Raw genomic sequence first — 124,431 nt, 5'->3', positions numbered from 1 at the left:
AAAAGAAAAACAAAAAAACTTTTGTAATTTAATATAAGAAGTCAGAGTTCTCAAATGTTAAATTTTGTCTATATACAAGCAGCCACACCAGTCAGACAAAAATTGGCAAAAATGAAAAAAAAAAAAAAAAAAAAAAAATTAATTAACTAATTAAATCAGGAATGATCTCATCAATGATATGACTCAATGTTTAAGTCAACTTTCAGTGCTTGACAGTTTTGATCCTCTGCTTCACACACATTTTCACACTATTGTTTGGTAGTTTAATCTATAGAAATACATCAGTTATCCTTTTTTTTTAACATGCTGAAATATGGAAGTCAAGAATGGCTGGGCTTGAAATTTTTTTTAATGGTGTTATATCGAGATCATGAGTTAAGTATTTTGTCACGTCAAGATAACAAAACAAAAAAAGGTCATGGTTTGTCTCTGCTACCAGGTGCACATTACCCCATTGGGGCTATTTACACCCAAGGTGCATGTAGCATTGCTACAGATACGTGGGTGTTGTCTCTGCACCCAGGAGTAAATAGCCACACTGGCTTTTCCACCTGCAAATACCTATATTGACTATTCCACCCCAGGTGCAAATAGCATCTGCAGTTTCATCCTCAGTTGTAATGGAGTACTGATAAAAAGTAGCAAAAACAAAAATACCCAAGAAGTGTGAGACCCATAAAACTGCCTGTAAGTCTTGTAAAATGCTTGAGAAAATGTTCTTAATTATTGTACTTATTCAGGCAGTCTGCTTTGTTAGCAGGCTTAAAGCTTTGGAGAGAGAAATGTTATTGTCTCGTGGTTCATTATGATCACGTTTTTACTGTTACGCACACAACTGCCCAGATCTCTCGTGTGTAATATGATTGGACTTATATTACACATACATATGTGGGTTTCTGCTTCCTTGCTGCTCTCTTGAAATAACTGTACACCATCACTGACACACAGTCTAATCATCTTACAGGAGTCCTAAATCTTTATCAGCATATATAGTATATTGGGCTTTAAAATTCACAGGGAGCTCACAGAAAAGAGCATCAACATAAAGCTCTGAAATCCCGAATCGTCGAGCTCTCCTAATCCCCCCACCTGCATTTTCCACAGCCGTCGCTGAACAGCAGCCCTCCATATCGCCTGAGAAGGGGATTTAGTTGTAATGCTCTCAGAAATACAATGCATAAAATCAAGTGTCAACTCTAACAAGCTGTTCTTAGGGCGGATGGGCTGCCCTCTAGATCCGCCGCGGTCTGGACTCGGGCTTTTGAAAGGGTAGCGGCCGTGCAGACTTGCAGCATTTGATCCCACAGTTACCCAAATTTCAGAGACAACTGTGCAAATCGGGATAACCTGGGAAGCCAGACGGGCTTTCGGGGGGCAACAGCTGCTTAAGTCCGTTCACTGCCTGCCAGAGAAACTTTATCAGGGGAAGTGGAGGTTGAAATTTTATGGCAGCTAAGCCCCCTCCATCAAATTGCGAAAACAGAACCTTGTGGCACAGCTCAGGATGGATTTAGGAGTTTGCTCTGTGTTTTCTTGGCTGTGAGTGTTAATATAAAAATAGAAGAATGCAAAGACCTTCGGATGCTGCTGTCCTCATGTGCCACTTTTATTCCAATCAGCGTGTTAGACTTGGGATCAACTGAATACAATAGTGAACCATTTTCTTCAAAAATTCTTGTTTAAACCCACAAACGGCTGCCGTGATGCCTGAATGTGTGATGGGATGTGAATTTCATCAACTTTTAGTCATGAAAATCATCTTCAAAATTAATTTCTATTCCCATATTCATGTATCTCTTTTGTATCATATTTGTGAGTTTCTTTTTCCCGCTGAAATAAAGAATATTTGCAGCGTCTAAGCTTCTTTAAACACACAGCATCTTTTGGGTAATTCAGCCGCTTTACTTCTGCTTTCAGATGTCTTTCCATCTCCAAACTATTTTGTTTGTTCAAGCATGGCAATGTGTTCCTATGCACTGAGCCCGTTTACATTTCACATGATGTATAAGCTTGAATGGCAGCGTGCTATATGAGCAGGCTCCACTGTCAAATAACAGCTCTCCATTAAAGAACAAATTTGTCACAAAAGTGTGTTTGTAGACTGGAGGAAAATCTTTGTTGGTGACATTAAAATATCATTTTAAATGGACAGTTCACCCCAAAATCAAAAAGTCACACTTTCCCTCTTAGCTCCAGCGCTATTTAACTTTTTTTATGGTAGAAAGAAAGTAGTTTTTACATGAATCTGCTCACGATAAGGTCTGGGCATGATCATATATAGTGACATCTAGTTATGTGGAGAGACAGCAGACATCTCTGACTGATATCTCCAAAAATTTTCTTTTTTTGGTAAACTGTCCCTTTACATTTGACTGAGTTAAAGTTTAGTGTTTTGTTGTTTTTTTTTTGCTTCCTATAGTTTCTTCTCTTGAGTTACTTTTTGAGGATGAATGAATTGTTTCCTTCTGTTTAACCTTCTTTTGTGTGTTTTCTGTTCTTGCTGAGTGACAAAACAACCAGAGAGAGACCGGAGGAATCTGTAGAGAATTCTATTTCACCTAAAACTAAAGAGAGAGAGAAAAAAGTTCATACTATGCTGTTTTTTTCACCCTAAAAAGGATTTATAATGACAAATGTAAAGTTAAAAATAGACATGCTGATGGTCAGATTTTATTAGTCTGTGAGGGAGCTGATGTAGCTCTCTGACTGACTGCACAGAAACAGATTTTTAAAAAAGTTAAGTGTGGGGTTTAAAACCATGTGTTTAAATGTACAAATTAGATCTGTTCAACAACACATTTACAGTACTGTATAATTCTAAACATTTGTTTTATTTACTTATGCATTTAGTTATTATTTACCTCAGCATTCTGCGATGTTTGTCTAATTCAGGGTTATCAGTGTGTTTAAATTTTGATATTTGTATACATAGTTATTCCTGTAGGAGTCAACACAATATTCAATATTAAAAATAGAGCCTGACTGATACTGGATTTTTAGTTATTCTTTTCTGCAGATATTCTTTATTTATATATATATATAAAATTCTAATTGACATCAGGGAAAACTGAAACAGTAAACTTTCTTTTAAAATGTATTTTAAAATGAGATAAAAATAGACTTTATTATCTCGAAGGAAACTTGTCTTGGATACATCAGTACCTGCAGTTAAAGTACAGTTGTCACTGCCCATTGCAGAACACGTTTGTTTTGACATTGTCATCATAAATTTACATAGTTATATTAAAAAAATAACATTATAAGGCTACAGTTAGCTTCCTGTTTAAGGCTCTGATGAACGTGGGACAAAAGAGTTCTTACAGCGGTTAAGCCTGCACTGAGGGGCTCTAAAGCATCAAAGTCACAGAGATAAACTTTTAGCATTCATGCAGACCAACTTTGACATGAACGTACCTTGTTGCTAGTAACATAAGACAGCAACCAAACTGTGGAGGACAAAATAAAAAGCAATTACCAGTGTGCAGAAATCTTGCAGCAGACTTCAGGATGACTAGGATGAATATTAAACTCAGACTAAGTGTTTCCTGCAGCCGGTTCTGTTTAAAGCAACACACGCCTGTACGTAGCTGCTGCTAATAATAATAATCATGAGCACAATAGTAAACAGAGCAGATAAGGAGATATTTTGATCATTTTGAACACTTGCTTCCTAACGTCTAGCTGTTTTGGTGGTCTGAAAGCTGTGTGAACTGGTCAGCTGAAAGTACTAATCAGCTTACAGTGATGATTCAGTTAGTGTAGAGCCATACTGTCTGTGGATCAGAATGACACATGGAGGACGTATTTAGTCCAGTTTATACAGAATGAACCGTTAAATCTTACAGTAGGAAGCCTTGAATACAAACAGTGAGTCACTGGTTTTATGAGGCTTTTTTTTGGCTTCATGCAGCTGAGTGAAATATTTGTAATCTGAACTAACAGCAAGTAAACAATGAGCTGATGACTCCTCTCCATTTCTTTACTGCTCATCAGTAAAGCTGATTGAAAGTCAGTGCATGAGGGACTGTAATGAGGCTGTAACTAACAATGTTTTTAGAAAATATTTTTTAATGTACACTTGTAGTTTTTTTTGATTTATTAAATAAACAATGACAGAAAAACGGCATGAATGACTATGGCAAGTTTCCGGAGGCGGTGTCTTCAAACTGCTTATCTTGTCTGAACCACAGTTTCTGGCATCGGACCAATAAAGTTTATCTCATCTGATCTTAAACGTCTAACGAGATTCAGTTTAAAACAAGATGAAGATCTATGATAGAGAAAAGATACCAGTCCTCATACTGGAAATGCTTAAAACAAAAAGGCAAAAGTTTGTCATTTGTATTTGATTTATAACTTAAAACAGTTCCATACTCTTTTTTCCATGACCATTTAGACAAAGTTGCTCCAGTGGAAAAACTTCTGCACTTTATTTTGATTACTTTATCTGGTCTGAATGAATACGTACAGAAGAAACAATTCAAATGTGAACACAAATGTGCGCTGATGAAGACCTGTATAAATACATATACATACATATATTTATACAGCTATATATCAACATTTACTGATTATGTTCCAAATTTTCATTCACATTTTTATAAAATATGTGCTGTGCTAAATTAAACTACCTTTCTGTATAAAAATTACTTTTACTTTCATTGATATTTCTAGATAAACTTTGCTGACAGCAATATTATTTTGAAAACAGGAGTTTTACTTGTATCAGAGTATTTTTATAGTTTCGTTCTGCTACATGTATTTCAGTAAATGGTCTCATTCTTCCTCCATCACTGATGAGGAACCTGTGGGGTTACACTTGTCGGTTTTAACCATTTGTAACAGAAATCTTTCTGAACATGTCAGGAACTTTCCTAGAATACGTTTTTACATAAATCAAGAGGATTTTGACGATATGTGAAACAGATTAGGCACTTTGCTTTAGTATTTCTCTTCAGCTACAGAAAAAGGAGTAGAGAAGTAGAAAAATGTGTTTGCGTTCTGTGTTTACAGAACTGTTTATAACTGCTCAGACAATTTATTCCTCACAGTAACAGCTTTACAGGATGATATTTTAAAACACAACTATGTGTCTGGACTGCAGAAAAAAAATATTTGAGACTTCTCGCAGCAGAAATGAGTTGAAACTTGAATGTGTTACACAACCTTCATGAGGAAAGAGAGGGATTCTTTATGACAAACCTCAAATACAGGGGCATCACTTTCTCTCTCTCACGTCCAACACAGAGGAGGGGTGACTGTTTGTATACATACACACTGACCCACACACACACACACACACACACACACACACACCTCAACTGGCATCTTGTCACAGCATGCAAACGTGGATAAAGCAGAAGGTGTACGAGCGCATATTTTTACTAAATGCAAGACCTCATTTTTGGGGCGTTGAAGACCTTGGAGGGATTTTGAGTGTGTTTGTGTGTGTGTGTGTGTGGTGCCTCCGGTGACTGACTTCACAGGGGGAGAGGCTGCACACTGTCCACTCCTCTGTCCACACACACTCTGTATAATCACGTTCCCTGTCGGGCCCTATAAATCTGCAAGGGCCCAATTAAAGATCGCCTTTAGCATGTCCACCCCTACCAGCACACACACACACACACACACACACACACACACACACACACACACACACACACACACACACACACACATATGCGTGTTAAAAAGAGAGAAAAAACAAAACACTGTTTGCTTTTCATTGAATGTATATTTGACAAAACAGACTGCAGTGTAAAACAATAACAGGAATTGTTTGACTGAAAATACAAACAGTGTAAAACTTGTGAAACAAAGCGCTGCAAAAAAGATGTTTTTGGTATTTTGGTTTCAAATCACACACATGTGCAGCTTGTGTGACTTGAAATTAAAGGTGCTACATGAATATAAAAGGCAAAATCTGTACAATTTTAAAGAAGAACATGATAAATTACAATAACTGCACTTTAAATGAGTTGACCATAATGTACCAAACAGAAAGTAGTGCATGCAAATCAAATTAAAATCCAAAATTTGATAGAAATGTTGACAAAAATGAAATGAAGACACACCAGCAATTGTGGTCATCTACTTATTTTAAAGCTGAAGTTGTATTTTAAAGTGATGAAGCTGAACAGAGTTGGCTGAAGTGAATAAATGGTTTAGAAAAGTGTCAACAGTATTTAAATTTCTTTTTAAACTTTTGGTTTCAATGACATTAAAACAACCTCATTTAACAAGTGCAGAAATACAAAAATACATTTTTTCCATCAAAGGCATCAATTTACAAGAAGGCACAAAGAAACTCAACAATTATCTTTTTTTATCAACAACAATAGGTGTTAAAAATGAATACCATGGTGTGTGAGAGGATGCAGGGGGCACATGTGATGTGTTTTTAACAGGGCGACTCGTGTTGTGACTGCTATGTAAATATCTCATTAGTTGGGGTTAATAACATTCCTGTGCTCTTGGTTGTAACATAAAAAAAAAGACAAGATCTAAGTGCTAAAAATTTTCTCGTCCACTGTCCATCCAGAAAGAGGCTGATGAGCCTATTAAATGTCAGCCTGCAAAATTATGCAAGAGGCTAAAAGCGTTTAAGTCGAGACATAAATACCAGCACACCCCGAGGATTTGATTTGGAATTATTTATGTCCCTCCGATCGGGACGAGGAGGAAACAAAGGAATAATTAGACTGGCGTGCAGCAAGCCGCCCCTCTTGCGCGCTCTCGTGCCCACCGAATGTGAGACGCTCACCCATTCCCCCTCAAACTTGATGGTTGTTGAACTTATTTTTAGTGTCATTTGATAAGCTTCCCTGCTTGCACAGAGACATCCCACTGACCCAGCCACTGGTCATTGTCTATACCGCTTCCCGTCAAAGCCGGCGCGCTTTGTCAGGTTTCGACTCGAATATCCATTTTGTATCTGAAGTACGGTATCCGAAGTGACTGGATCATTCGAGCCTTTTTCTTCAGCTGCTGCCCCCTTTCCTCCCCCACAGTGTTTCCGCTCACACTAACATCATTTGGGATTGGCGTCATGACAGCGCGCTTGAGAAATCCACCATATATATAAATATATATCCCCTGCTTTTTGGGGTGAGGGAGTTGGGGGTGGAGGGGGGCACATAATTTCTGGAAATGAACAATACTTATCCGTCCATCGCATCCGTTGCTTCGGGTTTGCGTTTTGGACGTGGCGCAACGTCACCGTGGTGCAGTGTCCTCTTTTTTTCCTGTGAATAACGCAGTAATAGGTCATTCAATGTCAAAAGGCATAAAAAAGAGACAGCCAAGTCTTCACAGGCTGCTGCTTGCTGTTGCCTTTAATTATTTTAATTAAACTTTGATATTCTGGTGCTGAGAGAACTAGTGGGTTGTGACGCGGCCGGGGAGCCCTCGGAGGATCGAAGACGGTGGGCAGAGGGGTGTCGAGGCAGCTGTATCTATATCTTAAAAGACTTAACTGATAGGCCTGTTTATGGGCAGTGATGTGCTACGCCTTGCTGAGCAGAGAGCAGACTGCGCTGAAAACAGGGGCAAAAAACACCAAGCGCCATGTCAAGGTCTTAAAGGCATCAATCCCTCAAACCAGGCTGGAGATCATCCTGGTCAGGAGGCTGTCCTGCGGTCGAATAACGCTCTATTAATTTTCTTGTCCCGAGTGCATAATGAAAGGAAGGTGTCTTTTAAAAAAAAAAAAAAAAAACTAAAGGCAAAGTCTTGATGCCTTCCAATACCTTGGGGCATCCTGTCTACAATTTGTCATGCGTGTGCACTTCTCAGTGTTAAAATGACAAGATAAGCCAGTCAAAGGGCAGCCGCCAGGCATCCAGCACTGCTGAAGTTGGAGAGGCTTCGTGATGAGACATTGCCAAAAGGCAACGGACTTCTGCACTTGTGAGGCCCACTGGGATTATTCCGACTTCTACGCCAAAGGCAAACAGCCCCTTTCTCCGTGTTTTTTTTTCCTTTTTTTTTTTTTTTTTTTAGATAGCTTCCGTCTGTGTCCATGAAATTAGGTTTTCCACAGAAGGCACAATATGGTCAGAATATGTTAAGCCTTTGGTGCGCACGAAAAGCTAACCAGCTCTGAGTGCTAAGTTCTGGGGCTCCCTGTGCTTCTGCTCGAATTTTTTTTCTTTCTTTATTAAAAAAATATTTCGTCATGGAAAAAGGCAGAGGTCAAAGGGCAGAGAACCAGGAGGAAACCTTGTGCACAAAGTAGAGCGGAGTGAAGAGATAGTGGTTTTAGCTGCAGGATTACAGATCTTCATAAAAAAAAAACCAAAAAAAAAAAAACCTGAAATTCTCTCTTGTCCACAGTGATCAGCACATGTTGGCTTTCACACAGTCGTCCTCCTCTACTGATGCTGCACACGGTTGAAATTAATACACCGACCCTGAAAAACACACAGGCAGAAAGAACAAAGAATATTACAACTTTAATAATCAAATAAGAATAAATAAGAAGCACCAAGCACTGTTATTTACTATTACTGTATACTGTTATATTATTAGGTACTGTTAAATATTTCTGTTTATTTCTTTATCATCAAGTTTACATAAAAAATGAATCACCATGACTTGATGATTGAGTCTTCGATAACAGATATTTATATTGAAATAATAATAATAATAATAATAATGATAATAATAAAATAAAATTGTCTGCAATAGTAAAGACAAAATAAAGGTAAAAGTAGAAATTATGAAAAAAGTATATGTCTTAATTATTCTTCTCATACATGTAAAAAAAACCCTCAAAAACTCATAATGCAGTAATATTCAATAAACACAGTGTAAAATAATACTACTAATAAGAGTTCATACAGGAATAAATATTGAAAGATTTTCACAGATAAATTCATGACAATATTATAAAAAAATAAAGTAAATCAATACTCTAAATAAGCAGAAAGTATATTTAAATACAGTCGAGGAAATCATCAACTGGTGAAGTAGCAGCAAACGTTCCTGCTCCCTCAGCACCTTTCTGAGAATACTGACAAAAAAAGACATCTCACTTTAGCCTCCCTGTGCATGCTCTCACACAACACGTGTATTTGTGTGTGTGTGCGTGTGTGTGTGTGTGTGTGTGTGTGTCTGTGCGTGCGTCTGCCTGTGTGTCCAGGCAGCTGTCTGAGCCTCTCAGTGCAGCAGCAGCAGCCTGTTCACCAACAGTAGGCCGACTGGCACCAAGAGGGAGCTCTCACACAGCGAATCCCCAGCAGCCAGCAGGCTTTCAACCTCACACACACTTACACACACACACACACACACACACGCACGCACAACTCTGACTCTCTGTAGCTCTTCATCTCTCTCTGGCTCTGTCAGTGTGTTTACATGTGCTTACTGAAACCTGATTCCAGCATAGTAAAGGTAGTTAGCTTATTCATTAGTCCTTGTTAAGAAATGTGTCCTCTGCATCCTTTGACTAGTTATAAATATTTATTGAGCAGCATCAGTGCAGCTAACGAGGACTAACTCCTTTTCTGAGGAAAGTGCCCTCCTCTAACAGAAACAACAGGAGGATTCCTAAAGGAATAGTTTAAAAAACTGAAAATACCTCGTATTTTCTGACTTGCCTCTAGTCAGATCTCTACATGCAGATGACCAACGCCACGAGGCTGGATGGAGTTTTGTTTGTGCTTCTCAAAGCAGTGAAAAAAATGACTCAACAGCAACACACAGGACAAAGTCTCTGTTAAGCCGGATAATCCACAGACAGTAAACAGTTTTTACTGTGACAATGTCTTGTTAACGTCTTTTATGTTTAAAGTTTAAAATAACATTTCATGAGTGAGTCAGGTCGAGTCAGTTTTATCTACAGCACCAGTCGAAAGTTTGGACACACTTCTCATTCAATATTTTTTCTTTATTTTAATAAGGAATGGTTCAGATTATACCAACAATGTGCAAAGTTGCCATTAAAGGAAAAGGTGACCGAAGAATCTAAAATATCAACGACCAAAAGTTGGTGACAAAAAACTTTAAACAGGCAGAAACCTCGAGCAGAACCAGACTTTATGGTGATGTTTTCTTGTACTTTTAATGTGTGTGAACTGACCCTATGCAACACATCCTTTAGGATAAGAGGAAACCCACACAATCACCGGTAAAATCACCCAAACAAAAAGCTTCCAATTGGCCCTGAAGGACGGGTCAGGGACTTCTGGCTGTGAGACAGCAAGCAGCTTCACAGAGCCACACTCCTATTGGAGAACTATGTTTTCTAAGCCATGTAGACACACAACTGAACTTCTACCTGGTTTAGGTGCACATGCATGACTAAGACTTGAGACAGAGAAAGCACCACCGTGTGCAAGGATGAGTGAAAAGATCGTGATTCTTGCATCCAAAATTACACAATCCAATTAAAAATAAATCCGTTTGAATAATAATAATATTTCCACAACTTAAAACACAAGAAATCCAATATGAAAAAACTGTGTGCTCGCACTACACAGACCTCTCAGTCCAAAAAAAGATCAGGTGCAGCGTCACATCACAAAAGCAGATCTCTCATACAAAGTTAACATCTAATAGACAAAAAAGATGCCAAAAACTCAAGAACAGTTTAAGAGGGATGAGAGAAATGTGAATACTGACCAGCTGCATGTACAGTAAAATAAAATCAAAAGGCAGTTTCAGCACATGTTATTTTCCTACCTGAACCTGACATCTGATGTGAACGTACTCCAGGTCTCTTCTCTCCCTCACTGAGCCTCTTCACTAGTTCTTAACGTCCGAGCGTGATCTCCAAACACTTCACAGTGTTTGGACAAACGTGAGCATTTGCTGATTTTGCTACCTTGGTTGTCATAGTAATAATGCAGACCACGACACTGTAAGGGCATGTTTCCTGTCCAGCAAGAACTACAACACGTGGAGCTTTTGCTTTGCCATCACAGACCAGGACGTATTTACTGTTTTCTTAAGTCTCTTGTCCCAACAGGTGAGTTCAACTGTGTTACTGCATCTATGGCTGCTCCCTGTTGACTGGCTACACAGTTCATCTGGTGTTACAGTCCTGGCACAAGACATTTCTGATCATTGTGTGACTTTTTAAGGGAAAAAGGTTATGTCATTAATCATCGTTACTGAAAATACTATACTGACACTCACAACTTGTAAAACACAACAGCAGTTACAAATACTACATGCTTTGGTTCTCCCTAAGGTTTGAGTTTTATCAATTGTACTGGAGGAGCTGGTTTGTCAAAGAAGTTCTGCGATTATCAGTTGACGCAAAATGTTTTGAAGCAGCCATGTTGCAATTTTGGTATCAGGTGTGACCAGAAAATAAGTTTTCATGTGCTGAACTAAATTTGCATTTAAATGTGCACATATTTTTCTCTTTCTTTCCCTGCTTGAGAGAACAACTGCACATTCGTGCACATGCAGGCCTCACGCAATCCAATGGATGCGTCCCATTCAGGTATTAAGGACAGAAATGACCACGATGTTAGCTCCTGAGCTGCAGGGTGAATGCAGCAGTCGGCAGCCGGCTCCTCTGGTGTGGGAGCTCTTACAGTATCTGCACTACAGTCTGGCTCTGGAGCAGAAGTGTGCATGGACTGACTGTGACGAGGGCTTTAGACAAGCTGGAGAATCTTCCATTCCTCATTATTTGGCAGGGCTGGTGGGTGTTTGGTGGAGGGGTGGGGGCTTCACTCCATCTCTGCATGGTAAGCCCCTCGACGTGTACCCTCTGCAACTAATCTCACACAGTCAACAAATAAGGCACATCAGATGCTGTTTTGGCCGCGGCCATCAGAGCGGCTAAGTTCAGTGGATTTTACGGGTTTTACGGCGCGGGGGCTCGGTGAGGGAAGAAGTGCTCTCTGCGGCGGCAGAATGGCAGGAGAAGCAGGGGGATCTGGTGCGAGGGCGAAGCAGGTGCAGCACAATACGGTCAAACCCATTCCAGCTCCCCTGTTCCCGGATGAGCGGGGCCTGACTTGGCAGGGATCGCCGCCTTGTAACTGGGCCATGTTGGAGAGATGGAGGCCCACCTGTGCCACCCGGAGCGGCAGAACAATAGTCTGAATATGTCAGCATGAAATGTCAGTGAAATCTCATCAGACGGATGGAAGCGTGACTGCAGATAGACGGGTGGATGAGTCAGGTGGAGAGATGGAGAGGTGAAGAGACAAGAGGAGGGGGTGAGGCGGAGGGGTCAGGGAGAAGCATCGACTTCCAAATGAAGACTGTGATTAATAAGGTTCATTACAGACACTCCACTGGCTTTATACTGAAGTAAATGAGAATATATTGAACTGTGATATCACACCACACAATGTTGACATACCTGAGAGGTCCAACACAAATAAATAGACAGCTTGCAATAAAGGTATGAATATAATTGCTTAAACTAATGATTATCTTTATCATCAATCAATTTATTGACTTTTATTTTGACTTTTTTTTTATTATTTTTAGCCTGTAAAATGTAAAAGTAATGGCCATCTACACTTCAAACAGTCTTCTAATTGTTTATTTTGTCTAAATAAGAGTTTTAAAAGGCACAAAGATTCAGTATGTAAAGATATGAAGTGGAAAAACACTGTAAATTGTCACACTGAATGAACTACACAAATGTTTGGAAATTTATTTGGTGAACTACTTGAAATGATTAATCAATTATTAAAGCTGTGGATTTATTTTCTCATCAATTCATTGGCTGCCCGTTGCAACACTAATAAAAGAAAGAGCTAAAATGCTGCCAGGACTCTTGCACAGTTTATTCCAAATTTGGTTGTCTTGTGTAGTCAATAATCTCAGTAACTGAAAAAAATCCTCCAAAGTCCCAACTCTGGTTAGATAGTGAAGTATTCAGCATGCAGAGTTGTAACCACCTACACTGAAGTCTTGTTAGTGGGCCCTCGCTGCGTGTTGACAGGAGCCGCAGAGGTCCACATTTGCCCAGTCCTCAGACAACATGTTTGTCACTTGGACTGTTGGCTTGTAACTTGAGGCAGAGCTCCAGAAGTGAAGTGGAGAAGAGTGTGACTGTATGTGTTTGATTTTGTGTGTTTCGCACCCTGAGCAGCTTGAGTCCCCCAGAACTGCAACTCTCCGAGGAGCTCTGCTGCACGAGACGGCGAGATTCAGACAACAGACAGAAGCAACTTAGAGCTCAGAACAAACTCTGTGCTTTCGATCACACGTAAAGATTGTAAATATTAATTATCGTGCTCTTTAGAATATTGTTTATGAAAGAATTGTGATGCTTCTGAGAAATATTTTTGTTTCTAGTGGTGAAAATTTGAGTCAAACATGCAACAATATTTATAAAATGTAACTGCAAATTGGTTGCCACATGCCTGGGATTTTAAAGGTCCAGTGTGTAAAACTTAAGGGGATTTATTGGAAAAATATGTCAGAAATAGAATATAATATTCACAAGTAGGTTTTCATTTGTGTTTTTTTTTTTTTACCTTAGATTGTGCCATTTTTTTCTACAGAGGGACCAGGTCCTCTTCCACAGAGGTCACTGTGTTGCACCATCTTGTTTCTACAGTAGCTTAGAGCGTTTCAGGTTTTTCACAAGTTTTGGTGCCACTGTAGGTTCTCCTACACACTTGAAAGTGGAGGGTGGGGCAAGTTGGTTGCAATCTGCAAGTTCACCACTAGATGCTACACACTGATTCTTTAAAACCTTTAACGCAATAAATTGAACAACTGGTTGCAATTAGAGCATGACACAGGAGTGGATTTCCAATCCTGTGTCATTCCACTCCTACAAAAATACTCCAATCCTATGACAGAGTTAAAATAAAAAATAAAAAATCCTGGAAGAATGGTTCTCGTCCCATCCCAATCCCATCAATCTACAGTCAAGTGCCTGCAAAAAAACTGACCTATTGTTATTACAATTTCCACTTCTGCTCGCTCCAGCTGACTTTTTTTCTTTTCCCACCCCAGTCCCCTGATGACTAGTGAAATTGACCCCCATTCTGAGCATTCCATTTTTTTCAGTTTTCTAATATTTCTGGGTAGTTGACAATGTCTGTGCCTTCTGTATAATTCCCAGGAACGGGAATATTTAGGTCTATAGGTCCACTTTTCCATTCTTCGCCCTCTTGCTGGGACTTGGGAAAGATCAGTTGAGCCAAACCCCTGGAAGGTTTTGTAAACTTTTCAAAACATGTCATACAACCACAGGAAATGCAGCCTTGATGGTTTTCATAATATGCAAACAATCATTCAGTTATCCTAGAAATTACCTAACATGAACAATGTCTGAAAAATTATCTTGGATACAGTTGAGGATGAAATTTGAAGCGTTTGATATGTTTGTTCTAATGTCTCCAGAATGCATGAAAAGCTTTTAGTGAGCAGGTCCAACTGTAGGTTGCAACTGGACACGGAAAGTGAGCATTAGTCATATTTTTATTCACAACTGAATCAGTTCATTGTGTGCAGGTACTGAATCTGAGGGTTTTTTTAATGAAGCAGATCCATGATGGATGGTGCCAAAACTGTCAGTTCACCTTAAAAGCAGTAACATGAACACATTTTTAAAACTTATAGGTCATTCTGTAGTCTGGTAGGATCGGATCCAGAGTGTGAGTCAGGCTTTGAAAGTTACACCCATGTGTGTTTCTTCCCCTCCTTTCCTTCTGTAATTTAGAAAATAATCTAGAAATCTTCTATAATCTACAAGTTAAACAAAACTACAACTGAAAAATTAAGTCGCCATGTGTTTGTGCCTTCATGACGCCTGCTCAGAACCAGTTCAAAGCAAGTCTTCACAACAATTTTTGGGAGACAAATAACAGGAAATAAACACAGCTGATGGTGAGTTCGCTCCCTTCCAAATGTTTGTACTGGATTGTCGTATTAATTGATTGTATAGTTTGACACATTTACAATATCAAAGACAAAAAAGATGCACCAAAGAAGGAATCCACTTAGGTTACAGAACGAATCTCCCATCTGGACTGTAGTGTGAAAACACTTGCAAGCATGAGAGTTGTAATCCAGTTGCAAGATGCTTATTTTGCAGTGATAAGCTACAGGCTTTGAAAGATTTTATTACCAGAACAGAGACTTTTTTCCACATTAGAGCTTTGCAGCCTATACAGTAGCTTAGTTAATCTAGGGCTTACTTAATCCAACAGCAACAGGACGACCGCAACACTCATCACATTATTCCAACACTTGTCTGTCGTTCTGATGAAATGTTAATGAGCTGAACAGCAAATTCACACCACAAAGTACTCCTATAGCTGTTGTAGATGTTCCATCTTTTACTGCATGAACTACCTCTAGTGTGTACTGCTGCTACTCCTCCGCCTGAAAGGTTTAGCTTCCTCATTAGAGATCCAAAAGAACTTTCTAGCAATGATACATGACACTATGTTCTATGTTCTTAACAAAATGGAGATGATCATGAAAACAAAAATGGAGTCATACTGTTCTATAAGGTTTGTAAATAGTGACTAAGAAATTGATGCCCTGGCTGCCCTGGTGGAGCCAACTGATGCATCACTAGATATGCTGCTGTATCACCTTCAGGACAAACCTGTTTGCATCATCTTTCTCTCCATTTTTGAATAATTACTACTAAAATCTTTCCATGCATTCTGTGACTATTTAATAATAACATGACATACTTTAATAATCCATTGAGGGAAACTACATTTTATTACTCTGTTGCTATTTCTTTTTTTTAATTTTTGCAGAAATAGGACCCCGTTTCATAGAACTTTTAGTCTAAATTCATTGGCTTTGTTTGATTCATGTACCAAGCTTCTAGGACTGACTTGCAGTTAGTAAAATAGTGATACTAATAAGCTTCTTTTGAGTTGTGTTTATTTGTTTGTGTGATGAGACACAGATGACAGTGTGCAGCAGTGGTTGTGCAAGTCTGACACTTAATGAGGTGAGGGAGCGATGGCAGTGGTTATGTTCTGAGCACAAATAAACACATTCACATTGCAACATAACCCTGCAGCTAATCAGCTAATCAATAATCGATGCCTGATTCTGTCTGAAAATGGCCTGAGACTTGTACCCTGTTGTTTCATATAATTCTGCTCACTCTCCTGTCTGCATCTCAACGTTATCAATTAAAGGCAAAGATGACCAAAAGGCAAAGCAAAAGGGCAAACCACTTCTTTTATGAAGTGTAGCTACAAGCATGAGCCCAAAACTGATTTTGTTAGTGATCATTCCTGTCTGGAGTGTATTCATCCTCTTAGACGGAGTTTAACAAATCCAGGGTTTAACTACATCTGTTAATTTTTAATCTGGTTGAATCATTTTAAAAAATATTAAACTGATCCCTGCTCATACAATCCACCCTAAGTACAAGAAATCACTTTGGAAAAAATAAAAAAAAAAATAAGAAGAAGTGTGAACTGTCCCTGCCTGTCGAGCCTCAGCCACCAGACATGTGTTCTGTTTTACTCTGTGTCCTCTGCCACATATTGAACAAATTAAAAGTTCAAGTTGGAGGGAGAAGCACAGCTGCACAGGGACAGAGGAGAGAGCCAGGGTGTGAGCAATCCTCCCTCCACGAGGCTGCTGGCCCTCTTCTCACAGCCCCTCGTCCACACACACACACTGCCCACACAGCGCTGCCATCTGGCCTGCTGGGAAATCAGAGCCACCTGAGACTCGGCCAAATACATGATGCTCACTGACAACTCGGGCATTTCTTCTCATTGTAAAGAGATGAATAAAGATTATACAAGCACATAAGGTACATGGGAGGACAGCATTTAAAAAAAAAAAAAAAGTAGCTACTCCCCTCACTACTGTGAAGTTTAATAGGTGTCCTGAAAGAGGCTGCCTGTTCCAATACAGGAAAGACTTTTTTATCTATACTTAATACCCGTGTCATAAATGCCTCCATATTTTATGTATATACTGGTGCATAGGGCCATAACACATATGACTATTGTTAAGAACTTGGCCAGAGAATCCAACCTAAGCTCATATATTGTTACTACAAACACATACACAAAGTATATTTACACCCATCAACAACATTACACTCATTTGTGATAGTTGAATTTCTTCTTCCAAAACAAGGGCATTTATCTGTTGCTATGATAGCCTCCACTCTTCTGCTTTCGGGCTTTCAGATTTCAAATCCTGGCTGCAGAGATTTGTTCCCATTCAGCCTCAAGAGCATCAGTGAGGTCCAACACTGATGCTGGGTGAGAAGGTCTGGCTCGCAGTCAGCGTTCCAGTTCATCCAAAAGGTATTGGACAGATTTGAGATCAGAGCTCTACGCAGACCAGTGAAGTTCTTTCACATTAAACTAGGAAAATCATTTCTTTATGGCCCTGGCTTTGTGCATGAGGCCATTGTAATGTTGAAACAGCAAAAGGGACAAACACAAACTGTGGAAACCAAGTTGGAAGCACACTACTGTCTAAAATTGTATTCTAAAGATTCCCTTTAATTGAAATTAAGGTCAAACCAAGAAAAAACGCCCCAAACCAAAAGCACACAGAGGGGCGCACACACTTTAGGCCGTAGAGTGTGTTATGATATCTCACTCTAGTCCCAAAGAGACTCTAGATTGAATTAAATCTGATGTGCCATTGAAGAATCTCAACAACAGCAATATTAAAGTCTTATTATACAAATATATTTCAAGATGGTAGTTTTAGACAATCACACGTCCTTACTCTTTGACTCATCTTAGTGTCCTTGTAAAAGTATTAATTTTTTTGTCACGGGTCATTGTGTTAGTCAGTGAGCTTTGACCACCAAATCCTAATCAGCTCATCACTGAGTCCAAATGGACCTTCGGAAAAAATGTGACTGAGACTAATCTGCCTAACTTCCCTGGTTCAAATCCAGCCAGAGACCAGGGAGTAATATCTACCAGTTAATAGCTAAATAAGACTAAGAAACTAAACCAACTTTCAGTCCTTGAGTTTAAAATGATGTGTAGTCTTTAGTTAGTCTTATTCCCAGCCCTACAAATGGTTTCAAGTTTGACTAAACTTTAGTGAACACGTGACTCTGAACTTAAGACGCTTGATGGTTGGAGAGATTTCTACACTGTTTCAACTGTTTTTTCCTGATGAAGTGGACAGTTAGTGGTGTAGAGCCGACTGTGCACTGCAGCTGTCTTTTACCAGTTAAAACCTAGCATCATGCTATACTACTGTAGGTCAGTGTAACCCTCACAAGCATCATCATGAATGAACAGCAATAAGAAAGATTTATCATCAAAACTTCTGATGATATAAAAATCCAACCTCTGGCACCATATTTACATCTCAGGCCTCCGACAGTTTCAGTATGAATAAAGTGGTGGATGATTGGCAATCAGGCTCTGATGGCTACTTGACTGACCCTGGGAGCAGAGAGGGAGTGAGCGACAGCTTGCAGTAAAAAGTTATGCTAGCAGGCAGCAGCATATGGTCTGCAGACTGTCAGAGCATTGCTGGCTCTCTTTTCCTCAGACAGGAGAATATTTTACTGAGTGGAGAAAAGAGAAACTGATGGTGAAGAAAAAGGTCAGGTTCTTTGGTCCCAACCATCATGCAAGTATTTTTTTTTTTGGATGAGGTTTCTGCTGCCATTTGGAAACAAAGTTGATCAGACTTCAGTCCATGTAACTTTTGCTTCTTGGTCCAACAATCTTTGTTGTAATTTCTCTTCTTGTGGTTCATATCAGTCTAAACTGTTTGATGAGATAGTTTAATTAGAGCAGGGGTCTTCAGGGTTTTTTAGGACATGGACCCCTTTGCTGATAGAACATGTGGAGAAGGTACCCCCTACTGCATTTATTGCATTGAAAATCTTTAGGTCTTCTTCTGCGAATTCAGCAGCAGTTGGAGCATGGCTAACATCAACAAATTCCAGCATCTTGAGGTCATATTTGATATTATTCAGTACTTAAGAGCTGCAATGACTAATATTTGCTTCTTTGTGCCACAGCACTGATCTATAAAGCAGCTGAAAGCCTAAAATCTAAGCCTAAAAATATATAAAAACTGATCTTGACTGTCCAGTGTGCATCCTACTGTAGGTGCTGTAGAGCAAGAGCAGGCTGCCAGGGAAAAGAATGAATCTGTTAAAGAGTTAGCCATATGGCCGAGCCACAGTGGCAGCATATTACTGGTGACAGCGAGTTGTCTGCTGTTGCAAAATGGGAGTTAAGGATGATTAGGATGCTCGCTTGACTTCAGAACAAACACCTCGCAGCAATATTTTTACGGTGCTGAAGAGCCAGACTTTGTCTTTTTGGCATACTGTATCATTTGTGGGAACACCACATACTGCAAGTACATATAAATTACTGCTTCTGTGGGGAACTTCTCTTTCAGTTTACTCCTGAAATGTCAGGTTCAGCTATATAATTATATTCTGGAGGTTTTAGGGCTTCAGAGTGTTGCTCAAAGGCGCTTCAGAAGGGAACATTCTTGCCAACATAGCGGCTTGATCTTGCATCTTTCAACAGAAGACATAGCCACTCTGCTGCATCGTATCGTTTACAGAGGTTTCTTGTCAACCTGTACCTTTTCACTCATGCACCCAGCCATTGTGCATGACACTGCCAGCTAACTGTCTAAAATGAAACAGCTCTTGAGTCTGTATCAGCTGTCTGTGGCTGCAGGGATAAGTGGTATCTCCTGAAGCTTGAACATGGAGGCTGCAGTACTGTAGGTGCAGCTGTTTCCTGCCGGGGCCTCCTGCTTGCTTGCACCCCCCCACCCCCCACCCTCTCTGGTTTTGTCAGAGTAAGTGCACATCATTGGCAGCTAAAAGCTCTGGGCACCGTCCCTCTGGTTGTTCCAGAGAAATGCCAATCGTTTTGGCGTCGACGGGGCCCTCACAGACGGCGCAGGAAGGCACAGATGGCACTAATGGACGAGCAGAATCCAACCGAGGGACCGGGACAGAGCCACACCGGAGCGCCGTCCAAATAACTGTAGTGTGAATGTACTGTATGGCCAACGCGCCGCTCTGCTCTAGCGGGGACGATGCCACGGCAATGCGGCATAAAGAATTTAAAATGATAAAATAATCATAAGAGAGGGAGATCGTGGGAGGATCGTCGTGGAGCTGTGCCAGGAGGATCAGACAGAGGAGAGATTGTTCTTGGGCTGATATGTGCTGAAGTGAGTTAGACAGACCTCATCCAAGTCAACCCACTCCAGCCAGACAACTGGGTTTACAGCTAATGGACTGACTGAGACACTCTGTCTGTCAAGGAAGAGCCAGTTTATAGACTGCACCTTCTCCGGGTACAATGGTACTTCTGTACGTGTGAGCCAGCTGATAGCCCGTTTTATGACCTGTGAGGCGATAGACTTAGACTTTTTTTTGTCACCCAAACCTTCCCCTCCATTTCCCACGTGATGCCCACATGCTGCAGATCTTAACATTTGTTGTGCAAAGCATTGACAAAAGAACATTCCTGTGTGTGTGCACCAGTCTCTTTTTTAGCTAGTAGTGCTAAGCAGATGCTTGTAGGAAGAACTAGTCACAGCTTTAAGTGGTGCTAAGAGAGAACCTGTTTGGAGCTCTGTGTTCTTTTGATAAAAGTTTAAATACTTCTGAAGGGTCGCGGTACCTTAAGTTTGAGCCATTTTCAGCCAACTGTGTGGTTTCTAAAAATGCAAGCAGCCTTCAGAGCTGAGAGGAAAAGCAGATAGGTGGGCAGATTGGAAAAAATGTGTGTGTGTGACATTTTTAAATTCTGCAAACCACCAAAGCAGCAACATAGATAAAAGTTTTTCAGGCGCTAATAGAAATTACTGTTTGAAGGACTGAAACCATAAAAGATAACACAAGTAAGATAATCAGTTGTCAAAGATTACTTCGGATTAGATCTGCAATGATTAGTCGATTAATTGTCAACTATTAAAGTAAGAGTGAACTCTTTTGATTGTTTTCATTTTTAAAGTTAAAAAAATGTGAATATTTTCTGTTTTTTTTAGTCAGGTCAAGACATTTCAGGATCATCGGAGGTCATCTTGGGCTTTGAGAGACATTTTTCATAATTTTATGTAATTTTTCTGATATTTCATTACATTTTATGGACCAAACAACTAATCAATTAATCAAATTAATCAAATGAATGATCAATGATGAAAACAGAAAACGCAACCCCACTTTGGATGACAATATGCAAACTGCTGCAGCACCCAAATTCCACCAAATAAAAAAGAAGCCAGTTCTGCAGTGGACACACAGCTGTTCAGTGTCCCAAAAGCTCAGATCTGCCGTACAACACGCTCAGACAACATGTGCAACCCTTCTGAACAAGGATTCCAAACACAAACCAAAAATAAAGAGGGTGCCATTTGTTAATTTTGCTTCTGTGTGCCACAGTGTATCAGCGTCCGCAGAGAGCCGGTGGGCTCATCTGTACTTTTAAATTACGTGTCATCACCACAGCCGTCCTCCCAGAGAGGCCAGGAGAGACGCCACAAACACTCTGAACTGCGCTCAAAACATAAGCTCACATCATGTCTCCAGGCCGCGACCCTATCAACAAACAGCTCTCGTGTGTAATATTTGCCTGTTAATACTTCACTGTAAAATGTGTCTGTTTTATGCTAAATGGAGTGAAGCTGGTTGTTGCTTAAACCTCAGGGTTTTTAGATGCATATAGATGCAACACCACTGATGATAAAATATGAACTAACATCCATGATTTCAGGACACGGAGCAAAATTTATCCCCTGTATCAACAATTCCATTTCTGCAGATATTAAAAGAGGTGAAGGGGATTTTACATGTGCATATAAGATGCCTCACACCCTCTTTACTAATCCAGTGCAACATCTTATAAAACTGTCATGCAGTGAAATTTTCTGCCTGCATTATAAACAGCCTGGATCAACTGCTGCAGTCAAAGAATTTCTCTGTAAATGTGAATATAAAGCCACACTAAGGCCTCTCTCTGTGATGAATACAGTTATCAATGTGCTGATGGATGTTATTACAGGAAATGCTAAGAGTTAGGTGTATTTATTAGATTTAAGTTAACTGTGTTTTTAGGTAAAATAATTTTACTTCTGTACACTGGCATTAAAGTAGCAGCTACATAAACAGCAACAAATGGCACATTAGAGAGGAGAAATAATAATCAGGTAAAATAAATGCATTAAAACAGTATATAGTATTAAGAAACAATTACTGATGTGTGCCTTTATGTATGTGTGAGTGAATTTGTAATAGGGGTAATTTAAAAGATCTAAATTGCAGGCAAAATCTGAGATTCTCCCAGTACTGGTTTTATCTTGCGCCGTCTGGCACGTGATCAAAGAAAAAAAAAAAAGCCAACACTTCAAAGACAACAGAGTGTGGCTTACCAGCCATTATATCACACCTGATATTATATAGACAAGCTTTTTACAGAAGAATTTTAAAATTTAAATGACAGTTGTCAGGGCACAACACCGATCATCTGTTTCCTTTACAAATCAAGACTCCATATTTTAACAATGGCAGGGACATCAGTGCTAAAAAATGTTTCAATCAAACAATCAAACTGAATTATGCCACCCTTAATTTATAAGTGTAAGTGTTTTTTTTTTATTTGCCATTAAAACCTGTTTGAAGATTTAATTTCCAGTCACATCTCTGCTGAAACAAGGAGGCCAAAAAATTTGATGAATCATAATAATTTTTCAGTAAAATAAAGCTGCTGCTCTGACTTTATGATTCCAGCACTGTTTGGGCAAATGCATCTACTGTAATGTTGCTTCAGTTTAACCTGTTCCTACTGTACGCTGTTTTTAATACAGGCCATCCAATAGCAGCAGCCTTTACTGTCTGTATCTTCAATCAGACAGCCTCTGATATTAATCATCCTTTTCTATTTTGAGTCTTAAAGGGAAAAAATGCATTTTTCCAAAAAATAAATATGCTGATTATCCATTTGGTCTAAACTTTGTTGCCTTAAATTCATCTGTCAATATTTCAAAAACACAGATGATTCAATCTTCAAAAACCTATTAGTAAACAAAGGTTTTAAGATGACTCATTAGCGGCAATGTGCTTTACTTCAATGCCAGTCGTGTTTTTGTCAGAGGAGGCAGATATATTTTCAAGTGCTGAAGATCTCATGTTGGAATGAAACTCTTTGATTGGCCTCGGTTTTTGGAAAGTGTCCCTTTAATGTGTGTAAATGTGTGAGTGGGTGTGTGTTACTACTCCTGTTCCCTGCGTGGTTCCCCCTCTTCCCCCTCCACCAGCGGCATGCTGGACGGGGTCACATGTGATCTGCTCTTAGCGGAGATGCAGGCCATGCGACAGAGAGGGCCAGTAATTGGAGTGAGCTGTCAAGACAGGGCGGTGTGTTTGTGTGTGTGTGTGTGTGTGTGTGTGTGTGTGTGTGTGTGTGTGTTGTGCACGTGCCAGGGAGGCTCCCCTCCTACAGGGTGGCACATATTAAAGTCCCTGATGAGACTAATGCAGGAGGAAATGGGTTTGGCTTCGCGCCCGGTCGAGAGGTGAAAACGAAGGCTGGTCTGGGTCAACCATGACCTGAAATGAATCTGGAGCAAGTGCGAGAAAAAAAAGGGCAAAAGACAAAGATGATTTTTGTGTGTTTCTCCTTCATGTGTGTAATTCTGAATTGTTAAGTTGTTTAATTGTTCCCCTGGATTTGATTTGTCATGAATATTCATATTTTTCCCAAGCGATTCTTTAAAACAAAAAAAATAAAAAATAAAAAAAAGATTTTCTGTTCCCCAAATCTAAAAAAGCAACATCTCATATTTGTATCATTACTGAATCATTGATCCTTCAGACGCAATTAGCGAGAGAGAGATCACAGCCCTCGTTTCTCTTTTAAGAGTTAATCAACAAATTAAAGATGCAGATTTGCAGCTAATGACGTGCCGACGTGAACTGCCAAAAACATGCAACGCTTTCCTACAGTTGACATGATTAACTACAATTACAAAAAAGGTAAAACAAAAGAATTAATGGAAAATTGTGTCTAATCAAAGACACAAAGGAGATAATTGCGTTGTGGGCTGATGAATTAGTTATTATTAGTTTCTCTGACAATTTTGGTTTATTTTATCTTCGCCAGTACATGAACATCTGTAGCTGCCTTATTAGTGTTCGGCTCTGACGGACAGAAAAGTTTCTTCTAAAACACATCGAGTTTGAATTTAAATTGTTTAATCAATTAGTCTGTGTCATGATGGGTATTTAAGGTATCTTTATTAAGGTGTCTTTATTATTTTGTCTTTTGATTATTATAATAACCTCTGTTTATTCTTGTTCTACAATAAGCTGATGTTTCTTTTTATTTTTCAACCTGAAATAGAAGATTTTAAGACGTGTGGATGCAAAGTAAGGTGTTAACATTTACTCAATTTTCACCATCTTTTGGTATCAGTGTGAACAATCTTGTAAATGACATTATCTGTGAAAAAAATTAATCTTAAAATGTATAGAATTCTGTTTTTACACACATATGATATTTCCGTCATTTGAAAATACATCTTTACTATGTGAAAATTAATTACAAGCTAAAACAAGCCAGTTTAAAGTACAATTTTAAATAACTTAACTATTTATATATTTAACAGATACTTGTTGATGATTTTTTAAGCTTTTTGAATATTAACTTTGTGTTGTTGTGCTGTATATTCCAAAGCTGTTCTGCTTATTTAGCAGAGCTCATAGCTGATTTACACTAAAGGCTCTGGGTTCATAATTCACAACCAAAATCTGTCTTCATGTTCAAAGTTAAATCTGATTTTACAGCAAAAACTCCAGCTTTAAATCTCAACGGGAGAAAAGTTGTTATTTACGAGGCTGTAAACTAACAGGGTGGAAATACAAGCGAGCGGCGGCGGCGGCCTGCTACGCCGGGTGGAAAGATTCGGTGATAAAGCATCTTGTTAGCTCTACTGAGGAAAATATGCTTATCAAGCCGCATGTTAATACAAGCAGTAAATAATGTGATCATCGGCCAGCGATGCTGGAAATATAACAGCGTGAAGGAGCCTGAAGCCACGCTGACTACAGGGAGGTGTTGTGTGTGTGTGTGTGTGTGTGTGTGTGTGTGTGTGTGTGTGTGTGTGTGTGTGTGTGTGTGTGTGTGTGTGTGTGCGTGCGTGTGTGTGTTTTTTTTAAACATGGGCTACAAACTGTGAGAACTGGGTTAATGTGACCTGAGCAGGGAAGACATTAGCAACAACACACACTGGGTGGACCGACAACAGGCATTTTACCAAACACACACACACACACACATACACAGAGCTACCAAAACCTCACACAGCTGTGTAAAGGCAGGATACATGAATTGAAATCAATGGAACATAATAAATTAATACACAAGACAAACTAGACACAGATCATTAAGTCAGAGGTTTCACTACCGGAGGTCTGCTGCTGCACCCTGAAGCCAGACAGTGTTAAAATTCAGGTTCTGTTTCAGGTTTATTTCTTAAATTAAATTATTTAATGTTCAGTTACGGAACAAATTCAGGATATCTGCGTGTTCTAAATGGGCAATAATTGAATGTTATTATTTATCATCTTTCAGCAGAATCATGATGCCACATAATCATTTCACAACTTTACGTTGTCCAAATCAGTGATTGATTGATTGATTATTCAGGTTTTTGATTGTTGTGTATTTGTTTTTTCCATATTGTGATACACATCCATGTTAAGAAAAATCTTTTTTGCAATATTAATTTTAATCAACATTTGTGTCCCACAAACTCTAAATACCCACAGCTAAATACTGAAATTGGAAAGACTGCCTATGAGTGCAACTGATGCAAATAATTTAAAGTTGATTTTAAATACCTAACTTTGAATATATTAACAGACATTTGTGATTATTTCTGATAGAATTTGTGCAAATGCTTCAGTCATACATGTGACTGAACTTCCTTGTTCCTTGTTTAATTAAAGATTATTGATGCCTTAAAACTGCATCCTAGTCTGACTAGCCACCCATGTTTGTTCAAGAAAAAATAATCCTCAAGCACACCACATTTTTAACACTAAAAACTACTACTTTTTCTTTTATTGCCAGGTATTAATGGGTTTTATGACCTATTTGACCATTAGGAGGAAGAAAGACTCAAAACCATCTTACAGAAACTGGTTAATGCACAACTGCCCACTTAAGACATCCAAACCTCCATTATTCCCTCGCCTCTTCTCCACCTGCTCCTGAGAAAAACATCATATATCAAACTCTTTAGCTTGAAGATTTTCGTGCTTCTTCAGCTTCATTGATCTCAAACTCCACAAAACACTGTCCTGCCACCATCATTCCCGCAACATCATCAAAACTCTCCTCAGTACTAAACTAATAACACGAACAGTATTTCCATGTGATAGAACTGTTAAACAACTGAGAGAAACTGTTTAGAACAGTGAAAACTGTCTATTACTGTGCAATACCTGTCTAAAACTTGCTGTGCAGTAATGATCTGAACTGTTTGATAACTGCAAATGTTTACAACGTGCAAAAAATATCTGTGTGATGGAGTCACAATGCAAAAACAATAGCTTTAGACCATGCACATTTTTTAAACTAGGCACATCTTTGTAATAGATTTTATTACTATGCACCTTTTTGCTACTACTGTGTGTGTCTTTGTGTGCGTGTGTGCACATGTGGAATGTAAAGGAAATGTTTCAGGAGATTCACAGCAAACACCACAGACGCTTTTACTTTCATTAATGCTACTTTCTGTAGTCTGCTTGAAGGACGAGTTCCACAGTAGATCAGTGCCTTTAGCAGCTGCATGAACATGTACATGGACTAGTCTGTGCAATCATAACACACAGAGCCTACACGCACACGTTCTCATGATGAAATGTGCATTACCCCAGTGGACCCTTGTGCACTCACGGGTGCAGAGAGTGTAATACCTGCTTAACTTTGTCTGCAGTTTAGTGCTCGGTTGGTGACAGCCAGGATTTCACCATACAGTCAATATACAGCTGGAGTGACAGAGCAAGGAGGCAAAAGCGGTTAAACTCTGTTAGGAGCTCCAGATTACTGTTAATTCCCTGTGAGTTCAGCACCACAAGCCATTTTTACAATTTATCAGGGGAAACTGAATAAGGCCTGATCTCTGTTTCTTTAACCACACATGTCCCTTCTGGCATCAGAGACAATCCTGCATTAAAAACTTTTTCACTCCAGTGTGTTTCCATGATGCTGCCTTCCTCTCAGCTTTCCTAAAGTCTCACTAAAGAGGAAATAACACAAAGAATTGCAGAATGGGAAGAATGGAAAACAAATGAACAGACTGGAGCTCTTTAGTTTTGATTAAAACAAACCAACAAATCGAATACGGCATGTAAATACTCCATGGGAAGAATCGCCTTTCCTTCTGAGCTTCTTAAAAGCTTCTCAAAAGTGCACATGGACAGTTAAGACACACAGGTGGTGAGTTTCAATATCATCAGGCCCCGTATGTTGAGACAATACTGCGCTTTTGGTGTTATTTTTGAAATGAATCTCCTCATTTTAAGTCCCATTATCCTCCCTACTCAAAACGCATCAAGAGCACAGGAACACTAAAGTTGACAGATGACCCTTTATGACTACAGGAGCCTTTCCAGGAACCTTTTAAGCAACTCAGGAACTTTACGTGCAGTCTTCCTTTTTGTATCTCTGCATGTCTCCTTTCCAACAACCACCATCTAACATCTGTCCGGTTTTAAAGTTGTTGAAATGCAGCAGAAAGGCAAACACATATTCTAGAGGGACTTTTGTAGACACAGAAACTTTTCTTGGAACACGGAAACTTTTACATGAACTTCTCCTGCATTTTGACTGCAGCACAGTACTTCTAGTTTTTGTCCCCAGGTGGAAAAAGCATGAAAACCTCACATCTAAAATTAGGTGGCCACATTTTATTTCCTATTGGTCTCATTTGATCTTTTTTTTTTTAATGTTTTTTCTTACATGCTTGACTCACAGAAACAACATGACAAATGGACTGGATTCGTTTCCTTGGGCTTAGTTTCTGAGACTGTTCATTATTTACAGTACAGAATAGCCCCTCAAGTGCTCATTGTAGATGCTTTGAGACAAAACTATGTTGAGAAACTCACAGTGCAAAATCAGGGAGTGTATCTTTAAGAAATCCACAGGGTGCCCCACACTTAGCGGAGGTCTTGGGGTTTGCTACACTGCAATCAGTCCTGATAAAAACAACTGTTGTGTGCCTCAGTGGTACATCTGCTTTTTTAAGGGGCCGCCCTCTGAAACTGCGCTGCAGCTCTCACGACTGTCCTCTACACTCTTGGCTATGATGGAGAAAAAAAAAAATGTCTGTGAACTTGAGTCAACTCTGGTTGACCTGTGAGTTGGTAGAAGAATGGGGGTGGGAACCTTCATTTGCAGTATGATGAATCGTCGCACAGCATGCTCAAACCTTCCCCGAGGCCCAGCAGTGAAATTAACAAGTTTGGCAGGCCGACGCTGCCCTCTCCGGCGGTCTCCGAGTGTTGCTTAAGCGAGAGGAGGGCGGGCACTGCCTCTTTGTCTCAATGGAGACAAATCTTGGGCGGACTGTTTGTGTTTGGAGAAGGGGTGTGAACGGTGCACAAGTCCATCAAATCAATTAGAGTCTTATGCAGAGACGGCCTGGCTTGGCCTGGGCTGAAGGAGCTTGGCCCGATCTTTTGTGAGGGGTTATGTGAGTCAGAGTGTTGCCACAGCCAACAGTCATGACTCGTGTACTCACAACACCAGTATGAGTGCAGGGAGGAGGGGTGAAAAGCTTGCATATGGCCAGAGCCAGTGTGTCACATTTGGGCTAGAGTTCACATTGGGCTCAGATGCTCACACCAATGAACTTGTGAGGATTGTCGAGCTGCAACACTGCGCTCATGTTTGAGGGTGAGATTTACCAGCTTAGAAGCCATGGAAAACCGCACTGCGTGTACACTGACATCCACAAGTCCAACTGCACACATTTATCCTCCATCTTATCCTGAGTGTTAATGTTCAATGGCCCAGGAGCAATCCTATTCTATTTTATAATTTAACGCATTAGAAATTTTGGCATCAGAAATCTGTATTTAATGTGATTTTGTTGTTCTGTTCTGGACATATGACTATCTTATGGCATGTCTGTCCATTCTGAGCGGTGGAACCTTCATCGGTGTCTCTCCCTGAGATTTCCTCCATTTCTAACGGGGTTAACAGGGTTTTTGGAAGAGTTTGTGGAGTTTTTCCTTACCTGATCAAGGGTCTACAGTGTGTGTACCCTGTATAGCCCCATGAGGTAAATTATGATTTGTGATACTGGGCCATATAAATAAAATTTGATTGAACTATTCTGTAAAAATGTAACAAATACTATTCTAAAGTATTTATACAAGTTAGATGTGAGATAAATGCATTCCCAAAGAATCAGCATGGTTTAAAAGGACAGACAGGAAGGAATGTTGGAACTGTAAACAGTTATGAAGTGAACTGTATAAATTATAACACCTGAAAAATGGCAGGCTTTCTGAGGTTTTTATATGCAAAAACAAACATAAATGTACATTTCCTGTGAAAGTACAAAAGCTTTTTGTTTATGCCTCCCCGTGTAAAGCTTGAAGAGGTCACACTCTACTCACATTTTTGTGTATCACTCACGGTGATCCTAGACGAGGGAAATAGTATTCCTGTCTGTCAATAATCAAGCTCGGATCCTTTCCAGATCAGTGTCAACTTAACACATCAACTAACCGCCATGTGATTTCTCAGGTGATGGGAGGCTTTCTCACCTTGACTCTCTAGTTTCGAATACACGCAAATTAATCTGTTCACACTTTCCAACGTGTCTGATTTTCTTTTTCTCTCTTTAAAAATGTGCAATCAACAGACAAACGTGATTCTGCTCAGAGCAAATGACTATTTCAGGGCCCTTGCTGGGCCGCAGTGTGCAGATGTGTGCAAAAGGAGGCAACTTTTGGGCTGCAGCTATAATATAAGTTATCGTGAGTAATACATGGTGCGATATATATTTTAAAAATGTTTTGATACATCTTTCATTTTCTACAACATAAAGAGGAGGAGTGGGATGGTGTAACTCAGTGTGCAGCCAAATTGGGCGTGTGCATTCATGCGTTGTGTTCACCTACTATGACCTCAATAACAAAAATAAAGTAGAATTACTACTTTTCTGACAGTGTCGCCTAAAACATTAAATGAGCTTCGGGAAAGTAGAATTCATGGCAGAACTGTTGAATTGGATCACATTAGATTGTACAAGTGCAGCTAATGAAGTGGCTGGCGAGGGTAGGTTGTTTTAACGATTTAAACAAATGCACTGCGCAACACTAATGCTGTTTTTCCTGTCAGGACTGTCTCGTTGGACTGGAGATTTTCCTGCGATGACATGCCAAAATTTTCGCCATAATGCTGAAGCCATCCGTCAATTTATTAATCAATCATCACAAGAGCTACAACAACTGATTAATCTATTTTCAGAAATATACAAGACCATAGAATATACAAAGTTATCTATGTTTAGTCTGTAAAATGGTGTAAAATAATCATCACAATTTCCCAGAGCCCAAAGTGACATCTTCATATTGCCTCTTCTGTCAAATCAACAGTCCAAAACCCACACTCTTCATTTACACGCTACATTTTATCATCAAACGATAAACAAAAGCAGCAAATCCTTACATTTTTGCTTATAAATGACTAAAATAATTGATCGGTACAAAATAAAGTCGTCTTTCTCTTTACTAATCAATTAATTGAGAAATCACTGCAGCTCTAATCATCAGTAAATCAATCAACAACTATGTTCATAATCATCAACATGTCAGTTGATAAAAAATGTTAATTGATAGAAATTTTTCTGTCAAAAAAAAAAGCCTGTTTATGAAAATATGGATCAGATGATGTAAAATCCAACTTTCTGCAGATCTGCCAGCATATACACATCAATAATAGGCCAATATCGTCTGATAAATCAAATCTCCAAATACCAACTTCGACAGCATGTGAGAAATCAGTCCCTGTGACTGCTCTTTCCGTGATTTAAATCCCTGCAGTAACATTGATTGCACTGTTTAATTAAGCAGGTTTTTCGAGCTCTGCAGTGGGTCAACACTCGTTTCAACTTCTGCTGCTGCTGCCATGAGCACAAGTCTGAGTGCGATCTGCATTATGGTAATTTATTTGCATATGTTGGGAACTACAGACATTCACAGTTGCCTGAAGCCTCATCTCAAACACTCAGCATTAACTGTAATTATTCACCAGTGTGGAGCGGCTCCGTTCTCCACTGCACAGCATTAAAAAGGCTAATATAACTGCTGATTTCCTAATGGCAAGGTTGGTAGCCATGTAATTCATTACTATGTGCATACTGCAAGTCTCAGAGGAGATTTCAGCACGAGGACCCACATATGATGTTACATTAACTGGCCGAGAGCATTTCGTTGCAAGTTTGCAAGTTTTTTGGGGAGTCAAGCTGTACTGTTAGGGTGACATGCATGCTAATCAGCAACGCCTCATCCTCTACTCTTTTATTATGCGTCTTTCAACACAGCGTGTCAAGATTATTTCATTTAAAGGAAGACGCCAGCTGTCATGTTTTATGCATTCGCTTTTCAGTTCAATTTTTCCTTCACGTTGCTGTTGGAAAATGCGGCTTGACTTGTGCTTCAGCTTTTATATTTTACAGCGCACAGGTTTCATACATTCACTGCTCGGGCCTTGATCGCATGCCAGCAGACTAGACGCCATACAGCGGTGATGGAATATGACACCAGTGTAGAGTCTGGATGGGAGCGTGTTGGGATACAGCTTAATTTCATTTTTGTCTAGCTGAAACGATTGTGATGGGACAGTTCACTTTTTCCTGAATGGGTAAAGCATAAACACGTTTCTGGGTCAATTAATAATTCAAAAATGATACACGAAAAAAACAATACAACAATTGAATACAGAGTGGCAACAGGTGTATCTTACATCCAAATGTTTACTGGTTGTTTTCGAGAGGAAACTGAATCACTGACAGAATGTTTTAATCCTAAAGTTTCATTATTTTGTCCTGATATGGACATGATCATTCAAAGATATTACTGGATATAATACTTTTACAGGCTGAACTGTCATTGCTCAAAGATAAATTATACAAATCCTCTTACGCTTAAGTTTCAGTGCCAATGGTGAAATACTTGTAATGTATATGTAAGACAAAGTATTGATAAATCAAGCACGGTAAACTGGCATTAAATGTCAGGTCTTCTTTAAATATACCTGATTTATATATTTTAAAAATTGTTGCATGTTTTCTTGAAAAGTTTAGAGAAAGGTTTTAGGAAAAAAACAAAAAGCAGAAACCCATTCACACTAATGTATTAAAAGCATTGATTTGGTATTTGTACGAAAACTGTCCAAACATTTTAAATAATATTTTCTTCTGCTTTTTTGATATCTTGGTTTTGGAAATATAAACATGGCATTTTTTCATTTTATATGTTTTACATATAGGTGCAAGTAAATTATCCTCTATAAGAGTAACACCTGCACACTTCAAGTAAACGCATTTAAATGACAAATGTTTCCAATCCAGTCGTCTCTTTGTTAGGTCGAAAATGTGCTTTTTCATTTAACGAAACACGGAGAACTGCTTAATGCATAATTGTTAAAAAAATAAACCTGCCCAGATGTATCCAAAAGTTAGCAAAGTTTCCTGATTACCAGTTCAACAAAGAAAATTAAGATTCTCACCAAACATTTATGAACGACTTACAAATTTTTGACTCAATATCTATTCACAATATTAGCTGATTTTTACAATGGCAATAGAGATAACAATATGTAGACAAAATCCTGTATAATGACTGCACTAAAGTCTTCACACATGCTCTATGAAAACTATTTTTTAAAACACTTTTTTTTGGCAAATTTACTGGGACTGAGTTGTATAAAACATGATCAGATCATCATGATATGATTCTACTGAAGTCAATATTGAATAATCATCCAGCCATAAGAACGATCTTACATACGAGCAGTTTACAGCAGGACTATCAGATAATCTGTATGAGAAAATGGACCTATCAGTCAAAGTGCAGGGCAGCAACTCTCACGTACTCGATCTGTCTAATTGACTCAAATATTCTGCCCTGAAATCTCAAAGGCCTCTGGAGCAAAACCTGCACATACACACACACACACACACACACACACACACACACACACACACACACACACAAACACACATGCAAACGTCTCATGCAAACGTCTCACACACACACACACACACACACACACAGAGGCCCCCTGTCCCCTTCGCTTTCTCCTCCATAGCCCGGGCTTCATTAGCAGCGGTTTGCATCATCCCCGGTGAAAACGTCACATGTCATCAGTGACTCCATTCTTTATCACTTCCTGCGGTATAGACAGTGTAACCTTCAGAAACCTGCTGCCCACAGTTTTACGTCTTAATTAGGAGCACTGTCAGAGGCACCCAGCGCCCCTCGTCCCGATGCGAACGGACAGAGAGGGATGGAGACGGAGAGGGAGTGTGAAAGACGCAGAGTAGGACAAAGTCAGACACGAAGGAAGCAGACAAAGGCGGTGAGAGAGAAGGAAGGAAAAGATGTACAGTGGAGGAGAAAGAGAAGAGAGAGGGGCAGGCAGGGAAAAGGGGGAAGAGGAGGAGGGTTTGGAGGTTTAAGAGATGAGGATGGAAGTTGTGACAGTGGGCAATAAAAGAGACAAGAGAAAGTAGGTAAGGAATTTTGTGAGGTAAAGTTTCATGATGCAAAACCAAAGACAATGCTCAGGCAGCAGTGATTAAAAAGATGAGTTTACAAGCATCTTCTGATGTGGGAAAAAACACCCAAATAAAAATAAATGTTGAACTGGATCACATTAGATTGTACTGAAGTGTTCTGAAACTTGTGCCAAAATTATACCTCAGTTTTGGCACAATACTAGACCAGCACTTTCTGTATACATTACTCATAAAATATTAATGTTTTTCTACAAAACTTTCATTTGACAAAAAATAAAGTTTTTAAATGTTTGTCTCAACACAACACACAGCCATACAAGTACTTTTGCTACACTCAGTTTTTACTTACTTTTATAATATTTTGTTTTATTAAGTATACTATATTTTCACTGTTCCAATCTCTTGTCTTCATAAAAGCCTTTCTATGGAAAGGTATTGCAAATTAGCACTTCTTATGAACACTATGACATTTGCATCAGACAGCTGTCTAAAACTGGCTTTATTTAAATCAGGAATTTTTTGAAGAACATACAAACAAGTTTATGGCTCTGATCAGAAATTCCATCCCATATTTTGGGACTTTACAGTTTTCACTTGGTACAACAGGCAAGTCAGTGCCAACAAAGTGTTGAGGTTTAGTAGCCAACCGTATTTATGAAAGCTGCAAGTTTTCCAATAAAGTGAGAAAATGCATAAATTAGAAAAAAAAAAAGAAAATTAATTTCAAGAAATTTCCCTACGCACACAAAAAATGCAGAGGCCTGGTACTTATTCAGCTTCAACTGCAGTCCATTTGAGGCTGAAAACATTCTTCAAGTTGAAAAAACTGCTGATGAAACCCTGTGAGGTCAAGACCAGTGGGTGTTTTGAACCATTACGCACGACTAAATAAAGGCTTCTAATAAAAGGTTTCTGTTTTCTCTGACTAAGAGGCTCTGAAAACTGTTTTCTGTGTGACCAAAAAACCTTTTTCCTTTTAAAAATAAGGCACGAAAGAAAAATAAAGCTCATCATCTGGAGAAAAAATATTTTCTGTGTGTTTTCAGAGACAGCAGCAGCAGTCAGTAGGAGAGTACAGAGAGAGAAAAGAAGGAGGAGGATGGTGTTCAGTGGAAGTTGTGTTGGCTACTTGCTCGGCGAGAAAGAGTGAAAATCCGGCTTAGCAGCGAAAACACTGGAGACGCTTGTGTCCTCAGTTTGGGGACAGCTGACGGGTTAACACTATTAAGACTGCAGAGAACACAGGACTGAATGTGCATCTGTGCTCCCAAACAGTGGGATTGAACGGAGCGTTCGAGGCGTTCACTCACTCGCAGATACAGAGACAGACGGACCGCAGAGAAGCGAAGGGACGACTCAGGAACACAGATTCTTTTTGTTTTTTTTTCTTGTGACTTCACTTCTATAACGGCTTTATCTTTTTTTGGAAGTTCATAACGCAGCTTCAAGATGAATTAATGATTTTATCTGATGAAAGCAAATCATCACAGTATGCTCTGGTTCAATTCACCTAAAATAGTTTTTCGGTCGTGTGGCATTTTTGTTTTTTAGTTCAGGCATTTTACCCAACAGCGTTGGTCAACCTCACACAAATTTGATCTTATCAAACATTTTCAGTACAGGCATTTTGTGACACTTACATAAATTATAACATATAAAGAGATCCAAGTGGTGTTTCCAAAGTGTTTCTTAACCACAATCACTTTTTTGCTTCCTAAAATAATAATTTAAATCAACATCACTATATTACTTGTAAACAAGGCAACATAAATTGGCACTAATCCTAAAAATGCTGGCTTTGATTAACAAATCTTAAACCAAATTATTTAAATACCACTCAACATCTTTCATATTACTTTCAACATATTTGTGACTGCCAAATCAGCACTTCAAAGTTTTTTTTAAGGAATACCTGGGATATGAAATTATGAAAACTTCGTCACAGTTTGACAGTTTGACAGTTCGGCACACACACACGTATCTAAAGGTGAAGATCTACCAGTTAAGGATTACCATTTGCACATCCATTGAACTGCATCCAACTCCACGTCTCATGTAAAACAGTTTCTGATTGACTGTGGACAGCTCTAAACTGTTTGCGTGGACACCAGAAAATAAGACACAAACAAATAATTTTTTTAACATGGGCAGCGACGGGAAAATGTGGCATCACTGATTTCAGTGTTTTTCTTAATTTGCCTTTTTACTGCATGTAGAGTCTTGCACCTATTTTCATCCTCTAACCAAGAATAAAGTCTGTGTTTCTCGACGTCCCCTGGGTGAATATATGCTGTTATGGGTCCTGCCAAACAGTAACATATATAAACAACAAATAATAAAGGAAAACCCCGGGGAAGCTATACCAGTGAGCTGCTGTACAGCCATGAAAAAAGCCATTAGAGCACTTAAGCATTAATTAAATCCATATCATCATTACTCAGTATAATTGAAGGTGAGACAACCTATCAATTGTAAAAGATCACACTGTCATTAAGGTTAATAAGCTGTTTTATAAACTATCGTCATTAACATCAGATACATCTATTATAATGATAAACGACATATTGATAAAATAGGTGGTAAAATTGGCGTCTTCTTCCAAGATGGCATAGACGAGGTGAGACAAATGAGACCAAGAGACGAGTCTTATTGAGATGAATTCTTAATTTTGCACTTTACTGTAGCAAAAAAAAAACATGACAACTACATCTGGAACCCCTTCAAGAATGTCTTCAATTAGCTGCTGCGCCGTTTTGCCAACTATCGTCACATCTGCATCTTTTCTCTCAATCAATTATGGAACACTGTAATTTATTCATGGGATACTCAGGCTCCAGTTGTGAGAATGTATGACGAATCTGACCCCCGACTGACAGGAAAAAAAAAAAACTTTCAGCAGCGTCCTTAAAGAAGACATCTGTTTAAATCACAAGACGTCCAGTGAAGACTTGCATAAAGATTGTTTTCACTAAACAAAACCCCCTTTTAGCTGTGTGAGTGCACAGCTGCATTTTTAACAACTGCACGGCCACAGGACATACAAGAGAATACTTTTTATTCCTTTTCTAAAGTATGATACTCATTTAACTCCAGACTCAGAGACACTGAGTCCTGCTGCAAATCATGTGTAGAATTAAAACCAGGAAATCTCTCAGCGGCTTCGTCTTCTCGGGTGAGGTCACGTAACACGAGCAGCAAAAAATTAATTAGTGTCAAATACGAATTAAAACGTCTTCAAATAGGTGTTGAGCCTAGAGTTTAGGATGAAAGAGCCGGGGCCATTTGCATGCTTAAGCTCGTTAGCATAATTAAGCTCATGTTCAAAAAATGGCAAAGGCCTGGCGTTGAAGGAGTTAACGAGGTGGAGCCGGTAATTGGACGAGGAGTGACCCTTTCACAGACGGTGACAGGGGCGCGGCTAATTCACTTAAATGGTCACTGGAGGCCGATCCAAACAGAGACAATTAGCATTGTGGGGTGTCTTTCTGCTAAAAAAAAAAAAGAAAAAGAAAAATGAAATAAATAATCTCATGTGGGAGGTTGGCACAGGAGCACAGGAAACAGGAATCTGTTAGCTCAGCAATATCAAGATGGATGTCAAAGTTTGGTCTAAATTTTTACTTTATTTGCATGTGTATTTCACAAGTTATTTCTGGTTTGGTTTCTGGACAGTTACTCGTCAAGTCTGAACAGACACAAGTCGATATCGAACTCTTTGATCTGATCTGGTATATTTACATATGACAGCCGAGGTCTCCAGGATCACACTACTGTAGATATATCCTGGAGATCCATTTAGCACCTTTTGGTAAAGACAAAATGGCACGAGACATACTTTGAAAAGCAAAGACATGTGAGACCCCGACATATTCATCAGTTCAGGGCTATCGGGCCATTTTCTGTTTACAAGAGATCTACAGTATTACTCAGTATTTACCTTTCTGAGCTGCTTGTGTGCCCTTGTACCATATGTACGTCTAACAGGAAAGCTTTTTAAAGTCAATGTAAAAGAAATCCCATGTTTTTCACATTTGAGCTGATCTGGGCTCCTCTTTTTTAAAGATGCAGACACTTGGACGCATCAAAGCATTCAACTCACTACAAATTCAATACCAAGTGTTAAAAATGATACAATATCCTTTAATTAAGGCATCAAAAGTACAGAAACTATTGAAGTTTTTTTTTTAGTTCCTCAGCTCAGTACAGTCTTTACTGTCCTGCCTTTTCTGTGACTGTTTCAGTGCCAGCACATTAAACTGGATGATATTCTGTTATAAACAACCAAAATTGTTTTGCGATAGGCTTCTACAGAGGGATGACATATTAAAGGAGAAGTTTCAAAATGTGTGACCTGTATGTAAGTACACCTGGTGTCCTACATATCCTACCTGCTCCAATATCCAACTTATTTTAGTTTGCAAAAATCAAACTATTCAGTCAGGTAGTGATTTTTTTTATGAAAGTATTGCAATTAAAAATTCAAGCTGTTTCAAGTGCTTTTCAGACCTTGAAAACGTGCATTAAAATTCAAGTAATTTCAAGGATTTCCAGCACATGTACAAACCCTCAGATATATCATTTCCATGTGGAGAGAGGCTCTGTATTTGTCTGATTGTGCGTCATCACAAGATTACAGTTCAAAACTCAACTATAGCAAAATCACACCAGAACTACAGCCACAGAAATTTATGATTAGTCAAACATTTAAATAAGTTATTGCCCCATGGAACTATTTTACACTTTGTATCAATATCAAGTAGTATCACATGTGATGTAAAGGCCAATAAGTTACACTGTATCGTCTTGAAGTGTCTCTTTCTTCGGACACATGCTGGACATGCAAGTAAGTGAGGGTGGAGAGGAAAAAAATCCTGGGAGAATCATTGATTTTGCCTTTGATTTTGATTATTGAAATTTTAAGTGCATCTCTATCGATTTTCAATTTAAGATTGAAATTGTGACGCTCCTCATATCAATGTGGTTAAAATATCCAAATTAAATGTGTAATGCAGGAGTCAGTCACATAGATCGACAGGCCTTTTGCAGTCTGAAGCTACGGCTCTTCAAAGACTGATCCACCTTTCAGAAAGCCAGTGACCTGCGGGAGTTTAACAAGCTTTAGTGGAGCAACAGGACAACAACAAAGAGAGAAGAGACAGAGGAGTAAAGAGGAGGAGGAGGAGGAGGAGGAGGAGGAGGAGGAGGAGGGTGTGTGGTGGGACTGTCATGAAGACCAGACTCAGGCCTGCAAACCAATGAATAGAGTCACATTAGTGACACTTCACTGCTCTATTCACAATGGAGGAGAGAGGCTCAGTGGGGAGATGTTTTCAGGGGGTTGTTCAGTTTATTTTGTGACCAAAACAGATCAAAAACAAACAGTAGTATTCATAATAAGCCTGCATGACAGCGTTTTGTCAGTGGATTCAGATTTTGACAAGAAAAAGATAATTCCATGTTAAGACGAAAAAGAGAATTACAGAGACTTATCGATGATGGAAAAGCTTGAGGATTAAACAGAAAAACTTCTGAACTGTCATGTTGTTCGTTCACAATGAGAATTACCAGCTGAGGTTCAGCAGCACATGTTTACATGTTTATTCATATTGTGCGTCTGTTATCAAACATTTTAGATCACATAACATGTAGCTTCATGCGAGGGCCCTTCACTACATATTAGCCGGCACCGTCACACCGTTACATTTATGTATACAAAATACTAGCAGGCTAATTGAATATTCACTGTGAACATATTCCCTACATAACATTACTCTTCGCTTCCATCTTTTTAAAAATTCAAATCGATGGGAGGAGAGGAGGGGAGCATTAGAATACATTACTGCATGTATGTGTGATCCACCCCTCCTCCTCCTCCTCCTCCTCCTCCTCCTCCTCCTCATTCTCCCTCCTCTATATGTCTGTCAGGAGGTGAGCCGAAGAGGGGAGGAGGAGGAGGAGGAGGAGGAGGAGGAGGGCAAAGTGCACGCGACAGAGCCGGCCTCGGCAAAGCTGACGTTAACAATAATGTAATTTAATTAAAGCCAAGATCCCAGCGGTCCTCGCCAAACGACGGGGCTTTTGATTTTAATAGGTGATGAAGAAAAGGCTCGGCACACGGCGACACCGCCACCGCTCCAACCAGTCTGAGGGGTTCTGGGAAAAAAGGCACCGGCAGGACATCAGTTTAGATCGTATCAGGCAGAGAGGGGGGGGGGGCAAGGGGTGGCGGGGCTGGAGGGGGGTAGCGAGTGCAGGTACCAGCCCCGGCCACCCAAATACAACAACACCGATCAGCTAATGGAGAGGAAAGGGGGAGACCTCCAACACACATTGGGGAGGGGGCGGCTGCTGGACAGTCCCAAAAACAACATCGAGGACAACAACAAAAGAAAATACTTGATTGAATAGAAAAATACTTCAGTAGCCGAGTGTGTAAAGCTGTGTTCAGAGTGGATTTCACCGCAGAATGAGATTTGAAAGGAGGAGAAAAACAAGAGCTAATCCAAAATTGAGCGAGAAGAGATCAGAGTCAAAATCTTCTCATGCAGATAAATGACATTAAATCTGGAAGGATATTAAAATATCGAACAAACAGCTTGCAGTGGTTTAATTTTTTTTCTCTTGTGTGACATGTTGCTTGAGAAACTGTTTTGCTTTGTTGTTTTTTGTTACTGGAAATCCTTCTCTATGATAATAATTAAAAAAATAAAAAACATAAAACCTTGGAAAGAAAATAATCTGTTTTTCATATTTGTGTCCGTTTAATGACCTCACAAACACTTCAAGCCTGGGCTGAAGAAAATGTGTGTGTGTATGTGTGTGTTTGAGTTCGACCGATTTATTGGTCGAATGATATTGGCCTCTCGCATCTATATCAGTCTATATCAGAATTAGAATATGTGCCTATATGAAAACTTATTTTGTTAACGGAACATCAGGCAGATAGTTTTTACTGGTTAGATTCATAGGTAGCATATATATATCTGTATCTAAATCTCTCTATATATTTGTATATATATATATATGTGTGTACAGCAAATATTTTGCTCTATTCATGTTTTTTCATCTATAGTTATTTAGAATTATTAAAAATACTTGTCAATGTTTACTGTTTCAGTGCCCTGATGTCATTAAAGTTTATTGTTTTACTGTAAAATATCCTGCTTCTATTGTATATCTTTGTCACAAGTGTTAAGTTACCACTTTTGAGTGATCACTGCAAAAAAAGTGTGTTATATATGTATGTATAATTAGTATATATATTATATTTGGTATAAAGAATATCAGGCGATATATCTACTGTATATCTGGATATTTTAACCCCCTAATGTCTGTATTGGCCGCAAAAGTTCAGTGTCGGTTGGGCAAAAGAAGTTGTGTGTGTGTGTGTGTGTGTGTGTGTGTATTCAATGTATACAGATACATAAAAGCTGGAGGATCTCTGAATAACATACTTTACATGTGTTTGACAAATACAGTTTCAGTGAGCCTTTAGTTAAACTCTAGCTGCTCTTTGAAATAATTTTTAACAATCTTAACCACAAAACCTACATGTTAGTTATTTTGCATCCTGAAATTAAAATATTTAAAATGGTTGTTACGGGAGATTCTTTTTAAGTGAAAAAGACTTAAGACACCACAAATCCAAGAATTAGATTCTGCGAAATTTGGGTAAAACTAGAGAGGATTTGGTTTTGACAAATCGTTTTCTCATTATTTCTCTCTTTTTCCCACATCAGGTTACTTTTCTCTTTACTCATCCAACCAGCCACCACCAACAACAATTAGCTTCCTTTTTCCTAGTCCAAGAAACACACACATGCACAGACACACATGGGGAGGGTCCCCTCATTGGTAATCCTGTTACCAGCCAGGTCCCAGCCTGGACTTGCCGTGCGGGGGCATGGATGAGGAGGGGGGGGGGGGGGGATTAACATGGCGGTCATTATCAAATTTACAACCAGTCATACAGACATCTGCCCTACTTTTCCTCGGTTAATGTAAAAAGAACTAATCTGGTTAAGAGAGCACGGGCGAGGCTCATAAATCGGCGGCGCTCTCCGCCATAGTTAAAGCTGTCACTTCTCTTGTGGGGGAGCGGCGGCTGAATGGAGCTGTCAGCTGGCTACTTGTTAGGGCTAACAAGGCCGTCCACTGATAGGACTAATGAGGCCCAGGGCTCGCCGCTATACCCTGCACAGCCCACCGCCGCCGCCGCCACCACCACTGCTGCTGCTGCTGCTGTATTATGTGCTATATAATGTCTAAAGAGCTCCAAGGTGTGAGGAAGAACTCAGATCAATCTTAATTATCAGCGACAAACGAAAGAAACAAAAAGCACAGCAGAAATATCCGTCTTAACACGTCTTTTAGTCTCATGATGGAAGGTAAAAAATCTCACTTAACTTGTTCCAAGTGCAGTTTGCCTTGTTTCAGGAATTTTTACTAAAAGACTTTAGTATCTCGAGATACAACAGTATCGCTGTACTGCATGTAGTATCAGGAAAATTACACCTGACATTTGAGTTTTTATTTTTATTACAAAAGGAGGAAACACTGGCAGCCTCTCATCTCTTAATTTGAAAAATGCAATCTACCCCACTGGACTAGAGCACTAATGTATACAGGTGTGTGTACATGGGTACATTAAGTGCACGTATGAGAGGGTCAATGTATAAATATGACTATGATCCACACATCTTAGACTGTGACCTTGTGGTGCTCAAGCAGGGCTTAAGGTTAGGTTGATGTGTTGATTTTGTGTACAATAATCTTTAGGGATGCACAATATGGATTTTTTTCAGCCAATAAGATAACCAATAATTATCTGCCTCTCACGGTTGATACACATAATGTAACAGATAATCTGACATTTTTGTCTTTTAAATACAGGTTGATATAACCTGTAGCTTTTGCACACCTGAGGGTAAGAAAGGCTAAGTGTGTAAAGATGAATGATTTTATTTTCCACAGCTCTGACTGAACCAAATCTGACGTTCTGACTCTTCAAATGTTCGTTTATATTTTCTGGTAAGGATCATCAAAAATAAGTTCACAAATGTATTTGAGGTTTTATAGAGAATTTTGCAAAATAATTCAAATAAATTGCTTTGACATTACCTGTTATATCAGATATTAATATAGCTGATATTTAGCGCCCAACATGCTGATACAGATATAGATTGATATAGCTGTGATAATTATTTTTTATGTATTTAAGTTATTACTATAATTACTACTATTTATGAACCATTATGTTGATAATGCCGGGACATTGTTGTCTAAAAAGAAAACCATGCTAACACAGTATTATCATATGTGCAGACCGTTGATTAAAACTTGTTTATAGTAAAATAAAAAAGGGGAGGCAATACTACTACAGACAGTGTGTTTGTCTTGTTTTGAGAAAAATAAGATTGTCATATCAAAAATTCTGCTGATTAAATTAGAAAGAGATACTATGTTTTGCAGTGCACAAAAAATGGACTTTGAACAGCATCAAAATGTACTTGACATTTTTTAAAATTATTATTAATATAGTTCTTTCTTCCTGAACACATTGATATGCAATTAAACGACCAACGAAAACATGAAAGGTTGTACAGAACATTCATGAATCTAAATACCCAGAATTATCATTGAATTAGCTAAAATCTTAGATTAGTATAAACCATCATCAGAAAATCCAGAGGTCACATGATCACACTGTTTAACTGAAAAGAGATATTTCTTGGAAGGCAGATTCACACTTACATAATCTTCAGTTTACAATCTCTTGAGTCAGTAAAAAAAAAATCTTAAGGACTTCCCCTGTGGCTAAACAGTGATGAGCCCCTGCAGGCGTCCCAGAATTGTTATATTTGTGGCGGCCAGCTATCAACCCTGTTTGTCCACTGAAAAACCACACGCATACACGCAGTACAACAAAGAGGCTAAAAAACACTAAATAAATTCCTCTCCCCCTTCAGCACACTGAGATAAATGTGATGATAGTGGTTGGGGGTTAAATGTCAAGCATGAGTAACGTCTGATTGTTATTTTGAGCTTTTGTTTTTCAGAGCCAGCTCCAGCCTTTTTTCCGACGAAGCCTCGTCTCTTCTCCCAACGCTTCATTATTTGTGACGCTCTGGTTTAATTCCAATTACCCCTGTTAATTAGGAAATCTCATGCTCTCTGATCTAGGGGTTCGTTTCAACTTAATGTCATTTGCCAGGTTGTTTACTTTCGATTAAAGCCTTTTATTGTGAAATTAAGTGTTACATTTGTTTCAACGAGGTATTTATCTGTGTGATGGTAAACATCCTGACTGATGTCAACATGTAGGAGTCCTCCCGCATGCATTACCCTGTTTATTCTGCATTAGTGCTGCTGTCAACTCTTTCTTTAGGCATATATTAGAACCACATTAGCATATTGTCTTATCAGACGTTTAGGTACCAAATTATTCCTTTTAACGGCTGCGGAGAGAGCAAAACGTGGGCCTTCTGCAATGCCGAAAACCTTCAAGGATGTGTCATCCTTTGGCTCTTCTCAGGCATTTATTTCAACACTGAACAATACAGTTTGACGGCTTTTATTAGCTTCAAGAAAGATGTTCTCACCATATTCAGTGTGGCATTGTAATGCAGCAAGATAAAAGCAACAAACGGGAAGCGTGAAAGGATGAGTATGTGTGCATCTGTTTACGTTTTTTCGAACAATACCAAGCAAATGTTTGCTCCGCTTTACATACTGAGATCAAGTGACAAAAAATGCAAAGAAAGAAGCTGCTGAATACATCCTTCATGTATAAGACTGAATAAACAGTCTGTTGAATGAATTTCACTGCTGTGAACACAGTGTGAAATGTTCTATACTATCTGTTCTCACTGTCTTTTAAGATTTGGTGGTCGTCACAGCTCTGGTATTCCGTCTAAATGGGTCACTGTGTATCTCAGGCCATAAGCATGGATGTGAGGAAGCCACTTCCTCTCCTGGATCACTTCCATATGACCAGCCTGCTCAGTACATACTGATACACCAGTACAGCCAGTATGGCAGCCAGTTTAATGCTGATCCTATGGTATTGGCCACAGTCCAATATTTAAATCTGTATTTAAATCTGATTCAGTGGTGCAGTGAGTCGGGTTTATCCAGCCTTCAGTTGGTTACTCACCCAGCATGTCTCTCCGTCAACAGATCAGTGACAGTCTTTAACTGTGGATATGTTGCTTTCCTAAAACCCCTATGTCGAAAATTTATATAATCTTTTTAATGTTTTAAAGTCTTGTTACACTGCTAAGAGCTGGGAGAAACACCACTTTGTTGTTATTATGTATGCAAGTACACAAAAAATGACAAAGTAAATCTTTGTTTGCAAGTGCATCACAAATAAAACTATCAGAAGATTAGTGAAAGGATATTTTCCTGCCTTTTCAACTTTAACAGTTAATGTTAGCTAGCTACAGACAAGAGATGAAAGTATTTATTTTATTGTGCTGCTTAAAGTCTACCGGTCGCTGATGGCAACTTTTTAAGGTGAAATGTTTCCTCCCTTGTTACTCGATGCATGAGTTGATGATGTGAATCAATATGACAATAACTTTAATAAAATTTGTTTGTTTCTTTCATGACATACAGAGAAAGTGGCAGACTGCCGTTTCAGTGAGCAGCACTACACCTATAATTAATTCTGAACCACTGGGATGGTTAAAACTTATTATATTGCTGCCATATCAAATGTGATACCTGAAATTTTCATTGATAGATGACACCATGTTCTATCTAACAGTACTGGTATTATTAACATTTATCAAAAGTAAATACCAGCAGTGTTGCATCTTTGATGCATTCAGTCCACAATAAATACTTAAAGATACTTTATATTTCAAGACTAACCTAAACTAATTGTAATTAAAGCCTGTGCAAGAATACATTTAGTCGAAATGTAAAGAAATTCTTAGGTCTCTCAAACTTTTTGATTGCCACTGGTTAACAACACAGTGACCTGTTATATTTATTTTATTCTTATTTTTTAAGTTCACTTGCAACTAGTTTGTTTTGCTGCTGGTTGTGTGTTCACATATGCTGAAGTATTCAACTGTTTACAGTTGGCTGCTGTAAAGAGCTGCTGAAATTTCAACCAAAAAGACATAATATCAAACTATCATGGATATCATGAAAACAAAAATCTAAACTAAAATATAGTCTACGTTCACAAATACATTACAGGGATCATAACTCAGACAAAACCATAAAAGTGACTACTTTTCATTGATGGATTACTAATCTAAAATGTAGACAGTCTGTTTCAAACGGTCCCTCGCTGTGGAGAAACAGTAGACAGTAATGTAAAGTACACGCGGGTATTATTGCACCAACAAGACTACATTTCCCATAATCCTCATCAATTCTTGTAATTAATATGGTGCTCTGATCAAAGCTTTTCTCTGTGGCTTTTCTGAAGATGATAAACATATTGGAAATGATTTTTTCCCCCTCATCAGCCGTTCAATCCTCTACCATCTGCCATTGAGAGAAACTCTGAGAGAAACTTGAGCTCCATTTGCGCTGGAAGAACATTTCCCACAAAAAATGTGACCCCGTGGCTCACAATGTAAAAATGCAGTGTAGAGGCCAGAGAAAGGCTGCCAATCGTCTCAGACGCGGTCTTGTTTGTTTACAGTAATTATACTCATGTCTCAAAATCAATGTGGTAATTACGGATGACTTACTGATGTTAAAATGCTACATGTAGCACCTTCATGCCAGTCAAATATTGAAACTGAAAAGCAAATATCTTCTTCCAATTTCCAGTCTAATGTTTCACTTGGCTCTATTTCCATGCAAACAGTCACCTTGCAGCACCTCGCAGCATTCTAATTGAGCCCTGAGAAACCGGCAGGCACTACACCGAGCTGCCGAGGAAGGAGAAAATAAACCCAAGCATGTATCACTGTGACCTCCAAGGACAGCTCTGCCATGCCATGCCATGCCGTGCCATGCCAGGCTACGCCAGGCAAGCAGACTGTCACCTCTACCCTCGGTGGCCCTCGACTTATGCCAGGCTTGTCCTTGTTTTTTTTGTTTTTTTTAAACCTCCCCTTTACATCCGTCCCTTTCTCTCTCATTTCTCTCTCCTCCCTCCATTTGACGGGACTCTTCCAGAGCAGGTCCGTGGAGTCCCTCTGCTCACAGTCACTTAATTAAACGCTCCCACAGCACCGTCGACAACGTGACCGACGGCTGTTAAATTAAGACGCTGTCGCAGCCAGGGCACCGAGCGCTGGCAGGGTGAAGGAAAGATAAACCAGCTGAGAGAAGGGAGGAGGAAAAAGAGACACGGAGAGGTGGGAGGCTGACTCACATGTGTTCTTTATCTGTACAGTTTCTTAGAAGCATTTTAGGGGGGAAAATCTCTTCTGCCTCCCTCTTAAATCAAGTCTGCCTCATCTTCACTCTGCGCAATAAGATTCTGTATACTCAACAAAAAAATAAACGCATCACTTTTGGTTTTGATTTTTGAATTAAAATATTTAGGACAAATTCTGTTCACAAATCTTAACAAATGTTAGTGAGCACTTCTCCTTTGCCACGATAATCCTTCCACCTGACAGGTGTGGCCTACAGAGATGCTGATTAAACAGAATAAAAAAAATAAAATTCACATTAAATGTGCAGTTTTATCTTTAAAAGAACATATTTATTAGGCACCGTGCTGTGGCTATTTCACAAAGGGCTACAGATACCTAATATTTTTCCCAGGATGGCAAAAGTCATCACCTGCCCTATTCCGCCTCTGATTGGCTAGTAAGTGTTCGTTTTAAGAGGTATTAATGACCAATTCAAAGTAACAGAGGACTTGCCAAGTTTGTGTCCAATGCATGTCTGACTAATGTATAGATATAGATGCACAGATTTTTTATTTCATGAAAAAAGTGAGTAAAAATAAGTGGTGCATTTATATTGTTATTGAGTGTAGATATAAATATGTCCTTGATGAATTTCATTTTAACATTTTCCAAAATTAGTTGACACTCTTTAATTTAAAAGAAATACTGTTATAATGTTGCATGTGATAGAGACAAGCAACAGCATGAGAGTTACAGAGAGAGGTGGAAGGATTTCCTTTTTTGATTCGGTTGAATGTTTGCAGAGGTTGTGCTAAAATGACGTTTGAGATCTTGAGCGAAATCCAACATGTTTGTGGGAGGAGACACATGCTTCTGTTTTTCTTCTATGTTCTCACCCAGAGGGATCAGTAACCATCACCTCATTACTACTTTTTATCTAAAATTTCCAGACTCAAGAAGGAGCTATCCCCCCACGAAACTATAATAAAATTTATTTTATAAACTCAACAGCAAATACACTTCAGCAGTAGTATAAAGGTCCATCAGATAATACGATTAACCTCCACACACACCAGCATACTCAGCCCACACGTCCCCCTGGTGAGGAACAGATGAGAGCAAGAGGAACAAATGGAAATCCAACTGGAAGTCCACACGGACTCAGAAGAACTCTAACGCCTGTTGTCTGTTTTTGGCTCGCCTACTCTTGTGTGTCTTCTTCTGTAGGAGGACACGGAGGGTTTAATGCATGGTGATGCATCATTCATTGCACACCTTGTTTGGGCATTTTGTGGACAGCTGCTTTTAGAAAACAATACCTAGAGTGTGAAGGTGGGGGGGCGGTGAATGAAAAAAAAAAAAAAAGATTTCTGGAAAAAAAAAAAAGAAAACGCACATGCATGCACACCACCGCCTCTTCACAAAGAGCCTGAGTGAGCACCAGAATAAGGCCAACCTCCCTCTCTGTCTCTGCCACCTTCCTCTACCTGCTGTCCCCAGTCGATCCCCGGCAAAACTTGGCGGCAGATGTTGCTGTGCTAAGTTGGCTCTGAAGTGCCTCCCCGGCTCCCCTGTCTCACCGACAACACAGTCAAACCACATTAGATCTCTTTATTTGTGCCTGGGGCAAGTTCGGCGCTGCAGCTGTGTCCACCCCCGCTCTACCTTTGGTGTTGAAGGCCCTCCGGCACTAAATGTGAGACCACAAAAAAAAAGAAAAAAAACTGTTTCACTCTCATTTTCTGTCTCTCTGTCTCTCTTCTGCATCTGCTGACAATCCAGCAGTCTGGCTCCGGGCGGCAGCACTGAGGGAGGCATGGGGAGGGAGGAAAAGAGACTGCTGGGGGAGGGAAAGGCAGGGGGGGGTGAGGATGGAAGCTCAGCAAGGAGAGGGAGAGGGTAGGGGAGGGTGAGGGGGGTGGCATGAACACCCGGGTCCCCATGCTGAACAGATGTCTGCGACAACCTGCTTCCTTACACCTGTACGAGTCCTTGTAACCCCGCGGATGCAGCCCGCTGAAAAATTCATGACCCTGGAGGTTTCCTGTCCGCCATCAAAGACCGCTGTCCTCCCCTCCCCTTCTCCCTCGCTAACTCCCCTCCCTCCCTCCCTCCGCTGCTCTTCTCCTCTCTCTTCTCCACGCCACCGCTGCCCACTCTGCCATCTACACCTAACCTCCCACTGGACAGTTCAGCCAGTTTATCTGTTCAGTTCAGGATCACACACATGTCTCAGCGAGGGCTGGAGAGGGCCAACAGCAGCGGTTACTGACTCAACATAAGCTCTCTAAAAAGACAAGGAACCATAAAAGAAATTAATATAGGAAAAGAATCTCTGAACATAACTGTCAACCGCACAGAAAGTTGGAAAAAATCCAGCAGTGGCATACTAATGTTGTAAATCCAACATTCAAAAGTCCAGTAAAAACTAATCCAATGAAACGTGTCCAACGGAGTCTAATGTTAGGTTTATGATATCAGTACATGGAAACTGTTAGTGCCCAAAGCCTTTAGCCACTCCACTAAGAAGAGGAAACATGTTTATACAAGAATCAGTCTTCAATGTCTTGGTAAAATTGACAATATGTCATTGGACAGTTCTGATTTATTTTCTACTAGTCAGGACTTTTTTTCCCCCTTAACCTGGAGGGTAAAAACTGAAAGCACAGATCTGTATCAGTCAGCTGGGTCTAGCCACAAACTAAACACTGACTCTACATACGGCCTGTCGAAAATTTGGCGGCAACCACTGGTTCCTCTACATGCTTGTAAGGGGAGGGTGATGCAAGGTGTTTGCAATCTGCAAGCTCACCACTAGATCCTACTAAATCCTACACATTTGTCTCCAGAACTCCAGAACAGCCACTAAAATTTACTTTTAGGTGAGATACTTGGACCTAAGAATGAACTTTGAGCCTTAACTTTGAACATGAATGAGAAGACCTTATAAAGAAAAGATGTAAATTTGAACATAAACAATTCAAAGAGAAATTTGCAAAATCCATCTGTGCATAAAGATCATGTGCAGTGATCCAAATCTCCAGAAGAGTGACTAACTGGACTTTGAGGTGAGATTGTCAACCTACAGACTGCTGCATTACACAGACTAAGTACTGTGGAAAGTACGGTGGACTTTGGGACGACTTGGGGGCGAAGGTTTTGAAATTAACCTGAAATTTGCTTCAAAAATAAATGTCACTCTAAAGGCATGCTTTCAGTAAAGGTTTGTTTCAATTACTGTTGACAGAATCAGTTTAGTGACACTTTATTCAAATCAAACTGTATCAGTATTACAGTACATTTCTATCTTTGTAGAAAGAGTCAGTCTAAATAAAGTTGTATCAAATCATAAGTTATGCTTGCCTTTTTATGAAAAGCATTTTTATTGTTAATTTGGATGCCAGGAATTCCACAGCAAGCTAACATGGGATTTAAAAACATCACAAGTCAGTTAAAAATGAATGATTTCTGTTTTCACTAATATTCAGTTTCCATTCTCTGTCAACTGCTGCCCCTTTAAGACATTAGTTCAAACACGCACAGCCTTCGTGGCCTCCTGTTTGATTCTCTCCTGTGTCCGCTCTGTACAGTCTTGATCAAAGACTTAAAAGTGGAGTTTGGCACAGTGATCGGCATGCGAATCAAGTGAGCCAGCAGTGCCAGGGACTCCACTGGCAGCTTTTCTTCCATGTCCTCTTCTGTCCTCCGAGCTTTGACACAACTGGTTTACTCACCAGCAGGCTTCACTCTCAGTTTTCAATGCTTCCAAACTGTTTGCTCGGAGCAACTGAGGCGACCTCTTGTATGGCAATATCTATCATCTTTTACGCAAGACGAGCTGCAGCCATGATGTTTCCACATTATTCTTACTCAGCTCAGACAGTTGGATGAATACTGAGCAGGGGAATTGTTGTCATTTCAACATGAAAACAGCAGCCTTTCCAGCGAGCATACTGCAGGAAAATATGCAAGTTTGGTCATGTAATGAAAACCCTGGCCTCATCACTAAACCTCATAACACAACACAAACAGCAGCAGTCCATTTAACAATTTGTTAAAAATTAATCCTGGCAGTGAAGCCAGCTCACATCATACTTAAGTTTTTTTGCCCTTACAGAGAGTATTTTCTTGCACTTTGTGAAGACAATTGGTTTTGAGACAGGCAGTAATAACCAGCCTGCACTGATTTGGTGATTTGTAGGTCAAAAGACATCTTGGTTGCATCTAGTCTGACTCACCAGATATAGACTGCGGGTATAAGACTGCCGTCTGTTTCAGGCAACCCACTGCTACATGAAACAACTTCAGAGATAGCAACCTACATGCTAAAAAAGGCAAGTGAGCACCTGGTCGCTAACGGTACGAACGTAAACAAGATAGCAGGTGTTAACTTTTCTTTATATATATCTATATATATTTTAATGCCAGTGCTCCCCTCCCTACGTGCAAACAGGTGAATTTCTGACAGTATTCTGCAGGGGTACCATTTCTGCAACCTGGGCTTAAACCCATCCAAGATGTTTGTAATTGGTTTAGAGCAGCCATTCCCAAACTTCAACCCACTTTGAAGTATGAAAATCTTCTGCAGCCCAACCAAAGCTTTAATCACAACTCTGATCAACACATGAGACTAATCATACCAAAAATAAGATGTGTGTTAATGTCACAGGTCATCAAATCTGGGGTAACTCCTGCTAAACTGGGTCAGATAAATGACGAAAAACACATATGAATCCCACAGCTTTGTACAATTGCTTCTGATTACTTTTTTTGAAATTAATTAATAATTAATAATAAAGCCAGAGCTTTTTTAACTCTTGTAGCAGAATGATTATGTGTGGAGCCAGACCTTTCTTCAGTGACGAGCTCTGCGTGAAAAGATGCTCAAACAATGGACACGTGCAACCTAGATGTCAAAAAACACATTGTGTGCGATAGCTGAAAAGATACTGATGATGTTTCTTTTTTAATGGTGCATCTTCTGGCACTCAAGAGTTCTGCTAAACAGCACAGTGACGCCCTGAGCAGCAACTGGCAGGCTCACAGCTGGCCCACCGGCTCGGTTATTTCCATGTTCTTCAGAGCCACAAACGTTATTCCACTTGAGACGTTTGCAGTCTGACATCATTCTGTGAACCATTAATAAACCCTTATGGTTCCTGCTCTGAGAGCACCGTGAAGAGGAAGAGGTTTAGAAGTGCCCACCACTGTGGATAAAGCTGCCTGTAAAGCTCCTGTGATATTTCACTTCATTCACACAGGAGAGGTGTTTGCTGATCTTTAGTTGAAAATGCACATGAGCTAATGTCGTTCTACCTTGCGTCATTAAAAGAAGAGCTGTATGCAGCATTAATGTGGGACAGAGGAGGGGGTTTCTCCACCAGGCCTGAAATCAGATCCAGAAATGAAATCTAAATGCTGTGTCACTCTATACTGGTCTGCAAATCAATTCTAATCTATACTATTCATTTTGGGATTAAGCATAATATCTCAGTGTCAACAGCAGATGGTGTGGTTTGTTGGATTGACTGCTGCCTTAGAGAACTAAGCACATATCATAACATCTGGTTAACTCTGTCTTGGTGGTGGTTTGTGAGCAGCGGGCTCTCCTAACCGACTGCGGGCGTCGAGTTTCAGTCTGCGGAGTCGATATGCTTCCTCGTCTCTGACGGAGGTTGAGAAAAGCCCACAGTGTGACCATATTAGGCCGTCCCTGTCACACTCCCTTCAGTGAGCCTTTGCAGCTGCAGCTCACATCAGCCCCGTTAGGTAACAACAACACAATGCTAAACTTGTGCCAGCAGCTTCTTCTGCTAAGAGGCAGTACACAGATAACTGTTCCTCAACATCTGTAATTCAACACCGCAATAATATAATAAACTCTTAACCATTATTGTGATGACTCAGAAGATTCAGAGGAATAAAAATGCTTAAATTTAGTCAAGGTCTGGGGATTAGAGTTTTAATAATAGTCAAAAACAAAATAAAAAGACCATCTATACTGCTGACAGATGCAACAAGATCTCTATTTATATCCCTGAAAAACCACAAACTGCACCAAACACCACTGACGAGACTTTGACTCACTCCCTTCAGACTGTAGGTCTGTGCAACTAAAAACCTAAAACAACACTCTGATGCAGATTTACTGTTTCCCACACACGCCCTACAGATAAACACCCACGTACACTTCACTGTTTAGTCAATCTTGCGTGCCTCTGCATATTTTCTTCATCATGAGTACAGTTTGTATTTTAGGCCTCTCTGAGAATAAAACTTCCACTGGGAACAAAAGTGTCAAGAGCAGGAAAACGGTAATGTCTTCTCACTGCCTTACCTTGTCTGCAGATGTGGGTCGCATGAGGGAAACTCGGTCATACTGCCGCCTGAGCAGAGCCCACAAAGCATCGAGGCGACCCTGAGTGAAGAAAAGCATGGGTTTTAGCTGAGAAACATGATCATTTACATCATTTTATTTGCAGAAATAATGAGAAAACAAAATAAAACATGAAACTTCGAGTACTGAAGGTCATTTTTGGCCTTTGTGTATAATCTCAAAGGGCCACTTAGCAGCCAATGGTCTTTATTCAGCTGGCTCTGGAATCAACACATGACCTTAGTGTGAAATTTAATAACCTCTGTCTGGATTCAAGGATGATCTCTGGGGTTCAGATCTCCCCCTTCATATAAGACCACCTGTTATCACTTGACTGAAATTCCACACTTAGGTTATGTGATGCATCCTGAGCCTGTTTCTTTTGCTGAATGAAGACTTTGAGAGGCTCTTAAAGGCTTTAAAGGGCCAGTAAGCGGACTTTGGCCAATGTTGCTAAGAGAAATGACAGATAAAAACCCCAAACCCATTCAGTTACATCAGTTATAGGTACATGACTGTAGCGCTCACCTTGATGGGAGTGTACCACTTGTTCTCGTTTTGATGGTAGGTTGGGGCAGCCTTCGGGCGACGTTTGATCATTGGCTCCTCAACATCCTCTGGAATGGACACCTTGGCGTTCTTTGCTTTCTCCAGCCTGGCTCCCTCCTCTGTCGAACCTTTCTCACCCCAGCGCACCTGGACAGGTAAAACCACAAACAGCAATGTAAGAGAAGATAACAGCTCGGATTGCTCTTTTCACATTCATTATTGATAAAACTTAAATTAGTGCTGAAACTATGAGGTGAGTTATTAAATAGCCCAGGGGTTTTAAAAACTGGTAGATGGGCCTCTCCAACATTAACATTAGTTATCATAAAATAATCTAAATGTGTGTGTTTTGATTAAAAATGTAATTCGGAGATAGAGTAGGTTTGGGGAATTTTACTGCTTCTTTCCCTGATGCCTAATAAATGCCTTTGGAAAGACCTTTTTTATGCATTTTGTGCAGTCTGAAGTTATGAAAACCCCTGCGCACCACTTGAAATTTTTCTACTGTAGTCCCAAAAAAAAGGTTTAATACCAAACTCAAGTATTATCTTTAAGTACATAAAGCTGCAGAAACGGTAACAGGAGAAGTTAGCCTCCATTGGCTTTCTACCAGAAAGCCTTTATGCTAGAAAGGCTCTGGTTTCTAGGGAAAAAGGCTTCAAGTCAGGTGATAGGGGTTAAAACACAGGACTTTCACAAAGGAGGCTGGGGATTGTGTCTCATGTGAAGCACTTTGAGATTAAGTTGACTTATTACTTTTGTTTTTGTTTTTTTTTAAGTTTTCTGTCATACTTTGGTTAGGTTAAAGAACCAAAACAGCTTGCTTATTAGGTATTATAGTCATTATGGCTTTTTAATTGAATCTGCTATGAATGAAGTTGCATCCCTTAATCAGAAATCTGTCATAATACTCATAAACTACTAAATATCATCCAGAACAGCCAATAAGGAGGCAGAGGAGGTCGAAAGCACTCCCAGCCAATGAAGAGCTAAGCAGCACAGGAAGGGAAAAACATGATGCTAATAAGACGGGAGTTGGACGACTGCTATCGCTATACTGTATATCCATAAGAAAACGAAATGACCTGAAAACCTGTTTTTGCTTTTATTAATAAGCATATTTACATGTGGTATAATGTGTTATTGTGTGTGTGTGTGTGTGTGAGCGTGTGAAAGTAGGCCTGTGTGTTAGTTAAGCTGTCCTGCTTTTTAATTGAATTCATCACATCTGTTGCAAGGAGGAGATAAAAAATCCACCGTCACATGAATGGGGAGAGGTGATTAATTAGCGACACAGTTTTCAAGCTGTAGGTTAAGCCGTGACAATATAGAACAGCTTTTCAGAATCATCTCTGGGATACATCCCTGGCCTGCCGCATCAAGAAAAGAGAGGGCTGCGATGAATAAAAGATACGTTGTCACCTCAGCCGGCTCAATACGCGTTTGAAATATTGGCAGCGGCAAAGCGGTGGAGGTGGAGGTGGTTTTCACAGCATGGCGTCTTAAATGTGGATGCAGAGGAGAGGGCAGGTTGATCTTAACAAGCACCTCATTCTCCATCCGCAGGGGGGAGGCTTCAGAAGTAGAGACGGGCCTGTCGGCGGGAATCAACCTGCTGCAAGAAGAAGAGAACGACGGGACGGCCAGGCTCGCAGCTCGCCAACACTCGTGGGAAAAAGTCAAGAGGTAGGAGCTCCCTGAGGATGCTGGGAAATCCCTGCAATGCCACTAACTTCCTCGGGGCTGAGAAGCGGCAGGGGGTACAACAGCGAGGGGGGAGGACGGAGGAGGGGAGCCCGTCTTTAAACCTGGATTCCCTTCGGAGGAGGCGGACAACAAAGGGGCTGCCAAGGTTTGGGAGTTGGGAAGGGGGAGGAGAGGTGGGTGAGGTGGATATGTCAAGTTGACAGCAGCACTCAATCCTTCATCCCGGCAATGACTTGATCCAATCAGGCCCGCACGGCCAAGGACGAGATGGCAGGGCCTGTCATGTTGGAGGCATCAGTGGACTGACGAGGACAGCGGCCCGGCTGGTCAGTCAGTCAGTCAGTCCCTCCTCCTGCTGCCTGACTGTGCAACTCCACAAACTTGTAGCTTCAGAGACAAGACTGAATGTCAGCAGTTTTCTCAGTTTAGAGGGTAACAGCTGGGAGAAATGCGTTGCTTCCTGCCATCTAGGATTTCACCTTTATAGGATTTCAGTGTTTTTTTTGGCTCAGATTTGGAACAAAAGTATAGCATGCCCTAATGTTTTAATATTTGTTGCTCAAATCATTTCACATCAAGACTTCAAGGAGATTCATGTGTCAAATGTAATGTAAGAGATGTGACTGTGTGACTGTGATGACGGTGTTTCATGTTCCTGAAAGCAATATGTTGGGGGATGATAGTTAGGCTCTGACCTCCATGCGTTTGATCCCTCCAGCTCCTCTTCCTCCGTAGTACGAGGCGTCCACAGTCGGCCACTTCTTCTTGGGCAGCGGCTCTGGTTCCTTAAAAAAAGACACAGAAATTAGGAGACTCACACTCCGTCATGTAGTCGGAGCCATATGCAAACTTAATTCTTGTAAACGACTACATCAATCATCTCTCCTGCATGGACAAAGGAAGGAAGCACAGGTCTGTGCTAGTGTTCTATTTTCATTCAATCCCATTGATCAAAATTTGAATGCATTTCCTCCCAACAGGAAACGCTTGATTACGTCAATTTGTTAGGAAGGAAGAGACACTGACGTCCTTCTACTACTACTTCTACTACAGCCATCTATTCTTTCTATAGGGTTCAATGAATTTCAAGGATTTGATCAACTAAATAATTAGCCGATTTCCTTCAGCATTTTAAATCCTCTGATGAATCCAATTCAATTTTGCAGAGGGAGCTCATGCATAAAGACCAAAACCTGTTTGTGCATATTGTGACGACAGAGGTATTAGTCAAGATTTTTATGATACGATGATATCATTTCCAGAAATGGCTAATGCAACATTAAAAGGTAATAAAAAACAACAAATCAGCTTGAATTTCTCCATGTAAACAACAGCAGCAACTTTTCAAAAGATTTCTAAGTAAATTTTCACATTTTGGGAAGTATTCAATTTATATATTATTCACTTTCTTTCAGAGAACGAGAAGAAAAGACCTCCAACACTGCGTCAGCACATTAAAGGGAAAATTCTACACTTTTCATGTGGATGTATAATAAGTGTTGTTGGTAAATATAGCAAATAATGCAATAAAGTCCTCAGTGTGTGCTAAACTGACTGAGAAAACTGAGCTCTCATGCTCCTGGAGCTGTTGCTTTAGTATCTACACCTACCAGGATGCTTTGCACCAAGTTTCTGACACACACACTCAGCCTAGTTTATAGCTAACACAAACATAAACACCAGCTACATCACTGTGACATCACTGGATCCAAAAAATAACTCTCAACAGGAGAACTCACCTTTCTTAGTCAATATAGCACATTATTGAGGAGTTTGTTGCTTGAATTGACTAATTAACCATCAACATTGATTGGACATCCACATGAAAAGTGTCAGATTTTCCCTTTCAGTAAAGAGCCTGGCCAAGAAGGTGATTAGCCTGGTTTAGCATTAAGACCGACAGAAGAGGGAAACATCTGACCTGACTCTATCAAAATTTAAAATATCCTCCTTCAAGCACATCTGAAGCTCAGTAATTAATACATCATATCTTGTTTGATAATCTGATGATCTGTACACAAACAGACACGTAAAAGCAACACAGTGTGGTTTAATGTTTGAGTTATACCTTAAGCAGTTTTTATGCTAAGCTAGGCTAATTGCCTCCTGGCTCCAGCCTCTCTGCCACTAGGGATTACTCTTACATTAAAACTATAACAAAAGACATAGTTTGATAACATTGTGAAGTGGCGTGGGATCATGGGAGTTGTTTTCTTCACTTTTAAATAACCAGTTGTGTTGCTTAAAATCTAACTGACGTGACTCAGGGAGAAATCACAGTCATGGACAATGTATTATCATTATTATTATTATTATTATTTTAGAGTCATGTGCTCTGACGTCCTTCCTGTATATATAGCCATGTTTTCCTGTAAGTTATATTAACTAGCTAGCAACGGTTAGCAGGAAACGCAAGTATACAATTTAACAAAATACATAAATGTCTAGTGTTTTTACACATTTTAATGTGGAATTATTACATATTATAGCTTTAACACAAAGACATAAGAGTGGTATAAATCCTCTCATCACACTCTCAGAAAGAAAACTAATAAACCTATTTCACAAAATGGAAATAATTCTTTAAGCAAATTTCATAGCTCAATTTTTGTTGATGATTTCCTTGTTTAGGTTGTTTTCAGTGTGGTATAATGAAGTGCAGTATTTGTTCTGTGACTTCAGTTGATTTATTATTTTCATCTATAATGCTGTAAGGGTACACACATGTTAAAACTTTCATTGGCATCAGTTAAAATATTCTGCTATTGTGACAACGCTATGGTGATGTACTCACAGGTGGTGGAGGACGGGAAGGTGGTGGAGGCGGTGGAGGGTCTTTGATGACCTGGATAGACAGAAAAAGCAAAAGAGCGTCAGCACAAAGTCCATCAGGGGACGTATACAGGCACACACAAACATACACGCTCAAACCTTGTCAAGACAAGCACGGACGAGGCTGACGGAGGTGATTCGTGACAGGTGACTGAGTCAAACAGAGACTTCCCTCAGCTCATCACACGGAGGAGACGCTGCCGCTGCCAGGCTGCTTTGTGACTGCAACTGGCACCCCATCGCCCAGCTGACTACTGATTACAAGGATTCTGCTTGTAAACCAACATCAGGGGCCCCCCGTGCAAAATAAAGAAAAGCTGAAAATCAACTTGTTGACAGGGGAGTCTTTGGGGCGAGCGCCGCTGCCCGTTTAGCTCTTAATTAATTGGATGGGGTTCAGTGCTCCCAAGCAATCCCCCCAATCATAAAGTCCTAAGGAGTTAATTAGCTCCAATGAGATACAGAGGAGGAGGCTCGGGCTCAGCTCCAAGTCCGTCTGCGTGGAAGATGAGTGGTGGTGTAAACACACAGAAAAAAAAAAGAAAAGAAAAAAAAAACACACACACATAACCGCGACACACCTCTCCCACAGCAGAGTGACCAGCCTGGCGGCATTGTTCATGACAACACTGGATGACATGGCACCTGAGGAGCAGGTTGTCCACAATGTGATTCCACTCAAGGACAAGATGCCTCCACTGGGTTTTTCAGATGTGCAGCGCAAAGCAAAGAGCAGCCTGACAGTGACATTTGTCAGGTGTCAGTCAGACGCTTCACATACTGATGTCCAACTTTTTACTGCGGGATTGGAGAAGACACCACTGCCACTCACTCTGTCCATCTGTGAGAGGGATCAAGCTGCAACGGTGGAGTTTATTCTCTTGTGTTTTCAGGTGTCAGGAGCTGTGAGTCATCTTCTGGTAAACAGTCACTACAGAGAGCAGGACTGTGGCTCACAAAACACTAAGGGCCCTGTCCATGTTTTGTGCATGAATGCATTAAAAGAGTCTGGTCACTGAACACTGAACATGAAGGTGAGTGTCGTTAACTCTCGCGGCAGTTAACAACACTGTGTTTTACAACACTCGGCATGCCAGTCCAAATAGGTCTATCTGCATACTAGTGATGAGCTGTATTATAGTGGTATTGTTAAAATGTACTGACAATCTTCAAAAAATACTGATTCACCAAGCTTTACATAGAAAACTGTCAACAATTTGACTTAACATCATGTCCTTTGCAATGTCAGAGTTTTCACTGATGCAAAAACAAGCGCACCTTGTGTCAGAGTTTTCACTGATGCAAAAACAAGCGCACCTTGTGTCTGCATCCGGGAGGCTGGACGGGATTTACTTTGAGTTTACAAGATGTGACTATCAAACACAGCTTTTATGATAATCAAAATTTTAAATGGCAAATATTAATCATCAGTAATTGTACTGTGGTTTAACGTGAACCGTGTTTGGTAACCCTCATCCCTGCTGCGGACTTAGTAAGTATGACCCTCACAAAGCTTGGGTTTAGGCACTACAAGTCTAAATGTCAGCCACATCGGCAAAAAAACTGAAATGACACATTGATTTGAAGCATCCGGCCAGTCTTGGGAAATAGTTAGAAGTGAACGATGATCACAAGAAATCATTAACAAACGGTTAAACCAAAAACCAACAGCCACAACGGACTGGTTACCTTCGCTTCCCAACAACAAAAAGACAGACCTGCACAAGACTGAAGAAATAAACATCAACTAATTCATTAATTCATTTTTTGGGACTGTGGGCAATTCAAAATTGTGAATTATGAACATACACTATTTCATCAGCTTTGAGCTGAAGTGGGAATTTGCCGTGTGAACACTGGATGCATAGACGCTTATGCCCCTTGCTAAAAATATGGTCACTTAACTAATCATTAAACTCACAAATCTTGAGAAGAAAGTGAAGTTTTGCTTGTTTATTCTGTTGCATATCATTATCTTTGGGTTTTGGAGTGTTATGATGTTTACTCACAACATTTATTTAAGATTGAATGATAGCAAAAATGAAAGTTCGGCTCAAAGGCTCATTAACAGAAGTTGATAAGAAATAAACGGGTGCTTCCTGTTCACCCACATCATCCCAGTCTTGGTATGAGAGAGGGCCTCATTTCACTGCCCCCCTCTTACACAACAGTGTACATTAGCACTACACACAGGGTACAGTAGCCAACCTATAAATACTGTACATATAATTACAGTAAGGACATATCTCAACTTGAGGTGTGCGGCAAAGTGGAAGGCAGACCTTTGTCCATTAGTCATCACAGACAGATACTTCACTGTCATCACTGCTTATGCATTTGCTAAATTGGTTTTGGAAGAGAAAAAAGAGCAATGTAATTATGGCATATCATAGATCCTAACAGCTGTTTCATTCACTGTTAAGCGCAGGGATACCATCACATTCTCCACATACTGTTGTCATTAAAATAATGAAAAATAATCAATTAGGGTTAATTAATTGCTCTTTGACACACAACTGGCTGTAAGCAAATCCAGTACAGGTCTACTGGTAGCCTCTCCATACGCTGATTAACATCATTTCAGCCACACCTTACGTTGACAGGATTATCTCTTTTTATTAAGTAATTATGCAGCAGATTTCCTGGACATATTGTGGGATAAATAAAGCATTATACAAATGACGAGGCTCTGCTGCTCTTTCCCAGCTACCTGATGGACAGATGTGAAGAGGAGCGCTCAGCGACGTAATTAAAAACTAAACCACGGGATACTTAGCCGCCTGACATCAGGCCCAGCGGCTCACCACTGCAACCACGACACCGGGGGGAATCAGACCAATCAGAGGCGTTTGGGGCACCGTCCCCATATGGCTGTCTCCGTAACTGTCCAACTGGACTTGATAATCCGTCCGTTCCCAACCTAGAGCTCAAACCGTGTTGTGTCAAGCTGTTGCGGGAGGCTTATCGTGACAGATCTGTGGCAGGTAGCATATTTGGAAATTTAAAAATGATTTGTGCTTTTAACCATGGACAAATGAAGGTGTTTGCAGAAAATGAAAATGACTCCGAGGGGAAAAGAAAGAAGAGAAGATAAAAGTTCTGCATCGGAGAGCAACGGTGGCAACTTCTAACATGAAATAACATGAAATAATGAGAGATTATTAACATATTAAGCACCAACTGAGTTGACAATGTGTCCAAAAGTGCATCCAATTTAGCAGTGAATCATTTGTAATTTGGATAAACTGGCAGTGTAATTCGAAACTGCATCTCCGATCCCGAATCCTTTGATTTGAACTAAAGGCTATGCCATTCTGAGTTTAATTTCCAAACAAATCATAAACAAAGAAATTACCACTCCACAGCTTGTATGACCTCTCTCCTGGCATCAATCCATGTGGGAGAGAGAGAGAGGGATTGTGGGAAAGAGGTTGGGCGTGTGTGTGTGTGTGTGTGTGTGTGTGTGTGTGTGTGTGTGTGTGTGTGTGTGCGTGGCCTCATCCCGACTGCTGAAACCTGGCAGACTGGGGGTTTAAATATTAACAAGCCACACATGGCCCTCCTCTTCTGCCGCGTCCCTCGATGGAAGGCAACAGCAGCTCTCTCCACCAAGACAAACACGTCCGCGGCCAGACATGCTGCAGGGGGTTTACATTTTAATGCCTTTGTTGGTTTTCCAAAATATGCTTCCATCTCATCCTGGATGGGCTCCCTTCAGGTCCACAAAGCCAGGTGACGTCTATCATTTAAGGGGCGGTGCGGGGCGAGCAGGAACGGAGGTGCGGGTGGGTAGGGTGGTTGGCAGTAGTGCAGGGTAAATTTGCCTTCATCAGATCTCAGTAGAAAAAAGCAGAGAAACAGAAAAAGACCAGGGTGCACCATCTGTAGCCCCTATCTCATAGCCCCAAACGATAATCTGCTGTGGATTTTTGTAAATGGTTAAGTGGGTGAGACCGTTTTTCTAAAGGGGATGAAGGCAGGAGGAGTTTAGGATGGCAGTTTTCATGAATATAAGGGCCTAAAGAAAAGTTTAAACAGTGGATTAAAAGAAAAACACCTCCCATAAAGAACAATAAAGTTGCTCAAGGGGAAACAATAAAGGAGAGCTCAGAATTTAATTGCAGAGTCAAGATTTGTTAATTAAACACAGCTTTAAGTTCCACCTTAACAAACTACTTAAACTACTACAAACTACTTCTACTTACAGCAGCTCTCACTGCCCTGGAGCTTATCAGTATTAGAGTTCTAACCAAATTAGACTGGATCTCAGTCCCCATTCCTCCTCCTGAGGTAGAATTAATTTAGTCAAACAGCAATGCGATCATAATATATCGCACAGCACCTGCCTGTAATTGTAAAAATAAGGTCAGATGACATGTGTAGTCAATACTGACCTAATTTTACTGTCATTTTATACTGTAAATGTCTTGAAAACACATTTTCTCAATCTGCCACTTAGTATGACTGATGGAATCCTATAAGATCACAATATTTTTTGCCCAAATTTTTGTTATTTCACAAAATTGTTTTTGGTCTGCGTCGTTTCCTCTGTGCTTTTCCCAGCGGTTTGAAGTGGGCAGAGGTTACTTCGGAAAAACATGATGTCATCGTCCTCCTTGCCCCAATCAGAGTTCAACGATATACGGATCAAAATATTATGACAGTTGGTGGGTTGTTTGCTTACGTTGCCGGCATAATCAATCAAATCTGATCAAACTACACCCACACAGTTTGGATAATGCAAATTAGAGTTTTTGAGTACTAAGTCAGTGATTTATTCCCAGCCTTTAACTTTGATTGTTGTTGTTTTTGTTTCTTTTAGCAACATAGTGAATTTTTAAGTATTATAGGAAGAGCTTTGTCCTCTGATTGGTGGGTTTCTCCCAGGTCAAATTTATATGTATGGTGTCAGTACTGCTTGAAAAAAATCATACATCACAAAAAATGACACATTATTAATATACTGACCATAAGTAATGGATGATGTGCAGCATATTGTGCTTCTAGAGATGTTACAATACATTTTCCTTCCCAATACCAATTCTGATGATCTTTGCATATACGATATGCCACGACTGTTGTATGGCCTGGCTCAGGAGGTTAAAAAAATATGGCATACTGCTGGAAGCAGCAGGGTCCAATTTGGGGCAATTTCCGATACAGGTATCAATAACTTTACTTGCTTCTTACACAGATCAGAGTTTTTGATCATACACATCTATCAATAAGACCTTATGGTGTGCAAAAGCTTTGCTCAAATTGTTATCTTTTACCCCTTCTAATTTTGTCCAACTCTAATTTAGCTAAGCAAAACATGCATTCATTCACCTTCCTTAAACACTATTCTTGATGAAGGGAGGAAGTTAGCAATCACAAAAGACAAATAAGGCAAATAAGAATAATAATAACAGGAGGAGTAAGAAGAAAAACAAACTAAGCGTTAAAAACAAAGTGTCGCTGAAATGAAACACTCTGACTGACAGGATTAGTAAAAGAAGAATTCTGTGGTTATCAAAACAAAATAAGTATTTTAAGCTGCAGCATGGACATGACAGATTCAACTGTGATTAAACCATAAACAATCTCTGCGATTATTATTAATCACTTCAGTCCCCAGGTAGGCCTAATGTTAGTCCCAGGCAAACAGAGATTTTGTTAACTTTCATGCAATCTGTCACTCACAGTCTTCTCCTGTTAATCTCTCTCTTGTTTTGTTTTTAAAACAGTTTGCTCACAAAGTGACTTCATCTCTTCTCAGAACTTGTGTGTGATCACATGCAGGCATCAGCCACTGATCTGCAGGATGTGGGCTCTTCGCTTCCTGTTTGAGGTTCTTCCTCTGTGGTGTTGCTAAGCCACCGAGGTAAACGGGAGGTGACGGGGTTGAACAGATGTTCGACTCCACTTCCCTTCAGCGCCGGCTGGTGAGCAGTGCTGAGCCTGCTGTGTGTGAGCGGCCTCAGACACAGTTAAAGCTTGCAATGACCTGCTGGTTACTGGTGGTTTATGGTTACAGCTTTTGGCTTTCTAAGTGTGGGAAGATGAGTTTCGCAGCTAAAATTTGATTTGCTGCATTTGCAACAGCAGGATGTTTGCAACATGTCAACCAAAGGAGATAGTTACATACATACAGTGTTCTCACTGCTGACTTATTCTCTTAATGCAACTATTCTTAATTAAATTAACCATTCAAAGTGTTTTCATCACCAAAGACAGAGGAAGTGAGTATTATTTTTATTTATTCATTTATATATTTTGACTGCAAGCAAAACAGGCAACATATGAGTTATCTGGCATGTTTTGTCAGTGCAGAACCTGCTGTTATCTCTGTGCAAACCCAGAGTGAATGAATCATCAGCTCTGGTTGCCCAAAGTTGAATATGTTCAGATTTGGTTATGAGCAGAGCAGAAACACTCACCACTGTGCAGCAAAGAGGCCAGAACCACCACATGAGGGCCAGAGCTAAGAGGATCAGCAACACCAGGAAGACTATCGCTACCACCAAACCATCCGACTAGAGGAGGAAAAGACAACAAGTAATCAGTTTATTCATCCTAAAAATCCAAGACAAAACAGTTAATCACAACACTGCTTTCTTGAAGAGAGTAAACAAAATGCCTGGTAATTAGCTGGTGGACAAATATCAGAAGATTCTTTAGAATCAGAGGTTGAGATACAGATGTTTATAACCTTTCAATAAAACAAAATACCCACAAAAATAGAAACCTGGATGTCATCTAACGGACCCCAATATAAATGGATATAATATGCACACATGTAGATGCAACTAAATAGTAAGAAAAGATTCAATTATTTTTGAATTTTGATTTTGACACCATTATTTTCTGTATTATTATATTATATAAACATTAAGATTTAAGGTGCAAATTTACCATAAATTGAGGGTTTTTCAATACCTCGTTTTAACAATGTGGCTATTTTCAGCTTAAGAAAAAGCTTCAAAGTGTCCATGTTGTGTGCATGACAATTAAAAACTGCAGTGAGAAACTAAGGAACAACTGATGATTACTAAAGTCAATACAGGGGAAAAAGGACTCATCACATGACACATGGAAGAGAGGAAGAAGGAGTTCTGCTTATCAGGACAGAAAAACTGCAACTATCACATACTCAGACCACAATGTGAGCAAGACTTGCTGAAATATTAATGAAGAAATCAGGTTCAGGTTATGACAGAGCGGTATGAGAAAAAGTTTAAGAGCGCTTTTGTTCAAGACAGAAGTATGTTATACACGGTAACATGGCACAGGTGGAAAATACAGGATAGAAGATCAGATCTAATTTCAGATGCTTTCATTTTGTTCCACATAAGAAGGTAATTCAGACTCACACATGTGGAAGCAGTGATGGTGTAGGCGCTGGAGATGAAGGACGTGCCATTGTTTAGACTGATGAGAACATCCATAGTCCTGTAAAGAGTTCAGTTAGTGTCACATTAATACAGTGTGTTCACTTAACTATATCTGGTACATACAAAGTGAACTACAACAGAGAGAAAACCACTGTTAAAGGTTCCTGGTTTACTACAATAATCTTGGCAGAAATATAAAGCAAACATTATTAAAATATTGCAAAAATATACACTGCATTTTTATTATTTATTTTGCTAAATTTGCTACATTTGTCTCAAGAAGTAGAGCTGGTTGATCAATTGATGACACACAAATCCCACCAATACTTGATATTTTTTTTTTAACAGATATTAAGGAGTAAAAAATTTCAAGATCGATATATCAACCTGTATTCTTTCTAATCATACTGTAAATAACTATAAATAAATTTACAACATCTTGAATTAAGAAAATACACCTAACGTTGCCTGTAAAAGGAAAAAAAAAAATGCTGCTACAGATACAGACCAATATAATTTATCTGTGGTAGGACAATATCTGGCTGATAATACTGACAGGCCGATATATCTTTCTGTCTCTCATGTAAATGCCACCAATTAGCATTTGATTTTCAGTAAGGCTTATTGTGTTTGTATTTACTGTTACATATTTGCTGTTTCTGTCATCTCTGACAGTAGACTGTTACTGTTCAACTCTAAATATCATGCCTGGGTGTTTTTATCTGCACTAAAAGACAAAGAAATATGTGTACTTGTTTTTCTTTTAGAAAGCAAAATCACTGTCCAACATCAGTTGACATAGAGGAATGAGGAATGTCCAGGTGTATTCTTTTACTAATTATCTTTGTCATAACTCTTTAACCACACTGTATATGAAGGATAATTACCAAAACTGTTTGTTTTTGAGCTTAAAAAAAGAAACTAGCTACAAATAGACCTTTTTCACAGCAGCCATATTGACATGAAATGGTAGAGTAAACACAGGTGTTACCAATGATAGTAATTGTGAGCCAACACAGGAGTAGCACCGTGACTCAGTTTTACCTGAACAGAACCATATTTAGTATCATTGCTAACACCTGTGTTTACACAACATTACATGTCAAAATAGGTGTTGCGACAAAAGGTCTATACTGAAAGTGTTAGAGTAAAAAAGGAACATGTAGTGGCATGAGATCTACCTTTTTTAATATGAACATTAGTAAAATCATTGGTAGGATTCTACAAAACAACTCTTATAACTTCCAGTGATAGAATAATGAGCTATATTGTTTTATTTCACGAGTAAATCCTGTTTAAAAATTATTAACAAGTACGGCGCTCACAGTAGGACAACGCTCTGTAAAGAACACAAAGGGTGCAAACTAAACGGTCAGACTCAGAGGGAGGAAATCCTCTCATTATCACATCCGTCAGCGTGTGTGGATGAACTAACCTGACTAGCAGTAACAAGGCTCGTGAACTCCTATGACTTATTTAGAGGGAAAAATGCAAAGCCAAAATGGGCGCAATTAAAACCCTAATGATGAACGGCACCGCAATTTCCATATGTCTATTACGCCCAATCCAATTACCGCAGGTTTAATGAGAATTCAGGATATGGAACGAGTGAAACGCCTGAAATCCTCCCTCCGCCACACACAAAAAAAAAAGGAAGAGAGAAAGAAGTACGCGGAGTGGTATTGTGTGTGTGAGGGGCCAGCTGTGAGTGTGTGGTAGCGTACAGGGGAGGCTCGCATAAAACTGGTGCTGCGGAATAATAACAAGAGAGCTCTTTGCTTTGCTTTGGATCTTGCCTGAGGCAGTGCCTTGGGCCACCAATTCTCCTGTGGTTCAGAACAGATGAGCAACCAGACCATGTGTCCATTACTATGCAGTGTATTCTAAATATTCTAAACTGACTCCTTTGCACCTTTCCTAATTTACCCACGCTAAATATTTAAAGTACAATTCATGGAACTTTCAAACCGGATGCACTTTGACACTTCACTCAACTTGTTGATGCCTCCACTTAACTCTTCTTTACTCTTTTTATTTGTTTATTCTATTTTTTTTTTCTTTCTGCACGTAATGCTGTTCCTCAAGTAAGACAGCCAAGACTCCTTTCATTTAAACCATTTAATCTATATTTGTAAGGGACGATTTAGCTGAGCAAAGTCATAAATAAAGGAAATAAAGAAAGTACAGGCCCAATTAAAGCTGTGAGAGGGTAATTATTCAGGATGGTTTTTAAGTTATGATTTTTAGGTGACATTGCAGATTACTCCATGAACATCAGCACTCACACTTTAAATGAGCACTTATTGCAAAACTCTGTTCTAGTTCAATTCTGGCGCAAGATTTTAAAACATTAAAAGAAACCAGGGAGCAAAAACACTCAGAATCTGACAACTACAAAACCAGAATATAAGAGACAACAACAACATACAAGGAGCAGTCAAGGACAAAAAGAATAGATAAAAACTTAAATGAATTAGGGATGCACAATTAATATTGGGGCAGATAAATTATCAGCTAGTATTGATCTGTCACAGCTATATTGATATATATCTAGATCTATATTGGCATTTGATATATGCCTTTTTTTTAGATAGACAGACAAAAAAGTTGAGCAAACAAGTTTTAGAGTTTAGAAAAGACAAACAGCTTTCGATCCCATGCAAGAAATGTTTTTTGGGGGGGAAATTTTGTGTTAAATGTTGTATACAGATTTTGAATATTTCTACATTAGTTTATTCCACACACTCCACTTTGTTGTAGTCTATGTTCTACCACAGGTGTTTGGATTGTTTAAAATATTTGCACCTGCTCCTACCTACCTGTATTAATCACTGGGCAGGCACACTAAAGAAGCCACGTTCCTGCTCTCTGCTCTTCTTAATCATGAGCGTATACTGTGCACTCAAAAAGATGTGAAAACTCCTGACTTTGAGAGGGAACCAGTTTGCTTCTATCAGGAAACATCCCTTCATGTCCATCGTGGATTAGTGAAACGCTGCACGCCTCTGCAGCTCAGCGAAGCCGTTCCAGGTCCGTGCATGTTAACTAAGTGCTTGTGCTGAATGGGTGAGGGGAGAGGCTAATTTAGCTGACACCCTCAATCCTTGATAATGGTGGGCAGGTTGTTAATCAAGCTGGAGGTGTGGACCCCGGCGTGTGAAGGAGGAAAGCTCCCAAGCGAGTTACACTGACAAACGCCTGCCCCCCCCCCCTCCAAACGAGTCTGACATCGCCGGACATCCTTAATGCACCACAACCCAACCATAGTCAGCGAGGCCTTTTTTCTTGCTAATTTAGTGAGTTACTGTTGAGTAGGCAGAATCTGCTCCCACATAGTGGCATAAGTCGTATATGCACTTCTATTTTTCACCCTTTTATTTCCAGGAATATTAACACACAAAAGATTAGAAATCAGGTGACAACATCTATTAAAGTGGTTATTCTGTATATTACAGTTAATGTTGAAATGATTAGTCAGTTGATTGGTCACTTGATGTAAAATTCATATACACTTTTAATTTTTAACTCACTTGTGAAGAGAAAATATCAAAAACTTGAGGTTTCCAGCATCTCAAATGTAAGAATTTGCTAGTTTTCTCTTTTTTGTGTCATTGCAAATGAAAAACCTTTGGGTTTTGGACTGCTGGTCAGACACAATCTTAATCGATAAGACAAATATACTGGCCATCGCTGAGTCCATTTTTTGGGGGGGTTTTTTGGTGGTGGTGGAGGGGGGTGATCATTTTGGACAATTCATGTCATTTTATTTTGCTATTTTTACTGGTGTACCTCCAAAGAAGGAGTGAGAACCGCTGCTCAGGAACAGACTGACACACCCACTAAACTGAAGGACGAGTTGAAGGAAAACCTGTAGAGCTGGAATATTTTCGCATCTGATGGAGTGAATTAAGGATTTATTTCGACCACACCGAGTTGGTGATTGTTGGAACAGTGGAAAGACTAACCAAGATGGTTTTGGTGCTTTTTTTGTTTTGATTTCTGTCAAGTTTTAATGAGCTGTGTTTTACGATGAATTAACACTATTAAGTTATTCTTTGTTCAGTAAAAGGGAGAAACCTGAATTCAGAAGGAGTGCGGTTGTGTTTTTCGTTTTAATTAAGAAAACAGATGTATGGGATGAGTCAAATTTTAATGCTTCATACAACCCTAGTCAGACGTATTGGAAATGTGTGCATAGTTTTTGATTAACTTCTGACATTTTATTGACAAATAATTGATTGAATAATTGAAATAGAAAATGATCAAAGACAAATCGATAATTTAAATTGTTAGTTTTACTCTTTTGTTAAGCTCTATAAATAACCCTGTGCATAACTGGTGTTTTTACGCTCTAAATTCACCCTTTTTGCAAAACCATGGTCATGTTCATCACTAAATGTTATGAGGGAAACACTAAGCAAAAAACAAAGTAAAGAGGAGACAAAAAGGGTTTAAAAGAATGAAAAAAGGAAAGAGAGTGACTTTAAAAAGGAGCCCAATGAATAATTTACAATAACGCTCGCTGTCATTTAACTTCTCTGTGGTGAAAGCAAGTGAGTGACACTGAGGAGAGAGCTGCAGCTGCTTGGTGGGTCGATGGTTATGTTTGAATAAATGGGAGATGAGAGGGCAGATTGTCACGGGGCTCAGGGATCAGTCAAAATGTGGGTAGAAAGCGACACAGGCTCCCAGGGACACCAGTTGAATGGCAGAAGGCTTCTTCCCCGCTGCGGATCTCTGGCTCCACGTTGGAAAAACTTTGTCCCCGGGCTCGCTGTAATCTGTCAGAAAGTAAGAACGCCGTGACACTAAGCTTTGGTGATGCGATACAGCTGGAGAGGCTGACAATGGTGACGCTAATGGCTTTCAAACTTCCCTTAAAGATGTGAAAATTGAGGAAGCTGAATAATTCACAGCAGAGCATATGCAAGGCCTGTCACTCGGCATCCAGGAGTCATCAGTCTGCACGAGTTTGTGTGGCAGAAGTTCTGACGGAGGGGAGGGATCGCCTCATGACGCCTGGGGACCAGATGAGAAGTTGTGCTCCAGAATGAGACATACATTTGGAAAGAGCGACATGCACTCTGAAAAACTGACTGAGGCTACAAAGTTCATATTGAGAGATGGTTTTCTGACATTGCAACTGGTAACTTAAAGGACCATACAGGTGTGTTGCATTATACACCTACTAATCTACTGTCTTGATTCCTCTTAATTATATTTTGTCAATGTTATATTATTATGTGATAATACTCCATGTGAAAATGTTTTGGAAAAATTATTACCTCCCCCAAGGAGGTTACATTTTCTGTGCCATTCATTTGTCTGGTTATCAGCAGATTTCCAGAAAAACTATTGGTCCAATTTTCATGAAACTTGGTGAAAGCGTGTAGCATGAGCCAAGGACGAAGCCATTAAAGTTTGGACTGTATCCAAATCACAGGAGAGATACACAAATTATGTTGTTAACATTGAGAGATAGGTCATTTGGCCATGGTGAACGTCTGCGCTCCCCGAGTGCTCGTCTACTTACGTTTTATGTTTGATGTCAAATACTACACAAGTCGAGCTGATCTCTAATACATTTTCATGGCACAACCGGTGATGTGAGGTCACAAACAGGCATTGCATGATTTTAAGGAGACACAGGCCAAAGATCTTGGATGTAAAGTACAATAAATGTGATTTGTAGTCAACAGGCTAAAAAAAAAAAAAAGCAAAACTGCTTAAGTACTAACACCTGAGAAATGTCACAAATTTGGGACAGATTAAGATATTTATCATCTAAAATTGATTCTTAGACTTATGAAGAAAATTATCACTACAGCTGAAGTGTTGAACTTTAAGAATGTCACCTCTTCTGAATTTTATGGTTCAATTCATAGCTTATTTTTGTTTTATGGCACTAAGAAGAGACTTAAATTGTTACTCCTGACATTCTAGCCAGTTCCAGCAAATCACTGCACATCTGACATGTTGTCAAACAAGAGGGCAAGTTTATCATAAACATCTTCATGCCTGCATTTGAACAGATGGAGTGATGTTGCTGTTAGCAGCAGCCCTGGGACGGTCTTTTTTAATTATTGACTAGCTTTAGCATTAGCTACTGTACCTGCTTTGTAACGCAGGTGTCGACTCCCCCCTCAGTTATTTTTTGTCCTCCACCATTATTGTGAAAACACCAGGTGAGGACATGCTGCTGCAAGAGCGCAGCCACTTAACCTCTCGATCGGGGCCCCAGCAGGGTGTGTGGGGTCTCCTAATGGGACTATGCAGAGTGGAAAGAGGGGAATGGGGGGTGGGTGGTGAATGGGCTAGGGAGGGAAGGAAGGGCATCAGCAGATGCCAGTGTTTCAAGCCTGATGCCGCAGCTGTCAGCGCAGATGATGCCCCCACCATGAGTGCTCCTACACAGCTCAATGACCAACTGAGGACACTGTGATTCCTGGACATCCAGGCTGGATGTGGAGCCGCCTGCTCCGAGTACCCAGTGGGACAGGAGGCTGCAGCTGAGCACCTCAACTCGGGTGACCGCTGGACGTGGAATATGTTCCCCGGCAATCCAAGCAACGCTCGCTGAGGAGAAGGCCTCACGTGTATCAAAACATGGTTCAAAAGAGGAAACAGGGAGAAGGAATGTGCAGCGAAAAGGCGATTCTTCTTCGGCTGACTAGAGCCGTGTTAACGGAGCGCCCTGTGCGCCGGGAGCGGTGATGGAGCAGAAGCAGACAGATGGACGGAGACGGAAGTTTCCGGGCTCCGCCGTTCCATGCAGGTGGTCCTGGGTGCAGGGATTGTCAGTGCATGGTGAATTATTTAAATGGGGAGTGTGGAAAAGGGAATGGCTGCATCTGTCACACATCCTTTTAAAGCCCCTCCAGCAGATGTGTTTACTCACCGCCCGTACCAGCTAACTACTTAATGGGTCACCATCGGCAGCCAAGAGTTAATTAAGCAGGCCTTTTGCAAATGGCAGGCACGTAGCAGCAGCAGCAGCATCAGCTCAGGCAGTGTAGGCCTGTGGTTTACAGATGTAGTCGCTCAGGTTCATCTTTTTACTGCATCCTTGGCGAGTCAGTTGAAAGATATCAGGTTCTGCTTTGCTCTCCTGATTTCTATTCAAAAGAGAATATCTGACTAGAAGGAGGACCTCCACTGCAGCAGCCACTGGAAGACCAGTTGTATCTAAAATTTGCTTTTTCTTCACACTGATATGTGAGGAAAATCAACTACAATCCCACTGCATTGTGTGAATTTCCTCTATTACTGAAAGTGACGCCAGATGGAAAAAGTGTAAAATATAGTTTTTCTAGCAGCTGGAGGAAAAGAAATAGTGACCTGCTGTAAATAAAAAAACAGAGAGGACTGTGAGAGCACATATCTCCGCTGAGGCTGCATATTCTTTTTCATTTTTCTATCTGCATAAAAAAATGGCTTATACCAATGGCACATGAGTCTGATTTTTGCGCAGTATGTCATAAGATCATGGCAAAATTGCCATCAAGATACTAATAATAAAACCTTGCAACCCCTTATAACGTTTTTGGATATCTTCCCTTTGGAGTTGGTATTGGGAAGGAAGAAATGGTACTGAAATATCTCTGCACCCTCAATAAGTATGCAAAACAGCAATCATCTTTTTAGGATATTACTTACAAAGTAAAATATTTACTCTCAGTGATCATTTTGATGGACTTATATTAAAGGTCACCTCAGTCTGCTTCTTGTAATGTGTGCAGTCTCACAAGTTAAAAAGTAAGGCTGCACGATATGGAAAAAAAGAAGCAATTTTGCCATTATTTTATATGATACTGCAATTGCAATACTGATGATTCACAATGAGTAGGAAAGATCATTCTTGCATTACAATTTACATTTCCATATACAAAACTATTAAAATCATGATGATGTGACATGTTTTCTTACATCTGGAGAACAAGATTTGCAGGCCAAGGCATCTCTGCAGCACTATAGTGCTTCATTATAACGCTGTTTTGTCACAGATTTTACCTTTAACAAACACTTGCAGCTTCTTCGATTTAGATATTGCATTGGCCACATTGCAACTTCACTAATATTTCAATTAATTATGTAGCCCTATTAGCCCTGTTGGCCAAATTTCCCATTTATTTAACCTATGTGTTTATCTAACAGGGGCAATGAATGAAACACTGAATATAGAAATGTAGCTGAAGCTAATTCTCAGCTCTGGTCACTCGTCAGACTTTTGAATACAGCTGAACAGACTGCATGTGCCAATGTACTTTATACACAATATATTCTGCACAGGACTGTGTATGCATTGACATACAGGTGCAGAAGTGCATTTTTCTGCATGAGACAGTGTGTTCTTTGTTTGTGCATATATGCATCTTTGTGTATTTAGTGTCATGTGTTTGTTATTGTTCAAGCCGTTATTATATTTGTCTACTAAAAACTTCAAAACTAGAACTGAGCACATGAATAAATGTCTAACTTCACATTTCACATCCCTTCACTTTCCTCTCTCAGCACTGTCTGTCAGAGCCTGGCACAAAAACATGTCATCATGAGCAGTTTGGACGTTAACATGAGGGGATTATCTGAGGTGAGGTTCAAGTTGATTTGGAGTAGTTACAGCATCGCTGTCATCATATGATACATAATCTGTTTTAGAGCTGAGAGACCTCCAGGAGCCAGCGGCACTCATAATCATACATTTTTGATTGGATTGCAGTCATCGAGGACATTAAAATCTGTTGTTCCATCTAGGATGCCTTAGCGATCATCTGTTATGGTTTGGGATTAAAAGAGATGACGTTAAAATCAAACAATAGCTACACAGCCAGGAATAAATCCATATTTACACTGTTTTTACTTAAATCTTTGGGTTGTATGTATGGGGGTGTTTTTCTGTCGGGCTCTGTCTACAATGTTTACTGCGTCTTTACGCTACGCCAAACTCTTCATCCTTTCATTTACTGTTTTAACATACAGCTGATTTATAGATTTAGGAGTTGTTTATCTGCGCAAAAAAGAAGCAGAAAAAATAAAGACTGCGTATGTAAGATCAAGAGACATCAAGAGAACTGAAACATCTTAGCTAAATATAAGAGTGATACGGGTGTTTTACATAAGAAACGAAACTAAAACTGAACACAGAGAAGAGCAGCACAAAACACAAAACTAAATGCCTGAAGGAGGGGAAATTAAATTGTTTTGAAAGAGACCTGTAAGTAGCAGAGAGGAAGTATTGCTGTGTGTGGTTTTACAGAAGAAGGCATGACTCACACTGCTGATTTCTACTGAGATCAGTTATTGATTTCCAGATGTAGCTGAAAATCAAACACCAAGAACAAAAACACAACACCCCTTTACTTTTCTTTACAACATATGGATTTGCCGTCTAACATATTTAGAAGGTCCCATTTATAGAAGCTGGATTTATAGAAGAGTTCACAGAGACGTCTGTCATTAAAACTTCACACATTTCCTGTTATCTGCACGCCAAGATGAAAACTTAAACACATCCACAGACATGTTGCCCTCACATGAGTGTTTATGCACACTCTGATTAAAGGTTAAAAAATGGGACATTTGGGTCTTTACTGTCATATTTTCACTTAAAAATAAAAATAATCTTCTTAAGCTCTATTTTTATGTGTGATTACATAATAAGCAAAACCCTCATTTTCACTATCACTTGTCTATCTTGGCATAGTATCTGGTGATCAGTTTGGGAAAACAAAGAGTGCTCTTTGTTTAAATGAGGTTCTACACACAACTATAATTATCAGTTATGATACACTACTTGTTAATTATTTAATTGTGTCAGTAGACATCTTATTTTTGTATCAAAACCTAAAATTCCCCTTTATTTTGGGTGTCCTCCCACTCAGGGAGAAAATAAAACAGCAGTTTTTTTTTCTGTGCCTGTTAAAGTGGAGAAACCTGCACCATATCAGCAGCAGACAATGTGATTGGCCAATATCTGATAGTGATGTACTAATATTTAGTAAAAAGTTGATATTTGCACCATATGCAACACTAACATGCTCATAAACACCTTTCATCAGAAATCCCACAGGCTACTTACTGTCCGACATCATAGAGCTTTGGTGCAGGACACAGTATGTAATCGTTCCGCACAGTACTCGGCTTACGATCTGTAAAAAAAAACAAAAAAGAAGACATAACAGTTCTAAATTAACTCTGGATGACTGTGATACACAAATCCTGAGATTGTAGAATATAATCAATAAAACAGATCTGATTTTACGCTTGTTATTTTTTACGGTGTATCAATATTACTCGTCTGTATGTGAGTTTGTCTTCAGACGTTAATGCAATTTGCTTTTAAAATCCATCTGTGTTCTTTTCAGAGTTTAAACTGCTGATGCCCTCCTCTCCTGTCCTTCCACCTAGGAGGTTAATATTTTTTGTGAGCTAGAAAAAAAAGAGATACTTATCACTTACTTACTTACAATGAGCCAACAATTCATAGGAACTCTTTTTGACCTCTTTGACCCTCTGTACTACATGTGAAGGATCATATGAATTTATTTTTAAAATTAAAATCAGTTACATTCAAAACTTAATATCTCTATTTTGCAGTCTGGAAAGTATCATCTGTGTTATATTTGATATTTTAGCACTCTTCAATCGATGGGAGTAAGAAAGAGCAAGAAAAAAGAAAGACATGACGTATTAGATTATGATCTCTGTGTACGTGTGTGTGAGTGTGTGTGTGTGTGTGCACAGGTTGACAGAGGCCTGAACCGCCTTCAGCCATGGAGGTCGTTGAGATTATTGATATTTCTTTTCTGCTCGTCTGCTCGGGGTTCCGACTGGTTTGGTGATGGAGAAGACTGTAGCATCTGTTCCACATATGTGGTGTGTGTGTTCCATAGTCGCCATGATGCCTGTCCATAATTATAAGGTGCCCCACTGTTAAAAAGGTCTGGGCTGAACACATGCAAAAGCCAATAAGGGAATAAATAGCCCCAAGTGGGCGAATGTGAGACAGCCTAAACTGAGAAAGGACTAACAGGAAGACATCTGCTAATGGCCACTTCCTGATTCGGATGAAGTTCTTTTTTAAAAGAAAAAAAAATATGCTCAAGTGTTTTAGTCGAGTTAAAATGTTGAAAATCAAAAATAACTTGTCAAGGAGGGAAGTGTTGTCATTGGCAGTCATCGATCCCACAGATCCCACGGCCAAATGAGAGCTTGAAAAGATTGGCTTTTGGTGCCAAATCCCGTTTGCTTCCTGAAAAAGGATTTCTCAACAGAACAGACTGCGAGGACAAAATAAGGAGCACAGTGACCTACATACCCCCCCTTTCTTCTGGTGAGTTTAGATCGTATAGATAGGAAGCAGCTATGAGATAACAGATATGGTGGGACAGGGGCTGGTTTTGCCACGTCCTGCCTCTGAAAACCCACCATCAATTCACACTGCAGCAAGCTAATAAAAGGATGTGTTGAGTTCTGAGATTTGTGCAGGAGATGTGACATGTTCTATGTCCACAGCATGGACATAAAATATATAAAATAAATGAAACACAAAGAATCCTCATATTTCCTCGCTATAATTCAACATGTATGAAACACTCAGTGGGTGGAGAGTGTGTTACTCTAAGACAGCAATATATACATATGTGTGTATATATATATATATTTATATATACATATATATATATATATATATATATATATATATATATATATATATATATATATATATATATATATATATATATATATATATGATATATAATGTATTATATTCTATTATATTATATTATACTGTTACATATTTTTTTCATTTTTTTTTTAATTAAAATGAGTATATTTAAGGTGTACATGGATAAACAAATAAATCAAAACCAAAAAAGGCAGTTGCAGGCATTTTAACAGGACACGTGAGGCACAAACCGCCAGTCTGACTCCACTCACAGGCCGTTTCTTATCTTCTTATGCCGGGAATCGGATAGCCAGATCACACATGCACGATTTGTTAATGTGCAGTACCACCAAGAATGCGCTATCAAATAATGATGGATGTCTGTCTTCCACAAGCAGCCAAAAACTGTCAGTTAAGCCGTTAGTCTAGTAGTGTTGTGTCTGATTTCAGTTTTTGTTGGTCAGCTGAAATTCTGTTCTGTCAGACTGTGTTGAAGTCAATGTATCAGAATTTCTTTGAGTTTGACGTGTCCAATCTTTCCGTCACTTCCTCTGATGGTTACTATTCCTCTTTTTCTACTTCTGAAAAAATCTTTTGATATGTTTAAAAACATAAAACAGGGTGCCGTGACACCCACTGTGGGAACCACTGCTCCAGGGAAAACTTTTTCTTATCACTCATGACATTCCTGCACTGATGCTTGTGGCGCGCTGCACTGATAAAGTTTGTAGGTTAAAGTCAGAGATTTTAACTGATATCACATCGGTGATCTGTGTAAATTCCTGAGTCACAAAGTCCAAATCCCTTACGAGAAAGAGGCCAGAGTTTTGTAGACAAAGGACACGGTGCTTGCAGCTGTGTGCATACTGACTTCCATGTCACTCTAATTATATAATTAGGACTATGAAATGTGGGTAATCCCCTTCAGAAAATCTTTTGTAGCAATGAATCTTTACTTAGTTCGCGTAGACTGAGTGATCATGGTTACAGAAAAACTGAAGACTAATATGTGGTAAAGTAGATAATGGGTATTTTCCCAAATTATAAGATCTGAATTCAGCTCACACTGGGCAGTTACTCAAATTTCTGCTTATATCTGATAAACTGACAGCAGTGTTGAACACAGATGTTGTATAAACTGCAAATGATTCATCATTGTATTAACAAATCCCCGGCTACAGAGCAGACCTTGGGGCTTTGACTAAATTGAGGCATCTCCACAAATAATTTGGCTATTTTCATTTATCTGCTTTATTGCCTTTTGCTGTACTCAATGTTAGGCTGATGTAAGATTTATGATCTATTTATTGTCAAAACAACACCCACAAATTCCAGTTCGACTATTTTAATTTGTGATAGCGGATGCATTGAGATACTGATTTAGGGCACATATCAGTGAGAGACACACAGGAGTTATTATGCGGATCCACATTTGGCTTTTTTACTGTTCATAGTGATTAGAAAATATCAGAACAGCCTGTCTTCTTAGTTAAGAAACTCTGCCACAGATATGACTGACTGAACGCGATGTGTACTACAGTCACTACCACCACTTACTGACGGTTTGCTGGTCCACTATGAAGCTGCACATAACACCTTCATTACTGCGGCCGAGGGCGAAGCCATTCCCTCTGAGGACGATGTCGAAGGACTCTGTGGAATGTAAACAAATTTCAGATAAGACTGGGAGGAGAAACATACATATAGTTAAGCAGTTTGTTCTGGTTTTTATCTGGAGTTTCAGGGCTTTTGCATACAAGACTATAAAAGCTGGCTCCAGTGGACCTCGGTGCATTAACCTTTTACCACCCAGTGTTTGGGGAAAATAGTACCATGTAGAGCTTTCATGGACTGCTAGCACTATGAAAAGTTTCATGAATGTGAACACAAATATACGCATCTACTGATTAGTCCTGGGGGTGGAGACATAAAACTTTACATCAATTGTGAAAATAATGTGCAAATTGATTGATAATCAAAACTATCTTCTAAACTATAGTTTTATAAAAACAACAATGCTTGAGCTTCATGTTTTAACTTCTGTATCTTCTGTCTATTTTATGACAGCTGGAACAAACTACAACTTTGGAGGTCACAACTCTCATATGAAAGGTTGATGAGGATGATTAAAGTGATAAGACACGAATGTTTACCTGACTTTTTCTTTTTGCTCATAAAATACAGGATACTTTCATCTCTCTAGGCCTATAAAAATCCTTCAAATGAAACAATCTGAGAAGGATGGCTTCACTCTTTGAATTCTTTTTCTATTACCAGTCATGAAGGGTTAATTTTGAAGGACCAAACAAAGTCTGAAATATTTAAAAGCTTCTGAGGTTCTGTGGGGAGTTTGAGTGTCCTATGAAGCTCTGTCAGATGACTGTCAGTGACCCACACTGATCCACTCTTCGTCTCTATGCTGATTTGCTACCTCCCGACTGCTTGAAACTGAGACATTTTTCCAGTTACTCCTGGAAAGATGTCGTAAGTTCTGTTAGAAAGCAGTAAAAAGAGGGACTGAATTTATCTGTGCAGAGCTCCAGGGACTGATCCACTCACCGTTCACACAGACACTGGAGGGCTCCACACTCAGGATCTCTGTGCACGATCGCTTTAATATCTGGAGGACGAGAAAAAAAAAATTAAATGGGTACATTATCGCTTGAGGGCCGAGAATAAATACATCAAGTCCCGGCCGTTATCGGCTCTGTCAAGTTTAGAAAACAGATTAGGGTGCAACACCTGAGAAATGTCTCGCTCCTGATCGGGGCCTGGCGGCTAAAGGAGACCGCCGAATATCAGCGGCGAGAACGGGAGGGAGGAACGGCAGCTGTGTCAGCCTTTATGGGAAAATTATGCAAGACTATTACATTTCTCAGTTCTATTAAAAACCTCCGGGATCCTGCATTATCATATAAAGAGGCCTGTGTGAGCCCACTGTCATGGAGCCGCACTATCCGCTATGATTCAATAAATCAACAAAGGACAAACTATGCAAATCCCAGTACACAGTCAGTAAAAAGAAGCATATTAACTGCAATATAGGACACTTGAACCTTTCATTTGATGTTGGGTGAAACTTCAATCTGAGGACTGGAAGAGGGAAGTGTTTACAGCGGCCTTATTAAATATGATGGTTTGATATGGAATCGTTAAAAGGGGAGAGGGTTGTGGATGACAGCTGGGAGGAAAAGGATCTGCTGCTGTTCCTCTGTGCCACTATTTTCCCCGTCTAATTACTTCCTTGGCAGTGCCCGAGAAAAAAGGAGGAAAAAAAAAAAGAAAATAAAACAAAACTGCTTAGAATGATAGAGGAACCAGCGGAAAGGAATTGTTCTCGCGCTAAGTGTAGAAATGTGAACACTTCAGCTCCAAAAGGCTATTACTCTTAATTACCATAAAATACAGCACTTCTAAAGAAATGTGGGTAAATTAAGTAATTTGTTAAGGTTGGAAGATGTACAAACTAGATCCTCAGTGTTTTGGAGATATTAAAATATAAGCTTTGAATGCTCAGATTAGAGGCCTGAACACAAACAGCAGCTATTCATTTCTCTGGGATCTTGTGACAAACATTATTTACAGGCTGCCGGGGGAAAAGGAGGCAGTCGTCCAAATACCCAAAGTCATCCAAATATCTCAGCCAGTGCTGTAAGTGGTGGGGTTTCTGAAAGGATGAGGCTGGTTTAGTCATTTTGTGGAAATAATTAGGTGAAAAAGGTTCATGAGGGCATTCCTGTCAGTCATTATTTAACAGGAGTGCGTCCTGAGATAACACCCGGATTCGTCTGGAAGTTGGCGATAACTGTCCAGGTTTAGTTACACTCAGCTGAATGTGTTTAGTAGCTATAAGCATGTTAGCGATAATGATGTGGCTACTTCGCAATTTGGGGTTTTCCCAAAATGCCCGCAGCTCAGACAACAAAGGGCCAGTGCAGATTACAAAACAACCCAAAAAAAAAAAAAAAAAAAAAAAAAACGGAAAAGAAAAGAAAAATGGCCTAACAGGGTGCAGAACTTTTGCCGAGCTCTTTCTGTGAGTTTTGTCATGCTGGTCACAGAGGCAGCGTGGATCCTGCAGCAAAAGGCTGCACAGATGATCTCAAATCCTCGAAATCCAACAGAGGAGCGAGGAGGCCAACTAGTCAGGAATCCAGTATTACTAATCAGAGAAGAATGCTCCGCATTTCATTTGGATGCTGGAAGCGTCACTGTGCTCAGCGCCTCTGAGGACTGAGGAGGGGATGAGCTTTTGTTGCTGGGCTGGACCTTCTTGTGCAGGCTTTAAAACATTTTGGAAAGTGTAAATAAAGTATAAAAATATATACATGACTTTATTTGGAAGGACAACCTTCTGCACAAGACAGTGTGAATGCACTTCTCTACATAACAGATTTTCTTTGCTCAGTGCTAACAAAGCAGGGGAATATTTTCTTCTAATTATCAATAATCAAATCCACTCTTTCAGAGGCTATAAGCATGTTTGTATGTTTATTAGTACAAGCTGGATTCACATGCTCATTAAAGACACAACATTATAGGTTAGAATAAGTGTGTCATTTTTTCCTTTTTCAGAGTGCTAGTCACTGTTACTCATACTTTATAATGATACCACCTGTTTTGCATGAATTGTGGTTGCATTTTTCTATTGCTTTTTATTATTTTGCTGCAATATGCATGAAAGATGCATCACCTTGACTGAATCCAGAGCACCCCAGATGTCATTTGGGGGTAATGCAATTGTTGGATTTTGCAAAAAAAATATTTGTTATACTCATGTTTTAATCACAGTGATAATTTGTTTAAAATATTTGAGACAAATATGAGAAAAGGAGATCTAAAAGGCAGACTGGCACCCATGAAATTCTGCACCCATTTCTACATTTTGTGAGAAAATAGACTGCAGTTTTAGACCCTCCTTTCCTTGACCATCATGTTAAAAGCAACACAATCAGTCATAGTTGTTGTACTTTACATCACACAACAGAAACAAGACACACCCTTTGGCTTTTGTGCCCTTCCAGCTGCAAGTCTAACAGCTCCGTCTAGTTCTGCTCTTTCCCTAAACACTGCTGGCCTTGTCGGCTCCGGCACAAATGTAAGTCCAGCTCAGGTCAGCGAGCTCTGCAGGGCTCCGGGCTCACATTCATGTAAAAATGTTGCCATACAAACCCCCGCCTTGGCTGACAGCATTTAGGCTAAAAGCTACAGCAAATGGAAAGTATCACTAATTGGCTGGCAGAGGACGAGGAGGCTGCATGGGAAACTTCATATAAACACTATTTAAGGGACGCTTACACTCTGACAGCTATTCACTGATTACAGCATTACACTGACAAGATGGGTTTGATGCGTTACGCTGGCTTTTATTCTGAATTTTTCATTGAAATTAAAAAATAAAAGCCTTAATTATACTGAAGCGGCATGAGTTTTGTCACTCAACACAATAAAAACACTGTGAAGGGGATGTCATATGGACAGTGACTAACTGTCAAGCTGCTCCCATTACAGTGTCTAATTTTCTACGGATTGGCTAAGACATTTCCTTCTCCGTCTACGAACTCTGAGGACACAAGGAGCAGTTATTTCCACAGACATTTTCCATGCAGCTTAACAGGAAGTTCACAGAGGTTTTGCTTTAATTTGTTCAATGAAGCCAAGGCAGGAAACATATTTTGTCCATTTATCCACCTGATTCCTAAATTTACCAACAATCTGCCTCATTCAATTATTTCTAAAATAGGGAAAAAAAACTTTAAATAGCTGTCAGTTTTGTGCCCAAGTGACTGGTTGTAGAAAAGAGAAAATTAGTTTAAATTCTACTTATTCATTTCATATATCAATGACAAACCTGAGCTACCTGAAAGTCCAACAACACACTCACACACACACTCACACACCAACGCAAAGCAGGGAAACTTACAGAGTTGACGATGCCTTTGAGTGCGTGGAAGCCATCTTTGACAGGAAACACTTGGTCCTTGGTGTCCGCAATATCAACAAGCTGTTGGTATCATGAAGGAGTTGAGTAAACAAGAAGTACTGCAGATTTAATGCTGCTTTCTTCTTTTTCTGTTTTCCTCTTTATGACTGAGCACTGTCTTTCCTTTCATATCATGGGCAGGAGGAGACATAGCAGATGGCATGACTGTGGCAAACACTTTGCTCAACCATAAAAAAAAAAATCATTGCAGCACAAACTGGGAGCAATATTGCCTTTTGTTTTTGACTTAATAAGAGCTCATCACAGGATGGTTACCAATGGTTACCGAGGGACAGGCCACAATGTTGGAGGAGTGACAGTAAAACTACAGACATCACTGACATAAGGAGGAAAGATTGTGACTTCGGTGCAGCTCTCACTTCATCACAAACTCTGGAGTGAAGATTATCTGATGTAGAGATAAATAATAAAGTGGTGAGAGTTTTCTGTGGTCAATTAAATTGACTGATTTTAAAAAGGTGTTAACGGTGTGATCGACCAGTAACTGAATAAATGATGCATTTAATCTACATTTTCTACTTAAAAACAGCACACAAAGAAAATGTTCACAGTAATCTTTAACAGTCACACTCCACTCATCCCTGCATCAGTGTTTAACAGATTCTTGGTGACATGACTGCTGGCCTGTCCAAGTGTAAATAATATCCAACACAGAAACTACACTCTTAGTGCTGGAGACAGACACTGCAATATTGTGATTTTTATCAGGAAATGTGTGAAGAATTGTCTGATTGAAGATCTGTTTACACTTTGAACATCAATGCTCACTCATTTAGCTTCTTACTGAGAACTTCTGAGGCCCAAAACCATCTTTTTAAAACAAACACTCATTTACAGAGCTTACACAAAACAGAAAAAAATAGACAATATCAGAGAATTCACTCCTCATACAGCACTGTAAACTGATGTAAATGCACTATAAACAGAGCTGTATGACCAACTACACTATTTCTTTGTATAATGCTAATGTGTTGTCATGATCATTAGTTGTTTTTACCCACTTAATAAAATGTGTTTTAGTTCGTGAAATAAATTTCTATCTTTGTCAGGTGTGAACCTGAAGAGGACCATGTGTTTGTATGTGTCTGTGTGCGTATGTCAGTGTTACAAGTGTCCATCTTTCAGAGGCTGTAGTGGGCTCCTTTTTAAAACTACAGTGAAGATACTGGTATAAGCCACTGGTGCCAACCATGTCACGCCAGCTCATTGGGAGGGGAGCTAAATAACACTCTAGAGTTAGGTTAAATTTTAGCAAGTGAAAAAACTAGCTATACAAAAACACATTACTGAAAACTTTACAAATCTTAGCTGGTTGCATCTGGCAGTTGTGGTGGCATTGCAGTAGGTGCTTCACCATCTCTACTGAGTGAGCTTTTCTAGTTTACATTGAGGAAGATTAACAAACAGTAATCATGGAGCACCCCAGCTGCCAAATTGTTAAAGCACTATTTACTTTACAATAAAGCCAAAAAAACAAAAAACCTTATTTTAACAAATCACCATCATTAATAGGAAACCAAAGACTAAACTAAAGCTTAGACTTTATCCTGAAGTAAATACCCAGATACTGCTGTCCTGGAAGCACCAGAGCTCCACTGGAAGCAGCATATTTTATCTTATGGCCAAAAGATGTCTATTTGGAGCATATTAAGCCTGCAGATGAACATCTGAAAAGTGGATTATGCTGCAGGAGTCTTTATTGATTCTTTTTTTCCCTCCATGAGAATTTGTTGTTTAAATCCAGTGCAGCTGACATGAACTCAAGCTGACGGTGGCTTCTGCTCTGTCTTACAATCTACAAACTTTGTTGGACACCTTTTTTTTAAGTTGAGTGGAGGTTGATTACTTGATACTGAGAACTTTTTAGGTGGACTGTCACTTTAAGACAAGGATTTTCTATACAGGTAACAGCCCTCACATTACATGTGTTTACCTGTCTTCCAATATGATATCTGTTGTTATAAAATGTAATCATTCAGCATACACTCTGTGACAGACTTCACTTGTGTTTGACTGCTGCAGATTAAGACTAAAGCTCTCTTACCTGCTGCTCATCAAAGTCCTTGATACCCACACAGTAAACACGAGCGCCATATTTCCTCGCCGCATCAGCCTGCAGATCAAACAAGTGTGTAGATGATGTGCAAAAGGTAAAGAGTGCAAAGGAAATAAAAAAGAACTGAATAGAAGCAGGATGTCCAGGCTCAAAATCACATTCAAGAAAAAACAAATTAATAGATATTTCATTAATTGAATAAACTAAAATAAAAAACACATTAGTTAAACTAAGTGGATTAAATATTTTGACACTTTAACAACTTGTACAACCGTTTGTTGATAGAAATCTCACCTCCTTCACTGCGAGGTCATGAATGAAAACGTCAAGTTTCCCGTCCGTCAGAGCCAGGATGATGCTCGAGGACTTGGTCGTTTGTGTCTGTATCTGAGCTCTGGCCTTCAGGTTCATAAAACGAAGGACAAACATTTTATCAGATCTCAGTTTCATAATAATTAAGATTGTGAATGTTTGTGAAAAGCTACTGAGATGTAAATACTTCACTTGAGATGGTAAACTGACCTCTTTTATCCCCTCATGCATAAATGTTTCACCAGATGGTTTCACAGCCCACAGTCGCTTCAGACCCTCCTCTATCTCGTTTCTTAAAACACACACAAAATAAATGGTTGACATTTTGCCCCACATGTGCTCCACTACAGTGTTTCCCAACCTTGTTTTTTTCCCTGGGGACCCATGGAATGAAGGTGAACACACGTTAAAACTTTAGAAACAGAAATAAACTAGAAAGAGTGGCTGAGTTAACAGGTCATCTAATTGTGTCTATTTCCTCTTATCAGGAATATAATCAAGGACATGAAAGAGACAAAATAAGTTAATAAGAGAATTAACAAGCTCTTGTTTGTACCTCTCATCAGTAAAACAATACACATACTTTAAAGGTTTTATAAAAAGTGTAAAATACTGTGGAGGAAATTCTCCAAATTTATTTATTTGGGGACTTAAATAAAATCTCCTGTGACCCACCTGTGGGTCAAGACCAGGTCTTTGGGAAATACTGAAATCACATCAGAATTACCAGTATTTTTTTTTCACACTGCGGCTGAAGGTTTCTAGAAAAACTGCACGTTAACACCTCATAGATCAGTAATTTATATAGCGTCTGTACTGTAAATGGAAATTTGCAGTTGTGGTTGTGGTGACGACCACAAGCTCCAAAAAGAGACATTGATAAATTGTTTGTGGAAAGAAAGAAGAAACTGTTTCTCCAAAATGTCTCAAAGTCTTTTTTGTGTCATTTAGAGGCCCAGTGTGAAATTATGTACGGCGGCCTGCAAGAATAATCCAAGTTAAAATTAAACTCAACAAAATCTATAGTATATAACTACAACATGGTAAAGTACAAAAAATAATCAGTATATGGTAATTTATTAGAATAATATGTATTATATTATTGTATTTTTATATTACAGAAATGTTTAACTTTTGATTTTATACAGATCACAGCTCTGGATTATCACAGGTTAAATTATTCTTTCACGTACTGAACGTTTCAATGATGCTGCATATAACAGATTTATGTTATTGTATATAATAAAAATGAAGCACATACTTATATGCAAACCATGCAAAAATCCAATAATGCCATAAAAACAGTCCTGATCATTGATTTAAACATGAAGGGAAACTATTAAAGGAAGACCTGCAATGGTTTATATCATCTCACTATTGATTTGGTGTTAAATCAATAAATAAAATGTAAAAACTGAGCAAATGTTTCCTTAAATGCCTTTCCTCTTAAAACCTTAAGACACATTTAGACCATGAAACTTCTTAAGGTGAGGTACAGTAACCATAAAAGCAGCATTGTTCTCCAAGATTTTTGCTGAGCAGTTAAATGACTAAACCACTAACCACCAAAACACAAGATGATACTAATGCAGACACAACACAACTGCAGCGTAAATTTATTCCAGAGAGTTTATCTCAGATTTCAGTACCTGTCTCCAGTCAGGGGCAGCAGGACTGTCGCTTTGACCGAGAAAACGATGAACGAGACTCTCATTCTGGGGCTGAGGAGCAAAACAAAAATCAAAAATTAGAAATGTGAAGTTTTCTCATTCTAAAGTGGAAGAGCACTGAATGCAATATGCTAATGTTGTAATATTTATTTAGGTTTTCTCCTTCCTTACTCCATAAAATCATCACTTCCGTTCTTGATCCTCTTTATCAACCACCCACGCAGCATGACATGTAAAATACTCAGAATGGCTATAAATGAGTCAGTGTGACTGACAGTTTTATATAAAGCTTTTACTTGAGCTCAGTTCAGTTGAGGAGAATGAAAGAAGCATAAATACTTAACCAAACAGAAGGGGCTCTTTCAATGTCAACTAATATTAGTGAACGACTTAAAGCTGCTTCTGTGGGAATGGAGGAAGTGATTAATCAATTCACAGACAGGAAACATGTTGTGGAGATGAGTCACACATAAACACACACACATCCTGTTTGACAAATATATACTTTGTACCTGTGACTTTAAAAGGGTGTGAACTGACACGGGACACCATGATGTGTCTCTGACCAGCGAGCGTGGCATCAGACTGAGTCTTCTCTGGACAACCTGTCCTGTTTACATTCAGTGTCCCTCTGTCATGTTACAGCACACTCGCCGTCTCATGAATGTCAACAAATTTATCTTTTCAAACACAGCTGGTTTCTGAGTTAATACACAACTTTCAAATTTGTGAAACAGGACAAAGATGTGGAAAACGTACAACTCCGACTGTGTTAGAAAACTTCACCTCCTTGTGTTGAAAACTGCGCACTTACAGTTACAAACCAGTCAAATTCTTTACGCAATTAAAAATTGCAACATATCACAATGGAGACATACTCCAATACAGTTGCTCCCAAACTGGGAGGCAGGCCAGTTCAACTTTTGAATCCTTTTTTATCAGTCCCATCCCCAGTGATGGGGTCAGAGGGGCACAAACTTTTTTCAGCTTCTGAAAACGGTGGCATGCCAGAAAAAGTTTGTGAACCACTGCTCTATTAAAAGTATAAGTCCAATTTATTTGAATAAAATCAAAGCATCAGCAAGTAAATGTACTTAAATAGAGAGAGGAAAATAAACAGCATTATGATTTAAATAAGGAGATAACTGATCAAAAAGTAAAAAACTTTGTGCCACTGACACATTTTCAATCGGTACTCAGAAAGCAATAGTTTGAAGCCCAGCGTTCTTCATATCCTATAAAATATTATTATTTTGAAACGTGGTATTGAAAAAATATCAAAGCTTCAATACTTTTGACAACCTTAACATTGTCATCCTGTTTCTCCTTATTGTAATTCTATTCTCTTCACAAGACATCTGATGTCTGTCCATCCTGCAGAGGGATTCCTCCTTTTCGCTCCTCTGAGGTTGATTGAAGACTGTAAAACACCTTTGAGGCCAATCTGTGATTTGCAATTTTGTGGCTGTGTGAGTAAAAAATAACATGAGTTGACTTAATTCTGGGCATTTGCAGGCAAGCATGATGAACTGAGAGATTAAATGGTCCTCTACAGATTAAATACAGTTTCTTTATAACACCTTAAAGGTCACAGTTTTTTTTTGTTTTTTTTTTTACCAAACAACAGCTACATTTTCTCAGATAATCTCACCCTGAATATAATATTCTGAATTGGTGCTGATACTGACCTTATAAAACAGATTGAGTAGCAGACTGAATGTTTTGTTCTTCATTATTGTTGTCAGTGAAAATGTAGCAATGCAATTTAATAAAGCTGCTGCAACAATATAAGTCTAAAAGTCAATATCAGTGTTGTGAGCATCTCCAGCTACAATTAAGATGTGATGCATAGTTACAGCTTTGTGTTGGCTTACAAACAGAAGAATGGCTCTGCATGAAATATTAAAAAAAATCATATTAGAATTATTAGTGACAGCTATTGTAACAGTGATATGATTCATGAGTAGTGGGAATGATAATTTTTGCATCTTAATTTTCATTTTGACAGAAAAAAATACTGAATTAATGATGATGTCACATATCTATTGAATATATTTTAAACTACTTCATTATAATGCTGTTATAATATTTGGCCTTTATTAAAATATTGCAGCTTTTACGATTTCAATGCTGCACTTGGCCATATTGTGATTTCAATTGCATTTCAATTAACTGTGCAGCCCTATATAATATCAATCATTTCTGCACAGTGAGGTTCAGCCATCAGATAAATTTAGTAAGAAAACAGAACAATAGTCTCCTCTAAAATACAGTGGAGAAAACATAGTCTCCCAAAATACTCAAGTTAAGTACCAAATTAAGTATCAAAGTGCTGAGGGACAGAACTTGAGTGAATGCACTCATTTACTTCCCACCTCTGTTACTAACACAAAGCACACGGATGCCATCCCACAGAGTGAGTTAAACTTCAGATAATTAAGCGCACAAGTGTTTCCTTCAGAGATCCGAAGCCTTCAGAGCATAAGGAGAGGTGCTGATATTTCTCACCCACATGACACATGGCCCAGTCGCGATCCTCCCCCGCAAACATAGCACAATCTTTAAGCCACACGGCCAAATTTGGCAGGGAGCAGTAGCAGCCGTATACATCCACATCCTGTCTGCAAGTTTCAGAGTCATATGTGGACTAAAAACTAACCACGCTCAAGGAGCGGATGATAAATCGTGGGTGGCGACTTAACGTCGAACTTTATGCTTTCACTGGAGATTATGATTGTATATGTTACCTCTTTAACAGTGTAGAGATTTTCTCTTTCTAAGAAAGACTACGGATATAGCGGCAGCGATGCCAAGGACAAATCAGAGGGTGGTGGTGGGATTTTTTTTTTTCTTTCGAGGGATGGATGGGTAGGGGTGGGGTGGGGGGGGTTGGTGAAGTAGTCCAGTTTGCTCCACATGGCGGAACAGAAGAGCTCTTGGTGAGCGAGCATTGTTTAGCAGATTGTCCTCGTCGCCTTCCAGTGTTCTTTTGCTTTACTGTACATTGTCTGCCTGTCAGCCGTTCTGTGGTGGAAGCAGGGGATAAGTGTGGAGCCGGACCCCCCCGGTGCAAATGGCCATTCTCACAGCCCAGAAGACTGCTCCTCTCTGCCACCCACTCCCACCTGGTGCCTTTGCTATTTTCTTCAACCAACCACTTCATTCTGGCTGGGTCGCTACCGTCTGTACTGTGCTGGCAGGCGCCGTTTGACTCAAACGTTATGCAAGCTGAACGTTTCAAGCCGGTTTCTCTGGTTTTCGTCTTTTTAATGAATTATGTGCAAAAAGGATGTCATTGATTTTGCAATTTTGATAGTTTGTAAAACAGGTGGGAAGTGCTTTAAATGTGTGCAACAGGCTGCAGCCAACGTCGAAGGCTCTTCAATGACAGACATTCATCTAATAAAACAACCATGATGATGTTAAATGTATGTAAAATAAAGGTACTTTGTCAAAAGGATTGTACCATTTCCCCAACTAATCCTGTCAGCGTACCATTTTTAAGAAATGGTGAACATTCTTACTGCTTATATTACTTTATTATATATATTTTGATATTGCTCCATGTTGCTGTTATTGTTAAATCATTGCTCACTGTCACCCCATGCAAAATCTGCAGTTCTAAGTCAGGGGAGTTTAATTTCACTTCATGTTTTTTTATTGTTTCAAAATATTAGTATTATGAAAACCTGACACTGAAAATTAAACTGGCAACTTTGTACTCACCTCACAAATCTGTCCGTGAGCTTCTTCACAAACGAGTAAATCTCATGCCAGTCAGAGGACACACTTCCAGACCTGAAACAAGAAAACAACAGTGAGTTTGCAGCTCGTCAGCGGCAGCAGATTGTGTGCTGGGGAGTAAAATACTGTACAGTTATTTGTGCTTTGTACCACAAACCACAGTTGGACATTAACACCAGCCACATGCTTGATAATTGTGCTGATAAGTCTGTGTTCTATAGCAGCCACTTCAGCTGTTACAACCCTGAAATGTTCACAGGAGCTTTGTCTTCCTACAAATCTAGTTGGCTGGTAGACTTAGAATTTATTTCACGAAAAATAAAGGTAGAAAAATCACTAAAGCAACTTCATCTGAGGAACAGAAAGTCATTACACAGAGGTGGAGGTTGCCAACTACAGTACTTCTAGTACAGTTTTAAGGGACTCGTGTCAATTGAGCTTTATTTCTACAGTTCACTAACACATGCAAGCTCTCGGAGGGCTTGTAGGCCAACAGCCCTTCTCATTCCAGCTTAATCAATTTAAAAAAAGAGCACAAGCTGGCTGAAAATTGGAAATTCAATATAGTTCAAAGAGAAAGACCAATAAATCAGTGCTGGAATTGTGGGACCTGGTCTGCTTTACTCCTATCCTTCCTTTTCTTTTTCATTCCTATCTTTGCAACTTTCCTTTGTCCCAGATTTATGCATTTTTATTCTTTCCTTTTGTCATCCCATGCCTCTGTCCTCTAGAGCAAGAACTAATGATTATTTTCATTATCAATTAATCTGTAAGATCATCTCCTCAGTCAATAAATTTGTTGTTTTGTCCATTAAATGTCAGAAAATTGTGAAAAAACATCGATCACTGTTTCCCAAAGCTCAAGGTGACATTCTCAAATGTCTTGTTTTGTCCACAACTCAAAAATATTGAGTTTATTATCAGAAAGGGCTAAATAAACCAGGATATATTCACATATGAGTAAACCAAATCAGAGAATTTAGACATTTCTTCTTAAAAAGTGAGTCAAAATGATTTATTATCAAAATAGTTGGTGACTAATTCAACACTTGATAATTTTTCTCCTCTCTTCAGCTCCACTTTCTAACTCTTCTTCCCTTCCTTTCTTCAGCTAGTATGAAACTGGAAATATCAGTTTTTCCTTTGAGGTATTACCCATCTTTATTTGAGCGCAAGCACTGAGGACTTCTTTCAACGCTGTCTTCTGTCTCATTAAAACTAATTAAAACTGTCGAAAACGATGCATAAATTTCTCACTTGATCCAAGGACAAACCCATGTTAGGTGGGTGTCAACCTGTAGCCCTTGGCCCTTCTCACCCCTCGATAAGTCAATCCGACCACAATGAACACAGTGTGTAAAATGTGCCCTTGATATAACGACAAAGAGGTAATTAAACCAATAATTACAATTCAATGTATGTGCGGAGAACATAAAACAGAAGAGTTTGACCATTAGGAGGCTCATCTTTCATGCCACCTCTCTCTCCTCCCTGCTGCCCAAAGACAAGGTCACACAGCGGAGGGAAGACACGATTGTGAACGTGAAGCAAAGTTTCACTGCACTTTGACATTACTGGAGGATCAGCGGGCAATTAGCAGTGGTTAACTGTGGTTACGTGTTGGTGTGGCAGTTAAATTTTACTGCTCCAGAACACATCTGTATCATGTTGATGGTGTTAATGATCAGCAGAGGCTTTCTAGGTGTTCTGGCTTTTCAACTTGCCTGCATTTACATGTGCATAACTTTCTATCCCACTACGATCTCACTCTGTTGTGCAAAGGTAATTATCACATCATGCAAAGTTCCCAGATTTTTATGGGATGATTACAAACTTTCCAGCATCAATAGAGGATGTGTCACCTAGAGTGTAGAAATTCCAGAAAATATATATTGCTAATGTGATATTAAATAACATATTCCAAGATAAAAAATCTTCTTGTGATCGGATGGTCTCCCTTGAGAATGGACCAACCTGTGGACTGACAGGATGTCTCTGGGTGTGAACAGTGCCAGACAGCGCTTCCTCCTCCCTCATTAACACAATAGAGGTTCCCTTGAGCAAAATCCTTGAGAACCAAACTGCAGCTCAGTGACCAGCACATCAGACTGGGGTTGTTCTGGGCAGCTTGTGTGTCACTGCGTGAGTGTGATCAGGGCGTTCCTGAAAAAGGGAGCTTGGCTGTCTGTGAAACTCTGCTGTATAAAAAGGCTTAGTGACATTAAAAGCATCACTTCACAGTACGTTTTCCTTGGACAGAGCTACCTGAGTGTTCAGGAAACCAAACAGAAATGCTTTCATGAACTGGCATCCGACTAAAACATCAACACTCTGTATTAGAACACCAAAATGAACATGTCTTTGCATGGAAATGTTGCAGATTACTGCTGCAACAAATTCTGCAGAACAAATTTGCTGACATTAGGGACCTTAGAGACCTCAGTCATATCAGTCAGGAAAGTCAGGAAATTTGACAGTGGAGTGTTTATCTGCAGGAACAAAGTAAACTTCCGACAAACAGATGTGAAACTATTTGACACCCAGAAATTATGTCAGCTTAAGCTTTAATATTTCATAACTATAACAATGCATATGTAAACCAAACAGAGCCCCAACTTATAAATGTATACAAAAATGCAGAGCAAACTAAGATCTATGCACATAGTCAAAGTTGTGCCAATAATCTCAGTTATCATCCTGTAATTTAGCAATTTAGACAAGGGTGGGGTAGTTTGGAAATGGGTCAGGGGAGCAGTGTTTCAACTCAACGGCCCTGAGTAATGGCATGCTTCCAAGCCGGGGGAGGACAGGATTAAAAACAGTTGCTGTCAAAGCTGTAAACTCTCCATTATATATTGGAGGCCTTTTTGCATGAAGCTCCTGCGACGGTGCAAAGTTTTGCTGAACTGACTGAATCTGCCGGTGCAGTCTCTGTATATTTGATGCCTGAAGCAACACTTTCAGTGCATAAAAGACACAGGAAGTGGTACAATCTTGCTGGTTTACATGATTAACAGACAACATTCAAGGACTTCTCAAAGATGTTAAAGGTCTTCTTTTTGGTGACATTCACAGAATTAAATGGTCAAAGTGATACATTAAAGTGGTAAAATTCCTGTTAGCTGACAAAGATTCCCATCTCTAAATGCTGAAAAAATCTAATGATGTAACCTTCACAAAACATGGTTGAACGTAGTATTTTAAGAGTATTTTACAGTAATAAGCAGTCAGCATTTTCTTTGTTATTGTGAAGGAGGAAGAGATGACAAATCTCCATTCTACCTTTTTCATGGTCACTCCCTCACATTGGCACATGTCTCATCTCGGGGAAACAATAGATGTACAAACCTCATGACACCATGTGATATGCTCCTTAAAGACATTAGGGTTAAGGCTTTGTTTATCTTGGGTAGTTAGTACGGTCATGGTTAGACTCGTGTGGTTCCCTGAGGTTTGTCAGAGTAGTTTCTTCCTCCAGTGTAACCACTGAGCATCACACAACTCCAGCCAATCAGGGGCAAGCCTCAGTTGTCTATCATATAAAGCAGACCGAGTCTGGATCAGATCCACCCGGGTTCAGCCTGACCAGTTTCAGAAACTTTTACATTTTCAGGCAAGGCATGGACATGCACACCTTTGTCAAATGTGGGAGTGCACTAGTGTGTGGGTTTTGTACAAAAGTGCTGACAATATTTTCAAAGGCATGCTGTAACATTACCCAGCTTGTGATTGTGGGTTTTTTTTCCCAGCTTCCCAGGCCCTGTTTTCAACTAATTGCCAGACATCTTCAGAGTCTTAAAAAAAACTTACTTAGTGAGTTTGGTAATGCATGTTCATAAAGATTATGTCTGTTTTCATTTAGCCATGTTGCTGTAGCAGCAGATTTAAAAAGGGCTGTACTGAATTACAACACAGTGAAAACATCACTTCCACATAGATGCTTTGCATACTAAAACTTAATGAACTGAAACCGGTGATTGTCTCATTAACCAGAAACCTAAAACTCTTTGGTGGACCAACATGGAAGTAACTAGATGAGTAGTGTTTTTATATCTTGTTCCATTGCTTATCACACACAACAAAGTTTTTTACTGTTCTGCAGTTTATCTTTTATCTATTATGCTTCATCTGTCCTCTAGATATTGCTAATTGTGTATAATTCTGCAAATATATTGATAACTCAGAGCAAACTTTGGAACCAGTCAGTGGTTAAGTGTACAGTATCTTGTAGTAAATGGGCTAAACATGCAAACTCAGTTATTTGATCTTTTCTGTGAAACATTGACTGCAGGAAGTACAACCACAGTGTGTTGATGGGCACTAAGCAGCTCCACTGAAGCAACCTGTTTCCTTGTTTGTGATGAGCACCTCTGTGATTGTTAATGAGGGAGAGAAACACAGTTTTACACACATCCAATATGTGCAGGAGATGTTATACTGAAGTCTGTGACATAAGACGGTCACTATGGAGCAAAAGACATATGGGTAGCACAAATATTGATAGGTGAGGTGTTAGGGCTCCGTACATAGACTGACACAGTAAGACCACTAGAACTGAACAACTGATCTAAATCTTATCGAAACCACAATATGGCAAAGTGCAAAATCCAAATTGCAGAAGCTGCAGTTTCTTGATTGGTCAAATGTTTCACAACATACCATTATAAATGAAGCATTGTGGTGCTATAAAGATGACTTGGCCTACAATTCTTATCTCCAAGTGTAAGTATCATCGTCATTTTTATATTGTTCAGAATGAAATTCCAACTACAATTGTGACTCATATCACAATCGCAATATCTGTCAGAACTGTTGTAATATTTTTTTTAATTTTAAGTATTTATTTTTTGCATATCTTTCAATCCTAATGGGCATTATTTCCTACTATCACAGCTATGTTAAAAAGGTATATGGGTAGCCAAACATTACACCCTTATGTGACTGTTGAACATCTTATATCAAAACCATGGGCAGTAACCTGCCGCTGTAACAGCCTCCACACCTCTGGTTTCAGTCCTACCACAAGGCCTTGCTGCAGGGAGCCTTGAGAGCATCACTGAGTTCCTAAACCGATGTTTGATGATACGGTCTGCTCTCTGTTACGGGCCTGACTTTGTATATTGTCATGTAGAAACAGCAAAGGGTCTTCCCCAAACCACTGTCATTACAGACCTTCATCACAGCAGCATCTTGTTATGAAACAGTACAGTTAACACACACGTTACTAATGATACTTATTGGGGTTCCCATCCATTCAGGTCAAACAGGGTCAGGGTGCTGCTGTGGCACATGTTCACTCACTGAAGAGGCTCTGCCATATTAAACGGAAGTAGGCCTTTAGAAGTATCATTGGTAACACCTGTGTCTTCACTCCTACTTCATATCATTATGGCTGCAGTACAACCACTGTATACTGCAGCACTTTATTGTACGTTATTGAAATTATGTGGACACCCTTGACCACATGGTTGCCACATGTTCACAGGAGCGTCCACATACTTCTAGCCAAATTTGTTCCCAGCCTCATACTATGGTGTCATCATCAGTATGTGACCGTTGCAAAAAAAAACAAAAAAACGAGTGCAGTGGCAGTAATTTCAAAACCAGGTCACAGAAAACGGTGTCACACCTGCGCCCCTCCGCCCCTGCCTCCTCTCCCATCTCACCCCCGACCACATCTTTGTCTTCTCCATCCACACCCAGTAACAGTTAATAAGAAGCAAAACAGCAACATTTTAACGCTTTCACGGTGCAGTGGTAACATTATTTCCGTGATAAGCTTCGATAAGAGCGGTCTGCAACAAAAGCTGGCAAACTTTTCTTTTACTTACTTGTCTAAAACAAAGTAGAGGTCGTAAGCGCCGTGACATGATGCCTCCTCTGCCCAGCAAGACGACGCAAACAACCCCAGCAGGATCACAGCAACCGCCGCCGAAGTCCACCGACTCTTCCCGTGAAAAAGTTCACCCTCCGCGGTGAAATAACGTGACAGCTTTTCCCACATCTTTGCCACAGAAAAGATTCTTAAAAACTCAGTAAAGAGTTCAGTCTCGCGATGAAAACAACAATAAATAGTTTTTAGTCACTTTGACAGTGCGCAGAGACAATCGCATACGACGTGCTCATCCCTCGGCGTGAGCAGGATGCATGTCAAAAGTTCCTCCAAAACAACCAAGTTAAGTGATCGACCTGCGAAATAAAGGAAATCACCGCCCGACGTCAGCAGCCGTGTCGTTTCTTCATCTTCTTGACTCACTGTTCACTCACTCACATCCTCAATAAAAACCAGCCCGGCTCCTGAACTCTCGCTCAGTCTGTTTATAAGATAACCTAAATCACAGCTAACAGTAAACTTCACCCTGATAAAGAAGTACACACACAGGGAGAAAAGTTAGGCCGCCTTCAAGTGCTCCTCCAAAGCTCGTACTTCTGAGCGCTACAGGCGTGACTTTGCACCGTAGTTGTAAATGACTGTAATATGAGTCATAACACTTGGATGGCCCATATTTTGTTTTATAAATGCACTGTCGTATTTAGCAGTGGATTGAGGAGGAGACTTTTATTGTGCATGTAGCTTGATAAATTACTGAGTGGTGGAAAGCTGTCATTTTTAATAGTAGTACAATATAGGCCTACCTCATTGCAGGAAATGTTTTTACTGAGTAAATACAGTTGAGGGTTAAATGCAAAATATGTAAGTTCTGCTGCTCTTACACAATACAACAATATCAAAAGACGTAGTTTGATGATTTATATTTTCAGGTGATTATACAATGGTACAAGCATGCATATGAATATTATATTCCATTTCTGCTAAATCTAACACACAGTTTCATACTGAAAAGTAGGAAACACTCTTATTTCCACTCTTAACTGCAACTCTTGATATGGTTCAGATGTTCTTTCACATGTCCCTAAATGTCTCACCAAAGTTGCGACACAGTGTTCACAAACAGTTTGGCTCTTAGGAATTTGGAGTTTCAATCCAGACTTTCCAATAGCACTTAAAGGCCTCATCAGTCTCCAGCCCAGTGCGCATGACTGAGGAGCAACCAGCTGTTGCACTTCTGCAGAGCTGTAGGTCCCAGTGCACACACCCAACAACATCTGTGTCATCTTTTCTACAAGGCTACTTAATAGTGTTACATTAACAATGTTTACACAGGTCAGAGCTGAGGTAGTATACTGAACGAAGTTTTCTTCATACTGCACAGATTTAAAAGTGGTGTGTGTAGTTCAAGAGCAAGGCACTACCACTGCAGGGGTTGATTCCCAACATGCTTTACTCTGTCATTGTATATTATTATTATCATCATTATAAAGTTAAAACTATTACTATCTATAAACAATAACTGTCATTATCATAAACTGTTACACAACAGCTCTGGCTGATATTCCATACTTTTAAGGCCATTTTTAAAAACTAGAAGAATTAAGCCTATGATTGATCCTTGAGACCCCCTGAAAACCTCAACAGCAATTTTTGTGAGTTCCATGGAATAAATCTTTTACAGATTATTGCCACTTGCCTTTGTCACTACAGTGTCTTTTAATATCGGACTATGCCCAGTATTCTTTATTCCAAACATTTATTCACAAATTTGAAGACAGGAAAACTATGTTGTGCTGTTTCATCTTATATTTTGGGGTTTTAATTTCCTGCATCACAAAATAGACCAAGTAAGTGGTGTGTGTGTGTGTGTGTGTGTGTGTGTGTGTGTGTGTGTGTGTGTGTGTGTGTGTGTGTGTGTGTTTCCTTCCACTCGTTTCCTCTTCTACTGCCATTGAATGCCAGTTATAAACAGTGACCCTCACTTTGACATAAGGGGGAAGGTGGAGTCCTTGCAAGGCCTACCTAACTTGCACAGTGAGCATATAGGCCGACCAGCTCTGGTAGGGGGATTGCCACCAGGTTTTTCACACACTGATTGCTCTCCTGCATGAAGTTTTTCACTTAAAACCATAAGGTTCTTGTTAACTTTTGGCTTGCAACTTTTGATACTAAAATATAACTTCCAGTTTCCATTTTTCAAGCTATTATGATTGATTATATTTTGGAGGAACCACACAACCTGCATCGCCATGGGAATATGCATCTTCTCATTTTCTCAGAATTTCACAATTTCTCCAGATACTGACGTCCAGGTGGAGAGCATTTCATTGAACCGTTAATATCTCTTGGCTTGACGTACTTCATTCGACTCTGTGTGAACACGTGGCAAACAAAGCATGCATCCAAAAAACTCTTTTCCCAACACAGAGAGAACAGCGACTCTGAAGGAAACAGAAAAGTCTGTTGGCAAAGTGAGAACAGGAAGAGGCTGCAGATGTGAGGTCTGTGAAGCAAAGATGTTTCAGAAAAGTTGCATAAGGACAAATTCTGAAGTGTAGTATTTAGTAATTCCTTAAAAATAGTCTTTTGGAGGGTGTGATGTGTTTTTGTATGCCTCGCTCTGTTTCTTTTGTCAAACAGTTTGCGATTCTTCTTTCCATCTTACTCAGTTTTTATAACTCATGTGTAAAGACGGTGATGACCCTCGTGTGTACCCAAGAATAACACTGGCCTGTGCTCCTTCAATAACACACAACAGAAACAGACCTCACATCATTAAAATAAACTACTTGTTTTAACTTTAAAAAGTGTCTGGGCTGCCTTAAAGGAGCAATATGTAGCAAATAGCAAGTTGGAGCCATGGACAGTATATTAAAAAGTTCTATACAATATGCAGTCTATGGTTAAAGCGATTTGTTTACCCTGGCGCTCTCTTCCCCAGACTTGAGGAACCTCAGGCAGGCTGCAGGAATACTGCAGGAGCACAAGACCAGTAATCTTGACCAGTGGTTGTCTGTCTTACTGCCTGCCTGACTCTTTAATATTTTAAATTTAAATATCATTTTCAGGTACCCAAATAATAACAAATAAGATTACTGGGACCAATCATTTTTATATTGGCTGGTGAAACATTTTTACTAAATTTCAAAATGTAGTTAATTTCAAAACCTAAGAGTCTGAGTTGGAATCAAAACTTAAACATCTATTGTAGTAAGTTGCTTTGAAATTTTGAGTTGTCTCAACTTAATTGACTTGAATGAATAAAACTTGTAGATTTATATCAGGTTAGTTAGAAAAGGTTAGTTGAATCCACTAACTTACTGTATTATATATTAGAATAAGGTAAAACTGTTGAGAAAATGTTAACTAACTGGTTTTAAAACAATATTAAGCTAATGTATTGTGGATAAGGGGACCTGCAGTTTATTATTTGGAGCAGGTCAATTCCATCATACATATAATGCTGCTAGCCAATTATATGGATTTATTCACACCATGTTAACACAAAGTAACCTTGAAAGTACTGAGAATCAGAGATATGTAAGAGCACAAGAGCATGGGGAATTTTCTGTGAAACATTCAATTAAATTTGCCTTTTTATTCCAGACACTCTATAGAAACTGCAGGTGCATCTGTCTTCAGCCTGGATGCCTCATTGTGTGGTTTAAATCCCCAAACCTGGCAGTCTTACTGCATTTCTCTACTCATTGATCTGCGCTGAGAGCCGAACCTCCAAACCTGGCAATGCACCATCAAGCTGTATGCATAAAACCGAAGCCTTCCTCATCTTATTGCTGCCAGGCTCCACCCACCGAGCTCCACTGCACCATTTAACCAAATGCAATATGAGCATGTGGCCATTCTAAAACCAAAAGTCTTCAAGGGAATACCATGACAGATGACGCCAGTGTTCTCACAGTTGTATCTATTGACTCTAGATGAGTAATTATGTTTCGTAACTCCTGTGTATCTGACTGTGTACCACCTCAGGGTACAATAATGGCTAATGATACCTTTCGTCACGTGGTATTTTCCACAACATACAGGAAATTCCAGGTTCGGTCTTATCTCATCGCTCGTGCCTGTTGTTTGAACAAGGTGTGTGTAGCTGGTGGAGTGTGTGGCTTCAGGCTATGGAATTAGAGAAGAACGCTGACAGGCACCTAAAGTGAAAACAGCAGCTGCTGTTGAGCTCTACCTGGTTTACCTGTATCTGCTGCAACACATGTACTCCATAAAAGTGGAGTTAAAGGGTTTTATATATTCAAGGCATTTTCTGTAATTTGTGTAGGTGTATTTGTTTGCTGGTTTTACAACGTATGTCACTGTCTATCATACATAACAAATAAGATGGTGATATATCAGCTGGCACCAGCACTCAAATCCATATAAATCTAGTAAAATTAATGTTTGTGGTCCATTTTCATTTGGAGATGCTGGCTGTAATTGTTGAGGAAATCAACACCTACTTTTCTAAGAAGTATAGCATAGCTTGACTTTTATTGTGCCATGACATACTGTAACACATTTTTCTACTTGAGAAGGGACAAAGTCATTGTTTTGCAAGTCACAAGCAAGTCTCAAGTCCCGAGCCTCGTCCAAAACTTCAAAAAAACTTCAAGTCAGTATATGTCATTTTTTGCCCTGGGCCAAATTGAATGCCATTTAATTACAGTTAAATGTACACAAATGATACGTGTATTTTTAAATATGAGGCCAACAAATCATTGTTCATTATTCCTGTCAGATAGTGACAGCTGCTTATAGTTTTGAATATTTTGCATGTTGCAGTCTTTATATGCTCATCTGCACTACCAAACACATTTCCCTCCTGCTTAAATTACGTAGTTATCAGATTGTATATAGGTAGAAAAAGAAGCCTTTCTACACACTTACAGTTTTCCAACATCATTTTAAACATTCAAAGTCAAAAGGCTGAAGTCCAAGTGAAGTCACGACTCATTAGTCTTAAAGTTAGCGCCAGGCTGGAAGTCTTTTTTAATTTTGTCAAGTCTAGAGTCATTAAATTCATGTGACTCGAGTCACAGTCTGGTCTGCTTGTCTGCTTTGACAGTGAGCTCGGCTCCTCCTGCACGTCGCTGCTCTTAAAATACAGTAGACAGATGTGAGCCAAAGATGGTCTCAAGATGATTCTGGGATTCTGGACATTCCAATATATATTAAGTTTATAATCATGTTTGTATTCGGGTGAGTTCATTTTATGCTGTGCACCCTGGAACAGTTTTAAACTACATGCTATGCTAAATAGCATATTGTATGTCAATAATATTACCATGAAGATATTTTATATTTGGCAGATGTTACAATGTATTTGCAACTGTGTGGCTATTTACACTTGTGTTTATGCCTAGTATTGCAGGGACAAAAACCCAAGCCATAAATGCTATTTTCACACAGAGTATAAATAAGCAATGTGGCTATTTACACCCATGTGACAAACAATGATCTCTTCCTAAACCCAGGCAAATAGGTTTTTTGTGTCAGGTTAAGATTTCTTCAGCATCACAGTTAATTTTATTGCTCAAGACTATTATTGAATTTCAGTTATTTACCTTTTTCACAGAAGCCATATTGATAAGGAATAGCAGGGTAAACACAGGTGTTACCAGTGATACTAATGTCCCGTTCCATTTGGTGTGAGCCAACACCTGGACTTAATAGTTACAGAAACTTACATTCTTGTCACGGAAATTTAAAAATATAAATATTTAATTTTGAAAGCTGGCTATAGACAATGTTAACACAAATACGCGGATGTCCGCATCAGCCTCCAGCTGCATTTTGTTTAAATCCTGATTGCTTTAAGCTGTTGTTTAGCTCTTCTCTCAGGAAGTACTCTCACCTAAGAACCAATTATTCTCTACTAAAACATGGATTATATGAAGGAACTAAATCTATTTTCTTTTGTTTTGCCTCAGTGTGAAAACTGTGCTGTCACACAACTCCATATCAGCGAGGCAATTACCACTAACACACCTCATCAAATCTGAATAGTCCAGAGAACAGCGACACACGAGTATAATTATCTGGCAAATCAAAGTCTAATTAGATTTTAATTAGAATGTTAATTCTTTTGCACGCCATTTGGTTTCCGTATATGCTACCTAACTTGGTGTATCCTGAGCAGGGCTCCATAAAACAAAGAGAACAAAAAAAAACAACAAGCATGTATTTCCCATTACTTGGCAAATATACATGTTTATGAGAATCCATTGGCTTGAGAAAATAGTTGTAGTGCATGAATTTGTCATGCGGCTTTTAAGCTGGAGGAGAAATCAAAAGTGACAGTTAAAACAACAACGCTAATTTCTGGAAGTAGTGAAGTGTTGAAGCTAATCAAGAGATAAACCCATGACAAAAAGCAAAAGTGCAAGAACAAACAAATATTTCTAATGGTTAAGAATGAAGGCGAGCAACATTTCTGTCAATAATCTATGTTCAAACAGTAGATAATAGGGGACGGCAACTAGCTGTTGACCTCGTTCTTTAACATTAACTGTCTCATTTATACATCTTAAGAGAAACTGGCTTCATTCTGCACAATGGTAAAGCAAAAAGGATGACAGACCTCCACACAAGCAAACCTAAAAATTTACTCTACATAGTGAAAAACCGACCTAAAAAAAGTGAATACAAATCCCTTCATCAAGACCTGAAGGAATTCAGATCATGTCTGCAGGCCCATCTACAGTTTAACACAAACTAAGTCTAGATTGTTAATTCTCTTAAGTGTGAAGTGCTGTGGTTCGTGATCTAAGGATGCTTTCAGACCTGAAAGTTCAAATCAATTTCTGAATCAAGGTTAATGTCTTTGTTGCATTGAATACATGTGATGTGGTTAGTTTTGGTTTCACATTTTGCAATTTTGCAAGCACACTAAAGAACCATGCATGGCTTACTTATTTCCTGTTGTCAACACCTACATGAGCTGCATCTCCGCATACTTTCAATTGATTACCAATGTTTATAGACAGACGTGTGACTGGTGTTGGCGTACTGTTTTTTAATTTAATTCCTTTCTTTCTTATCATCTTGGAAAATAATTGAAATTTTTTTGCACGTTTTTTCCAACTGACTTTAAAAACTCTGAGGTAGCCTGATAGAACGTTATGTAATTAGTCTGAAAATCATCCAAAAAGTTCTTCTGCACTAGAAACAAACCAAGCCATTGTTCAGTTTTATCTGGACAGAGACCACCTCTTTTCGTCAGCCCAAGGGTCGCCTGTTTGGCGTATATATAATCATTAGTTGCAGCCCTACATCAGCCTAATGCTTAGTATTGTTTGTGGGTCATTTTATAACAGAAACATCTTTCATCTTTATACAATCAATCTGAGTTTGTTACCTCTGTCTGCTCCACTTCACTTGACCATCTTCAGCTCCAGAACAGAATGGACCAGCATATTAAAATTACAGTATGGACCATCAGGACGACAAAATTATAGATAGACTGAAGAACTTATATAAGGAATATTGATCTGGGAGGACACTGAGCAACTTCCGAGTGCTGCCAAACAGACCTAAGTCACATGATCTCCTCTCAACCATGGACACCTGGAAGAAGAATGACTACAGACTAACAAGAGGCAGAACTCAAGCACACAATGGAGAAAGGAAACAGACACACAAAGGGAGAAAGAGAGACAAGAGGATTAGATCTACTCTGACAGAGGGCAGAAACTGCTCTTGCCTGACTCTTTCAAGTACTTTTCAAGTAGGCCTACTTCTAACTACGCTCAGTTCAGTGACAGTGCAGGAGGTGTTTTCTTTACTGTAACAACTGATGAAAACTTGTCAAAGGCTTCTGCATCATTTTCCTGCTTTCTGTGACCCTGTGCGGTTTAGTGTTTCTTTAATGGCACTGATCGTATAGCTCCGTCCTCTGAAGGTCCTTGAAGTTCAGAGGTGCTGTGTGTTGATGATGCTTCATCAAGAGAGAAAAAACTCGTTATCGATAATTGGAGGGGCGTCAGAAAATCAAGGCACCTCGAGAAAACCTACCAAAGAAATATTAGTCACAATAACAAAGATCCATTGAGCCCTAATAGCATCAATAACTCATAATTACCTTAATAACTGTTATTTTAGCTTGTTTTTCCTCCTTTGAGAAAGCATTGTTTGTCACTAATGGCATCTTAAGTTGAAATTGAGTGCCTTGCCCACAAGTAAACAGCATCTATCAATCATGACTTGAGGCCAAGTGTCATAACACACAAAAGCCAAAAGTGTGTGTGTGTGTGTGTGTGTGTGTGTGTGTGTGTGTGTGTGTGTGTGTGTGTGTGTGTGTGTGTGTAATGAGTCTAGTGTGTGTGGGAGTGAGACAGCTCCTACACCTGCTTGAGACGTGTGAATGGTGATTATGCACACAGTGACCATCTTTTGTTGTTCTTAACAAGCCATTGTTCATTTCATATCAAGATGCAAACTCATCAGGTGCTCCACATCAGCGTCATCAGTTACCAGTGTTACACGCTGGTATGTTGGAAGGTCCTACCTACTGTTGTAATCTGCTCAGATTGTGTTATATCCAGGATTATATTTGATGTTCTTTCAGAATGGTGGTTTCTCCATTGCAATTACTTATGTCAGATAATAAACCATAATAAACTGAATCCTTACATCATTATAGAATAAACAGAACCCATTATATACAAAGATCAGTTACAGTTACAGAAAAGCATCAAAGTTGCACAAGGTAACTTTGCAGGTCGGTCATGCCAAAGGGTAGTGACAGAAAACTGTAAAATGAACTTCCATACCTTGATGTCTTTTGTCTGGACATTAAGGGCCAATTTCTTATATCTGTAAAGTCCTTAAGAGAAAGTCCAAGTCTTGGCCATTTGCAACCCAAGCTGCAAGATTTTCTTTGCTGACCAGTGAAGGACAGGGTTGGATTTTGACAAGTCTATGTTAATACCATGCTCAGAACTGGACTTGGCTTGAAACTTGACTTGGCTATATGTATGTTAAAAGAGCAAATGGGCACTTTAATTATCGTTTCTATTTATGCTGGCCATGAAATTATCCCTTTGTAGTGTGTTTATGGTGTGATGTTGTTTTTCCACTGCATGGAACGGCTCAGTTCAGCTTCACTCAACTCAACTGCCTGCAATTGCAACTGCAATTTGTTAATTAACATGACTCAGATTTTTAAAAATGGCAGCCCACAAAACCACAGCATGATCAAAAGACGAAGTGCAGACAGTCCTCTTCCTCAGGATCCAGATCAAGGCCATATCTCTGTTTTTTCTTCCTTTGCCCCATGTGGGCAGGCCAGCAGGTAGCAACCAACTATTTATTGCTCATTGACCAGCGTCAAGCCTGTCTTGGACAGATCAGGAGGGCATTCCCAAAACATGGGAATACACACACACACACACACACACACACACACACACACACACACACACACACACACACACACATTTCTGAAAGATAGGAGAATGTTAGATCAGACTTTGTCCCAGTCAAAGGCTGGCTCCAAATCGGGAACATCGGTTCTCCACTCATTATCCAATGCCAGGGGTCTATACGCCTGTCGAAATATAAACCAGTAGAGTTTGGAAAGTAGGCCACTTCTCCTGTGCTGTGCAAAATTTTATGAAAAGGATGAGGCGTGAGAGCGTTCTGCCAGGGAACTCCACTGGCCTTTACAGCAAATAAATTAATTGCAAATAAAAGAAAAAGGAGGAGGGTGGTAAGACAAATTCTGTACATTAAAAAAAAACTGCCTCTCAAAGCTGCATTTATAGGATCTTTTACATAGATAAGAACAAGTCCTTTCAATGCATAGATCTCAGAAAGAGGTATTGATTGTGTCTGGCCATCCACAGCATATCAACAGTTTGGAAAGTATGTGACTATAAATTCACATTATAGAGATGTATGTCTGAATTGACTCGTGGATGCACCCTCCACTACGTCCCTGCACGGTGGGCCTCAGTTAAAGCGCACATCTGCACTGACTCCATGCTCCTCCTTGGAGGCAGACGTTAGCATTTAGAGAAGGACAGGCAGTAAGGCATCGTCCAGATAATGAAATGAATCCACGTTTGATCCTTTCATCGTCTCCCGGTAATTGTTCTTGATTCCCCCTTTGTGTTTCACGCTTGACTCCCCACTCATATCAGGGCCGGCGTATGAAGACGTGCTCGTTCCCCCTATCAGTGACAGCAGAGTTCAGTGATTAACAAATTAAGGATCTTCTTTGCCTTAATCTGTCTCGAGGCTTTTTTTCAGCTGGCTCCTGCAGAAACACGTTTGGCAGTGACAGCACCTCTGCTCCCATCTTTAATTGGATTAGAGGGAAATCGGGATAAATACACTCTCAGACGGGGCGTCGGGGAGGGCTGGATGAGGGAAAAACAGGTGATGAAGTCGTCTCAGAATTACCCTTTCAACTTCTTTCGCTCTGCTGTTGAGATGTCAAAGATTTCTTTGGCATGGAGTATCATGGGAGGACGTGAAAGCCTGTGTGAGGGCGTGTGGATTAATTTCTGGAAACATTAGGCTGAAACGATTAGTGTCACAGAAGGAACATTCAGCGGATTCCTGATGTTCAGTGGTGGAGATGGGGCAGTGCAAGGTTCTATTAAATTCTCTAGATTGGTTAGTCCAAAACTGAACATGAGGGGATGTTGTGCATTGTTTATTATCTCTCAAATCTGACTATTTTCATGTACAGCATGTTGTCACTCCCAATGTGTAAAATACAGCAGCTTGGTCAGTGCCCCTATGCTTCAAACTATGATGTTGTAGTTACCCCTGCAGTGCCATTTATAGAGGCACCTGTCCAGTGTCAGTCCAGGGGTCAGCAACCTTTATAATCTGGACAAAAAAAAAAAGAACAGTGGGCACAGATCCATAGATGTAGGCTATGATGCACATCGTAGTTGATGAAAAAATAAAACTTTTTAAAATTTGGTGTGTAGGCTAAACGTTTACAATTGAAGAAAGTAACTCACTGATTCTGCTGTTTGGGAAAACCTGCAAAACATTCAGATCATTATCAGACAGAAGTTTTCATTCAAACAGTCAGTCAGTGAAGGATTAAAAATTTTTTTTTACTTGAATAATCACAGCAATGCTGTGAAGTGCTTTGCAAAAATCTCTTCTTTTTCATGCCTGAAGACGTCAAAATACATGTAATCATGTCGTCTTGACTGTTCCCATTTAACAGACAACCAAATGTAACAAAAGAAAATAAAAACTAGTGTCTCGTGTCTGAGGCACTCTGACTTGACAACCAATTTCATATTAATGCCTGTGCTAAATAAACTAGTAAAATAAATAAATGCAAATAAATTATGAATGGATGATTTTGTATTCATGCTGACCAACATTTTGTTGATCTCGTTCAACACAATGTTAGTAATGAAGTCTGTGGTGTTTATTTCCATGTCTTTCATGCTGTGACGGGTGAAATCAAAGCTTCATTATGAACAATATGGAGTGACTGTAGTCTCGTGTCTCCCTTCCTGTTTAGGTTACAAGAAGATGAAAGGAAGGAAAGAAATCAGTTTCAGGTTTTTGTGCCGTTCATTATTGCTTTTTGCCTGAATTCATGTGAATGTTACCAGCATCCAGGCCATCTCACTTACATTCATATCCACATAAACAAATTCTGCCCTGGTTTCTTCATAATTCTGGACAGAAAAAGTAAACAGTGAATTCAAAATATTTATTGTACATTGACTGTAGTGGGAGCAGCGAAACATGGATGTAGTTGTTTCTTCAGCAGAGTCATAAAAGGACAACAGTTGGGCAGCAGACTTCCACAAAGTCTTTCCGAAGTCCATAACTGAAACCCCTGTTGAATTCATGGTCAGGGACAAAGTAAACACGCAAGACAGATTTCACAGCCACACATCACAAATAATACTTCTGGTTCCTGTCGGTATGAGATGGTTTACACTTTGTCTCCATGCTGGAATAATTATCAAGGGGAATGCAGGATACAGTGTTGACTAGTCGAGTGTGTTTTCTTTCGTAACATCTTGTCTTATATTTTTTAAAATATGAAGAAAAATCATATTTCATCACAGTTTTGAGTTACACCCATGTGTAATTAAATGCAAAAAGCAATTCACACTCACTAGCAAAAGTTCCACTGTGGTGATGCTCAGTTAACACACATGAAGGCAAAGGTGTGAAGGGTGGGACTTTGGGAGTCTTTTACTCGTACAGTTGAAGCTCAAGTTTTGTCAAGTCAGCACTAATTATTCAATCTACATTAATGTAGATCAAGTGATTTTACTGATAGCTTGTTTTGGAATATCTTGGCTTCAGAAACTTTAATAAATTTATATTTATAAGATATTTCTACTGGCTGTCTCTGCAAAGCTAACTAAACCTCACATTTCCTCCACAGTCTGGTCTCCCTCTCTTCTTTGTTTCTCTTGTGACATCTTTTTCATCTCATGTCTGTTTTGTCTTTGTTGTTCCGTCTTTTAAGCCTAATTCAACAAAATCAGAAAAATTCATTTTTTCGTCAAAACACAATATACATGTTAGAAAATAGTTGCTGAAAATGTGAAAAGACTGAGAACTGTGGCGTACTGAACTGTGGAGTTACATCGTTAAACTGTTGTTCATGATTTCTGTGTTCAGGATTTTTTGGGCAGAACTGAAACATGGCTCGGTGCCGCGCCGGAGCCATGGTCCCCCAAGACTGTGAGCCCCACAAACTAGCACACAAACAACACTCAGTCCAAATCAGGTGGCAGTTCACTTCAGCTCACTTCAGTTCCAACATCCCGACACCAAAGAAGGAAAAAATATGCCGTCTGGTTACCATCCACGGGCTCCGGTGGCTCAAACATGTTTGAACATGTCCAACAAAGCTACTGAACAGAGCGTCCATGTTTCAGGTAGTTTTCAGGTGTTTGACACTGAGACAGTTGTTGATAACATGTTGCTGTGATGTGACAAACTCAGAAAATGCATTTATGGTTGTTTAACACAAACCTAAAGGTATACTATGCAGGATTTTCCTAAAAAACAACATATATTGCAGACTTATAAAAATAATCCCTTTTAATTATCAGTTATGTTGAAGTGTGTGGTGGTTTCTGTTTCTGCAGAGACCCTGCCTTCTACCCGTATTTTCTTATTTTCTCATTATTTTACTGTGTTTGGGACATATTTTGCATCAGCTTTTGGCGACCAGGCTACGAGCTCTGGATGGACCGACTTTGAACGGGAATAAATAAATAAATCTTGCATATTCTACCGTTATAACTGTATTTAAACTGTAAATGATTTAATGTTTATAAACAGGGATAATATTACCCACAGCACCTTGGTTTCAAACCTGCTTTCCCAAAAACTGACAAACAGTGAATACCTGCTTCTTCTCTCAGTTCAGTCAATGCCGCTAGTCTGTAAAAACACAACCATCAGTTTGCATCCATCTCATTCCTCTGTCTCACACTCCCACCGGCCTCCCCCTTTTCTTCCTCCTCCCCGCTCTCTGTGTTTTATTTACTTGGCTGACATGCAGCCTTCGCACTGGCAGCTTTGTCCATCAAAAGGCACCTGCTCCTGGTGATTGTTTGCTCACCCTCCTGTCCAGAGTGCTGCAGATGAGTGTCAGCACTGTTTCGCTCTCACCACATCTCTTTTTTTTTCTTCCACTCTGATGAAATGTCTTCCAGGCTGACGGGCCGCCTGTGCAAACATCAGGTCAGCGCGGCGTCCTGAGGCATGGAAGAGTCACTGAATTTCATCACCGCATTACGTTTGCCACATTTTTGAAGGAGTATTTTGTTGAGAGTGTTTGCATGAGTCTGTAAGGCAGGAATTCAGAGTGTTGCTCAAGGACATTTCATAATGTAGGACTGTTGATTGACACAGTGCTTATCATTGCAGAGCTGATTCTGTAAACTTCCAGGTACAAGACATCCAACTTCTCTGCTCAACATATAGGTCATAGAAAACATACCCAGAGGGCAATGCATCGCCTAATTTCTTACACTAATAGAATATGAATTACTGTTTGGTTGTAAAGTGACATTTAGACTGGGTTGCATCAACAAAGATTGATTCAGTCTAAGACTAGTTCTAATCAGAGTTCAACAAAATGAGTAAGTGCAGATAAATCCAGAATCCAGTTTAAACAATGGAGGTGCTTTAAGTCTTAAGTCTGATAGGACAGGCAATGCTGGTGGCAATGTGCATAGAGTGAATAAGATGCATTGGATTTTTTTAATTGAAAAAAGAAAGAATGAGAGAAAGAAAGAAAGTCTGCTAGCTAGTTTGAACTTGAACTTTTTGATAGTAATGGGCCCTTTTGCCTGATTTGGTGAACCATTTGTTGTGGTGAATTCCTTGAGAAAAGCGTGACTGAATTGACTTTTGTTGCAAAGAGTCGACTCATTCTCTACGGTAAAAATGAGTTTAATCTTTTCCTAAACCTCTCTCCTTTCTTTCCTAAAAACTCTAATTAGGATGTATACCAAGAAACAGAGATAAGATGAGATTTAAATTTTTGCACATTAAACAGAGCGATTATTTCTGGCACAACTTCACATACTTCCACGGCGCATGGAGAGCTGTAATACTTTGAAAAGGTCAAACTGCAGCAACTCAGTGTAAAGAGTCTGGCAATTTTCTATTTTTAGAAATGTTATACGATCTTCTTTATCCATGATAATCATCAGTAACCTTTATGTCACCCAGAAAAATCCTAATTTATAAAGTTGTGAAGTAATAACATCTCAGCGGCTTGGTTTAAAAGGAATGAGGTTTAAAAGTTCAAAAGAAAAAGACTGCTTTTACTTTCAGATGTAAGAAAATTGGTACAACGGATGAGGATGTTGCACAGAAACACACGTACTCTATGTGTTGACACATGCTCTCCTTACATTTCCTGAGGCACGTTGTCTTCTACTGTGTCACTCACAAGCTCAGTTTGTCATCTTATGCAGAAGAACTCAGGAATTTTACCCAGTTCCTGCTCCAAGAGGAGTTTCTGTGATCAAAGCAGTATATTCAGGAGTGCATGAAAGAACAAGTGGAGGTGGTGGTGCTGAAAATCACTGACTGGTCAAACATGAGAACAATGGCCAGTTTTAGACATAGGCAGCTGAAACATACCTGAAGAAAGAGCTTAAAGAAATGAAAATACACAAAGACCTTGAAGAAACAGATGGCTGATGTCAGGGTACAAACGCAAAGTTGCAACCGTGAGAAAAAGTTTGAGTCTGAAACATTTGTGTCTTGAAGTTGGTCCAGAGTGTCATAAGAAATTCCCAAAACACAGAAAGGATCATTAATGAAGACCACAATGATGACAATACTTCTGATGATGACACTTCCTCCTATGTGACCTAACTGTCACAGTTCTTGAGATGTCGTGGGAAAAACAAGATACACAAAAATACACTCAAGCTGAATTTGTATTTCCTCAACTTTAAGTTCCTCTATTTTCAGGATCTTTCGGTGGAAAATAGCTCATGCTGGCCCCAACTTCGTAGACGATGACTGTGTATTCGTGTGTATTCTTAGGCTTTGTTTCTATGATGAGAAATGAGATATTCAAATCAGTAGATTGAGGTCAAAGGAAACAAGCAGCCATTATCAACCTCTATTGGCAAACAGCTGCAACTGCAACAACCCTGAAAGACTTGATACAAGTCTTCTCATGCCTCTGTTGGCTGGATCGTCTTCACCCAAAAGAGAGTACAGGCTGGAAAATTGATACTGAAAGCCTGAAACTGAATCATCTGGTGCACAAAATAGTCCACATGCAGAAACGTCAGTGCTGTTTAAAGGCAGTGGTTTTCAAGCTGGGGGTCAGGAACCAAGGGGGTACGCAAGAGAATTTCTGGGGGTCATCACATGGTTGTGGAGAAAAAATAAAATATTGTGGCAAGCAGCACAGAGTGAGAGCCAGGAAGCAACTGTCAGTGACCCTAGCCCCTTAAAGACAGTCAAAATAAGAGTCCAGCACCAGGCATGATGGGAAATGAAGATCATATTTTAGGCTGATGAATTGTTTTTACATGACATCGCCTGTACCAGTGATATAATTTGCATTAGACTAGATTGTAAATGTATGTTTGTTTCAGTTCTCAGGCAAAGTCAAGATCGCCAACCTGATTTTTCTGGGGGGGTCGCAACTCCAAAAAGACTGAGAATCACGGCTGAAGAGCAGCAAAGGTCTTGAAACTGCCTCTTTAGTTTTGGACTCAAAGTCAACACTATGACTGAATTGAAGGTTCATGTCAGAAATGTGCGGTTAAGTTAAAATTCTGCAAAGTGAGTTCAGAAAAAGTAGTCAATGGGAAATTAGGGTTAGGGTTACTTGTGTGTTTGACTGAATGAGTGCATAAGAGGCAGAGAAACAGTGAGTGGAACAAAGAAAGACAAAGAGAACGAACAGCAAGAGCGCAGCCGCTGATGTGAAACCAAAGCGGACGAGGCTTTCGATTAGCTGTTGCTTCACATGTCAGGCTGCGGTGCTGCTGAACACTGACGGGGGCTGATTGGTGAGCGCCATCCCTTTACAGCTTAATGATTGTCCCACAGCGCCCTGTCCCTCGGGGGCAAAAACACTTTTTAAAAAAGAAGGAAGTCCATGAGCCTTGCTGTCGCTTAAGTTGGCAGCAAATAATCCGTCCAACCTCGTCACCTCCAGTGCAGCCCACAATCCCCCCCCTCCCTCCCCCCGCGTTCCACCAGCCCCGGTTCAAACTGCCCCGGGCGCTTGGAGCAAGACAGCAAAGAACAATTGCCGTGTTCACAGTTCATCTTACCGATGTTTTTTCCAGCCTGTCATGGGAGTCTTTGCACTTTTTCGGTGTTAGAAGAAAACTTGCTGGCACATTGTTGTTTTCTCGTGGCTCAGGAGAGGATTTGACCTCACATGACCTCGCTGGGGGACAGGTGCTGCAATGACTGTATCACAGCACAACATGCTGCATGAATGGTTGTCATTAAACTTTAACATTAGTTTAACATGTTTACAGTAAGGATCACATGCATGATTGAAGTATGGATATACTGAGGACCTTTCGATCATGTCTAACCTCTCAGTGACCGTGCACTTCTGTTTTAACCTCTGAGGGTAGTTAACTCTCTTCACCGCTCTGCTTTTCCTGCTGGTTTTTCTTTTATTTGTCAGGATTGTGCCATATTGTAACTGACGACCATGATCCTCTTGCATTGTTTCTAATTAGAAATGAAAGATTTTCCATTTTCCCCTCTTTGCAAAGAGATTATATTTTCAGTCCCATTTGTTTGTTTGGCAGCAGGAGACTGAAAATAACAGATTTTTGTTAAATTTGACTGAATGTTCGATTATTTGCCAAGGACCAAGTTTTTGGTGCTGGTCCAGGAGTTTCCTGAACTTTATTTTCATGACCGACTATTCCCCATTACTATGTTTATTCAAATTTAGATTTTCTCCAGCCCTGTTATATTCTTTTCTTTTATTGTTGCTGATGTAGAGTAATAAACTGGTCATCAGAAATTTTGTTTTTAACATCTTGTTGCTTTAAAAAATTATTAGAACTCCAAGCATGAACACAAAGCCCTGAAAGTGCTCCGAAAAAATGGAAATTTGAACTCCATCTGCTCAAAAAGATTATGTGATATAACTGAAAGCTCAAGAATAGCTAATAAATGGATCTCGTCATAAGATAGTTTTGTCAACAAGGAACAAGTGGTTTGATTTTGGTGCAAACACCGGGGGTGTTTACAAGAATTGTAATTTGTAATTTCAAGATATTTTCCAGATGGACTACACAACAAGCATTTTTTTTTAAAATCCAGCTAAATATTTAAATTATTTCCCATTGCTGTGTGTATTTGATGCAAATTCAGTTTGACATACATTTCTAAATAGAGCCCCAATTCCAAATGTCCAGATGTTGTGTAAAATGTAAATAAAAACAGAGTGCAAAACACGTCCAGTCTATTACTGTGCATGACTGTTTCAAAAACGATGGGACAGGGGCAACAAAAGACTGAGAAAGTTGTAGAACGCTCAAAAAAATGATCTACAGGTAAAAAAAAACATCATGGACATCATGACCTCCAGGTTAAAGTGTAGCCTGAGCATCCTGATTGTTACCAGCACTAATATCAAAACCCAGCATCAGTGATGGTAAGGGGGTGTGTTAGTGCCCATGGCATGATGTCACATCTGTGAAGGCCTCATTAATGCTGAAAGGGAAATACAGGTTTGGGAGCAACATATGCTGCCATCCAGACATCTTTTTCAGAGACATCCCTGCTTATTTCAGCAAGACAAGGGTTCAGGTATTAGACTGACCTGCCTGCAGCACAAAATATGACAAGAGAGACTCTGAACTGTTGAGCACCTGAAGTCATATATATTAAGCAAGAATGAGAAAGAATTTCACTTTCAAAACTTCAACAATTAGTGTCTTCAGTTCCCAAAATACATACTTTTTTTTTCACATGCATCAAATTCAGAATGAGTGTATATATACAAAAAACAATAAATCAGTTTGAACAGAAAATATCTTGTCTTTATACTGTAATCAACTGAATGTAGGTCAAAACTTTTTTGCAAATCATTACATTCCGTTTTTATTCACATTTTACACAACACCACAGCTCTTTTGGAATTGAGGTTTTGTGTTTTATTATTAAAATAATGCATTTATAAGAATGTGTAGTCTGGATGAATGCACTTTTTTCTTTTATGACTTTTACTACATATTCTTCTAATTGTGTTATTTTGGCTTGTTTGCATTGTTGATGAACAAGTGTATGTGCATGTTGTATTATTTATTAGTTTTCAACATTTTAGTAGTTTTTGAAGTTGCTTCACAAGGCCTCATTCCAGATTTGTGCCTTAGTTACTCACATACTTCACTTCTTTCAAACAGGTTGTTTGAAAAGCGCAACTCTTGTAAAGTCTGCAATCTCAGAGTTCATTTTGCTGTCACATATTTATTTGTAATCTCCAGTGTTTTAATGTGATGTTTAATGTGATGAGATATTCATTTCATCTGCTCTCTTGGCTTTGGCTGAATCAATAAAGAAATCCCCCGTTCTCAGCCTTTAATGGATTTACCTAAGCAGTCACACTTGAGTTCACGCACGGACATACCTCCTCACTCAACTTGACAAGCTTGCCGCTCCGCATTTACTCTGACGACCTGGAGTATCTAACGCATGTGACAAAGTCCTCAGACAGACCAGGGCGGTGGTGTGTGTGTGAATGTGGGGGGGGGGTTGGACCTCGCCTGCTCCCCCTCAGCGTCACATCTCTTGACAGCTGCCATTTTCAGTACCGTGCTTCGCCCTCGTAGCCAGCCGACTGCCAAGTCCCCATCAACTTTGCTTTCTCGCCGCCTTTTCCTGCTCAGGTTTCCAGAGCGCAGACTGGAGACAGCGGAGAGAGTCGCTGCAGTGTCGCACGATATTAGCAACATGGGCTTGAGGGCCAGCAGGCCTCTGCCCGACCCTGACTGATAGCTGGAGAAGACAGAAAACTGAAATGAAAAACATCCTGAACTTTGTGCTGTTAGAAATGACGATGAGATGGAGAGGATGTTCTGCCTGATGCTGACGTGATGGCTGGTACCACAATGAAAAAGCACCGAAATGTAACAGACACACAGTAAAATGTGTGTCTTTTGTCGAATTTAGATCTGATATCACTGCAGAAGAATATTCAAAGTATTGTGTAAAGTATTGTATTGTGCTTTATTACATGTATGTGAAATTTCAGGGCTTGATTGATGGCGTTTAATTCACTCAACTTGTAAAATGACATTCCCTCAAACTCAGCTGTACTTTGTGTGCAGTTTCAATTAGCAAATGTTAGCATACTAACAATCAGGAAAAATCAAGCAGGAACAGGAGAACAGGCCCAAATACAGGCTTGTAAGAGGAGCTGAATAAGTTCAAATGTTAAAAAAAAAAAGGTGAACAAAGACAACCAACAAAACCAAAAAGAAAGACATAAAAATCAAAGTCCAGAAAATGTAATAATCCAAAAGCACGCCGGAAAAGACACAAAGCAAAAAATGACAAGGAAACAGACCGGGACAAACCAGCAGCCAAAGACGGACGAGACAAGGCTAAATACACTAGAGAGGGGGAGGATAACAAGACACTGGTGAGAGCAATCAAGAACAGGTGAAGATAATCAGTGATCTAAAAAAGGAGGGAAAAAAAAAAGCAAAGTCAGGAAGTCAAGACAACAGAAACACACAAGGGAAAACATACCAAAATAAAACAGGAAGTGACTAACAAAGACCCCAAACCGTGACAGCTAACACACTAAATTAAGATGGTGAACATGGAAAACATACCTGCTAATCATCAGCCGCTGGCATGGCTGTAGGCGCTATAGTCTTGTTTAATAAAGTAAGGGAAATCTATCCACTGAGGATCAGTAATGGAGTCTTTTTTATGGAGACAAACATCTATGAGTATGCATGAAACACACAGTTTTGAAAGGACATTTTTTTTTCCCATGCCTCCACTTCACTTCCTGAGGCTCAAAAGTAAGAGCCAAGAATTGAGTGTAGTATTGGACAAAATTTGACAGAAAACTCCCCTGCTGTGACAAACTGACAGTGTTGATTAGCAGAGTCACTACTCATATGAGCTAAGATACTCTGGCGGAGACACAAGTGAATCTCTGCTCCATGCCGTTCTCCGAAGCGTAATCAATAACCTCAGCACATTCTCTCCTCGCCAAGCCTGAGTGAGAGAAAACACATGTTAAGTATTGTACAAGTATCAGAGCATTCATGAATAATCATGCCTGGCCAGACCACATAAGCTAAGTGAATTCAGCCGTTGTTTTGGAAAGTTATTGTTTGGAGGACAGAGAGCACAAAGATCACGTAACGGTAACTCTTGTAACCTAGAAAGTGGCAAAACAAACAGAAAACACAATGACAAACTGAACCTTCCCTCACGCTGAGTCTTTAGTTCGGGAGGAGGAGGAATGATGGGAATTATCTTGTTTATTTCTTTTGGGAGCTTTTTGTTTTATTTTAGCTGCAGTGGCATGAAATTGTTATTGTTGGAATTCACCTCGGGCTCTTCAGAAAAACACTCATCAGGTTTCGCAGTATATTGGACTCCTCTTACGAGTGGAGTTGTTATCAATTTGAGTAGCCTTGGAGTTACTTCACCTGTTTCATTTCATCGTTTCCACCAGCGGCGTCTCTGCTGTGCTGTGTGCTGTGTGCTCCGTGTGTGTGTGAAGGAGCTGCATCGACGCAGACAGAGAAGAGGAGATGCTGTGCTGCAGCCGTGTGATAATAAATTACACCGAACTTAAAAAGTAGCGATAAAAGGACTGATCATGTCAGAGCTTATCTCTCGCTTATCTTTCAGAATTTAGCACTGGGACCTGTTTAGCATGAGTTAGCACAGCCATTACCTGTTATAAGGAGTAATGTAACAACAGTATATGGTCATGCTCACTGGTTATCCAAAGTTCTGAGCTGATACACCTCCAGGCACCTCCAGGTTGTTTGTACTTTTGGTGTGAAAATTGAAAGAACCTGACATGTCATACAATCCCTATCGTTCTTCAGTCTTCAGTTTGGCTGACCAGTTGAACCGGATATTGTGACGTCCCTGCACTGAAAGGTTCTGTGGAGCTGATTTATTCATTCTTGTCACATGACCTGCGTTGCCGTCGCTGCATTTGAAAAAGTTGAGATTCTTCAGTTTCTGCCTGCGGAGAATACCGTTGCTGTGTGGGTAGAATCGCAGATTTGTTGACAGAGCGAAGAGTATGTCCAGAGATGTTATGGTATTTTTTATATCATGTGTGTATATTCTTATCAGTTTAGTTAGTTTAGAATTTGTATTTCTTTGATGTTTAGTGTGGTATCAAATGAGTCAAACTTTGGTTAATCCACATTCTATCAGGAAGGTAGCAATACATCGATATGGATCGATAGATTGATTCAACATTCAAGGATCCAATATGATTAATCCAGAGCGAAATTATCAATCTGTATTGAAACTTTTAAGATGCACCGTTATTTTAAATTCCCATGGCATGTCTGTGTCACAAATGTCAAAAACAATTCAGTCACTTATTGACATATGACATTATCTGATATTGATCACAGTCCCCTGAATGGAATTTAACCAAATGGAATCGAATTGGAGTCATATCATTACAGTCTTTGGGATATCAACATATATCCTATTGCTTTCCAAAGAATCGATATATTATCGTATAGTGATGAAGCTTGTGACTTACATCCCTTCATTGTATGAACTGAGTTCCACAATCATTTGTGAGAAAGTGAAACCAATTTTCAAAGTTTGACTCTGTCAGATAAATTTTCAGTTCAGCAGGCAGCTGTATCTTCTGTTAAAGTCCCCTCAGTGTCTTTACATCACTCTCTCCATAGGACCATCAGCTAACAAGCTCCATCTCAGCCTGGAGTCATGTCCCTGTAATGTACACCAGAGAGCCGCATCATCTCCCTTCACATGAGATCCCTTTGAGGACAGCCACAGCACAGCACAGTTTTTTCATCTCGGACTACTGTGTGAACTTTTAATGCGATTACCAGCCACATAGGATGACATGAGCCCCGGCCACGGCGTCCGTTTTCCCAGAGCGAACATAAGAGGTTTGGATGGATGGTGGGCAAATACCCCTGCACATCCCTCCTGGCAATCACTCCAGCCTCCTCTGGTCATCCTCTAATTTCCAAAGGGTCACTAATCTAATATTAAAGGGCTCTGACAGTAATGAGCGCTGCGGATGTGTGGTCCGAGGCTGCGGGATTAAATGGGCGCAGTTACAATACCAGTAAACTCAGGCCAATCTCAGCAATATTTAGCCGGACGTTGAGCTGCAGTGCCTGAGCCTCAAGTCATGTTAGCTTAACACCAAACGCCACTCAAGTTCGAGGGGGTGGGGAGGTGTGTGTGTGTGATGCTCCATTAGAAGCTCGAACCGAGGCAAAACATTTCAATGGGTCACAGACTTGGCTTAGCAGTGAAACATTTGCTGCTTCCCAAAGTCTTTTGCTCCAACTTCCTCAGGCAGTTTGAGTGGATACACCTGAGCACCGCTTCCTAAACTCTGGAGTTAAATAACCAGGGACTCATTCATCCCTGCTGCAATTACAGCAGATTGCTTAATTTGCACATGAAATTAGGAAGCCCCTTGTGCCTGTGTAACAACTATTCTGCAGGATTTTTTTGAGTGATGGACTCCCGCTCTGATTTTAACATTTGTTAGCATTGTGTAATTGTTTTATCTGATCATCTGTGGGGTTTAATTCTAAACTCTTTACGCTGACTGAATTTTCTCTTATAAAACAACCACCACACTCTGATGCCTTTTTTTTCTTCCACACACTCTCTTTCAGTCTCTGCACGCTTGAGGCCAAGAATATGAGACCAATTAAAACTCGGAGCAGGGTCCGTCCTCTCTCCTGGCAGGCGTCCTGGTAACACGTTGCACATTCTTTGCTCCAGTAAGCCTCGCGCTCCCCGCCCCATTTCCCAAAACCACATAAGACAAACGAGGACTGGTGGCTCGGGGTGCGTGCCAGGCTCCGACGTGCAACAACAAAGACAAAGGAGATCACAGTGGGAATTAGGGGGATTCCCCCAGAGAGCAGAGGGGAGGATGATGGTGGTTATGAGGTAAATCTGCTGTGAAATCTCCCCCATGTAGAAAGTGCGGAGGACAACGCCGTCTGCTCAGCCCTGACATGACAGGAATGAGGTCGATGTACCACGGGTGCGTGACCCCTGAGTATGAGTCCAGGGGAATATGGTGCCGGGGGCGATGCGGTGCTTTGTTAGAGGCAGGGGTCACTCATTAAGGGTGGGATCCTTCCCTCAGCTTAAATGTCTTGAAGGAGAGGGGGGCTTCAAAGTGATTATGGTCAGACATGGTTATCCATGTCAAGCAGGGTCAGAAGTTAAAGGATCCCTGGTGACTGCCGGCATGTCCTGAGATGGTGTCCCCCTGCCCCCCTTTAGCTCCCTGTGAGGCATCACTGGAAGACCAAAGGGATTTATTTTCTTTTTTCATTAATGCCACCACTCAAATCCTGCAAGCCATATGGTACTAAAACAATTTGCAAGCGTGTAGTGAGTTGTGTTTTCATTCTGGCTCTCACCCTACAGTTTAGGATCCTTCAAATGCTTCAGAGTTGTAAAGTTAAATGTAAGACAGGGAAAAATACTCATATATAAAATATTATGCTGAAATATAGCAATAAAAGTATTTTTTATTGTGTGGTAAAATGGATTTTAAGCATTCCAGGCTTCAAGTAAAATGGCACAGGAAGTTTTTTGAAAAAGAAAAGAATGTTTTTACAGACTCTAAAAAATGTTGTAGACTTTACGGTCAAACCATGACAGTAAAAGACTAAAAAGTGTAAATACACCTTAAAATACACTGTGAAAATACATACAGGCATTTAGTGGAATCAACTAATCTTTTCTCCCTTTAACCAAATAGGAGAAAAAGTTCTACCACATTTATAAAGAGACAAAGTCCCTCCCCTTGCAGTGTGCTCCATGAGACTGTGGACTTCTGGGTGTACACTAACTACATTAGTACTACTACTACTACTAGTAGTTTTAAGCAAGGACTTAAAAGAAGCTAATGAAGAAGCATGTGTGATCTCGATGAGGAGACCGTATTTTTAACTGTGAAGCAGCTTTTTTGTTTTTTAGAGTTTTTAAAATTTGCAGTATGTTTAAAGTAATGATTGAAAATAATACGAGGAGTTTGAGTGTTTGTTAATGCAGTGTAAGTAATTCCATTTTATCCTGCAAACAAGTGAGTCTCAAGGACATATGGATAGAAACAACAACTTGTTCTTGTCATCAGTCAGTTTCTTGGAACTTCCAACAGCTTAAAAACAAGTAAATCTCTCTTTTTTTTTTAAATTGCATGAATTCCTGCGTGAGCCAAAGCTGCAATGTGGCGAAAACATGTCACTTATACCACAGCTGCATCTGTGGCACACTTGCTGCTCGTGAACGTCCGTGATGGAGGTCGTCCTCACTGGGGCCTCTTTCATGTCGCTGTCAAAACGGCTCGTTGGCTCTCGGAAACAATCACTTTTTGAATCCACCTTTTGAAAATTTCTCACCGGACGGGTTCCCAAAAAAAAAAAAACCTTCCCACCCTGAACAGCAGTCTTTGGAGTCTGCATGGGTTTTCAGTTTTTGTTTGTCTGCCAGCCAACCCTCCACCCTCCTGAATTCTCATTCTCTTTTCTGTCTCTGTGTGTTTTTGTCTCTTTGAGATGAAACTTTGATGCACTTATGGAACGCAGAGCTCTCCCTGTGCAGGGAGTCTGAGAGGGGCCACACACACCCCCAAACACACCAACATCTACACACACCTCGAATGCCCTCCACTCAGCAGCTGTGTCCCACTGTTTGCTTTGAAGGAAGCCCCCCCGCTTCCACACACACACATACACACCCTACTCTGCTCTGCTCGCTGCCGGCGTCCGCCTGCCGATGCCCGTCGGGACCCGGCTGTGTGTTTGCTGCTGCTGGCTTTGATTTGCTGTTTTATGCTCTGGTCCTGCAGTCGTCCCGGGCCACCGCAGGTTTGGAGGGGCGGAGATGGTGGTGTGTCGGTGTTGGTGGTGCTGACAGCCCCTCCTCAAGGCATTCCACATCATTTGTCATCTTCATCTCACATGCTTCTCTTTTTCGCTCTCTGCTACATCAAAAACAGTCCCTGACCCACCCTTCCCAAAATGTTTCAAACAGAGGTTTAACATTTAAATTGGTGACATGAGCTGTATTCACACAGGACCAGTATGATGTTGAGACCTCGTGCAATTCATGCAAACTCTGCTGCATGTGTACAGTGTAATGGTATTCACTGAAATGTGTGGGCCTGGGATACAACAGTGTCAGGTAAAGATTTTAGGATTTGTTATTTAATGCCGTCTGGTCTGGATTTTTCGGGTTGTTTCCACTACTGTCTCCAGTTGTCACTACAAGAGGAAAGCAGAAATCCATACAAGAAGACGAAGAGGCACAAAATAACATTAATTCTTATCATCAAGGGGCGTCTGTATGTGAAGCAGTGCTGGGTCACCTTAGAGAGTCAGACTTTATAAATCAAAGTTCAAATCAAACTGAAACAAAGTTTAACACATCAAAATTTAACAACCATTTATATTTTTTTAATTGCATCGTATCACATCATAGTTATACAATACAAATGAAATTGGGGCTCACTCTCCACAGCTTCCACAATCTGTTTTTCTTCTAAACATTTTTGAATGTGCAAACCTCAAGACCAGAAAATAAATACCACTCTTCAACCTACAGATCTTTTAGTCATTTCAAACTTATGATTTCACTCTTGAAAAAGATTATTGTCGCAACTCAGTAATCAAAAACAGTCATCTGTGTACGCCAGATATGGAGGGAAACTTTGCCAGAATGTTTGACTGACAAATACCAGGCTTCACTGATTCTGTCATTATTACAGTCCAAGGGTATCATTTTGTGTTGAAAGGTGGTGGGGACATAAGGGCTCGGATGATTTTTTTTTAAAAAACATTTAACATTTTTTACTCTTTCACATATGTGATTTTTTTGGCAGTGTAGTGGTGGTTAAAGTAGATAATTAGAGTTGGTTGGAAAAAAAGAAGCATAGTGGTGCATTAAAAGGGCAAAGGCAACTAAAAATGCCAATATCTATAGAATCCACTAGTTCAGATCAGAAAGCCCAGAAGTATCCAATATTCAATATCCAGTATCATCACACTAAAATATAACAAAATAGAAACAGATGAAGGACCAACACCAACACCACTTTTAAATGTTTAGTTAAACTGCCTTCTTCTTTCAATCCTGCACACTTTCACATTAGAGAAACAGAGTGAGTCAAGCTCAACTAATAATGATTCACTTTATGTTTTGTAATTGTGCAGATAAACAATTCTCAAAGTGGTTTCATTTGTTAGTTGATATTTCTTGGTGTAAGATATCTTTCATGTCATTTTCAACTAATTACGCCTTAAAAAGTGATTGGCCATTTCAGAAAGTGGTGGGGACATGATCCTCCATCCCAAAAGTAAATTACAGTCTGAGGAAACCTTATGCAAAATACAAAATACAAGAAGTGCGGGTTTTTTGTGTCACCATATCGACATGCAATAATAGTTTACCCACAGCAACATTTTCTTGTGTTATTATGATCAAATTAGTGATTTATTAACAAACTTTTTAAACTGGGGAATTCAGTCTGTTTGAATTATCCTGGGGATGTGAGACAAGGAGG

The 124,431-nt window shown here is 39.7% G+C and overlaps 1 protein-coding gene across 1 annotated transcript; it reads right to left on the bottom strand.

Moving 5' to 3' along the window:
- Positions 1-8,194: 8,194 nt before the first annotated feature.
- antxr2a (ANTXR cell adhesion molecule 2a) lies at positions 8,195-97,719 on the bottom strand. The gene is made up of 17 exons (XM_084728199.1): positions 97,159-97,719; positions 91,310-91,381; positions 87,563-87,634; positions 86,124-86,205; positions 85,896-86,000; positions 85,590-85,658; positions 83,465-83,545; positions 80,101-80,161; positions 79,099-79,194; positions 75,952-76,021; positions 65,856-65,934; positions 64,923-65,018; positions 58,466-58,516; positions 56,367-56,456; positions 53,944-54,111; positions 53,377-53,457; positions 8,195-8,414 (listed from the first exon to the last, which is right to left on the bottom strand). Exons 1-17 carry the CDS (start codon positions 97,329-97,331, stop codon positions 8,376-8,378), a joined length of 1,485 nt encoding a protein of 494 aa, XP_084584325.1. The 5' UTR covers positions 97,332-97,719; the 3' UTR covers positions 8,195-8,375.
- Between the last annotated feature and the right edge of the window lie 26,712 nt (positions 97,720-124,431).

The sequence above is a fragment of the Lutjanus erythropterus genome, chromosome 10 (genome assembly GCF_056507025.1).
Source record: "Lutjanus erythropterus isolate fLutEry1 chromosome 10, fLutEry1.hap2, whole genome shotgun sequence".
Classification (NCBI taxonomy): Eukaryota; Metazoa; Chordata; class Actinopteri; order Lutjaniformes; family Lutjanidae; genus Lutjanus; species Lutjanus erythropterus.
The sequence above is the reverse complement of the archived record's forward strand: the minus strand, read 5'-3'. Positions and strand labels throughout refer to the sequence as shown.

Bases quoted from the DNA above. Each gene is read 5' to 3' on its own strand.
- antxr2a (XM_084728199.1), bottom strand. From the start codon at position 97,331: ATGTGGGAAAAGCTGTCACGTTATTTCACCGCGGAGGGTGAACTTTTT. The intron at 65,935-75,951 runs GTAAGTAGCCTG...AACTCTTTACAG, and splicing joins AAGCTCTATGATGTCGGACA to GACTATGGATGTTCTCATCA. The intron at 58,517-64,922 runs GTGAGTGTTTCT...CTGTCTATCCAG, and splicing joins GGCCTCTTTGCTGCACAGTG to GTCATCAAAGACCCTCCACC.